This window comes from Rousettus aegyptiacus, unplaced genomic scaffold, assembly GCF_014176215.1.
Source record: "Rousettus aegyptiacus isolate mRouAeg1 unplaced genomic scaffold, mRouAeg1.p scaffold_m13_p_2, whole genome shotgun sequence".
In the NCBI taxonomy this organism is placed as follows: domain Eukaryota; kingdom Metazoa; phylum Chordata; class Mammalia; order Chiroptera; family Pteropodidae; genus Rousettus; species Rousettus aegyptiacus.
In genome coordinates, this window is record NW_023416295.1 from 120,352,974 (window position 1) to 120,474,869 (window position 121,896).

At 38.9% G+C, this 121,896-nt stretch overlaps 1 protein-coding gene and 1 pseudogene across 6 annotated transcripts; one reads left to right on the forward strand and one right to left on the reverse strand.

The window, feature by feature from the left end:
* Nucleotides 1-49,266: 49,266 nt before the first annotated feature.
* Nucleotides 49,267-117,564, reverse strand: TBC1D30 (TBC1 domain family member 30). Of its 6 annotated transcripts, none has more exons than XM_036236871.1 (13): nucleotides 116,842-117,564; nucleotides 112,751-112,915; nucleotides 83,869-83,930; nucleotides 83,287-83,352; nucleotides 81,385-81,510; nucleotides 79,325-79,510; nucleotides 72,639-72,807; nucleotides 70,547-70,715; nucleotides 67,908-68,013; nucleotides 60,447-60,559; nucleotides 58,726-58,865; nucleotides 56,091-56,297; nucleotides 49,267-52,868 (listed from the first exon to the last, which is right to left on the reverse strand). In XM_036236871.1, exons 1-13 carry the CDS (start codon nucleotides 117,272-117,274, stop codon nucleotides 52,087-52,089), a joined length of 2,724 nt encoding a protein of 907 aa, XP_036092764.1. In that variant the 5' UTR covers nucleotides 117,275-117,564; the 3' UTR covers nucleotides 49,267-52,086. The 6 variants fall into 6 exon arrangements, with proteins under 6 accessions (XP_036092764.1, XP_036092765.1, XP_036092766.1 ...); XM_036236872.1 differs by having other exon boundaries at nucleotides 49,267-52,796; nucleotides 116,842-117,309; XM_036236873.1 differs by lacking the exon at nucleotides 116,842-117,564 and adding an exon at nucleotides 116,703-116,803.
* LOC118614117 lies at nucleotides 80,550-80,668 on the forward strand (annotated as a pseudogene).
* Nucleotides 117,565-121,896: the final 4,332 nt, after the last annotated feature.

Sequence of the window (121,896 nt, forward strand, 5' to 3'; positions counted from 1 at the left end):
TGATGTGATCTGGGCGAAAAAGGGTTATTTACGGGAAAATGATTCCAAATCACTTTGCTACTAATAAAAACTTTATTCCAGAGCAGGAAAGCCTTCACCAAAGGTAAGTACTGATATGATCCCTACAGCCTGACCAACATGACATTCAGCAGAAGCCCAGTCAAACTCACACCTGGAAAGTTGAAACGAGCTCTGAAACGTGGTGTCATATACATATCCAATAGCAACTAAAGAGAGAAATGTTGAGAGTGAGAAAAAGATCTCCAAACTTGGACCATTATTTATATGTCTCTTGGATATTGTTTGTTAAACTAACAAGTGCTGACCCAAAGAAAAGAACCTATTCTTGCTAACTAATAATAACTTGCTACAATGTGGAGGCAGTTATGGCCCCAAGTCCAGGCAGGGAAATGAGCAGTTTCAGGAGAGTCCCTGCCACTAGCCATGTGCCTGCCCAGGAGGATACCTGGATAGAGAGGGAGACGTTTGCATCTTCCTCTAATCTAAAAGTTCAGTCTTTGGATAAAGGCCATATTCTATTCTAGAACTGGGCATGTTGATGTCCTAATTCATCCTGCAGAATGAACAAGTCTCGTCCCTTCTATTTAAGAATTAGTAGCTCCTCTAGGGCTCCTAGGTCTCCACTGATTCCATTTGCAACGATAAAGGTAGAGGGACCACTTCCTGGCATTCCTGGGAAATCTGCTCAGCCTATCTTCACAACTCTATTCAAACCCACCTGAGTCCTAGAAGAGGGGCAGCAAAACCATTATCCAGAGATTGTGCACTAGAGACAAAGGCCAGCTGAGACAAGCATATGTGTTCACTGTTTCTATTGCTTCAGGAGCAGGCTGTATTGAATGGCCTCGAGCGATGCTTTTCTTGACTGTAGTGCCAAAGAAGATTGGACTAAAGTAGCACTTGGCTTCTCAGTTAGACACTTGGCCAATGAGTCACTGTCTTGGTGCCTCAGCCTATACCCAAGACCTAACTGCAGCCAGTGTTGATCAGTAGGTGCCCTGAGTCACCAGGATGGAAACGGAAGCTTGTGAAATAAACCATGCAACACACACCCACTATTATTCTCACTGGGGAAAAATGTGCTCCCCATAAAATCAGTAGAGAACAGCATTTTGATAGATTTTTTTTTGAGAAATCATTTATTCAACAAATGTTTTCTCAGACACTATGCTGGGACATAGGGATAGACTACTGACCTTGACAGATGGTCCTTGCTATTACCTCGCTTACTATTTAAACACAGACTTGAGAATCTAACTGATCTGACTTCACGTCTAGTTGCTTATCTTTGCAGAGCCTCCTCAGGTGTACAATGAGGTTGACAAAATTACTGCAAAGGCTTATCATGAGAGTTAAATAAGATGAGCAATGTGAAATATTTGGTGGTGCACTGCCTTGCTCTGAGTAAACAGTAGCTATCGTTAAGATTATAATTTCATAGAGGCCTCAACCAGCCAGCCTCCAGGTCATGGGAGGCATGCTGGAAACTGAGCATTAAACACCAGAATGCCCCTGTCCATGTATACAGGACCTTGATCAGATAACCAGACTCAGCATCTCAAAGGACTATACTTCCACTCCAGACAGCACAGCCCCAGAGCTCTCAGCTGAAGCTCCACATTCAAGCGCAGACACAGCTGCTGGGAAGAACCCAGCCACCACCACTGCGGGCACACTACAGCCCCAGGCAGCAATAAAGGCTCCCAGAGGCCTTTTGTCAATTGTCCCCTGAACAGAACATAAACATCTCCATGGCCTCCATTCAGTGGACATCCTGTTTACATGGTGAGGGGGGGTCTTGGTTGCTTTCCCTCTCCTCTCTTTAAAGACTGTAATTATGTTTACCCAAATCCAGCAGTAGGTGCCAGCAGGGCTGTGAGTTGATTTCCCTGGCTAACACTGCAGACAGCTGGCGGCAGCCCCATTGACCCCTGTATCCCAGGCGGAGAGCCAGCCCTGCACACACACCAACACTCTCCCTACAAAGACAGCCGTTCTCTCTGAGCTGTTTTCTTTCCATTCACACTGGGATGTTCCGATAATGGTTCAGCAAATGCCAAAATATGTTGGCACTATACACTTACCGGACAACTGGATGATAAAGTGAATGGAAGGAAAGGGCACAAAGCTCTGTGGAAGGCTACCTGTGCACCATGCACTGAACTGTATGCATTTCACATATATTGTTTTGGTTAACTCTCTACAATCCAGAGAATTACGTATCATTACCTGATTTTTACAGACGAAGAAACTAAAGCACAGACTAATTCATTTGCATAAGGTCACTCTGCTAGTAAATAGTAGAACTGAAATTAAAACCAGGTTCATTAAGCTCTATAGTCTATGTTCTTTCTACTTCAGACGGGAAAATTAATTTTAGAATCCTTAGTCTTCTAGAGGTAACACTCTGTTTCTCTAACTAACTCTTGAGATGTTTTAGGCAGCCTCTAAGATGGTGATTCCTGCCTCCTGTTATCCATTCCTTGTGAAATCCCTTCCCTCTTGAGTGTGGGCTGGATTTAATGACTCGCTTTTAGGGAATAAAATAGGGAGAAGTGACAGGATATCACTTCAAGATTAGATTATAAAAGATCATGGCTTCCCTCTTGGCCTCTCTCTCTCTCTCTCTCTCCCCAACCCCCTCCCCCACCCCCCACTCTAGAGGAAACAAGCTACCATGTCTCCAACCAAGGAGGACCTGAGGACTTCCAACAGCCATTTGAGTGAAATTGAAAGTGGATCCTACCCCAGCTGAACCTAGAGATGACTCCAGCCCTGGCCAACACCTTGATTGTAGCCTTACAAGAAACAATAAGTCAGAGGCACCCAGCAAAGCTGCACCATGCAGATTCCTAACCCACAGAGCTGTGAGATAATAAATGTTCGTTGTTTTAAGCTGCTGAGTTTGGGGGTGATTTATTATCCAGCAATGGGTAACTAATACACAGGGTAAAGACAGATTCTAAAAGGAAAAGGAGGACATTGTAGGAAGAAGAGCACAGTGCACAGTTCACAAGGCAGGCTCCAGCCACTGTAGATCCCTGGTGGACTGACTGTAACCTCATGTTACAGCTTTAAAAATCTATAAAATAAAAGTTAAAAAGCTCAGCCTGCTTCAGAGATATTTTCCAAAGGAGCATTCACAATGTGGTTGCAAACTGATATAAGTCATATGAACCTGGCCTCAGGAAAAGATAGAAGTTTAAGAAAATAACCCAATGAGAGGAGAGGTGAAGAGAGGCTAGAACAGAGCAGGACTATGTCTTCTCTGGTGGCTCCAGTCTTCAGGAAGTAACAAAAACCTAAACATCGTGAGTGTAATGTGACCAAGGACAGGTGGAAAAAGCTCGGTCTGGATAGCAGCTGGGGCCCACATGCAAGCCTATGTAATGAAGTGACTGGAGCGGCATCATTGTGACCCTGAGAGTTCAGTGGGAGATGTTCTCTCCCCTTTGGCTGATAATGTGAGGATACCATGCAGCCTTCCAGAGGCACCTGTACCTGATTAACAGGTGGAAAGAAGGCCAAAGCCATTCTCTTTCTGACAGCACCTCAACTGCAGCAGCAGTGGTGGGTCCTGCTCAGTGGCAGCCCATTGGTTCCAGTAGCACTGGTGACTGTGGCAGCGAGGGTGGGCTCATGGGCTCCAGCTCAGGTGCAGCAGCAGCTCCCTGAGCTCTGAGTGAAACACCCTTTCCCTTTTGCTCCTCTAGGCCTTCCACCTTCTGCGTAATCAACTCCCTGGACTAACTCCCTCTCAGTTTAAATCACCTAAAATGATTTGTTTTCCTGACTAGGCATTGACTAATACACTTTCCATATTTTTACCATCCTGCTAGAATGATTGTTTTTCCTCCAATAGCATTTAGATGTATATCTTTGTGAGGTAAACATTGTCAGACCTTGTATTTCTGAAAATATCTTTATTTCACTCCTTGCATTCCAGAGATAATTTGTCTGGGTATAAAATCCAGGAGCAGCATTCTAATGCGTTGAGAGTATTACTCCACTGTCTCCTTGCATTAAGTGTTGCGGTTGAGAAGTGTGATGACAGTTCATTCCTTTTCTTTTTGAAGTCATCTGCTCCTCTCAAGTATCTTCTAGAATTTTTCCGTTGTCTCTACATTCTTAAATTTCTTTATAATGTGGCAGGTATTGATTTTTTTCTTATATCTTCTATATGACACTCTGAAGGCGTTTTAATCTAGACCCTTTATCTATATAGTTACTAATTCTTGAAATATTTCTTTGCTACTTTCTCTTTCTTATTCTGGGACCCCTGTTAGGTTGGCATTTCTCTTTTTTATCTTCTATATATCTTAACTTTTCTTTTGTCCATCCCTTCTCTTAATTATCCCTTTCTGATGCTTAAAGGCTTGGTCTTCCACCTCATTGATTAGTTTATCCAAGGTTTCCATTCTGTTAGTCAATCGCTCTATTGAGTTCTCATTTTATCTATTGCCTCTTCTTACCAAATATCTTGGGTTGGATCCACTCTAGGGCTGCTTATTACTTTTTTTTATTTCTGATATTTTTTCTTTTTTTCCCCCTTTAGAGGATATTATGTTTATTTTATATTCCTATGCTCTCTGATCCATCTTTCTTTTATAGCCATTAAACTCCTCTATTCTCTCCTATTTTCCCTCAATGAATTCACCATATCAGCTATCTTGGCTAGCAATGGAGAGGCTAATTAAAGTTACCCAGGTCTTATATTGATCTTTCCTGAGAGCTTAGAAAGGGGAATGGAGGAATGAAACCACTTCTTCTTGGCCATTTCAAACTCCACTACTATCACCATCCCCAACTACATATATATATCCCTGACCAGGTGGCCCTGCCCTTCAAGAACCTTCTTCTCCTACTACTTAGGGTACTGCAATACTTGGAGAACTACATCATTCACTTGAAATCATATAGTCCATTGGCTGGGGAAAATGGGAGAAAGGAAGAGGTAATTCTCAGAAACCAAATTTCCCATCACCCTTGGTATTAGGAGCTGGGCTCCAGCTTTCCCACAGCCTCAAGCTAAGGAAAAGTGATTGTCACTTTTTACCTGTCTCACAGTGCCTTCAATGCAAGCAGTGACCAGCTTCCAATTTATTCTCCTTTTCATTTATCCCCAAATACCACTTCATTATGTCACTTCCATGCTCAAACATCTTCATTATCCACTGGATTAAAGAAAAGAAAAATACAGTATACAAGGCCTTCTCCAATCTGCCTCTTTTTTTTTTTATCAATATTTTCCTCTATTTGGCATTCTCAAAGTTATTTTGCTGCCCTACCTTTAATCCTAGATTGCCATCATAGCATAATTTCTTACTCATAGCAGAGGCACGAAAATATGCCTCTTAACTGATTGTGCTAGCCATAGCTAATGATAGTAGAAAAGTGGCAAAATAATTGTTCTTGGTTTAGAAAAATAAAAAAGTCTTTTGTCATGTGCAAAGAGATCACAATATACCATCATTACAACATGTGTTAATCATTTTCACAGTGTTGGATAACAGTTTGCAATAGACCAAGCCAAATTCATTTATTTAATCTCTTTTGATCAAGGTGTCATGTTTTCAAGATGTCTTAGTAGTATGCAGCTATGGAACAGGCTTGTGGAAAGTGACCTTATGATGCTGTTCTTATTAGCAGTATTTTGACAAACAGGAACTAATCTGTGACGATGTAACCTGTCTATGTGCTCTGATTGAATAGCTTAAGTTACTGGCCCCAGGACCAATGCAGCAGTTGGTAATTATGATATCCTATCCTCAATCATGAAAATTTGTCAGTTCAGTGAGAAGTAATGGGTCTATAAACAAAACTGCAATAAGTTCGGGTATCACAAACAAAATACATGCCTCCTTCCAAAAGGAAAAGTAATCAAAAACATCCAGATAGTTGGACTAGATTTCTTTTGATGTTTCCACCATTTGTCTTTGGAACCCAAGTCACTTCTATGTCAGCTTGCCCAAGTGGCTCAGAGAACACAAGAACTGCCAACCAGAACTCTGACTCTAAAGGCCTGTTTGTGTCTGCATGACTAATAGTGCTTATGTGTACTGAGGAGGAAATACCAAGCTAACAAGGCAGGCCACGAATCCACAGAATTTTAATTTCTAGTCTTGGTAGAAGTTAATCTCTACATTCATGCTTTTGTATTATGAAATTTTGTGATGACTTTAAAGCTTGCCATGGTATTTATGGTAATTTCATTACAAACCACATCTTCATCTTTTAATTTCTTTCCTATTTATAATTATATAACTATAATTAAAAGGTATTACTATACTACTACATGCTATCCTAGCTAAAAGCTTGGCCTGCCAGACTTAGAATATTTAAGACATTAATTTCTCTGGCCTCATTTCCTTCTACATTTTGGAAAAAGGGTTGGGAGTGAAGGGAGGCAGTAAAGACTTTGGTCATTATAACCTCAAATCCTTTCATCAACTTCTCTTTGTTCCTTAAAAAAATTAGGATTTTTCCAAACAGTCCCCCCCCCCGCCCCCGACCAAATGAAATGTTTTCATGTAATAGTTTCCATTTCGGCTTCTCGCCACATCTGAAGTGACACTCATTCAGACTCCCTAAAGAGCATGCAGAAGACTTCAAGAATTGTTGAGACTTGAATTGAATTCTGTCTTCCAGTGGTGATGCCAGCAGCCTCTGCCCCCATCGCTCTGTCCCGAAGGCTCAACACCATGCGAGGTCCTCTTAACTTTTCTCATTCAGCACATAGAAGGTACTCATGTATAAAGACTTTTCTTCATTTCAATGAGATATCACTCACAAATCTAAGAAATTTATTTAGAGGCGAGGAAACTGATCATCTGAGGCTAGACCTCAGCTGAAAAAAAAATGGAGCAAACTAATAATTAACCACATTCTTAATATCTTCAAAGAAGGATGAAGCTGTGGAGCCAAGCAGAGTCATTGCCCTCAAGGAGTTTGCAAACCACCTGGAAGAAAGATGCAAATTTGCTGGGTTTTTGCCAACCTACTATATATCTTTTTCAGTAGAGAATTGACATTCCCCCAGCCCATGGCATCCTGATGGGACTGCCAATCGCTATATGCCACCTACTTTAGAGCAAACGCATTGAGCTAGGCCAACGAAATCACTCTGGGTAAAAGAGTTCTAGAACAATCTGTCACTGTTTTTATCATTACTGCTATAACTTTTGCCTCATATTGGGTCCAGAGTATGAGATTCCTCCTTCTCTCATGAAAGATTCTCTGTGGGTGAGACCCAGGTATCAGTGTTTGTTCATGCTCCCAAAATAATCCCTGTATGGTATACAGCTATATTGTACACAAAAAATCCACTAGCAGCTTTGAAATGGCCCAATTCTCTCTCTCTTTTCATTTTAACTGACGTTTGCCACTATACAATAAGGATATTAACATATTTTCATATGTACTGTATATATTTGTCCCAATTTGTTGTCTTCATGATTTTTCCAGATACACACACACACACTTACATATGTGTGTATATATAATGTGTATATATGTGCATATAATATGTATACATGTGTGTGCATGTGTATATATCATATATTTTTAATAGTGTCAGGGTATGAGCAGAATTGCAAGTTGACAGAGCTAAAAGCAGCAGGTGTGCTTACTGAGCCAGTGATGTTATGATTCTTAAATATAGTGTGAGTTCATGCACAGAAATTCTGGCTTATTTGTTTTATGTTAACTTTGTGCCAGGTACTATACTAGGTGCTGGGAACTCAGTGAGTAAAAGCACACCCAATGTCTGCATTGATGGAGGATACAAGAGGATGGTAGACAATAATCAAACGATCACATGGATGACTGCAACTTCCGCACCAAGATCTGTGCTCTGGAGGAAAGGAAAATGGACTCTAAGAGGATGCAATGAAGCACCTAATAGCCCTGGGGGTCAGGTCCAGGATCTCTGAGGGTGGTTCCAAGGACATCCTTACACAGATGGATTCTCTTTTATAAATTCTCACATCTTCACTGCAAAGCAGTTTAGAGTCTATTATACAAAGAGAAGCTTTTTTTCTGAAGACACTCTAGGCTCCAAGAGAGACTTCTGGAATACTATGGTCTATGTGCAGTGATTAATACTGTGAATTACTTTGGAACAGGCCTAATCACCAGCAAGGCTTAGATATGCATTCCACGTTGGTCTCTAAGGAACTCATCTGTGGTTTGGTCAACCACAGAGCCATCTACTTTGTGAACTGTCTACAGAGAGCCACCGAGCAGCCTGTAAGTCTTGTCTTTGTTCCCTAGAATTTCAGGAATTCTAAGAATTTTAGGATTAAAACAACAACAACAACTTACATACACTAGAGATTATCAGTGATGTTTAAAGAAAGTTATGAAATTTAGGTGCACCCTGAAAGTCAGATGCTCATTCAGTTTAACATTAATTCATCACCTACTGAGGATCAAGCCCTACTCCATGTGTTGAAATTTAGGTGCACCCTGAAAGTCAGATGCTCATTCAGTTTAACATTAATTCATCACCTACTGAGGATCAAGCCCTACTCCATGTGTAGAATTACATTTGTAATTCTAAAGACTTTCACGATTTGTATTTTTCCTTCCTATAAAACAGCACGGAGTAAATTTTTACTTTTTAATCTCTAACCCCACCCACCCATTGAGCCCATGCAGAGACTACCGTCCAGTAGCCATTCAGTAATACATGTTGAAAAAATGAGAACCATTGGGATACTTGGGTTTCCAAATGTCCTCTAATGGGATTTAGATTAGGGTGAGTTTGCCATGGGGCCCCATAGGAGTTTTCAAGTCTCCAAGCCAATAAACTGTTCGCCTGGAAGCACTGAAGTCTCCTGGTCTAGTCGTCAGAAATACTAAGACCAGAACTCAGAGCTCTTAATTATTCTTAGTAATTTTCAACCGGCTCAGTATTCTGCCCTCAAATATTTTCTTTGAGGAGTTATGATTTCATATTTGACCACCAAAGGTTGTAAACGAAACTGTCTCATGATGCCCCATATCCAATCAGGCATGATGAGATGAGGGTTATCGGTAAATGTGCATGGGATTAACACTCAAATGCTCGTAGAGAAATCTTATAGAATTTGTATTCAGTTGTGGTGGCAGCAAAGTGAGCTCTTATAACTCTCTCGTTCTCAATCTCTCTCTCTCTCTCTCTCTCTCTCTCTCTCTCTCTCTCTCTCTCTCTGTCTCTCTCTCTCTCGCTCTCTCTCAGGACTTGTTGGTCTCTCAAACCTGTAGAAACAAGGAAACCAGGTGATACCTGAATTTTAAGGCCTAGGATTCTTGTGCTGTCCCCAGGCGGCCAACAGGGACTTAGGTGTAAAGCAATTGTCAGACTAAAAGGACGTCTTCTATTGACTCAGTTCACCCCCAAATTACTCATATTTTTTAAATATAATTACAGTGCTGAACTGACACAAAATGACTATACATATCATAGGCCTCATCTTGCCAGTCACAGCTATTCCTTACCAAATCTGGCGACTGACCCAATTTTCCTCTCTATTTACTCTTTAGTTTGTACTTGTCAGATAAGTATGGTTTCCAATGTTTCCTTCTTTTCTTTCCCTTTTGAAATTCTTTCTTTTCCAGAATGTAATAAATTTCATTCTCTTTTCCTTTAAATTTGTGTTGGGGTTTATTTTGGTTGGTAGGTAAGAGAAAGGAAGAGTTAGAGAGAACGTAATCTGCGAAGACACTACCCAGTCTCACCTGAGGCTGAGTGGACTCTGCTGGGACTGGCTGAGTTGGGTGTGGGATTCTGGATTGACTCCAAGTCCAAAAAGCACCTGTGTAAGGCCAGAGGGAGGCATGTAGTCCCAAGGAGACTGCTGTGTCATGGGGCACACGAGGAGGGACAGCATAAGAGGGAATGGTTTGGGAAGCCCTTTGTGACTTTCACTTAACTTTTAAGAAAATTCCACCAGTGTTATTCAGAATTTTTTTTTCCCAATCTTTCTGAAATCAGAGAACACCAGTGGTATTTCGTTTTTAAAACAAAAGAAAAACAACAAAAAAAAGCATTTTTCTTCACCCCTGTGCCCATCCACACATAACAAAACTAATGCAAGAACTAAGATATACACATATACACACACCTTAATAAGATATCTTGGCAGTGCAAAGGGTTCTGATATGTGGTATGTAGTTTTTATTATTCATCTTTATCAGTTAACACGGTTCCAAGTACATAGCAAGAGTCCAATAAATGACCGTTGGACTGCTAAAAAATATCCCACTGTGTAAGCTATCCAAAAAAAGTTACAAAGCCAAGAGAACTTTAAATCTGTTCACTTTTCTTAATAAAAAAATTTGCATATTATAATTTTGTGTTTTGCTTCCACATATCTCTTAAGAATTGAAGCCATGGTGCAATTCAACAGAACCTTCAAGTAACTAATTCACGAGCAATTAATTACTTTGTATATGTGAGTAAAAACCTTAAATATGAGCATATACATTCAGAAAAGCCATTTTCTTGTCTTGTACTCTTAGAGAAATGAATGTATTTCCTTTTTATTTGCATGTCAATGGTTCTGATTTCCACTTTTTGTTAATTTCTATTAAAAAGAGAAAATGTATCTTACTCTGCTTGCTTTAGTTAGTGTCAATATCTTGTCCAATAAATTATCTGTTGTAATTGTTGCTAGCCTGGCATAATGCACTAGGCATGGAACTAGCTTCGTTGCAATAGTCAAGAAAAGCCATTAATGGAAACGAGAGACAAATCCTTGGATGGGCCTCGACTGGGTTTCTCTTCTCCCAGGATTTGCTAATCTGATACTGCGCCATACGAAGTGTTCATCCTATGCCAGTCTGTGCAGAAATGAGTATAACATTGAATGAAGACTCTGTCAGTTATTTTCAGATATTCTCAGCCTCTTTATATGCAATGTAATTGATTGAAGTTCAATTTAAGAATCATCTTTTCCAATTGATTTCTACAGAAACTGACTTTTCTCTAATATTCTCCCTAAAATGCTGACTGTCTGCCTTGTGCATTAGCCAGGGAATGGATTCTCTCTCTAATGTGAGTATTCTGGGTCTGCCTTCTGTGACCTGGAAGCAGGAGAGAATAGGGGAAGAATGCTCAGCGGGAGAGTAGTTTTCTGACTGGGAGTCTGAGCTAAAACCAGCTTTTCCCTTTATACATCTCATGGCCTGTGTCACACCATTAGACATTTTACAAGTCTAGTAGCTCAATTGGAATCGCCACCTAATCCATTCTCACCTGCCCAATATCAAACAGACAATACAGTATTGGTATAATTTCAGGAAATCATGCCATGTCAACAACCCACTGATCCTGCAAAATGTAGAAATAAAATTGCTTTAGTGGTTTCTATTACTATTAACTGGGATGATATTCAAAATTTTTAACAACAAGTAAGTCACAGGTGGTTACCATTTAGTACAGATACCTGCAGTAATCAACTGGTACATACTAAATGTTGCTTTTTGGAAATCGATATTTTTTAGAAAATTTTTTCATTGTTTTCCCAAATATCTGTAGCACAAGTATTTATCCTTGGAACATTCATGTTGACAAAAACTGAGTCTGCTCCAAGGCAGGAAGCAATAACCTAGAGTGCCTGTGACAAAAGTAACATAAAGGCCACCTCCTTTTCAGTCACTATCCACTTGGCCCCTCTACATCCCTGAACGCTATTTGCAGCCATCCCCATGGGGAAGTCACCACTGCCCTCAGGAATGCAAACTAGCAGGAGTGGGAAACTTGCCATGCATCTTTGGATGATTACCAATCCACAGCCCTGCCCTAAGCCTTGTCTGCAGCCCTGCCACCCTGCTAGTCCATCCCTGTGGCCTTCCTTGTGCAGAGTTATTTTGTATTCTGATTTACTGGAGGTTTTATATGAACGAAGCAAGGGATCATGAGTAGTGACTGATTTTTAAAAGTTTGAGAACTACCTCTCTAGGGGCACCAGATTCGAGTGTAGAAGTGCTTAAGGTTATCTCAGCAGAGGGGAACTGAAACTTAACCTTTGAGTACTCAGAATGGGGCTTGTCATGACAGAGGTCCCCGATTTGCTTTTTCAAATTATTCTGGTAAATCAAACCATGAGTGCAAATTATCTAGGCAAGGGAAGTTCATAACAAATGCTTCTTGTTTCATCAGAGGTTCTAGATCCAAGACTTGAGAGAATATCTAATTGTTCAAGAACCAGTACAAACTGGTGTGTATAAATGATAATGAGGTAAGTCATATTGATCATTTAAAAAGGAAACTCGGTAATCACCTTAGCGATTTGATCTAAATTTTTAATTCATGTGTTAATTCCACAAGCATTTGCTGAGCTCCTCTATGCACAAGGCAGCATGATGAGATGAATAAGACAGTGCCTGGCTGAAAAGATACACAAGAAATCCTATCCCTTTCACTTACATTTGCAGGATAATTGCTTACTTTTCTCAGATGTGTTATCTATGTAGATAGATATAGTGTATTAGCGAGTAGCTAGAGAAAGGTACCTAATAATCTTGACATGTTCTACACAGAGAGTCATGGGAGCCACTATAACAAAGAAATTAAGAGGCTGGTGTGGAGGAGGCCTCAGTTTGAACACTCAGCGCTACCTCTTACGAACTGTGGGTTTGTGCGCAAGTTACTTATCCTCATCTGTTAAAGAGAAAAAATACCCAGTGTTATATATGGTATAATGTAAAAATTATCTCATACCGCGCCATTCACATAGTAGATGTTCAGTAAAAGTAAAAAGCTCAGGATATACGAATAAGTGATAATAAAGTGGAAGCTCAGTACACAAAGCAATAGATCCTCAAAGGCCCTGCATCACATGCAGATCCCACAAAAGAAGTTAAAGAAGGTCTTATATCATTGGCGTGACTACCATGGACCAGCCATCTTATTCATTTTATTTCATTTAGTCTTCACAACAGTCCTGTGAGGTGGCTATTATCGCCAGTGTGCAAATAATCTGAGGCTAAGCAACATTGACCTGTTGAAGCAAGCGTGAGTGTTTTTTCCTTTAAGCCATTGGTTCTCATAATTTGGTGTCAAAGGATCAGTATTAGCATCTCCTGGAAACTTTTTAGAAAATCACATTCTCAGCCTCTCCCCAAACCCACTAAGTCAGAAACTATGGAAGTGGGGTCTAGTCATCTGTGTTCCAGGTAATTCTGATGCACACTTAAGTTCGAGAACCACTGCACTGTGCACTATGCATTCCCTCTTCAATTAGAATCCATCTCCTTATTCTGTATTTGACAAAGAGCATGGGAGATAGCCCTGGGCTCTGAATTTAAGATTACACCAACTCCTCAGCAATGATGAGTAAAATAACCTAAACAAGCTACATTTTGCCCCATTCTAGCCCACATAGTACACAAAGAAGAAAAGTGGAAATTAATGACAGGAGTCATTTTTTGTATTCTTAAGCTTCTTGAGCATCTGTCCTTAGATAACACTAAAGCTTTCCTTCTTCCTGTTATCACCAACTATGGTGTCACTCCTCACCATGCCACTTGGTCTTTGGCATCATAATATATTTATCAAGCTCTTACTATATACCAGACACTGAGAGAACAGTGGAGGACAGAACCAGCAAAGCCTCCCTCTCGGAGCTTACGATTGGATTTCTTCCAGCATTGGACGCTGTCGACCTGTCCTTGAATCCCTAAATGACCAAAGCACGTGGACAAATTAGGGGTTTCCTCTTCCTCCATCCACCCATCACCACCCATCTACATTTAGTATGAGAATAGCTATAACTCTTAAGCAAAGATGTTATTAGGAGAAACAAGACAATTTACTCAAAACCCACCTGGGTCATACACAGCCTACCCATCCAAGGGAGTGTAGCCGACCAAATTAGCAAGGGAGAAGCCAGTCGAGTATGAAGAAACAGTTTTCCAAGCAAACACTGAACCAGCAGCCCCAAGCTTCAGAATCATTCTGGCCATTAGGCCGTGTGTCTCCAGACCTTGGAGTAGATATGAAGAATCAGGTCTGCTGAGCCAAGACCCACATCTTTCAGTATCTTACTCCAAAGTTTTCTGAATTCTCTGGGTGATGATGTGATGCTGGGGTCATCACAAATCATCAGCCACACTGGCTAAAGGGCAAACGCCCTGGATTTGCTTTTTATTGACAATATAAGAACCATATTGCTTCCCACTGAAAATAAATACTAAAGAATAAAATGACCCTTGATGTATATTCCACCTGCTGCTAGCCAGGTCTTTGAAAGCCATTGCCTTCACTGAACAATTCCAGCTGGCGCTCTCCTTTGTGCTGGCTTTTATGGGCTGCAAGAACGGATACATAAGGTGTAGGTCAGTTGTTTAGGGAATGTAGAAGTCTTGCCCTCTCGACTCAACACATGCTTCTCTTTTCTTCCCCACTCCTGCTTGGAATTATGGGGATAGCAGTTGCTAAAGCATCTAATTAAATGCTTTCGGATAATTCTAGAAAACTGAAATGATTTCATCTGAAAGAGGAGAATCAATATATGGAGAAAGGAGGAGTGATGTGTTTATAATATTTATGTTTTCCTGCCCCTTGTCTAACTCACGGACAATTTCCAGGATAAAATCCTTACATGTTTTTTCCATCAATGGGAGTACTTGAATTAATATTATAGGCAGAGTTTTCCCTTGTTTAAATTTCCCTCCCACCTCACAATGTGCCTGTTACACGTTTGTGTCATAAATCCTAGCATAAAATTCCCTGTTGCTTAACTTGCCCATAAATGTGGAGCATGTAGTCATGTTATACGATTCCTGACCTGAACATAAATTTCCTGTAGTCTAGTGGTGCCTTAAGGAGGAGCTAATATGTTCACCTGCTTGTTTTCCAGGCAATAAACCCAGAACAGGTGAAATGAGGAGGAAATTTAAATAAGATCAAAAGGCAGGTTCAAAAGAATAGACAAAGCCATCTGGAATGCCTCAGTGCTGCCAATCTCAAATAGGAGGTTCAGTGGAATTTTAAGCAGAATTTCTGGTTTTCTCTTCCTTCCAACCTCAACTTTTCTTTAAGAGGAAGCTCATTGTCTCAGAGGCTGGGTCAGACACTGGCAAGTGAAAAAAATATTAATTTCTTCTAAACCCATTGTTGACAACCTCTTTGTCCTCTTCATTCCCCGGGCCTCCACTCTCGTTGCTTAAATATGTGTGCAGCTTTCTCTAGCATTTTACTTTGCAGAGTGAGTTTGGGCAGTTCAGAAGTTATTTGCTGAGTTAGTAAGGGAGAGTTTTATTTTGGATTTCAAATTACTCTGCAGATGACAACACTCTATTGCTGAAAAGAATTTGCTGAATGAAAAATAACTGTGCCACCAGGAGTATAAATTGGTACAGGCTTCATTCAATACAACTTGGCAATATGTATGAAAATCCTTAAAATTATGGACACTCTTTGACCTAGTAATTCCACTTCTATTAATTCATTCTAAAGAAATAATTGTACAAAGACAAGAAGTTATATGAACAAGAATGTTCACTGCAACATAGGAAAAGTCGCAAACAACCTAAATGTCCAACAATGAGAGTGGTTAAATAAATTCTGATGTATTGGTAATTAGGAATATTATTCAGTCATTCAAATGATGATGAAGATCAAAGTTTTTGACAAGGAAGAATGTCTACTTATATTAAGTGAAAAAAATGAGTTACAAAACAACGCGTGTAGTTATTATCACTCTAAAATTATATATATACCTATATATGATTTATGAAGTTTCTCTTATAAAATTCTTTTTAGCAGACCACACACACTGAAGTTCAATCAGTACACATTAAAAAACTGTCATGCTAAAATCCATTATGTTTTCTCCTCCAATTATAGCGAAATAAAATCAACAAGTATTTTCCATGAAGATTTGAGACTTTAAAGCCTCTTCCATATTGGACTCATTATGTGCAAGCTATTTTGGGTCAGCATGACATATATCCATCTTCCATTTTGATGTTTTTCATTGAAAAAACAGATTTTATTTGTGGGAGTTGTTAGGAACCCTGACATGAATAAAGACACACATCAAGGACAGCTATTTCCACATAGTGTCAGAAAATATTTCATTGCAATAGCCTCTCTTGATTGGATACCAAAGTCTGAATTAGAATTGAGCAAAAAGACAAAAAAAAAAAGTCTCACAAGTAAGTTTTTCTAAAACAGATTCAGTCTGTATTTCTATGAAAGAGCTTTACACACATTTCCATTCTAATTAAAACCATAATTGGTAACATATGTCTTTATGCTATGACTATTTTGGTGAAGAAAGTCAAAGACTAGCAATTACATATATTTCTAAGAAGTCTTATTATTCGCTTTAAGGATAAAAACAAAAAAATTAAAAAAAAACAGCAAAAGCAATTTACGATAACTTTTGACATCTAATTCTCCTACTTAAGTGATTTAATATAAATGATATTATAAGCTGGAAATCAAAGACGAGACTCTTACTGTAGCCATTAATGTAACTCTCAATCCTGGCTGCCCCATAGAATTACTACCTGCCAGTGATTCTGATTAATATGTCTCGATGGGACCTGGACATCAGAATTTTTTAAAAGGGACTCTAATACGTAACCATATTTAAAAGACCTGAACCTTATAATTGATGTTCTTCACTTAGCAATTATTCTGGAAACTAAAATGAATGAACAGCTACAGCTTGAAAGGGAATTAAAACATCATCTATTCCAACCCTAACAGACAGTGGAACCAGCCTTTGTTAGGGGGATTTCCTTCGTCCCCTATCACATTTACTCAGTTCTCAACAATCTTTTCTACAGAGGCACAAAGTTGTGCAACTACCATCTCCCCATCCAGAGAGTGGGATTTTAAGTTTTCATGAGGATTAAGACAAAAGCAACCATTTGGGGAATGCTTTTTCTACACCGGGCATTACTTCACATCACCACAACTCTTTAATGGAGATACTATTCTATTCCCATTTTACAAATAAAAAAACTGAGACACAGAGGGGTTCAATAATTGCCTGAAGTCAGGTAGATGGAAATGGTGGAACTGGGATATAAACCTACATATTCTCAACTCCAAATTATCAGGACAGAGAGTGATAGAGGAGCTCTTCTTTGAATACATCCACAATCCAGAATCCTGCTTTTTATTAACTTAGAGATAAGCTCTCAGAAGAGTCTATTTAAACATCTCTATTTCCTTACGTGCTGCCAAGACAGCAGGAGGGAAAAACTGCAATTCAATGGGAAAATGAAAAAAAAAATAAAGTTCTTGATGCCAGAGGTAAAGGCTTTGCTGGACAAGTAAACTTCATAAACCTTTGCTCATAGGACAAAACTGATCAGGGGCACTGAGAATTCACAAGAAGAGCCCATACCATGATCCCTAGTAGGCCATTCAACATGTCTAAAATGAATTTTCTGTGAAACGTGATTTTCTGGGTCACCAAAATACCAGTTCCTTGAGGTAAGGCCTGTGTGTCCCAGTGCTCAAACCATTCCCTAGAACAGGGCAGGCACTCAATAACGGGTGTGGAAGGAATATGCAAAAAAGTGATAAATGTGTACTCCTTCCACAGCAGTGGGTGGAACAAAGCATACAAATGTATTAGAACAGAGGAAATATGTTATAATTTTTCACAGCTGGGATGGGAATCTACCTTAGAAGGGGGAATGTTTTGGTCTGAAAAATAATTTTTATAAAGACAGAGAGACACTTTCCTCTCTCCCCACTTCACCCCTCTCCGCTGGTGCAATGGACTGAATGTTTATACCCCCAAAATTCATATGCTGAAACCTAATCCCCAGTGTGATAGTGTTTGGAGACGGGACCTTTGGGCGGTGATTAGGTCATGAGGGTGGAGCCCTCATGACCGAGATTAGTGCCTTTATAAAAGAAACCCTAGAGAGCTCTTTCATTCCTTCCTTCATATGAGGAACAGCAGCTGTCTATGAACAAGGAAGTTATCTGGTTCTCACCGGAGAGCGAGTCTGCCAGCACCTGATCTTGGACTTGCCAGCCCTCAGAACTGTAAGAAAAAAAATTTCTGTCGTTTATAAGCCACCCAGTCTATGGTATTTTGTTATAGCAGCCTGAATGAATGAAGATACCTAATTAGGTTGTATATGTTGGCTAGAATCAAAGTTTCAGAAATGAGAATTAAATTATTCTGTATCAAAGAGGAATGCATTTGTGAAGTCTCACAGGCAACCCAGGAGAAAGGAATGAGGAGGAGATGAGAGAAATAAGCCAAGGAGATGATAAAAGTCTACATACTATGAAATCCAGTAAATCTTATTGACACTCTAAAGTTTTTTTAAAAACTGAACTTATGAGTTCTTCATGTAAGCAGTTTTAATGTTTTGTAGATTTAAAGACAAGGCCACGTTTCACATTCGAGTAGATGTGGAGTGAGCTGGAATAGCCCTTCAGGACAAAAGAGTAAAAAATAGTAATTTCATCAGCTTCTCACAACTCTTCTAAAGCCCCAACCCCCAGGCCTTGGGCCAGTCCCCGTCTGTGACCTGTTAGGAACCAGGCCACATGGCCAGAGGTGAGCAGCGGGTTAGCGAGTGAAGCTTCATCTGTATTTGCAGCCACTCCCCAGAGCCAGCATCACCGCCTCAGCTCCACCTCAGATCATATGGCATTAGATTCTCATAGGAGCACCGGTCCCTAGTGCCCCCTATATTGTATTGACTTTATATTTTTTAAAAGATGTCCCATAAAGGCAAATTTGAATGTAATCTGTGTGGCATTAGAGGGCAGAGTTAAGACTAATGAGCAAAAAAGTTTCAGAAAGCAAAATTCATACAAGTAGAAGCCACAAGCATTGCTGCTTTCAACAGTGACAATCCTGCCCTGCAGGGAACATTTTGAAAATTTATAGGGGCTTTTTAGACTTCCAAAACAGTCAAGCTTGAGTGTTTCAGGTTAAAATACCCGTATTTATTTTAAGTTTTCAGTGACTTGTCCTATATATTACAGTTAAGACAACATATTCATTTTTTAAAAAAATCATGTGTCTTAGTTATATTACCTGTGGGTTTCATGGTAGAATAGAAAAGAAGTTGTCACCAAATATATGTTATAAAAACGGAGAATTGAGTTTGCTCTCCATGTGAACCACCGTTCTGACAGAAAAGTGACAAACTGAAGGATGTGGCCAAATTTGCCCTGTAGGCATTTTTGTGGGGTTTCTTCAGTATTCTTCAAAATTTTAAATTAGCTGCTGACATTTGAACACTGGGAGACACTAAACATCCAGCAGCACCAGGCTACACAGTTGCTTGACAAAAACTCACCCTAGCAAGGGTGAAACAACCCCCTCCTGAAAGGGGGTGTGCCTCCCTAGTCCCCATGCCCCTAGTCCCTCTTCATTCACTCTCATTAGGCACCAGTGCCTTTAGAGGTCTGAATGAGCCCCCTGCTCTGCCAATTCCAGCTCCCAATAAATCAACATTGTGCTCATCGGGAGTTGGCATCCTCCCTGGCTGGGACCATATGCTGGAGACCTCAGGAGCCCATCCACAGTGCAGTGAAGACTGTGTGAGCCATCTGCTTAGGAAAGAGTTCTCAGCTTTTCAGGGTGTGGTTCTTTGGGGGCATCCCATAAAGCCTATTTGCTCTCTCCCCTGAAAAATGCAGTCACACAAAGTGTTAGTTATCATTTCAATAGGTATAGGACACCTAATCTAACAATTCAACTCGAACTGAATTCAAAACTAAGATTCTAACTCTAAAAATGTGGAGTCCAGCTGGTTAGTCAAACAACACTTCCCATCCCAATTCTAACTTAGATTTTTACCATGAGTACCCCGATAATTTCTGATGAACTCCCCATAAAGACAATGACTTTCAGTGTGCTACACCTGGGGATGGTCAGGCAGCAACTGAACTTAGGTTAAAAACTGGTTCTTTGAATAGAGAAACAAAGTAACATCTAAAATCTGCTCTTCTCAAAAACCACCTGCTTCCCAGAGGTCTCCAACCTGACCACAATCAATAAATAAATCAATTGCAAGACCAGATGCCCTCCCTCTCCAGCGACTCCTTAGGCCTATAATTAAATAACAGAGACGGCGATATCAACTATGTTAGACAGCAGGCTTAAAGAAATGAAATGTAGCAACATTTATTTTTTAGGTGAGGAATGCCTTGAGTCTAGTGCCTGATCATATTAATGTATCATTTTTATGTCTCTCTTGCAAATGATCCCTCAGCCGTTTCCTGCATTATATTATGCTCAAACTTCTTTAGAAGTCATGCATCAAAAAATATATCTAAATATTTTAAAAATACTGTTAAATATACATTCTTATAAAAACCTATTTCTCCTTGGCAAGAAGAGAGGATTAAAAATACCCAGCATTAAAAAAAAAAAAAAATTACCAATAAGACTTTAATTTGGCACATGTCCTTCCTGTGATTTAAACTCATCAAACCACAGCCGTCTCTGGATAAATTTAGAATCAGACATAACGAAAACAAGATATATAGAAAACTAGTGGGGACAATCTTCAGAGACAATAAAAAAATAATATAATTATAAATGTATAGAGAAACTGTGCTTAAAAACCAGGCAACTCTAGATATACACAGGGCATATCTCATTAACGCAAATACTGAGAAGTTATCGCATGAGACCAGGCAGTGTTTTCACAAAGCACCTTTCATCAAGCAATCTTGAAATTTCTGAAAGCACTGAATAGAGAATGGGAAATATTCCCTGAACCCAAGAAAGCTCAGTTGTGCCACTGAAAATAACTGCCAAGAAATGGGACATTCTGGGACAGACTTTTGGATCGAACTACTTTGTTATTATATCGCCATTTAGAAATGGAAAACTCAGTTATGCCACTGAATGGCCTACTAAAAGGCTTTGAAAGAATAGATGAAAACTTTCCTCTCAGACCCACTCTCACTCAGATATGGGTGCTTTCTCTTCTTGGCAGAGAGATACATGTCTTTCAGACGCAAATTGTTCTGTCCAGAAATGCCTGTGCATTTGAGCATGGCACAGAATTACAGCTTTTCCTTTAAACTTAGCACAATAGTGATTTTTGAACAGTGATAAGAATTCCCAGAAACAGGTCTCAGGGAGAATTCATATTTTTGTTGTTGACTTAAATTGCACAAATTCTGTGTTATTCAAAAGCCAAACCTTCATTCACCTGTAAGTATGCTAGCAAATAGAGCAATGTGTCAATTAAATCATATGCCACCTCTTGGCTGATACAAACTAGTGTACACTTTAAAATAATACAATAAAAAGACCCTCAGACTTTGAACAAATTAAGTGATAAGAGATGCAGAGCAGGGAAGGATCAAGACTAGTTTTTTAAAAACGCTGATAAAGATAAGCTTTTGTCTCCCTTCTGGAATTTAGAACTGAACATTCCTTCTGGTCTTATAGGTTTCTTTTGAACAGAATTATGAATTTAGCTAAGATCCAAGTCCCATCTGGGTATATTGCCTCTGGGAACAAGCTCTTTTGTATCAGCAACACCACTTAAACATCTGCAGCAAAACTTCCCAGGCCAGGGGAAAGCAGCAGGTACCCAACACCTGAACCCTGCATCCTCCTGTGTAGGCCTAGCTTGTGGGTAGGACAAAGTGGGCAGTGATTCTGGACCCAGCATTTAAAGGGTAGGTAGGCAGGAAGCCTTAGGGTACTGCACCAGATCCGTATCCTTTTTTTCAGAATACCATTAACATCCATTTAAAATTTTCAGTCCTTAGTGGGCTTTGAAAAATGCTGACTGAGTACATTCCTTTCAAGTGAGATTATCTGGGGTAGGTCCAGAGCAGGTTTTGTTACCCCAGGCCCAGGACTCTCCTCCAAGGTATGACCTTGCTTCTGTCTACATTTCAGTGGTGGTGCCTCCAGAGTCCCGGGAACCCATAAACAAGCTGTGAAGGGGCTTGTAGTACCAGGTAGAATTTTTCCACCTCCAGGAATGAGTCTTATGGGTCCCCAAGAGGGAGGGAAACTCCAGAAAGACACAAGGTATTCTGTCTTTTATGTGAAGCAGTTTTAGTGTGTCCTCCGAGACTATCTCTGAACATATTTCTCAGTCTAACATCAAACAAATTGATGCCTCCAGCCACCCTTTGGGTTCATTACCACTCAGCTTTATTTTATTGAGTTATTCTGTCCTTCGTTAGAAGTCTTTGGTGTCAATTCTCAGTGAGCAACTGGATATAAATCCAGGGATGAGACCATCAGACAAAATTTTACTCTGTGCCTTCCTCTTCTTCCTTAGCTCTAGGATGACTGAAGTTGTGTTTCTATAATTAAGGATTATGCCTTGGATTTTTCTTTTGGAAACTATGCAGAATAAAAAATTGGAAGGTCCATTTAACTTCTTTAAAAGGACAAGAAAAAGAGACAGAACCCTAGCAGTGCCAGAAAGGCTCAGGGGCACATGAACCTCCAGGTCAGTACTGCCCAGGAGCTAAAAGAAACCTTAGTAGGACTTTGTCTCATTTCATCTCCAAAGTCATAAGCTCTAAATCATTCATCCTCATCACACTACTATAATCATGCAATTTGGCAGAAGCGATAGACCTTTCATGTCTGGATCTCAAAGCACTTTATAAATGCCAATTAATCCTTACAGCTTCCCCGAGAGGTGATGGAATGTCAATTAACCTACTCAGTTGAGTGACTTGGTCTAACCCATACAGCAAATTGGCAGCAGAAGTAAGTTGAGAACTTGGTCTGGAAGTTCTGTTCCTGGGCTTAGATGTCTGAGGCTGAAAGCTAAACCTGTATTTAAAGCCCCTAAGTAGTAGCAGGCACACACAGTAGGTGCCTTAGGTAATAATTTCTGAATAAATAAAGAAGTTGATTATTCATATTTCCAAGTGCCTGCCAAATAGGTCTTGAGTTCTACTAATATTTCCAACACAGGTTCAAATTTCTTCTCCAAACTGGCTTCTGCTCTTAGGTTTCTATTCATTCGCTCTCCAACAAGAGCGCCCACTACAGCAGAAGCCCTTTTCTAAGCCATGGAGATAGAGTGGTAGATAAGATAGGCAGCATCCTTCTCTTAAGGAATTTACATCCAGAGAAAATGAGACAGATAATAACCAAGAAGACAAACAATGTTAGATGGTAAGAAGGTGATGCGACAGTAAATAAAAGCGAACCACTGGAGACCAAAGGGTCATCCAGCTGCCACTGCAGGTACAAGGCGAGAACCCATGTGCAAGTGCCCAGGGCACTATGAATTTTATAATATCCTAACACTTAAGAGAACAATTCTCATTTGCTTCTATTCCCCCACAGTTGACAGCAAAACCCTTAAGTCAAAAAAAAAAAAAAAAAACCCAATCGTTTGCCTTTGGGGGCAATGAGAAAGTGTAAGCTGATAGTACTGCATTTTAATAAGTCCAGGAATAGAGTGGGTGGGGGTAGCTTCTGTGCCTATGGCAAGGCACAAGGCTGGTCCCCAGAAACAGCCTGTATCTGAATGTTACCCCAGGGCATAGCATTAAAAAGACCCAGGTATCCTAACAAAAGCTATTAGCCTCATTTATTCACTTATCTATTCATCAGTTTTATACTTACTGAATGTTTATTATGGGTCGTGTTCCAGGCTCATCTCTGCCCTTGATGAGCCCAGCAGAAGCCAGGACAGCAATGCCCATCCCTGTACTCTTTGTTTTGACATACATCTTTATTATTATTATTATTATTATTATTATTATTACAAAATAATTTTTGATTCAGTAACAATGAAAAAGGGGACAAATACAGATAAATGGTAGTTTTTAAAGTGGTCTACAGTCATCCCCTATTATCCGATTGGGATACATTAAAAAAACCCAAGTGGGTGCCTGAATACCCACTGAACCCTATTTATACTATGTGTTTTTCTATACATACATACCTATAATAAAGTTTCATTTATAAATTAAGCACAGGAAGAGATTAAAAACAACAATAATAAAACAGAACAATTATAACACTATACTGTAATAAAAATTACATAAATGTGGTCTCTCTCAAAATATCTTATTGTATCGTACTCACCCTTCTTGTGATGCTGTGAGATGATAAAATGCCTTATGAAGTTGAGAATATGTATCTTTTCACTTAAAGTACTTTACAGCTTCTCTTTAGCATATCCAAATTGCCAGCATCACTACTCTTGTGCTATGAAGCCCTTTTTAAGTAAAATAAGGGTTACTCAAACTTGAGAAAATTGAAAACGCTTTCGCAGTGGAGTCCACCAGCACTGCAGACCTCTAGGTGTCAATGAGATATGGTAGTATCAGTGAATCTGACAACGGGAGCTGTCTACTGAGAGACTACTGGGCAGGAAGCACCTACAGCGTGGAGATGCCGGACAAAGGGATGATTCACATCCGGGGCGGGACAGAGAAGGACCTCGCGAGATTTCATCACACCAGTCGGAACAGCACGCAATTTAAAACGTATGAATTGTTTATTTCTGGAATTTTCCATTTACTGTTTTCAGATTGAGTTGACCACAGGTAACTGAAACCATGGAAAGTGAAATGTGGATAAGGGGGCCGGTGGGGGGGTGGGCGGGGAGAGACTACCATACTCAGTACCAACCGTAGTTTATTCATTTTCTTTAACTAGTAGACTATTTTTTTAGAGTTTAGGCTTACAGGAAAATTGATCGGAAAGCACAAAAGTCCCACATACTGGCTCCCCTCCCCCAATACTTCGCTCTTGGTTACCCCTGGAAATGTGCCTGTCTGCTTTCATAAAGAAGCTAGCTAGTAAGACCACTGAGTGCATTAACCTCCTGCTTTTATGACCCCTCAAACTGCACAGAAACACTTAGACGAACTCAGGTTACAGAAAATGTAGCTCTTTTTTTCTGCCTTAGACGTTAGAGCCAGCTGTGTCCAAATAAAATCCCATTCATGCTTCGTGGACCTAAAGTGGCATTATTATAGAAGCACACTTCCACATCCCTCTTAAGGCTATCGATTTCATCATAAACCATTTCTCCCATATGCTGAGTTTGACTTAGTGGGATCGAACAAAAGGAGAGGACAGTACTTAAGGGTTGGCCCTCCAACGATAGTCCCAGCAATATCTAAGAGGTGTGCAGTCCTGGTGGACCCCACTGCGAACGTGATTTAATTTTTCTCAAGGCACGTAGGATCTCCCCTAAGGTCCTTGAGCCTTGGTTTCGGGAGACAGCTTTGTAAAGAGGAAGCTTTAGTCATGTGATTTCTATCTTCTGATTTCTTCTCCAGGTCATGGCAATCCCTTCTCTGAACGTAACTCATGGAGATTAAAGTGTCATCATGTGCTATAACTATGATTTAACCAAAAGCAGGAAAGATCTTCCTCATGGCTGTACACAAAGAGTGTTCACCTCCTCTTATTTCCATTGGATCATGGAAATACCAACGTAGAGTAAGCCCAAAAGTAGGCAGCAGAAGAGAAAAGGTGAATTTAAAGGCTGCGCTGATTCTCAAATTTAATATTTGTTCCCTGTAAGTGAGAAGGGTTCACAATACAGTCTCCTGAATTTGCTTCTCTCGGTATATGAGAGTCAGCTCCAAGACTTTTAAGAAAATCAGAAACCACCAGGGCACCATAGTAATGTATTCATAGATCAAGTGAAAATGCTGAAGGGTCCTTCCTTAGACAGCATTTAATCCAGTTTCCTGAGGAATTTGTTGATGAAGGAATTGAGGCCCAAAACAGTGAATGGGCCAGGCCAGCATCATACAGTCAGGAACAGCTAGACCCTGAATATTCAGATTCCTCTCAAGGTGATGAGCTATATTTATTATACATAGTTACTGGTCCCCACACATATATTTAAAATATACCATTTACAGAGGTTAAGTTCACCTTAATCAGTGACAGACTGAAAATGAAAAAGGGGTTCGACAGCTAGGTAGTTTCATGTCCAAGACCCCAGAAGTAAGCTAGAGAGGAAAAGTGGGCACAGCCGGTCCTGGTAAACCGAGTACAGCCCTGAAAGCAAAATCCTCAGCTGCATACATGTGCCTATGTAAGAGACAGTTGTATTTTTCTAGAGCTCCTCAGGGCAACCTTTTGAAACAAAGAAAGAAAGAAAGAAAGAAAGAAAGAAGAAAGAAAGAAAGAAAGAAAGAAGAAGAAAGAAAGAAAGAAAGAAGAAGGAAAGGAAGGAAGCAGGGAAGAAAGAAGAAGAAAAACTAAGGAAAAAAACACCCCAATACCATCCCGAAAGACTCCCTCCCCATCCTTCCTCCTCCCTCCCTCCCTCACTCCCTCCATCCCTCCCCCCTCCTCCCTCCCTCCCTCCTCCCTCCCTCCTTCTTCCTTCCTTCCTCCTTCCTTCCTCTCTTCCTTCCTCCTTCCCTCCCTTCCTTCCCGTCCTCTCCCTCTCCTCCCTCCCTGCCTCCCTCCTTCCTCCCTCCTTCCTCCCTCCTTCCTCCCTTCCTCCTCCTTCCTTCCTTCCTTCCTTCCTCCCTCCCTCCTTCCTTCTTCCGTTCCTTCCCTTCCTTCCTTCCCTTCCTTCCCTTCTTCCCTCTTTCCCTTCTTCCCTTCTTTCTCTTTCTTCTCGTCCTCTCTAATAATGAAAGAGAAAGAAATCCAGCATCGATGGCAGAGCAACTGAAGTTTTCTTCGGAGTACGTTCTCTGGAGAGAAAGCCAAACTTCCTCGCCTTGTTCCATCCACTGCTAAGTTTATATTACAATGATTAATAGTTACAATTTACTAGGTGCCAGGGTGTAGACTAGGTGCTTTTCTTACATTCACAGATTTATTTCCATTTTTCTGGTGAGACAACTGGGACTCAGCTAGGTTAACTCATTGGTCCCCTCCAAAACCTGCTGCTTTTCTCCAAGCCACATTTTAGTCAACCAGGGGTGTGCACTTCTGTGTGTTCTCTCCAGGGTGGAGGGGGAGCCATCAGGAGCCCGTGGGGCAGCAGGCCCAGAAGCTGAGACAAGTGCATCTGGTGTGTTTTCTGCCCCAGGGATTGGAGGAGAGGTGACAAAGCTTGTGGGACCAAGACTTACATTTCAGTACACCAGGATGGCCAGTCACGGCAGTAACACGAGCTCCAGTTCCAAGTCCCAATACTAGATATTTTATACAATTGATTTCACCCCTCCCTCTGAAAGTCTCACACGGGCATTGTCCTATCTTCTTCGCTAGAAAACCTCTTCTGCCACTGCCATTCCAGGTGAGTAACTGGCCCCTGCTGATTTTGTGTTCACTGTACAGGAGTTGTTCTCATCACAGTTTCTTTGCTGGGTGGCCAGACTGGGTGATGGCTTCATGGCCATGGACGTTTCACCCAGGGAGCACTTCTGCTGCTCTGATTAGTGCCAGCATCTTCCACAGAGGACTCCAAATCCACTCCTTTCGTGTGTACGTTGTGCTATGTAAGCGAAGGGATATTGGTATTTGTAAGGAGTCAGTGTCTACAGGTGGACAGGACAAGGGATTTTCCATAAGTGACTCTCAAATTCTTACAAATCTGTGATGGCCTCTAGGCTCCAGGTCACAGCCACCTGACCTTTGAACCCAAAGCAGCCTGGCTCATACCTTATATTTAACTCCTTCCTGATGCTGCCTCCTATTTCTAGAACTTCAAGTATTGTTGGCTGTTCCACACATGCCCTCCCATCTCCCCCACCCCTACCTGCCATGATGTTCATGATAGCTGTCTTTCTCAAACTTGAGAAAAATGAGAAGTGAACTTATATTCCACTTTAAGAGAAAATTTAAAGCTGTCACTTTCTGTGATCACTAGCCATGAATATAAAAGCAAACGTGGGCACTGAAATTAAACGGCAGTTCTTGGTTACGAAGTGATCACAGATATGATTTATAATCAGATTATACTGATTTTTTAAAAATATTGAAACATTAAATATATTCAAGTTAAAATATCGACATAAAAAAATAAAAATGTAAAACTTCTCACTGAACTCACGAATTTCCTGAGAATTCGTGACTGGCAGCTTAAGAAATAACTTTAGCGGTGAAGATCACTTTCCCTTTCTCACAGATGGATACAGGTAGACCCCATGGACTTCGAGATAGGAGTTGCTATATGTGCACTCAGTAAGAGTGAGGGTATATTATAGCTAACATTTTTTAATTGCTCACTTTATACAAGACTGGTTAAACGTGTTGTATGTTTTATTTACTTAAGCCTCCCAAAATCCTATGAGCAGGTACTGCTCTTATCTCTGCTTTTACATAGAGTCACTTAGTAAGCAGAGAAACCCTTGTCTACAGCCAAAACTACAAAGACTGGTGTGCTCCGCCGCCCCCTCCCCCCCCACACACAGTCTCTCTCTCTCTCTCTCTCTCCCTCTCACACACACACACACACACCCCTAATGAGAGATGGCAGCATCGGCTGCCTTTGTCCTTCCCACTTTCTGTTGCCACTTCTAGTTGCCTCAGCACTGATTCTGGATATCACACAAAAAGCCTGCTTCGGCATTACTCACAGCACCAAAGCCAGCACTGAGCACATGATAACTGCTTATTAGATACTTTTTGGCTTGTCACGGAGGGGCAAAATGCTTTAAACAATGTGTGTGTGTGCGTGCGCGTGGCCGTGCGCGCCTATGTGTGTGTGTATGATAGTTCGTTTCAATGATCCTTATTGTTCTGTTCCCCATTTTATGATAATTGAGTACTGGCTGGAATAAATCCAAGCAAATTAACTTTCTATTATTGACAGCAGAACAAGGAGACCAAAATCAGGACCATATGCCCCAAATAGGCCCTCACATGCTTTCTCCACCTCCCCTGGGAGCTGCTAGTCTGTGCGAATTCTTGAAGAGACAAAGCCTCGGCATTTCTGTGATTAAGGTAAACTTTGGGACAAAAGTTATGAAGCCTAACTGGTGAGAGATGTCCTCCCTGGTTTGGAGCAGGTAGGCTCTGAGCTTGGTCAGCTCTTTCTCTTGTCCTTCTTCACAATTTCAAATAGGCACTGAAGGAATACTCGGGATATCTCAATTGTCTTCCTGAACAATAGCTTCAGCACCCCACCTCTATCACTAAGACACCATGTGGAGAGCCTTGACTGAAGAAGCATATGTTCAGACATGATTAAACTTGCTAACTTAAAGAGGCATTAAAGGCAGGAAATGAAAAAGAGATGAGCCGTACTACTTTACCTTTGGGACTCCAGATAGTGTATTTATACGATCACCATGAGGTAACAACATGGAAGAGATCCAAAGTTTGACATGATCTAACCTGTGAGTCTATTTTCTTGTTTTCCGGTCTAGAATCCTCTGCTTGGGGGGCTGAGTGTTGTCTGTTGCTAAATGTTTCCAGTCAGATAACTTCTAACTTCTCTCTAGAGACAGTCCTGAATAAATTATTGAGTTCGACTCCTCTTTCATTTCATCTCATTGCCATTGCTTGTGTTTTTGGTACAAAGCTAAATAAGTCCTCACTTTGGTGGTTATACCTTTCAAATATTTGCTGTCTATTATCATGTTCCCTGAAGTCATTTCTGGGTCCCAGCTCTGTGTTTTTGGTTTCTTTAATCTCTCCTCATAAATCAGTCCCTTTACTCCCTTCATCATTTTTATTGCTTTTCTCTGAACTCTCTCCAATTTGTCTACATATTTCTACTGCCGGGTGTCTAAATATAATTTGCTGGACTAAAAGCCATATTTGGAGGGACCTCACCAATTAATCTCCTGTCCTGAATCATTTCAAAGGGTCTCGGGTATAGTACTAAATACACTGACCCATTTACCCCATTATTGCATAATAAATATCCCCTAGGGCAACATGATAATGTTGTCATGAGGCTGCATATTGTAAGACTTTCATAAAAAAAGAAGTTATTTTTCTTTAGGGTCCTTTGGCACATAGCAATTAAGCCAACTTGGAGGTACCCACCTCACACCTTGGTGTATTTTCTAAAGAATGGTGTTAAAGACAGATCCCAGGGTATTTTCATAGGTAACCCCCCACTTGTGGAAGAAGGCTATTTCTAAGTTGGCCATTTAGGTAGGGTACACTTCCCTAAGAAACTGTGCTGTTTGTGGTTAAGGCCTGATTCCAGGTCACAAAGTATACCTAAATAAGTTATCAAATATTTATAAACTCCAATGTGGGCAAGATAGCAATGAAAGGGGAACCCTCACTCACTGGTAATGTTTGTGCAAATTGACACACCATTCCTGTAGGGTAATTTGGTAATATGTATTCAAAATCTATATAAAGTGCATGCCCCTTGACCAATGGACAACCAATGAAGTTACTTCTAGGAAGTTATCCTAAGAAAATAATCGAAAAGGGGACAAAGATGTGTGTACAAGGATATTTATCCCAGTATTATTTATAGTAGTGCGAAAATATTGCAAATAACCTAAAATCCCAGCATGTGGTGATTGTTTAAACAAATAATGGTCCAGCTCCATATTTTTTCACACAGAAAGATGCCTATGGCACATTGAGCCAAAAGACTTCTATGTTCATATACACCTAGCAAAAGGTCTAGAGGTAAATATCCTAAAATATTCATAGTGGTTGTCTCTAAGTGATGGGCCGAGGGGTGATTTGACTCCTGATTTTATTGTCCGATTCCATCCTAAAGCACTGTGAGCCTGGTTACTAGCAAAATTAGCAAAACAATAAAACAAGCTTTTCCTTTACTTTTTAAAATGGAGATTATAACCAAATCAGGGTTTAGTGAATTTCCACTTCATGCCAGGGCACAAAAATAAATGAAGGTGGCTTTCCCTGCCTCAGGTAAATGTGCAGCTGTGTGCGGTATCATTAGGGTGTGTGAAAGTCTGGCCATAGTGAGTGAGGAAGGAACCACTATGGGGCCTGAGAGGACTGGAAGAGGCTATAGAGAGGAGCTAATATTTTAATTAGACCCTGAAAGATGTTCAAAGTAGGTAAAAGAATTCCAAGTCCAGGGAACAGCATGAGCCAAAGCACCCACAAGCAGTGATGGTCTCATTTGGCTAGACTGGCTGGTATAGGAAAGTGGGCCAGGAGAAAATAAGACTGGAAATGTAGGCAGGGGCCATATCAGCAGGGCCTTGACCGCCACACTCAGGACTGTCCACTTGATCTTGTAAGCAAATAAAAGCCATTGATTTTTAATTGGGATGAATTATGAATACATATGTATTTTAGAAAGCCATCTCTGGGGCAGAGAGGAGACTTGACTAGAGAAAAAAAAAGGCTTACTCTAAGGCCAGTCTGAAGGCTATGATAATAACCTAAGTTAGAGCACTGAATGGAGAAGGATGGACTGAAACAACAGACATTTTTTCAGAAGGATGGACTAAAACAACAGACATCAAAGGACTTTGATGGCTGAACACAGACTTTGAAGCCTGATTGTTCAAGGTTCAAAGCCTAGTTCTACCACTTACCTGGCTGTGTGATCTTGGGCCAGTTACTAAACCTTACTCTGCCTTAGCTTTCTCATCTGAAAAAGATACATGGGTAATAATAGCATTTACCTTAAAAGATTGTCGTGAAAATTAAATTAGCAAATATATGTCCAATGCTTGTAAATGGTGCCTAGCACTGAGGAAGAGCTACTGTGTAGCTATTATTAAGCCTTAGTTTTTTTATTATTAATTAATTAATTAATTAATTTTTTATGGTGACATTGGTGAATGAAATCCAGTAAGTTTCAGCTGTACATTTTAACAGCAAGGCATATATATACACTGTGTGTTCACCTCTCATAGATTTCTTTCTGTCACCACATATTTGACCCCCCCTTACCCCGTCTACCTTCCTCCTCTCCCTCCCCCTCCCCTCTGGTGACCACTAGTCTATTGTCCATGTCCATGAGTCTATGTTTGTTCATTCTGTTCATTTGTTGCCTTTAAGTTTATATACCAAATATAAGTGATTTCATGTGATTTTCAACATTTTATGTCTGGCTTATTTTGCTTAGCATCATTATCTCAAAGTCCATCCATGTTGTCGCAAATGGCAATATTTCATCTCTTCTTCAGTAATATTCCACTATATATATGTACCACAACTTCTTTAGCCAATCATCTTTCATAGGACACTTTGGTTGCTTCCATGTCCTGGCCACTATGAATAATGCTGCTATGAAGATCAGTGTGCAAATATTTCTTCAGATATGAGTTTTCAAGTCTTTGGAGTAAATACCCAGTAGAGGGATTGTTGGATCACACCGTAGATCAATTCTTAGTTTTCTTGAGGAACCGCCATACTATTTTCCATAGTATAAGCCTTAGCTCTTATTTGATAATACCTAACATGTATTGAGGACTTATTCTGCTGAGCTCTACGTACATTATCTCTTCTCTCGATGACAAGTGGTTTTAACTCTGTTTTACATAACAGAGGAGGAAATAGACTTAGAGACATTGGTCTGCAGGAAGGCCAGATCTCCCCTAACCTGTCTGGGGTCCACACCAGGTTCTTTCCTCTATATCTGCTTACACTCATGGCGGGTGAGGGAATGGAGACAATTCAAAGATGGCTCCACAATTTCTACTTAGGGAACTAGAAGGATGGAGCTGCCATTGGCCTAAACAAGAAAAAGAAATGGAGGTTTTCAAGAATTTTAGAGAAAGAAGGGCTCTTCCAACTTTCTAATTCAACCCACATTTATAGTTTTAAAATATCCAAATCTGGGGCTCAAGCCCTCTCCTCACAGCACACTGCCTCCTGAGAATCAAATTTATTTTTTAACTTAAACAATTTTCCTTCTCAACATTTTGCTGGTTTTGAACTATCCCTTTAGTCTAAATGTTTTTTACAATAATTGATTATCTCTGGAGCACACAAGTATTTAATGTTTGTATTTTATTATTAATGAAGTGGCTAGTAAATGCATATGACTCACATTCTATTTAGTTTGCTAAAAACCTATTAAAACTAAGAAAATTAGAACTCCCCCCCCCAAAAAAAAAACAGTTAATTTTAAATCGACTTCAATCGGACCCTCCCTCAATAAGGAAATGTCTAGCTTAGAGTTAGCTATAACATGTGCCCAGCACTGAGCTAAGAACTGAAATAGCCTCCTAAAATCTCCAAGCCCAGCCCTCTTCCTCACTCACACCCTCACATATGTTCAGCCTTCATCATTGTCCCCATTAAGCTGCTGCCTGTTAACTGAGTGTTGATAAGTTCTCTTCAGTGCCGCTGTTGAAGAGTGAATCACATCTGTTGTTCCCACCCACTTTCCAGATTCTTGGCTCTAATACAGAGAACAGTCAATTGAATTCCAGATGCCAAGATGCACGCATCATCAAACAGAGGAGCAATTCACTGTTTGAGGCAAGTTTCTCTCTCTTTGCAGGTAACCTGGGAAAACAAGGACATTCTTGCTCATGGGCATTCACCTATGTGCGGGGCTCTGATCCTTCCTCCGGGCTACCACAAGCCCTTTGCATTCTAAGTCCTTGGTTTACCTGCACAGGATTTTGCTGGCCTATCCACAGATAAAGGTCTTTATCCTTATCAAAGCAAATGCCTAAATACTGACGCAGCCAAGAGGGTAAGAATAGAGAAACCACTCAAACCTTTGTTGTACTCTCCTCCAAATGTAGATTCAAACACACAGTCCCACAGACACACGACACAGACACACACTCGCGTGCACACACACACACACACACACACCCCAAATGGAACCAAAGAAATGATCAAGATATGCTAGAAAATAATCTTTATGAATTAAAGAAGGACCAAGACCTACAGGTAGAACATGCTCAAGAAGTATCAGGAATCATAACATGTAAAATGTAATTAAGGTCACAGAACCATGTGGTGTATATTTTACCATAACAATAGAAAAGAAGTACCAGCAAAAACTTTACATAAATTTGGATCCCAATTATATAAAATAAATAGATAACACATAATTCATCTGAATATACATAGAAAATATACTGGAAAATATTCTATGATATAGACAGGTCTTATCACTAGATGTTAAAATTTCTGATAATTTTTTTATTTCTTATAATTTCCTTTATTTTCCAAATTTTATACAATGAGTATATATTTCTTATACAATCCAAAAAATACAGTTAAAAAAAGACTTCTCAAATCTATCCCTTCTTCACTATAGCTCTTAGCTATAGTGAATTGCTTCCATAACTCCCTGACTAGTGAATAAGACCCTCTCCACTTTCTCCTCTACACCACCACCAGACAGAGTTCTGTCAAAGTATAAAGCAGAGGAGACGTGCCACATAATACTGTATAATATGTACAACAGTCATCTCCTCCCTATTCTTCCTCCTTACTCATCCCGAAGTTTCATCCCACCCCTGAGCCTTGCCTAGTCCTTCAGCTCCACATAGCTTTCTTCTTTCTCTTCAGCTGAGCCCAAGGATGATGTGGATTTGTAGGTATCATTGATAAAGATGACTTTGAAGGGTAGAGTGAGGTGAGGGATATATGGCAGTGACATCTCCAGAAGTCTCTACAGGAGGGGATTCAGGTAGGAATCTAGTTAAAATTAGGGAATTTGTGCTATGTATTTATTTAGGATAATTTGAGGTGAGATGATATAGATTAGGGGAGTAGTATTAAAATAGTGTTTGCCCACCAAGCACATTTATTATTATTATTATTATTATTTGCTTCTATTGCATATTCACTTGGGGTGCTGAGAGTTAGGGTTGATGGAAATTATGATGAGTTCTATTCCCATCAGACTTCCCCTGATTTACCATCACTTTAGCTTCCTGCTTACTCCTCATCACTTAGTCTCTCATCATTCAGTTTAAGCAGCATTTTCTCAAGATTCTTCCCTGACACCCTAATCTCAACCGCACACCCCTCTTCCGGACTCAAATAACACTTCAGGCATACTTTGATCTACACATTTATCATACTCCATTCTGTTGCCTTCTTTGCCTACCCTTACACTAGACTGCAGCTCCTTTAGGACAAGGAATATCTTTCATTTGGCATTCAGAGCACCAAACATTGCACTGTGTCTGACAAGTGACAAGTGCTTGATAATTTTTTTCTTTATTATTATTATTATTATTCATTATTATCATCTTATGAATAATTGTAAGGATGAGCAGAGAAGAATTAAGGCTATGGGTAATTCATTTCGAGAATGTGGTAGGTTACAGAGGGATGGTAGCCTGCTATTCTATACCTCTGCAATCCCAGTGATTACACCAGAAGAAACAGGCTTTTTTATTTAGTAAGTTACAGGGAACTAGCATGTGAATCAAATGGTCACTGAATAAATTAATGAACTAATTAATTCATCCAAAACCAGGCTCAAAAAAAATTTTGAAATAAAACAACAAAAAAAGTATGATTATTTGATCCTATAGAGCTGAAACATATTTGATCCTATAGCGCTATAACAGCATTATCGTCTCAGAATCTAAGAAAGACCAGGTTGAGATTTGCTGGTCCCAGTTAGGTGATAGTTGTTCCAAGAAAAGATTGTGGAAGCTTCTGATATTCCTCTCCATGGGCTTCTAAATAGCTCTGTCTTCTTCACGTTCCCACTCCAGAACAGCAGCAAAACCACTGTTGCTTTTAATAACTTAAAACCAAATGTAATTCTAGTTTATGTAGTTTCCTAAAGAGAATGAGTCTTAAACAATGGGCAGGGGTTGGCCGAGCACAGAAAAGTAGATTGAGTGTTTTGAAAAGATAAAGAGCATGAGAACAGGTATGGAGGTGTGAAACTGCATGGTGTGTATGTAGAAAGGTGAATATCAAAAAATCCAGCACACATTGCAAGGCAGAGAAAAGCAAAGTATAAGGCTGGAAAATATAGGTAGGAACGAAGTCCAGGGTAACATCGTATGCCTCACAAGGTAGCCTAAATTCTTACCTCAACTGCAGTGAGAAGGTATAAGTCATTTTTAAGGGAATGATATAGTCAAATTAGCATTTAGATCATTTTGGAAGTAGAGAAGATGTACAGGAGAGCAAGTCAGATAAATGGTTTTTGCAATAGTCTAGATACCAGTTGCGCTGAAATTTACCTGCACTTTCAAAGCAACACAAAATAAGTCTGCTGCTAGAAGTTAGAGATAACAGGGGATCTCGTGTTGAGTAATTATGAAGAATTCATGTAGCTAACTCCAGTCCTTTATTTGCAAGACAGCATGTAAAGAATGCAATGTCAGAAAACTGTCTAGTCCCGCTTGGCCCAGCCAAAAGGACTGCTTCTGACCCATGAAGCCAGTACCCCAAAATAATTCATCCCTAGAACTTTGCCTTATTCTTGACCTGTGTCCTGAATTTTTCAACTTAGATCTGTCTTTTCCTTGATTTGGGGGCCCCTGCCTTATTTCCTGGTCGTGGTCCTATAGTCAGCACTCAAAGCTCATGCCCAGTTCTCTGACACTTACTTAACCTCTGCTCCGCCACTGCCCCATTTCTTTGCTCCCTTTGCAGCAAAACTCGACGAAGACTTTCCAGTACTAATTGTTTCCAATACCTTTCCTTTGATTCTATTTCAAAGCCACCCTCCACATACACAAATTATTTTTGTCAAAATCGCCAAAGTCATGTATGTTGCTAAACAAAATAATTAATGTTTGGTTCTCACCTTATTTAAATAATCAGAAATATGTGACACGCCTCCTTGCAAACTTTCTTCCCTTGGCTTCCGGGATCCACAACTTTTAATATTGTCCTACTTGCCTGATTGCTCCTCAGTCTGCTTTGCAGCTTCCCCTCCTCTATTTCACTTTTTAAATATTGTGTAGTATCCCAGGTTCAATCCTTGGTCTTTCCATCTACACAATGGTTTCTCAGCTTTGGCACTATTGATATTTGGGCCCAGATGATTCTTTGTTGTATGCATTGTAGGATATATAGCATCATCTTTGACTTCTATCCACTAAATATCAGTAGCAACATTTTCCCCAGTTTTGAAAATCAAAAGTGTTTCCAAACACTGTCAAATACCTCTGGGTGGAGTGGAGAATTACCTCTGGCTGAGAACCACTGCTCTAGCTCTCTAGGAAATTCTCCTTTAAATATTTTAGACTTTAGTGATCTTTTCCAGGCTTTAGGATTTAAATATTATCTATATGCCAATGATATCTAAATTTATATATCCAGTTCAGAACTTCCTCCTGAACTTTGGGCTAGAATATTCAATTTCCCATTCATATATTTCACTTCTATATTTGACAGATATTCCAAATTCAACACGTTGTCTTCCCCATCTCAGATGAAGGTAACTCCATCCTTCCAGTTGCTCAGACTATAAGCCTTGGAGTCGTCCTTGACTCCTCTCTTTCTTTCACACACCGCACACATCTCACCAAGCAATCCTATTAACTCTACCTTCAAAATACATCCAGCATCTAACCACTTCTCACCATCTCCATTACTACACTGATCCAAGTTACTATGATCTCACACCTGGGTTATTGCAATAGCCTCCTAACTGATCTCCCCAGTTATGTCCTTGTACCCTACTATCTGTTCTCAGCAAAACAGCCAGAATGAGCTTTTTAAAATATAAGTCTGATCATTTCATTCCTTGTTCAAAACCCTCCAATGACTTCTCATCTTACTCAGAGGAAACTCAAAATCCTTACAAGTCTTTCTGTGATCTGGCAGCTTGTTACCTCTCTGATCTTATAAACTGCTACTCTCAGTTATTATCAACTGAGATGAGAAAGCTGAGGGAAGCAGGTTTGGAGAGGACAGCCAACAGTTCATGTTTGGAGGTTTCTTAAAGGAAGATGTTATATAGCAGTTGGATCTGTAAGTCTGGAACTCGGAGGAATTCTGGACTAGAGGTATAAATTTGGGAGTTGTTGGCGCACAGATGGTATTTAAAAACATGAGTCTGGAACAGGTCACCAAGGGAGTAAATATAAATAAAGAGGATCAAGAGCCCCAAAAATTAAATGGGTGGAAAGAAAAGAGTGAACCAGCAAAGGTGATTGAAAAGCAGCAATCAGTGAGGCAGGAGGGAAACCAAGAGAGCGTGTGTCCTACAGTCTTATGAAAACAATCTATCAGTAAACTAAAATCTGTGAGTCAAAAGTGTCTCTTTTAATCTAGATCCATTAGAGGTTTCTCTAGGAAATGTATATTGTATTTACTATGCTTAATAGCTCATTAATTTATCACATACAGTATCTGGGGTTCAGAGTCTCAACTTCATTTAATTTTCATGTTTTCCTACTTAAGATGGTTTCACAATTTAATTAAATAAACTGAAAGCTTAGGTGTTATATGAATAGAGCATATGTATGTAGAAATACCAAATCAACACATGTGACTAATATCTGAAATGTAATAATTGCAACATTATTTAATTATTAATCCCATCATTTACCAAAATGAGTAGCTAGGAACCAAAGCTGGAGGGAAAGAGCTGTTCCTAACTCTAAACTTTACCATGACAAAACCCTTGAAATATAAGATAGCTAGTTTTAATAACTGATCTAGTATTTATTCAGACAATATAACAATTAGTTCATTTTAAGAGTGTAGCCCATGCGGGAACCACATGACTTGGTTATTTCTTCCGCTGATACAGATGAGTATTGGTCAGGCCGGCATGGCATTTATCGATTACTCTAATAAGACACAAAAGAAACCGGAATTGGAACTTAGGTCAATATCTGTGTAAGAAAAGGGATGCCTACCATACTTCCAGTTCAGAAAAGATGGCTTCTTAGAAACATTTACTCCCTGATAAAGCTGAGGCTGCCTGGTCTTTGCTTCTGATCACCCTTCTAAATCAGAAGCTCCTTAATGATTATTTCTTCCAAACAATAACTGAGTTCCGTTTCAGCAGTGTTTCACACATGTAGGACAGCATATGCTTCCAAAGTGTCTATTTCTGATTTTCTTCATATACACTATTGTTCTGCAAAGTCCTTGAACATAATCAAATATCTACATGTACCAAATTTTATTCAAAATGTGGAATTAAGTAACCATTTGAAAATTTTTTAAAAGCACCATTTTTACAGCACAATGATAAATAGAATTTCAAACCCAAGCTAAGTTTCATTCATGTTCCTGTGGAATCAGATTCCATAAAAATTAGTCAGATCCTTCTAAAGTTCCTGTAGAACAAACATGCACAAGCTGTCATGTTTATCAATTAGAACAAAATCAGAGTAGGCATACATTCTGAATTTGTGAATGACACATCCCTGGGAGGTTCCGTTACACTAAATGAAAGAAAAGGTAGAATTGTCATACCCCCTAGCTAAGTGACATGTAGGACTGTGAGGTGCTCGGTAACCACTAATAGAATCAATGGATAAATAAAGATAAAGACCTGGATTTGTAGTGAGTGAAAATTTTCATTACAAAAGGGCACTGTGGAAAGTGCCTGAGAAAAGAGCCCTGGGAATTAAAATCCAGCTCAAACTCAAATGAACCAGCATTGTTATAATATATAAAAAGTTAAGACAATCGTATTAGATGGAAGCTTCCAGATCAAGTTCAGTAACTGACCTTACACTTGGCATAAATTAGACTTCATCTGAAATGTTATGCTTCATTCCAGGAAAGACAGAGTAGGAGGGACATTGGCAATTCCAAATATCTCCAGAGGATGTCCCAGATTGCTTATCACAGGGTCTTGGATCTAAAGTTGTTGATAAATAAGTATTAAATTACCCAGAGCTAATATTGAAGAGTCTGGAAATCATATAAGAAAGGGTTCAGGGAAGTCAAAGGAGGTAGGATATACTTTCTAGCAGAGCTGCCCCCAAGACAAAATTGATGCTCAATAAAGGAATCTTAGCATGGACCGTATTGCAGCAAGCGAATGCTCATCTAGTGGGGATATTTCCAAAGAATCATTTGCACTAAGTGAGAGATTGAAATGGGAGACCTCCAAGGGCTCTTTTAGCTCTCCTGCTACAGACAGAGGGCATCTCCATGGCTAGCTTAGGACTCAGTCCGGCTAGTCCTACTCCTCTCCCCAGCATGAGCCCCGCTGTGCATTCTGTTCTTCAAAGGGGGATTCTGTTGGGCTTCAGGCTGCAACTTTACCCTATGCACAGCCAAGAACAGCCACCTTGTGGGGGCATTTTGTTGTGACAGAGTGACCCTGGGTAGCTTTGCTTTCCATTACCATGTTTAATATTCCACTTGTTGTAAAAGGAAACAGTTTTATAACATGGGAGTATTGGGGCCAGAGTGAGGGGCAACAGTGGGAGCCTTCTTGCTCCCTTCTTCGCACAAACACCCCGAACACGTTAGAGTGAAAGTCCCATCTCATCGCTAGAACCAAGGAGTCTGGTGATGTTCGCATGAACCAACAGTGTCATCTAGTGGTCATATCAGTGAAGTGCGTGCACACGCACACACACACACACACACACACACACACACACACACACACGTCCTCAGTTCGAGGGAGAAAAGCTGTTAAGAACCCAATCCTTGTCTCTCTTTGCACCACACCTAATGGGAAGTTGTTGAGAAATAAAAAAAAAAAAAAGACAGTAAAACAGGATATCATTAAAATAAAGCATACAAAGCTTACTAAATACGTATGTACACACACGCGCGCGCGCGCACACACACACACACACACTATGCATTCATTCAACCATTGATGTTCAGCCAGAGTTTCTTTCCTGAATGCAAATCCACTGAGTTGCTCAGTGCGCGCTGCATGAATCAAACCATTGTACATCATCTACAATGTCCATTTTTTTGTTTATTTAAGTGGATGAGAACCTTAAGACATTTGTGAAACAATCCACCCTCCACTGATTTTTATGGGTTTTTTTTTTCTCTGATCCTTGTCTTGCTTTTTAATAATTATGGCCCTTCAGCTCCAAGACTAACTTAAAAGGGGAGAGACACCAGTGTGGGTTTCAGCATCCGGGTATCTAGTTGCCCATGTGGTGTCCACTACACCATGGAGGCCAGCAGTTGATTCCAGGCTAATCCTGACTGAGCGATGAGAGATCTTGTAAGTGCCCATAGCACACTTTTCCAGTCACATCCCAGTTTTGCCTCTTTCATCGTATCCGATTTTTACCTCGGGAGAGGGGGCCACATGAGGGCAGGTAAAGGTGCAGGCTTCTAGAAGCACTACCACTAGGTGATTTAGAGTGTGAGAGCTGGAGCCACACTCCCTGGCTTCACTTCCGCCCTCTGCCACTTTCAAAGTCTGTGACCTTGAGAAAGTTATTTATCCCCTCTAAGCCCAGTTTCCTTATCTGTAACACAAGAAGAAACACTGGTACCATAACTAACTAGGGTTATGAGAATTAAATAAGGTCCACGTAAGGCCCTTAGCACAGTGCCCATCAAGCAGGAAGCACTCAGTAAATAACTATTATTTTGTGTTTATCTTCTTTTATTATCCCATAGACCAGCAGTTCTCACACTTTTTGGTCTCAGTACCCCTTTACACAAATTCTTAAAAATTATAAGGACCCTAAAGAACTTAAGGTTATTTATGTTTTATTTTTTGATATTTACTGTTTTATAAGTCAAATCAAAATATATGAATTCTTTTTAAGTGACAGTAATAAATTCATTAATATAAGTAATATTTTAGAAAAAATAACTAAACTTTTAAAACAAAGATATTTGGTAAAAGAGTTGCATTGTTTTACACTTTGCAAATCTCTTTAACGTCAGGTTATTAAGAAGACAGCTGGTTTAATATCTGCTTCTGCATTCAATCTGCTCAAATATCACATATCAGGGAGCCTCTGAAAAACCTGTACACTCATGAGAAAATGAAAATGGAAAAGGCAAATAATGTCTTAGTGTTATTATGAAAATAGTTTTGACTTCATAGATTCCATGAAAGAATCTCAGGGACCCACCCACAGGGGTCCCGCAGATTATACTCCAAGGTTGCAACTATATAGCCCATAGCACCAGTCCAGATTTTCTGCTGTCAAAATCAGTACGGCAGAATCAGCTCATTTTCAGAATCTGGGAGGATTTTCATAGACTACAAGGCCAGTGGAAGTGGACATGAAAACACAATTGCTGGTGAAACGAGTCAGGAAAAGCCTTCATCCCAAGCTTACCACGCATCCTCTGGTTCGGAAACTCAGGCCACATAGAAGGCCAGATCTCCAGTTCTCTACTGCATGGATAAAGCTTGGTTGTGACTAATAAGACTATCGCTGGAATCCATTCACTTCTTTGGGTTGATGGTATACAAGTGTTTCTTGTCACTGTTTTTCTTGTCTGTTTTAATTTTTAAATTTTTTTTTGGAAGAGAGCCAATTCAAGAAAGACAAAATGTTCACTTGATGTAATTTCTTCTTTAGAAATTATCTTTTTAAACTGTGAAAATCCAATGGTTGTATGTGAGTTAATCATTATTTGTTAGTTTTATATCACTATAGGTTGGATGATAGTTGGTTTTTTGGCAAGCTTTTATACAAATGTTTGTTGCTGACTAAGATCTCGCAAGTGTTTCACCTATTCCTTACTTTAGTGACTTTTCAAGCTACTGAAGTGTCATCTATGAAGTGACATCATAGTCATTGTGTGCCTCCATGATACTCAAAACCACGTGAGGCAAACTCAAGCGATGGTTCTCTCTCTGCACCCAGTGGAGTCGCTTCCCCTTTGAGAAAGTTCCAGAGATGATCGCCAAGAGAATTTCTGAAACAAGGCCGGAACCCAGGCCGGAACCCAGGCTCTCTGCCGCTGACTGCTTTGCATGCAGAGCTTATGTTTTCCTCTCCACAAGGCTCTACACAACACAAGTTATCTCCCCTCTCCCACTCCACTAGTTCTAGAAACCCAAAAAGTCACTCTATCTGTCAAAACCCTGAATTGCTGGCACTGTGACCCAAATAGATGAAACTGTAGTAGAGAAGAATTTGGGGAAGAAATACTCATTTATTAAAAATACCTCGCAATGATTCCACTCAGTACAGCAGTGCTTTGAAAATAAAAACAATATAATATGTAGATTGTTGGCTGTGAAATCATAACATAGGAACTTATTTTTACTAATATAAAACAGGACGTTAAGTGAAAACGCTCCTTCTCTTAGGTGAAGCACATTCTAATCTCTAATCCATCTCCACCTCTTTCTCTTTTTATTATCTATATTGTGCTTGGTCCTATTTCTATATCTATACCTATGTCTCTATCTGTACATATGTGCCCCGGTAACTTTGTACTTGCTGTTGCCTTTGCCCAGAATATCTTTCCCCCAAATACCTGTGTGAGGACCAATGACACTGTTATGGTCCCTGACAAGGGCTCTGTCTTTTCTGGCCGGCTTCCTCGACTCCCTGGCAGCACCTATGTGGACGTACGGTCCACGCACACAGGGAGGGAGGGGACACACAGTGTTCTTACCAGAACGTCATTAGATGTCACTTAGTTAATCTAAGCTACAATTGTTAGTGAAAAAGAGAGAGAGGACCAGAGCAATGTTTTTCAAACTCTGCTCCCCAGAATCCCAAGGCCTCCACAAAGCAGCTTGGGGTGACCTCAGGCAATGAGAGGAAACCGAGCGGGAAGGGCTTTGGCCTCTCTCCCCGCCCTCAGCCAGAGTATCTCTGATATTGCTCAGGAGGCTTGGTTTGAATACAGGGTTCTGTTGTGGATCTGCAAGTCCAGAAATACTCCCTAAAACATACAGGAAATTAACATGGGATAAAGGTGGCATCTCAAATCAATAAAGTAAAGATGCATTATTTATTAAATGGTGTTTGGACCACTGGGTAATGTTACATTGGGAAAAAAATGTTAAAATGGAACCTTAGTGTACATCTTACACAAAAGTAAATTCCAGATGGATCAAAGCTTTAAATATGAAAAATGAAATCCATAAAAGTAGTAGAATAAAAAAGTGAGAGAATTTTCAAAGAATTCTAAAGATGCAGAAAAGGCCTTTCTAAATATCACACAAAATCCAGAAGCTACAAAGAGCTAATAAATCTGACTAAATAAGAATGTTTTCAAATCTATATACATGTCAACAAATTAGAATTAAAAAGCAAAAAGATAATTAGCAAAATGAGAATAATACTGCAACTCATATTACGTACAAGAACATTTTTCTTAATGCCAAAAGAACTTGTATCAATAAAGGGGAAAAGGCCAAAAATGAGTAAAGACTATAAACAAAGGACATGTAAATGATTTTCAAATAAATGTTAACCTCATGCTTAATTTTTTAAATGTACATTAAATATTTGATCAAAATTTTGATAAGAAACTGAGTAATATGAAGGTAAAAAGAATTGAGCACTTTTATATATTGCAAATGGAAGTAAAAAATTTGTAGAACGTCTGTGGAAAGTAATTTGGCAACATTTATCAAAATCTAAAATGCACAGTGTTGACAAAATTCCATATCTAGGAATTTATCCCAAAGCTAAATTTACTCATTTGCAATAGAACAACAGATGTACAAGGATATTCATATTCAGTAGGTATGGAATTGGAAGCAAGCAAATTATCTAACAATGGACAAGAAGATAAAATGGAAATTTACGGAGCAGTAATGAAGAATGAGGGTGCTCTACCTGCAGTGTTATGGAATGACCTCCATGATATAGTAAGTGTAAAGAGATTCAGAAGACTGTTATGCTACTTATGAAAATATATGTGTGTGAATGTGCTTGAATAACCATTAACTATCTTTGGAAGGACGTTCAAAAAATGGTAGCAGTGGTTTCCTGCCAGTAGGAAAACTGTATGGCTAAGAAGGAGACCTAATTTTCCCTGTGTAAAAATTACCTTTTTAATGTACAAGTTTAAATAATAATTTTACAAATGTTCTGTTGTTTAAAAAATATTGAGAGCCACTGAGCCGCATGATCTCTAGGTCTAACATTTAGTGATTCCATTATTCCACTACAAACACCTTTATTAACTAATCCCATGACTCTGACTTTTTACCCACTTGAAAAATGCACTAGAAATTCTGATCATAACTCTGTTTGCAACAGAAATCGTTAAGCTTTTCACCATCTGCTAGGTTCTGTTGCATATACGTTTGTGAGGTTTATCACATAATGGTTATATGTAACCTGACTTTTCCCAGACCTCAGCAACTGTTTGGTCCAGATAGGGTCCCTGTAACAGCAAGGTCTCAAACCACTGTTCTCACAGATTATGTTTTGAAACAGTGTTTATAAAGTCTCCCCACTTCCTTAATGCTGGGCAAGGTTTTCTTGAAATCCTCAGGGGGTGCCTCTCTTGTGTTCCCAAATCGATGTGCTCCCAGAAGGTGCCCACATGGCTCTGCTGAACGCTGCAGGTCCCCATGGCTCCCTCTCCACATCCGGCCCTGCTGTTTCTCAGGAGACACCACCAGAAACTTGCTAGAGCCCTCTTTCTCTGTGAGAAAGCTTCACGGCCACCTGAGGAAGGCAGAAGGCTGCCCCCTGTTCCATTATACTCTGTGAGGGGAGTTCCACAAATGTGTTGCTTGGCCTCCCAAAACTTGTGGAATTTGATTAAAACAACTCTTTCATGTTTTGTTTACAGTCACTCTGCTGTCCAGGGGACTCAGCCATGAATGCAGATGGGGCTAGAATGGCAGGCAGAACCGGCAAAAAACCATTTCATACTCAGAATCGCCTCTCTTTCTGCGATGAGGAGATACAAGGCCATAGAAGATTCAAAGGCTTAAGGAAAGAACCCTCTTCATAAAATAAGAGCTATGCTTCCTGTCGCCTCTCTACACTATTTATTATTTCGAAGGTAGAACAGAATCAAAAAGAGTAGCAAATGCTCGGGAAAGATCTGTATCATTGTGAGGTAAAAAGATTAGCTTCTTTTCATTGATTATACATCCACTATTTCGCCTTTACAGCCTGGGATCTTCATAACATCCTTGTTCTATTTAATAGGTTTTTAGTACAAATAATAGAACCCCTGACCAAACCGGCTAAAACCAAAAATTGGAATGTTGGCCGGTGTAATAAACGGTGAGGAGAGGTGAATTTAGTTTTACGTATGGCCTGACCTGGAGGTCACCTCATATGAAAAGGGCCTGGTTTCTGTGTCTCAGTACCTCTTGTTCAGTGTTGACTCACTTCTTCAACTCACTTCAACTCACTTGACTCACTTCTTTCTCATGGTTACAAGACAGTCGCCAGCAGCCAACTCCTGGGTTTTTTCCTTCCAGGTTCAAATTCAGTAGAAATGAGCAAGCCAGCTTCCCCAAGGGTTCACAACAAGAACCAAGGAACTGAGTTTCTTTGCCTGTAAGTTTGACCATGGGTCAGACACCATGGCCAGGAAGAGGGAGAACACTGAGTAACTTAGACAGGCCCTGTTCTCCAGGGGCATCAACCTCACCAGAGGACCAGACGTATATGGACAGAGGTGGAGGAAGGCTGGATACTCAAGCAAAATCATGGCATTACTGCCAAAGGAAGGTAGTTAATTCTAGGCAGCAAAAATAGCAGATGTCTGTAACAAACCTTAGGAGGTTAAAATGATAATTCTCATAGAACAGATGTGGAGATTGAAAGTCTCGATGTTAAGTAACTGGCACAAAATCATATTACTGGAGATGTCACAGAATGAATTTGACCCATTAATGTGTGTGGTGAAACAAAAAGCATGGGTAGGTGTTTCTCAGGAAGAATGGAAGAAGGAAGGTGCTCTCAACATTGGTTTTTGAATAGTTAAAAAGACAATGAAAGAGCAAGGAGCTTTCAGGAAATTTCAAGTTGTATGCAAAGTTGTCAGACACTGTAGCAAAGGAAAGAGCTCAGATTCTGGTGTCAAAAGGTTCAAAACTCTGCTATTTAACAGCTGGGTGACCGTGATCAAGGACATAACAGCTCACTTCGTTTTTATCATCTCTAATACAGGGATAACATGCTTCACAGGTTCTTGGGGAAAAAATAAGCAAAATAACATATAGAACAGCTAGTGCAGTCCCGAGGATATAGGATCTCAACAAATGATGGGTGTTATTGCGCCAATGATGATAAATCACAGAAGGCGAGAAATGGAAAAGATGGTGGGAAAGTAAGCTAGAAAAATAACCCTGAGCCAGATCAAGCTAAGATAAAGATTTTAGCCTTTCTCTGCCAGAAAATGGGAAATAGTTGAAGGATTGTGACCAGAGGAATAGTTTGATCCTTTTTCATTTTAGAAGAGTCACTCTGGCAGCAGTGTGTAGCCACACAACGGAGACAGGTGGGGTGGAGTAGGGGGACTAGTTAAGAGTCCATTAAAATAGGTTGACCAGGAGTTACCAAATCTAGTTCAACGTCAAAATTTCTAAGGGAGATTGTTTTGGTTGCTTTAAGCTGTTTTGTTTTAATACAGATTCCTTGACTCTCCAGGGCTGGGGAGACACCTAGCTTGAGGTACCAGCTAGTTCCCACCCAGAGAGCAGTCACCGTTTAAGGAAACTGATCCGCCACCTTCCCAAGGATCGATTGGCATTGGTCAAGAAAAGCTAGAATCATTATAGCAAAAATGCAAATATTAAGAATCAGTCAAATTTCTGTTTTTTTTTTTTTAGCTTTAAAAAGACTCTTGAAGCCCCTGGGGTGCAGGGTAGAGCAACCAGATGAGGCTTTTGGGTGCTGGAAGAAATAAAGAGAATGAGATGAGCAGGACTTTGCAGGAGACCGGTGGGTTTGACCAGAGCTGGGCAGTAGGAAAGTAGATATGGCTTTCAGTGGCTGGCAGGGACCCTTATGAGAGCTGACCCAACCCCAAAAGCCTACAGGTCTTCTTTCAGTCCCCCCTTGATAGAACACGGGCTGCCATTGTGGAACAACCCTATTGCATGGTTCTGCTTTTAGCCACCATCCAGAGGGGTCTTCCATCCACAGCCACATGCAGTGACTGTGACTCCAGACTTGTTCGACTTTAATCTGAACTGCCTCAGGTGGACAATAGATAACTGCCATTTCAATGGACCGAACACTCATGGGCCATTGCAGTTCCATCTCGCGAATGAAGCATAATTTACCTAACCATTTCGCCTATTCTCAGATGTTTCCATTGTTTCCAAGTTTTAACTAGTAAATTTAATAATGCAATGAAAATTTGCACATAAAACTTACTGCTATCACTTCCAATGCTAAAATGTACAATATTCTTTGAGGAAACCTGGTAAAGGTTAATTTTCTCAGTTCAGAGTACCAAGTCTCAGGCAGTACTACTTCCTTCTCAAAGGATGCACCTAGAGATCATTATTTGATAAAGTTCAACACTCATCGATGATTTAAAAAAAAAAAAAAAAACCATTATCGAGCCAAAAATGGAAGGTAATTTCCTTAACCTGATAAAAGACACCTGCCAGAAATCTTAGCAAATATCTTACTTCGTGGTTCCCTTAAAAGTCAGGAGTGAAATATGAATGCCCATTATCACTGCTTCTATCAACACTGGCGGTCTTAGGGGAAAAATAGGAAAGAAACTTGCTGCCTCTTTCAGAGGTACTGAGAATCGAGCATTCTCATTCACTGCTTATATAACAAGTTCGACCTTTAAAGATGACAATTTGGCAATATATGTAAGTCTTAAATACTCATATACTGTCTGACCCTGCAACTCCACCTCTATGAATATACTCAAAGACAATACTTAAGACCGTGCACAAAGATGTAAGTGTTAGGACGCCTGCTTGCGCCAGTACAATCTAAACAACCAATGTGACAAGTACTGGTGATGTGAATTCTGGCATGAACACATGATGGAATACTAGTCACTGGAAATGATGCTGTATAAAAGCATTCTCTGGAAAGGCAGCTTAAACTAGTATGCTCAATATACCTTTTCTTAGATAATAGTGTATATACACACCCGCACACGCATAACAACATATTGGAAAGACCTATACCAGAATATGGATGATTCCTTGTCTTCTTCCTGTTTTCCAAATTCTCTTGAAACATGTGTTACCTTTCTAATTAGGAAACATATATATATTTAAAATGCTTCCTCAGCTGATGGCTGTAGGCCACAAAGAAAGTGGCTCAGAATGAGTAAAAGGAGACTTTAGGAAGGCAGATGGTAGCAGCTGGCCCCTTGATCACGTGGCTCTATTCATCTAGTATCCATAGACCAGATTTCTAAGTTGCATCCTTAGTGTTCTATTTTATGAAAACAAAGGAAAGTCTAAAGGTCAATTTTGAAAACATACCTACACACATTCATAAGTAATCTCATATCCAGGAACCCACTAATCTAACAAGATCTCAGCTAGTCCTCGCCACCACCCAACCCAGTGATTAGATAAGGGGGGATGGGGCTCGCTGGGCTGTTTCCCTGGTTCATATGACTTAGGTAGAGGAAAACTGAAGAGTAAAGAGAAGGACAAGAGAAATCTCACAACAGTGTTCTGTGTTCGCGCTTGGAGAGAAAACGGCACAACAGCTACAACAATGAGAGTCTTTATGTGTATCTTTGTAATCAGTACAGTTCTTCAGAACAAGAGAGACCAAAAAAACCCAAAGGAATACAATATTTCAGACAGGTACAGCCCACAGGTCAACATTACAGACTAGGTTTAGATCATTTAGATCATCTGGAGGCTTCTGCAAGAGGACTGAGGTACAGAGGCATTGGAAGGGGTCCACTCCTGATATAAAAACTGACAGTGTATAGACAGCTAAAGACAAACCACTACTTGGTAAGTACTTCTGGTGCTTGCAGGCAGTGTCCAATACATAGGGAAGATAATGAGTTCACATTGGTCTTTGTACATGCTGTGTTGTAGAGGCTACCGCATATTTATTTCCTAAAGTAGGCAAGGCTTATAAATGGACTAATTCATAATTGAAAGTGATTACATGGTACAATGCATGCACATTATTGGTACAGAGAGTGCTTTAACAGGAATCTGTTGGTTTTTAAAACCCTGACAAGGTCATTTTTACCTCAAGAGATTATTATCCTTTCCATTATTCAATCATTCATTCAACAAATACTCATCTCAAACCTTGTGCCATTTCATCCATCCCTTTCTTAGGAAGATCAGCAGTGGGAAATGAGTATGGTGAGGGCTGCCAGCACTGAGATAGTTGACCGACAGCAAGGGTACAATCCTATGGTCTGCAGTCAGTGGCTTCTACCCTTTAGCTACCTCAGGGAAGGACTCATACCTTCAGGGAGCTGTGAGCTAACTCAAGAAAGGAAAGAACAATTCTCTATTCAAGTCAAACATCCCTCGAAGGGAATGAGACTATTCTGACTCATTTGAGTCGAGGGAGGAGAAAGGAATATGAGGTGGAATGCATTCTCATCTGTAAAGATTAGCGAATGGAAGAAAATCGTGTCATTTGCTTAACTTCAGGAAACATAGTGGGTCTCAGTCCCCAGGGTGATATGCAAAGTAAGCCCAACTCTCCACCTACACCCTTCCCAAAGCAAGGACTGTGAGTGTGGCTGCTTTGTAAGAAGCTACATGCTCACTTCAATTCAAGACCAAAACTGCAATATCTCATTAGTCATGTTTTCCATCTTCAGTTCTTCGGGGGTAGAAATACCACGAGAGGATAAAATGGCTTTTCTCATTGTATATGTCTTTCTCATGTTTTCTATTCCAAAAATCCCACGCAACCACATTATCTTATTATAAAAATTAATACCTCTTATAGTAAAAGTCTTGTCTAAATCTATAGCAATCCAAAATTAGCAATCCAATTAGGTCAAATATTGACTGCATCAACAATATGCCTGCAAGCGTAGCCAAGGTCTTCCAGAGATGAGGATAAAGATGCTGAGTCTATTCTTCTCATGATGGTGGGAGAAGGGAATAGAAGAGTAAGCATCTTGTTTAGCCAAATGACAGCTGCATACAGCATTTTTAAAAAGAACTACCTTTCGGGTAAAAAGGCTAGAGCTGGTTTTATGAAACATCGGCACAGAACTCTAAGACCTGGACAAAGGTCCTTTGAGCCAGGAGGGAGTGCAGTGAATGGCTTCCCAGTCTTGTTTTCTAGAACCTGTATGTAGCCAAAGGATCTATATACAAAGAGAATTAAACCTGCCTATTGCACTGGAGGAACCGTGGCTAAGAACTGACAGCATTTACCTTGAATATCTGAAGGGCTACTTCACCTCTCTGTGGCTGGGTTCCCATCTGCATAGTGGAGATAAGAGGTCTGTCTCTGACCTACTGGGACAGGGTGAGGAGTGGGTGAGAGAGCTAGAAAGCCCTGGTGCCTTCTCCAGAGAAGGCAGTTTTCAAGTAACAAAGTACTCCGATCAAAAAAAGCACAAAATTCAAGTAACAGAGTTGCAGGTGCCATATTCTGGCTTTGAGCAGAGGCCTCGCTGCATCTGCCCTGGGGAGCTGGTAGGCAGATGGGCTGCATAGCGGAGGACACAGGACAAGCTGCACGTAGAGCCCATCAAGCCATCCCACCACTGAGGACCAAAACACTCCTTAAGAGGAGAAGATGAACCTTGAGGAAAGCTTAGTGGAATGAGCAAGTTGTTCAGAGCAGTTGCTGAATGCATGTCTCATTTATGTCCTCTGCCCTATTTGTGTTCTCTGCATAAGATCTTCCAGCTGGTGATCAGCCTAAATTTCAACAGATAAAGGTTTTCTTCATTTTGCAGGTAGAAATAGAAAGTGAAGAAAAGGCTATCTAGAGTTTTCTCTTGCACTTTAGCATAAGAATAAAAAAACAATTTTGAGACTGGCTGATAGAAATCACGGAAGGAAAATTCATACACAGAAACAGTTTCCCAAAAGGAAACGAATAGGGAAATTGGGAAGTTTTTTGCAACAAAGGAACTTTCTTTTTACAGTTTCTGTTCGAGCAAGCTAGTGTTGTGCATGCTTGAGTAGTAATAACACCCAGAGGACTGGAAGGTTTGCGGGGTGGGTTGGGGTCATCACAGGGCCCCTGAAGGCCCTCAAAACAGGAGGAAGGAAGCAAGGTTAACAGTCTAGATACAGAGTCTTTTCTAAAGAGCACAATGAAAAACTGGAAAAACTTCACACTTCAAAACCTCAATGTTTATTTTGCCACAAGAATCCACTCTATCAGTTATCAGTGGCTGGGAAAACATTTCTCATACAGCTCCCACTGTACAAATTCCAGTTCCAGTTTTTATGGAGTGTGGCTCATCTCTGAACATAGCTATCCATGCTCACTGGACAACTGAAACTCTTTTAGAGCCATTCAGCTGGAACTCTTACGCCACCACGAAAAAGCGAGTCTAGATACACAGGCGCTGGGAGAGATCACCGTTTCTTAGTGCTGCTGTTTCCACCGCCAGATTTGCTGAAGCTCCTGCTCATGTGAGGAAAGTGTACGGTTGGGGTTCTTTCTGTAGGACCATATAACCCCAAATTCCTGGCAGTGGCTGACTTCCGCAGTGGCTTGACACTGGGAAAGGGGCTAAAGATGGGAGTTTTCGGGTGGCTGCTTTGAGGAGGTTTGCTGGTGGCTTTGTTTTCTCCAGGTGCATCAGGCAGCTCTGGGAAGTACCGCTGACAGGGCAGATGCACCTTGGGCTCAGTTTCAGCAGCAGCATCCCTTTGGTTCAGTTCCAAGGTTTCTAACTTCACCTGGACCGCTGACACATCGGCATCCCCAAACTCTGGCTCTGGAGACTGCCCTTCGATCGTCCTCCCCACACTGCCTGCAGAGCTGCCGCCCTCTCCTCGAGCTGTCGCCGCACAGCTGGAAGAAAACGCCTCTGCCGCCCCCAGGCTGCGAGTCTTGCAGCCCTCACTCTGCTCTTCTATCAGTCCAATGGTGTCCCCACAGCCCAGCTGACTCTTGGTCCTGGTCATGTTCTTTTTGTGGACTCGGATGTGAGTTCGCCATGGAGAATTGAGCTTCGTCTTAAGGTCTTCATAAGGGACAGGAGATATTTTGCCTCCTGTGTGACCAGGGATGTGGATGACAGCATTCTTGGCAGCTCTGTTGGACATTTTCATCTTCTTTCCTAAAAGAAGGTGGTTTATAACTGGAGAGTTGTTTACCTGAGATGGGAGAACGCTGGTCACGGGCCCTTTGTCTGAAAGAAACATTGAAAGTTTGTGTGAAACGTACTACAGAGAAACACATGATTATGGAAGAGGAATCACCTAGATATTGTCCCCACATCCCTTCCCACATATTTCCCAGGAACTGGCAGAGTCATGTGACTGAAGGCAACAGAAACTGAACTTAACCAGAGAGCTTGGGGTACCTATTCCCTCTTCAAAGAGGAGGAGACAAGGGGCTAAGGATGCAAAAAGGAACAGAAACCCTGACCCTTCATGACTAATTAGAGCCCTAATGTTTTTTACGGGGAGCAACCTCAGAGGTCTTCTATGCAGAAAATCTTTGAAGATTTTTTAAAACAATAAGTCAAACATTATGACCATATGGATTTTCAGCTGCCAGCTTCTGAGAGGTAGAAAAATAACACATTGCATATTATGTAGTGAGAGACAGCAGAATGAGAGAGGTGATAAAAAGGTGGTAAAAATGCAGCGAAATCACAGTTATCCAATGCCTGGTCTTAGGTATGAAAAACCATTGTGTCCTCAATGGACTTTGAAAGCAAATTGAAAAGCGAAAATCATCAAATCTTTGTTCTCCTGGAAGGCACTGTTGATGGTATTATTGTCCTCCTCCTGTGGCTGTGGCTGGGCCCCCATTTCTGATGAAGTTTAAACACACATGGCTTCAGGGATAACAGCAGCAGGCAAGAGCAGGGAGAAGGTCCTGCAATCGTCCTCTTGACATCCACATTATCTGGCTGACCATCCCTCCATGCTTCTTTACTACTGTCATCTATCTCTGGTCACATCCCAATCTTCAATGGAAATTTCAACAACTGTCTCTTCACCCCTCTTTCAGAGGTCTTATGACCTCTTTCAGTGAATGTACTGTCTGACTGACCCATCTTGATAGTTCCTCATCTTCCCTGGTTCTATCCTAAACTTATCGCCCTGATCTACCTGACAAGGAAAATATATAATTCTAATATAATTCTCTTTAACCCTTCTGCTTCTCAATCTAACTCTACCTGGTGCTGAGACAAACTAACTTCGGTTCCTTGATCACTCAACCCTCTCACAACGTCTTGTCTACCTTTGGCCCACTTACATCCCTACTCTGCTAGATGAATGGCTAATCACTTGGACCACTGCCTCACCAATAACCACACATTCCAGGCATCCCTCTCCCTTTATCACACATGCCTGGCAAAACCTTAGCCCCTGATCCACAATCCACATTCTCTTTTCCAAAGGGAGCTAAAGGCTGCGGGGGGTGGATGGGGGGAGTGGTGAGGAATCACACAACCGTGTGGATTGATAGGTCTTCAAATTCATAATTTCCTCTTGTGTTGGGTCCTCGATGCTGCTGAACAATCTTTTTCTTTCACTCTCCTATTCCTTTTGACGGCCTCTTCAAATCTTCATTACTCTAGTTAAGCTCTCGCTCAACCCCTAACATACTCCCAAGCAAAGAACCTTTCCTCTAATTTCTCCATGAAAACAGAAGCCATTCTGCCCTTCCTAACCTAGGAAGCTGGTACCTCAACCACCATCCTTACCACCTTCAAGTCCTTTGCCTCTGACTCAAGTTCAATTTCTCTATCTGTGCTAATCTTGTCCTACACTATCTTCTCCAAAACCTTTCTACTCAATGTGTGATCCCCATCCACATCACAGGCATCACCTAACAGCTTCTTAGAAATGCAGAGTCTCAGCCTCATCCCAAACTTCCTGAAACAGAGTCTTTATTTAACAGATCCTCAAGTGATTCCTATGCACACAAAAGTTTGAGAGGCGATGCTCTAGAATTTTGCCTTTGAACAAGAATCTCCCCCTAAAATGAACCAATAAACCATGATCTAGAGTAGGAGTTGGCAAACTTTTCCGTAAAAAACCAGATTACAAATATTTTAGCCATTGTAGTGTCAAATTAGTCATAGACAATTGTAAACAATGGTCACACCTATATGCCAATAAAACTTTACAAAAACAGGCAGCAAGAAGGATTTGGCATAAAGGTCACGGTTTGCTGACCCCAACTAGAGTATAAGGTATTGGAATGATTTAGTACCCAATGGCAATTGTTCACCATCCCAACCCAACGGTTTGTATAGTGCTGTGGAAAAAGAAATACACAAAGAATTAGAACACAGGGATTTTAGCCCTGGCCTGACCACTCACTATAGCTATATAATCCAGGACCATTGTTGAGCCATCCTGAATCATCACTGCCTTATCATTTAAAAGGATATAAAAATATTCACCCTTACCTTCCTCATAGATTTGTTTTAAGGACAAAATTAGGACATGTATGTGCCAATGCTTTGAAAATTAAAGTGTGATAGTTTGTTAGTTTGTTTTGTGATTGCTTTCTTAATGATTCAGGATAAAGCAAGAATCTTTAAGAAGTTGCCTACTCCTCGCTGATAAGTGGAAGGTAAATTCAGGTTTTGTGCAAGATCAGTCACATGTTCACAAGCTTCTTAAAAGCATGTAAGATTTATATTTCAGTTAATTCTGGACAGTCATTATTTTCATTAGGATTCTACTTCGAACAAAACAAACCAATTCCCAAATCAATGTATATTGAATAATAAAGGAGACTTCACTGAGATTCTTGCAATTACAAAGAAAAAGAGAAAAGAAGCTTGACAATCCTTGGAAAAGAGCATTACAATTGTGTTTTTTCCAGCAGACTCCCAAGACACTGCTAACCTGTCAGTGAGGCATACTAATGGCCTTTTCCTTTTTCTCGGATCACATCTGTTATATTACTACCTAAATGACTAGTGGATAGCTTAATTTTTCTAGTGCACAGATCACTAAATTCTATTCTCAAATGCTTGAAATTTAGGAGGCAATAGCTCCAAAATGTCTCAAGTCTAAGGGATGCTTGGCTTTGCACCATTCTAGTCATGTGTAAACCCCACTCCACAAGCACACATTGTAAAGTTGTGTTTAATACCATCGATTGCCTGGTCTTTGGGACCTAAAAAGAGCTCATGGTCTTTTTTTTCTTTATAACCTGATAACAAATAAAATAAAATAAATAAAATAAAATAAAAAATAAAATAATAAAATAAAATAAAATAAAATAAAAAATAATAATAAAATAAAATAAAAAGTAAAATAAAGATGCTAAATATGCTATTAACTCATGCCAGCTGTGTTTGAGGATGCTGACTGAGTAGTAATTCTGAGGTTATCCTAGAAATTTTTGGTCTTCCTTTCGCAATTGATTCAAACATTACCTGCTCTGATATACACCTGATGAACCTGCTGCTGCTGCTTCTTTTTAATCCGAGAATACTGCTGCTTCAGTGCATTGATATCTGTGGTCATGCGTTCCATCATCATACTGTTAAAAGCTGCGTGATATTCACTTCGACAGGAATTGATTGCTCCAGGACTCAGCTCTGCAATGTTATTAGATCTCAGACTCTGCTCTTCATTTAGTTCTGTATTCGAGGGAAGAGACAAGGAGATGGTATCAGCGGAGGAGAATGGGATTAAAGAGGAACAGATTATACTAGAACCTGGTATAGTATCTTAACCTCCAAAAAATTCTAAACCACAAAAAAAAATGTACTCTAGAATTTGTCTAGTGCTCGTTTTAATTTTGTGCTGAAAACATTTCTACATTTTCTTATTAGCCTAACTACATAGGTCTGAAATGAGCTGTGTGGGCTCATTGTTTGATTTTATTACCACTCTGTTCATTGTATAGATGTAAGATCAATTGTTTTCAGATAAAAATCACTGTTACTTTCTAAAATTCCCTTAGAAAAATATAACTCCAGATGTCTAAAGTCACTGTACAGATTTCCATATAACTGCATGAGGAATTATACAAAAATGCTAGTTTGTACAGTTTAATCAATCATTAAAAGTAAGTTTTTAAGTTAAAAATAGCAACACATTCTATAAAATTATCAAAACTTCAGATCACTGTACCACTAGAAATGAATGTTTTTATTCATTAGCAGCCATTTTCTGACCATCTACTATGTATGCTATGTCTGATGTGGTTTCTGTTCCTGTGATACCTACAACTAGCAGATTTGTCCCTTCAATAAAATTGAGATTACATGTAAGGGAGAGAACCCAGTACTGTGTGAGAGGGTGCTCATGGACTGCACAGGCCAAGGGAGACAGAAAGAGGCTTCTCTGGCACAATATGTAAAACTGACCTGGGGACCAGCTGAAAGAAAATGATTAATGGTTGAAAGTGTCTATCTGCTGAACACTATCTACTGAAAGTGTTATCCAAATGAAGCCTAAACATCTGATAAATTTACTTCCTTTTTTACCAAAAACACTTCTGTAAGGAGAAAAAAAATTAAAAGAGTACCTGCTAACCTAAACTTGATTAAAACCAAGAAGACGACTAATGATGAAACTTAGGAGAAAGTGATTATGTCTTTTGGAACACATCATTGCACAGAAAAAAAAATGGGAAAAAAATAAATCATAGACCCAGACTACAGAAATGTAAGTTCAAAATTTTAGAGTTAAAATATATATTGATCCTGTGGCTAGAAACCAAAAGCTGAAATCCAGGCAACATGAGAGAGGATGGAAGGCATTAAAAACTGAATAGGGCTCTTGTTGGGTTCCCATTGTTAAAAGTCTTTTTAAAAGATGAGAGGAGAGTACATACCTAGGACATACACATAAAACAGCATGAACCCAAATCATTAACCAGGTTAAACTTAAAACATGCTAAGATTTGGGGAAAATACTCAAAGCTATCACTACCAAAAAAAAAAAAGACAAAAATAAAAATTAAAAAAGGTTTCTAAGCAAGAACAAAAATGATGACAAGATACCCCCAAGACTTTGAGAAGTTGGTATAAAGTTAGCAGATGACGAAGAGAATGCAAAAGTACCTGACACCTACTCTGTTTTTGTCCCCCTTCAGGCAAGGAGAATGGTCTTCAAACTAGAAGTAGAATAAATATCCTAAAGGAAGAGCTACCACTCAAAATAGGAAAGAACAGTGAGAGAACCATGAACTACTTCAAAAGAATTCCTTATCAATGTCTAGACCACAGGAAGTCCATTCGCACAAGAAAAAAATATAGCATGGCAGTCAACTCAGAGCATCCCATTTTAGGAGGAACACTACCAAACTTCAGGGCATTTAGAAGTGAATTTATAAAATATTAAAATTTCTGAAAGTCATATCTTATGAGGAATGCTTAAAGAAATTCTGAACTTGGACCCTGGAGAAAGTTTTGGGGGACATGATGGCTGCCCTTAAAGATCTGAAGAAAAGTCTAGTAGAAGAGGAAGTAAACTCATTCTGTTTTGTTTAAAAATAAATAAAAAAAATAAAAAATAAATAAAACCTCTTAACAGAACTGGTAGATGAGGTTATCTTTTTTGCAACTACAAACAATAGACTAAGTGGAAGAATCTGAAAGAATGTCTCATGATTTAATGAGCTTCTTTTTACTCAAGTTCAAGTAGAGGTTACTGTAATGTTTTAGACTCAGAGAGTATTTCTATAGCAGAAAAGAAGTCATCTAGAATGAATTCAATTAAACTCATATAGAATGTAGTAAGTATCTATTATATTCCAGGCTCTATGCTAAGGAACCGAGCATACAAAGCCAAATCAGATGAGGGTCAGGGGAGAGGGGGACAAACATCACCTTAAAAAAAAAAACGACACATGTATTATGTATGTAAATGCATGTAACATATGTATTATGTACATAACAGAGAGATTCTACTAAGTGATAAAGTAACATAGATATTTTTAATAAAGATCTTTAATAGTGATAATCAGTTCAGGGAATAATAGGCATTTATAAGACACCATAACAATACCTCTGTATAGTGAACCAACACACTGTGATGCATAGAGAGCCACATTTTTACCTTTCATTTGCTTTTGGTACTTCTGCAGTTCAGATGCCAGGAGCCCACTGAAAGGTCCAAGACATCCTACTGCATTAGCAATTGCATCTTCATCATCTGGGTCATTCTCTTCATCACTATCTCTGACCTTACCATGTCGCCTTGGAAAAAATAAAAGAAAAAAAATATTCAAAGAAAATAATGGTATTTTTTAAAAAAGAAGTAATACAGTCACATGGTTTACATGAAAGTCTCTCTCCCATCCCGGTCCAACTTCTGCCCAGTTCTTGTCCCACCTAAGTCCCAGAAGTGACCAGTTAGTTACTAGCTTTTTACATATTCTCCAGTTTCTTTATGCAAAGATAAGAAAATATGACTATGCAGTCTTAATTTTCTCCTCTTTTGCATAAGTATTAATAAACTATATATACTCTTCTGCACCTTGCTTTCATTCACCTAAGAAATCTCTCCATATTCCTATATACTGTATTGTATATATGTAGCTCATGTTATGGAACCAGGTATTAATGATGCGCACTTGAGTGGTTTACAATATTACACTATATTACAAGCAATGTTGCAATCAATTACCTTGTACATACTGTGTTTTGCATGTACAAATATGTTTGTGGGATAATTCATAAATGTAGAATTGCTGGGTCAAAGATTATATGCATTAGTAATTTTGATAAATACTGCCAAATTCCTTGCCACAAATCCTGTAGCAATTAACCTTTCACCAGTAATGTGTGTCTGTTACCATATAGCTCTGTTAAGAGAGTGCACACCAAACTTCTGAATTTTTGTTAATCTGATAGGTTAAAAACAACAACAACAACAACAACAAAAAAAACAGGCTCTTGATCTAGATATAAGCTAAATTTCTCTTACTACAAGGGATGCCGACTTTTATGTAAGCTACCTATTCCTATCCTTTTCTAACTTTTAAGTTGGGTGATCATTTTTGTTAATTTCTAGGAACTTTATATTGAGAGATATCAGTTACAAATACTTTTCCACAAATATTTTTGTATTTGCTCATGGAGGTTCTATTCTGTCCGGCTTTGTTTCTAGTCACATAGAAAATTATTTTTAAAGTGCTTATTTTTTTCCTTTATTATTATTTTTTTCATTTCGAGTCTGTTGCTAAGGCCTTCCCAATTCCAAACAACTAAAGCCATTCTTTCACATTTTATCCTGCTAATTGTATTTCACTTTTCCATTTAACACTTTCGTCTATATGGAATTTTTCCTGATGTATGATGTGAAGCATGACTCTAACTTTATTCTTTTCCAGATTAGATCTCATTGGCCCAGCACCATTTACTAAGTGGTATAACTTTTTACAATTGATTTGATGTGCTAAGTTTTCACATACTAAACTCCTGTATATATATTTATCAATTTCTGATCTTTACTGTAGTTTAAATTAGCTCATCTGTCTCTTCATGCACCATTTCTACACTATTTTAATTATTAAGATTTTTAATATTTGATATTTTTAACTAAGTTGTGGGGCTTCTAAATAGCCCTTCAGTTTATGTTCCAATCTTCTTTGGAAAGTACTTTTAAAAATCTCTCTTTTGAATTTAAATCAAACCTTCAAGAAAGAAACATTCAGATTTTAAGTACCAAACTACTTTGGATACACCCCTAGGGTTTAATAGCTAGTAAATTACAATAACAAATTAAAGTATTAAGTCTTCTATCTTGAAAACAAGATTTAAAACAAAAGGCCTTACCCAGAAATTGAGGTGGGTTTAACTGCTGCTGGGAATGGTGTGATGTTATACGTGTATTTTTCCCTCAACTCTGCCAATTGTGGGAAAGGGAATGGAGCCATAGAATAAACAGTCTGAAAAACAAAAGCAAAAATGCCAAGCCTGAAATAGGGGCCTTAAATAACTCTTTATCAGTCCTGCAAAGACATTATAATTTGAGCATGAAAAGGTAAATACTGCTTCTTAAACTGCGGGTGGAAAGATTTTATTTCAATATCCGCTTCAGAGAAAGACAAAAGAATGCTGATAAACACAACAGAGAGCTCTCAAATCAACCCAGCTGCAACTGGGTATTCCAACTGGTGATTTCCTTCTGCTTGTTTCAGGGACAGGTTAATTCAGAAATCCACCGCTCCCTTATTTCCTTAATAAAGAACCCATCAGTGTTCTTCACACGTAGTGCTTGTTTTTCAAAGCTTTGTTTGATGATTTTTATAGACATTTAATGTCAGCCTGCTGGATAAAATTAAGTCTAGTGGATGATCATGTGATCGACTGCACACTTCCCCAAAGATACCACCTTTTCAAATATCTGTGAATGAGTTCTAGGTGAAAATTGTTAGCTATTATTGTTAAAGAAAAAAAAGGTAATGGTGTAAAGCATAGGCTGTTAAAAATCTATAAATAAAAATGAGAAAAGCACCTGTGCTTCTTCCAGAACTTCAAAATTATATATCATTCTATCATCAGGAGGAAAGTAATCTTATTTGTTCTCTTAATGTTATTAAAATTTAATTGCTCCAAAAATTTAATTATATTATTTCTTCAATCCTTAAGGTTCTTATTCACCAAAAAAAAAAAAAAATGTATGTTCATAACACTAACTTTCCTTTCTCTCAGGAAGCTGTTCAAATACCCTGATATTTTCTAGGAAAATATTTTAAAGTGTTATTTTCATTTCAGCAGGGTTATTTCTGTAGGCTTAGAGGAGATATCTAGTAACTGCATAGGTAGAGAAAGGAGAGCTCTGAAAGGGACTTAACTGTGCTACTGTTTCACTTTACAGCTCAGAGCTACCACCGAGATAGCCAACTGCAATTTTTATCCTAAACAGTCTGTACACCCGCCTGGATACCCAAACTTCATGGTATCCACTTATTTATCACTGTACAAACCCAAGGTTCCAAACGAGGAAGTGTTGGTTAACATCCCTTCCCTTCAATTCTCCATTGATTATTATGCAAAGCTACACAGCTCATAGGGACCATAACAGTCATCTCTAAACTGTCCTATCTCATACACTACATAGTTGATTTACTGAAAAGCCTAAGAAGCAGTACAAATGTACTGACAATGAACTGTCCCCCCATGGAAAGAAGCAGAAGGCATTTTGTGGTTCCTACTAGTCTGGAGTACGAGATTGGCTGGTTCCCAATCTCTCTGGGCCTCCTTCTCCTCACCTGAAAAATGAAGGGCATGAAACTCAGGATGGTAATTACCCGAGGAGAGGAGAGGACGTGATGAGATCAGAGAGAAGAGTATGGGAGTGTTCAACTTTGTCAATGTTTTATTCTCAAGCTGTGTGATGGGTATGAAAGTTTCATTATATTATTTTAATACATTCTGTATGCCTGAAATACTTCATGTAAGTTCATTAATAGCATGGTCAGAATGAACTGTCACATTCTTTGATCTCGCAAAGGTTGCCAACAGCTCATCACTCAAGAAGCTGCCTTATTGCCAGCACAGAATTCTTCCCTCCTTGCTGTTATATCTCCACATACCCTTTCGAGGGAAGTGGAGAGATGTGAAATCCTCTCCTCAGCACCCTAGTTTTAGGTCCAGAGCATGGCACCTCAGCTTGTGCTTCCGTGGAGTAGTATCGGCCTCTGACCATCACACACCAAATGTGGTCCCACTGCTGGGCCAAGAGTCAGCCTGCTCCTCACTCACAGCACCTTTTTTCCTTAATGATTTAGAAACTTGATTCAGATATTTAAGAAACCCATGCTATTTAGATTCAAGCTCAAAAGATTAAATTATTAATGCTAGGAATTTCAAAATCCCTTCCAAATGAAGAACGATGTCTCACTGAAAATGATTAATGAGTAACTAGCTGTTTTATTTTTGCCAGTTTTATAGAAAGTTATCAGTAAATTCCCTTGTCCAACCTCATGAAAGAAGTTTATAAGAAAGGAATGGGAAGTACATTCAACTAAAGTCCACTCAACTAAAGGCATCTGGCTGAAAAGAAAATTGTCTCCATTGAGCTTTCATTTTCTATTTCTGGTCTTCCTTTCTCTATTATTTACTTTTAGTTAGTCCTTCAAAGTGTGCCCAAAACAAACGTCTATAGTACTTTTTCGCATATAGTCACTCACTAATCTGAAGGTCTCACATATCTGAATGCATGTTTATCCCATGACTATGTCTCCCTGGCACACCACCACAGTGTTCAGGGCACCTAAGAAGCTCCAGTTTCCAAATTTGTAAGTCAGCGACTTGCAAACGATTCCAGGAAAATAATTTTACTCATCATTTTAGAGCCAAAACATAGTGTACTAATAGAATCTTAGGGTAAGGAAAGAATTTAAACATAATTTAGTTCAACCTCCCTCCCAGGCAGGAGTTCCCTCTAACGCACCTCCAACAGATGGTCATAAAGGCGCTGCCTAAACACTTCCAGCACGCACTATTTTGCAGGGCAGACAGTTTCAATTTTTGACAGCACTAATTAATCAAACATTATCCTTCCATTGAACAAGCATCCACATCCTTATAATTTCCACCCCATCACAGATGGAAAATAGTGAACAGTCCAAGCGTAGATCCTGCCTTGTGGCACCTGAGAGCTCCTCCAGGAAACAGTAAATTATTGACAAGCACTTTGGGTTCAGTTTTTCCAAGCACCTATGAACCCTTCTAATAAATGCATCTAACTTTTCTTATATTGCCCTCAAAGAATTCATGAGAGACTTTGTCAAAAGTCATGCTGAAATCCGTGTACGCTATATTATTGGCATTCCCCAAATCTCTTTTTCTAACACTATCAATGTTTTTAAATAGCCATTGCTAATTTAAAAAAAAAAATCTGATTTACAGGGGTGAAAAGTAGATTATTTTGTGTGTGGCACTTAGAACTGGAAAGAAATGGGGAAGACCAAACAGGGAGAATCTTTTCATCTCTTCAGCTCGAAAATAAAAAAAATTGTACATGCAGTCCACATTTTTCATCTGGAGCCATTTCAGATTTGCTGACAGATTTAAGGTCCACCATAACTGGATCACAGCCATTACAATAATTTTTTTGAGTGAATACAGAAAGGAGAGTGGCTTGAAATGACATTCAGCATTTCTCTCCTTAATACTCTATGATGCCAAGGAAAACCAACAAGTCTATTTACTATCCAAACTACCAACACGCTCACATAGACATTTGTATTTAGGTACTGCTGAAAAGGAATTATATATATTTTTTCATTTTCGACATGCTTTTACAAGAAACATGAAAACATAAGTTGTATAAAATTAGGCTCAGTTTATCTTCACCCAGATGTTTTCTTTGGCAGGAGACAGGCTACTAAAATGGAATCTAATCAGTCAAGCCACAGCCTATGTTTTCTCCCTCAGGATTCTCTTAAAGTAAGGTAATGAGGTGGTTCTCTTTTCTCCTAATCCCTGAGGTTGGAAATTCCTAGCAGACAAAGAAAGTGGTTGTATCTCAACACAGCTCTCATTTGTTCTGGCAATGTTTGAACTTGAAGTGAAATAAAATGTTGCTTTATTCTTCTAAAGAGGATTTCAGCTTTTAGACAGACATGTTTTGAATGAGGTGGAAGCAGTGTGTTGGGTGGTGGGGAAGAATCACTAGGTGAGGAGACGGGGACTTGAGTTCCAGCCCCGTGTCTGCCACTAGGCAATGTAAGAAATTGGCAAGATGCTCACTCTCAGAGTCTTGGTTTCCTCTCTGTAAAGCAAAAGCATTAGGTTAGTTGATCTTTAAGCTTCTTTTAAGCCAGAGTTTCTCTTAAGTGTTGTTTAAAAGCCATCTGCATCGGAACCACCCATGAACCAAACACTTGCATTTTAATGCACTCCTGAGATGTTTCTTATACAAAGTCGAGTTTGAACACCATTGCCTCAAGTTCTAATGTATTATAATTCTGTGCATTCGATGAGCAACCAGGTGTATTCTTAGCACTACACTGATGTTATGGGGATACAGAGTAATATGAGGCCCCTATTAAGGAAATTGATACTTCAGTAGAAAAATAAGACTAACATATTTGAAAAATACCAAGCAATATAAAATAATCTGTAAGTAGCCTTAAATCAATTGTTGAAAACTCTAAATACTGAGGAGTACCAGAGGAGGTCTCATCAATGAGAGGTGAGGTAACAGAGGCTCTGTGGGGAGTGGGGGTGAAAAGAGATTGAGTAGGATCCAATGGGTGGGTAGGGTTTTCAAAGACAGAGTGAGTGTCAGAAGGAACCACAAGCCTTCTCACAGGAATGTGCAAAGCCTAAGAGTGGGAACAGAGCTATGACAGTGCAGTAGGTTCTGGTTGTGAAGTAGTGAGAAATACTTCTGGATAGGAAAGGGACAGGGCAGTGGAAGCACACATGCAACACAACCTGTCTGAAAATGAGCTTACCTTCCCCGTCGACTTACCCTCTTCTACCTAAGCCAGAAACATAAAAATTGCCCTTGTTTCCTCCATTTCTTTCTCCCTCACATCATACCCATTTTTTATGGCAGAGTCCTATCAAGTTCACCTTCTAAGTATTGCCTCTGTTCCAATCTTGTTTCTACCCTTCACTCCCTCCTCACAGGTTTGCTGCTATCAGACTGGACCCCCTCAAGTTCACCCTTCACAGAACTGCCCATGTAGTTGACATAAAAAAAAACAACTCAGACCATTTACCTCCTCTCCTTAGAAGCTTTCAGGTCCACAGCTCTTTTTCCCCTTCCAAAGGCTCCACAGAAGCCCTACAACTCCCACAAGCATATTACATACCCACTGACCTAAGAGATTGGTTCCAAGGTCCTTGCCATGGGTTGTGGTCCTCCACAACCCAACTCTGCACACCAAAATCCTTATAGCTTTCTTCATACACCATAAAGGTTGCCACTGCCATGCCTTTGCTCACGCTGCCCCCTCAACCAGGAACTGCCTCTCCGCTCTATACCAACACATATGTGCACGCGCCCCGGCACGTGCATTCACATATGTCTATGTACACATGCATACACGCATACACACACAGAGCCTGACCAACTGCTCTTTGTATTCAAAGGTAGAATCAGACATTAATTCCCTCAAGGAAGCCTTTTGACACATAGAGTAGTTCAATAAATATTTGCAGAAGTTAATATAGGGCCTAGGAAACTAGACTGAAGCATTTTACTTACTATAGTTAATAACAAGGAAGCACTGAAGGTTTTTTGAAGAATAATGACATGGCTAAACGTGTCACAAGTGAAGACTATTACTTAGCGTAGAATATTATTGGCAGCAAAATGTTGATTGTTTTTTATACACAGTCAGAAGGAATCAGAAGGAATCTGGAAGGAAGGCCATCACCTACAAATGTTGGTTAATTCAGTACACATTTATTGAAAAAGAGAAGACAGAAAATTAATCACAGACTCTCAAAAGATGTTTGCTCAATGAATAAATATATTGAGCACCTCTAGTAAAAGGCAAAGCGCTACATGTTGCGAGCAAATCATAGTCCCTGTCCTCAAGGAACTTAAAATACCACTAAGGAAATAAAATACAGTCTCAAAGAAGAAAAAGAGAGATATAGTCTCAAATCAAAGTAGAGATAAATGTTTACAAGAGAGGTACAAAGAAAATGTTGCGGTGATTCAAAGAAATAGGAGATTAATTTATTCGAGACTATCAGAGAATGTTTCATAAAGTAGATGGCATCTGAATCGAACTTTCTCAAGGAAGAAGGCCTTAAACATATGAAGGTAAAAAAGAAAGACCAAACAGATAGAGCAAAGGTAAAGAGGAAGCATATCCCCAGCATTTCTGGGAACAAGGAAGATAGATTGGCTTGACTAGAATAGGTCAAGGGTACAAAACAGAGGAATGGAAACTTCTGGCTGAAAAGATAAGTTAACAAGTTAACACAGATAGTTAAGAGCATTCGATGGTAAGCTGAGAAATCCATGCTTTGTTTTGTAGGCAGCGAGTAGCCACCGAAGTTTCATGAGTGAGGGTGAAGGGATGATATCTGAGTCCTGCTTTGGGCATATGAATCAGGCAGTTCTGTAGGATGTCAAGGATCTCATATATGGAAAATGCCAAGCATAGACCTGGCACTCAGAGCAATGCTCAATAAAAGGCACTTCCCTCCAAGAGAGAGAATGAGTAATGAAGCAACGGCAAAGTAAGAAGAGTCGAAATCAAGCACAGATGTCAGGGTTGGATAGAATACTTCCTTCTCTGAGACAGGAAGGAATAAAGAAGAGATGAAATGCGAAGAAACGTTGAAATAAAAAATTAATGTTCAGGGAAATTATATCAAGAGATGAATATTCTCAATAAATTGGGTAACTGCTAAATGTAAGGGATTCCAAGAAGGAGCTGTGGGTGTGGGGAAATGAGCAAAGGAATGGAAGTTTCACACTCCTTAAGTCCAAAATCAGGGCCTGGATGTTTGTTTCCTAACCTGCTGCATGAGCCCCAGCACCCAAAAATGACCTCAGGCATGAACTCCAACATAAAAGTAAATTTTGAAACCAAGAAAAGACAGAAATGACAGAGAAGGAAGGAACTAAGGCCCAAGGACAGCTTTGGAAAGAGCCACGGTTGGTCAGTGGGCAAGAGGAGGAAGGATCAGGAAGAGAAGAAGAGGTCAGAAGCATTGGAGGAGAATGAGGATAATTATAGTATAGGACCTAATAGAAGAGAGATTGCTAACAAATCTGCTCTTTCTATACTCTGTTGATTTCAATGACTTGGTGAATATCGAGATAGAGTAATATACCAGAAAATAGCAAAATCCTTCAAGCCTTTCATATTGAAATTTATTATTCATATATAACATGAATTGAAAATGTGGGCAAAACAAACCAAAATGCTGATTTGAATAATCTTTTTATCCTTAATAATTTCACCCCATAATTCTTCCCTTAAGAAGGCTGAGAATCAGATTCAGAATAAGCATCTGGTGATATGGTTTGTTTTTTTTTTTTTTGTCAGTTTTTAAAACTTATTTTTGTATTGCACCTCCAGATTTTTAAGCAATGCAATTTGAATGAAAGCCACATCAAACATCCATTATTCATTTCTTCCTTCCTCTTGTGACATAGTAAAATTCTTATCAAATTATATATAGGCTCTTGGTCAACTGAAAAACTCAATGTGAGGGTTGGCTAAATACATTTCCCAAGACCACTGCCCTGGCACTGCTTTTTCCCACGGTACTCAAAATTCCAAGCCAAGGCGGGACGAGCTGTCCACTCACCTGCATGAGTTCATGGCTTTCCAGAAGATCATTCTCCAGCATCTCCTGGGTAAGGCGCCCCATGGTGCTATAGAATTCATCTGCTGTTTCACAACATTCTATCTGCCTAGATGAAGAAAGGACAGAACAAAGAATTGTTTTTGGACACCCATGCTATCTATTGGGTATGTGCTGCAGTACAATAGGATATGTTGCCTCTTGCATTATATCAATAAAGTTAGCAATCAACAAAAATCAAAATCCTGAGACACACTCACAGTACAGCCTGCTGTATGTAGAAAAAAGATAAAAACTACCAAAGGCAACTTAGAGCTACTTATTACACAATGAGTTCCCATTTTTCCTCCACTGCTCCCCAGCCTCACAGCCCCACCAGTGGCATCTTTATTGCTTCCATGTGACAAATTTACACATCAGCATGCCAGCTACTGATCAGAAATCATAACCATGAAATTGGTTATGAAGAACAAATATCCCCAGTAGGAAATCTATTGCTCCTCATCTACAAACTGGTATCGTTGATGACTGAAACCAAACCGCAATAGAAGGAAAAGATGAGAAATATAAGAACTTTATCTACATATTTTATCAGTCCACAGCATGTTTTTAGAGGCAGAATTTTTTTCAGTTCTTCTCAGGGCACTGCTGCTAGTTGGAGATTACACCCTGCTCCTTGCATTTGGTTCTACATGTAAATAAAGAATCTGTTACCTAGCAACCTGTGGGGCAGGGTAGACTTTAATCTTTTGGGGGGAGGAGTGGGGGGGCAGTAGTCCAAAGCAAAGAGCACCATGTATTTATTTTATCTACTATGACGTCCTTTGTGTATTTGTCCACCAACCACACTTTGACATATGCTAATGTTGGGGGATTTCCATAGAGTCATCCAAAAAAATATGCTAGAAAAGCTTCAGGCTCTGGAGTGCTGTTCAAATCTCATTGCCACAATCATGTAAATAAATTAATTAAATTAATTGTTGAAGTGTTATTAGAAAAATACAGAGTAGCATGTGGGCATAAATGGAAAAGTGGTTAAGTTTACCCCAGGGGATGAGGAAGAGAAATAATGCCGAAGATGAGTTTTGAAAAATATTCTCCAGGTTGACAAGGGTTACTTTGGGCAATTTACTTAACATCTCTGTACCTCAGTTCCCACACCTGTAAAATGGGGATGATAATAGAACCTAACTCCTGGGATGATGGTGAGTAGTAAATGAGTTAATTTTATATCTAAAGGTCTTAGAGCCTGTCCACTGAAAGCATTCAAAGACAATTGGGTTTTAAGTGTAGCTATTATTATTTCAACAGCATGACATCCCCAGGATGACTATACCAATAAATTCTAATCCTACGAATAATGGATAGATGGAAATAAAACCAGAATCACCTCTTTTCCTCTTGCCACATAATTAAAAACTAACCCAAAGGTTGCTATAACTGAGTCAGCATATAGTAAAGTGCTTTACTATTTTAATCCTATAAGCAGGTTACTCAGTAACGGGACTATCACACCCAGAGAAACTACCAAAGCTCAAAGAGCTTACAAGATGTAGAGTAGGTTGGAAATACATGACTGTAGAAAGAGGTATACATTGGGAAAAAATGAAAAAGATATGTTAATAGCCCACAAAATCCCCCACTAACTACAAAGCAATGTACAATAAAACAAAGGCATAGGAGCTATGTGATCTTTAAAAATACTTACACACAATAGTGATTTTTTTTAAACCCCTGAACTGATAGTTGGTGGATCTTTCTTGCAAAAAGTAAACATGCCGCATGTCTCCCAGGAAACAACTCATCATAAAGATTAGTTAAAAGGCTTTTGAAACAAAACTCTGGCAGTGATTTATTAGTTTTCTAACATGTCTATTATGGGTATGCACTCAAGTCATTTATAGCTCTAGAAAAGGAACACTAAAAACTTCTCTATATCTTAACTATGACAATTTTATCCTAATATTTCTTCCATTACCCAAAAGGTAGAATTTTAATGTAACAGTCATAACATGTTTGTGGTGGGTGAAAATACCCTAGTTTATTCAGCCCTGCTACCAATAAAGAATTTAAGTAAAATCTATTTGGTAATGTGTTTGATAGTAATAGATTTCCACACAGAATTAATTCTTGATGAAAGGAAATATGTTCCATATGTTCTACTGACTATGTACCAAACACCATGCTTGACACCTTATATATATTATCTCATTTTATTTTTAGCCCTGAAAGGCAGAACAAACATAATCCAAACTGTGATATTAACTAACAAAATCCACCTACTCATTTCCAAATCTTCTAGTTCCTCATCCATCTAAGCTCCTCTACCTCTCCCTCTCCCCAGCTAGTGTCCAGAAGGATGCTGAGAAAGAATAAATCAGCCAGGACATTAGCACTGAGGAGGAGGAAGAGAATTACAGGCCTGAAAAAGCCTGCCCCTCCTCTAAAATAGGATCCATCTGCCTCCAACAATCAAGAATGAGCCAGCTGAGATTTCAGAAAGCTAAAGCAACTAACTGCACACAGGTCACAATTTTCTCTTTTCCTCACACTTAAATATTGATTTTGTACATGTTAAGAGTTCAAAAATTGCCTAAGGCCCCCAACATCACAGAACAGAACAGAATGGGAAAATCACTTACTCTCCTAATTTTGCCCAGATAGCCAGTGACACCCTTAGGATGATTTCCGAACCTTCAAAGAAGACTGAATCCCAAATCTTTAAAACGGTATGGTTAGGGAGGCACGTAGCGAAGAGAGTCAGAAACCATTGCATCGTGAAGACATTTGTAAGTGGGGGCTCATATCCACCTGAAATTAAAAAAAAAAACAAAACACTACACTTTTTCAGAATTGATAATTTGCAAGACATAGATATTCTCTCTTTTCAGTCTTCCATGTCCACCCAAACATGTTACATTTCCTGATTGATATGTTTATATTCCTAAATTCTGGCTTTCTTTTTTTCCCTTCTTTTTTCTAGAACATAGGTATGTTTAATAAAAATCTCAATAATAAGAACTTCACAAATTCTTTATGATATTTCAAAAATCTTAACCTAAAACTTAATTTAGTTCTACTTATTGTGGGGTGCTGAAAATTAAAAAGGATATTTCCCTCACCAAAACAGGACAAAAAGAAAGGATTTTAGTCTCTCAAGAGCAAAAGCTAACTTTCAAAATCTTATTAAGCCCACTTTTATTCAAATGCTGCTAACAAAAATAAAATTGTTCATTAGGAATTACTTCTCTACTTCTTAAATTATACATAGCTCTCAGATCACAATGGAATTAAACCAGAAGTCAATTACAAAAAGATAGCAGGAAAAGCCCAAAATATTTAGAGATTAAACAACATGAAATTTTAAAATATTTTGAGCTAAACTAAACTAAAATATTTTGAACTAAACAGTTTTGAAAATCTGGGATCCTGCTCACTTTGAAGTCTCTAAATTCACTAAAAACCATAGTTCCCTCTTATTCCTGTGATAGCATAAGTATGTATTTTAACAAAATATAAAATTTAGCTATTTGGACTGATCCTCCCTCCAAATTACAGTCAGAATGTGTATTTACCCAAGGAAAAGCAAAAAGAGATCCACTCTCCTGCACTTATTTTCTTCCTTCTTACCTATGAACAAAGGGAGGATCTTTGTTCAGAGGCTAGAATCTGAGGTTGCCCCTTATAAGCAAATTCAGGGCATTTGGGGGAAAATATGGAGCCAGTAAAGCAGTCTGACTGTGGGACAGGAAAGTTGGTCTATCTGGAAGCTTTATGAAATCCACACAAGTGCCTATTATCCTGCACAGGAAAATTAAATGAGATGATTCAAATGACCCAAGTGTCACTCAAATTTCCAGTGTGTTTTAGTTATAGATGAGGTCCTCAAAATCCTTTAATATTTTCCCAGATTTACATGCATGGGTCAGTAACTGAAAAGCATTTACAGGAAAGACAACAAACTTATGAGTCTTCTTTCTGGTATCCTGAACAGCCAAGGAAGCGAGAGCACTGGGTATAATTACAACACTGGCTCAGCTAGCAGGGAAAACTGGATGGTGCCAGCTAGGTAGTGGAACTCTTAGGGCTGTTGGCAGAGCTATCTCCATCGCCACCCTGCTCAACCCAGTGCCTTCCTTCCGCGTTCAGATTCTACCTAGATGTCCAGAAGAGCCTTCTCCAGCAAGAACTGGCTGATTCATCTAAAGTAAATCTATAGATATATTCTTAGCATGAATAAATAAAAGGGACATTAAACATTTCAATCCAAAAAATTGTTTTTGTTTCCTACAGCTTTATGAAAACAAATATTCCACTCTCCCATAACCTCAATAGTCCAGGAAAAACCACAGCTTATGCTAAATTATACCTGTAGCTCAGTTTTCAAGAATGCCTATAGGTTTGGTGCCAGCTTAGAGAGTTTAACTAGATGGCAAGACATGTATTCCATTCTTAATCTAGAAAACAATATATCATTTTAGTTACTGATCTGGTACTAGTGAAGAATTATGTTCTTGACTGGCTTCCTAACCATGACCACCAGTTAGAGGTTCAACATGTGGCCATTTTTTACTTTTGTTTTTGTCCTCTAGAAATCTATGCCATTGTATCAAACCCTCAGCAACAGAAATACCTGAAAACATGTATTTCCATTCAACATTTAGGCTCATTTGTGCAGTGGAATCAGAGAAGTAAAATATTTTCAAAGGAATAACAGCATTAAATCATCACTACCTCCACTCTCCTTGTTTGCAGTTCTCTGAAGAGTATCCAGGTGCTGTGATAATTCAGGGAGCTTCAGTCTCAAAAGGTCTCTAAAGACAGCCATATCCACAGACAATGCCCGGAGGTTATTAACAAAATAGCTTTCAGGAAGTACCTTATCAATGAGGTAAATCATAATCTAAAGAAAAAGATAAAAGACAAGACTGCTTCATAAAAACCAGTATCCTAACATGTCCTAAATAGAAAGAAAATATTCAAATGGATACAAAGTAGTTAGCTAAAGTATATTATCCTTTAAATATGTAGGTTACAAATGCTACGGATTTTAAAGCTTCATCTCTGTCATGGGTAAAGAGTAGGTGGTATAATTATCTAAGTTAATTCATAATTATCTAAATAACTTATCAAAGTACCCCAGGCCCAAAGTCTCCTTGCTGTCTAAGATTTCTAGATGGGCCGCTAGACCTGAGTCTATTCCATAAGTACCTGTGATTATACAACCCTAGACCTCACTCCGAGAAGTGACAGAGCACATGCTTCATCAGCAGTAAGAATCTCAATATTGGCTCCTTGATGTCAGCCGTCTTATCACCTGGCATAAAACACCTCCACCGTAGCCAGTCTTGAAATTCACTTACCATCAACCTGGGTTATTAGAATAACTGATGTTGACTTTCTGTCCACTTTCCTCTCCTGGGAGAATGCAACAAGGTTTTATTTGAACAAATGGCAATTTTAAAATCTGGATTTCTTTCACAAGATTATCTCACAAGTTCTTCAAATTACTATCTTCATTCTGACTTTCCTATTTGTGTTACCTTTTCTAAGATGTCAAGAATCAGTAGAATGACCCAGCAACATACATGAGTTCTATATGTCAATCTCTGTTCCATTCCCTGTCATCATGCATGCTCTTTTTGTGCCTTCCCCCCTAAGAGATCTGCTCATTCCCCAGAGCACAAAACAAAAAACAAAAATAAAAACAAAATTAAGAACAAAATCATAGCTGGCTGTATATGTTGGTGGAAAAGTAGCTGTCTCACACTTTGATTTCCAGCATATTGCCAAACCCTATTTTTCAAAAACTTTATCTCCCAGACCTGCCAAAGCCCCATTTTTTCCCCTCATCCCTGGCTTGTAATTTCTACTTTCAGGGTCATAGTTTCAACTAAGTCAATGTGGGCAGGGAATAACTCTCAAGAAGGTGCCCTTGAAGTCTTTATTACAGGAGTGGGAAGGCCCAAGGATCTGCTTTAGCCTTCTTATGTAGGATAGAATTTACCAGGTGAATATACTGTCACCCTGGAAATAGGAGCTTAGAAGTAAAAGAAGTATATTCAATCTGTGTGGAGGGAAGAGGTCCTGAAGTGCCTAGGGCCACTTAAGGGGGAGAGCAGATTTCAAGCAGAGCAGAGTTCCCTGGTTCAATGGGTAAGGAGAAGAGGGATTTATGGGACCATGAAGGCAAAACGAAAAGGTAACAGTCTGTTATTACACTTGTCATCTAAGATAAGTTACAGAATATTGAGAAAGATACTTAAGGTTTTATGAAGAAATTACAATCCCTCAAAATTACATAAAAATAAGAATTAAAAAATACCAATTATCATAATAATTCTTGTGACACAATGAAATTCTCTGTCCGAAGGCATCTCAAAGCCTGATAAAAGACATCAAAGCCAGCTATGTCTCATGCCGGCTATGTCACTCTACCCACTACTATATTTCAAAGACAAAACATTAAATCTTTTTTTTAATTAGAATAAATAATGGCAATAGAGCAGAGATAACCTCTTCAACAAATGGTTCTAGAACAACAGGATATCCAAAAAAAAAAAAAAAAAAGAAGACAAATCTAGACATAAGTCTTACATCTTTCACAAAAACTGACTCAAAAGAGATCATAGACATAAATGTAAAATGCAACACTATAAAATTCCTACAAGATAACATAGCATACTTGACCTTGGGAATGGGAATGACCTTTTAAACACAATGCCAAAGGCACGATCCATGAAAGAAATACTTGATAAGCTAGACTTCATTAAAACTAAAAACTTCTGCTCTGTGAAAAACAATGTCAAGTGAATTAAAAGACAAGCCACAGATTGGGAGGAAATATTTTCAAAAAACACATCTAATAAAAGACTGTCATCCAAAATATACAAAGAACTCTTAAAACTCAACAAGAAAACAAACAACCTAATTAAAAATTGGACCAAAGATTTTAACAGACACCTAACCAAAGAAGATACACAGATGGCAAATAAGCACATGAAAAGATGTCCCACACGAGTTATCAAGGAAATTCAAATTAAAACGAGAAAACACTACACACCTATAGGAATGGCCGAAATCTGGTATGCTGACAATACCTAATGCTGGCAAGGATGGGGGAAGAACAGGAACTCTCAGATATTGCTGGTGGGAATGCAAAATGATACAGTCACTTTGAAAGATAGTTTGGTGGTTTCCTACAAAACTAAACATCCTCTTACCATGCAACCCAACAATTACACTCCTAGGTTTTACCCAAAAAAGTTGAAAACATATCCACACAAAAACCTACATGAGGATTTTTACAGCAGCTTTATTCAAAACTGCCAAAACTTGGAAGCAGCCAAGATGTCCTCCAGTAGGTCCAGACAATGGAATGTTATGTAGCATTAAAAAGAATTCAGCTATCAAGCCACAAAAAGACATGGAGGGGCCTTAGATGCATGTTACTAAATGAAAGAAGCCAATCTGAAAAGGCTACATATTATGATTCCAATTATAATTTTCTAGAAAAGGCAAAACTATGGCGGTAGTAAAAGGATCAGTGGTTGTGGGGGTGGGGTGGATGAACAGGTAGGGCGCAGAGGATGTTTAGCACAGTGAAAATACTCCATATGATATTATAATGATAAATACGCTATTATACATTTGTCCAAATCCATAGAATGTACAAGTCCAAGAGTAAATCCTAATGTAAACTATGGACATAAGGTTATTATTGATGTATTGATGTAGGTTCATCAAATTTAACAAATGTGCCACTCTGACGAGTGATGCTGATCATGAGGGAGGTTGTGCGTGTGGAAGAGGGACTGGGGATATATGGAAAATCGCTGTACCTTCCTCTCATTTCGCTGTGAACCTAGAACTGCTTTGAAAAATGAAGTGTTTTCATGGTCCAGTGGAACAGAATCTAGAGTCCAGAAGTAAATCCATATTTATATGGGCAAATAATTTTTGAGAAAAAAAAACAAAAACGTATAGTGAAGAAAGGAAAGCCTCTTCAATAAGTGGTGCTGGGAAAATTGGAAGGCCACCTGTAAAAGAAGAAACCTAGACTGTTGTTTATCAACACACACCAAAATTAACTCAGAATGGATTAAGGACCTGAATATAAGACCTGAAACAATAAAATGCATAGAAGAAAACATGGGAACCAAACTCAAGGATTTAAAGAGGATTTTATGAATTTGACCTCGAAGGCAAGGGAAATAAAAGCTAAAATAAATTAATGGGACAACATCAAACTAAAAAGCTTCTGCTCAGCAAAAGAAACTGTCAACAACGTAAAGAGACAACCATCTGAATGGGAAAACATATTTGCAAGCAACGCCTCCAATAAGGGCCTAATATCCAAAATATATAAAGAACTCATATGACTCAATAACAACAACAATGACAACAAAAACAAATAATCCAATCAAAAATGGGCAGAGGACCTGAAAAAACACTTCTCCCTAGAGGACATATAAATGGCCAACAAATATATGAAAAGATACTCAACATCACTAGCTATTAGGGAAATGTAAATCAAACCCACTATGAGATACCATCTCACACATGTTAGAAAAGTAATAACAAATGTTGGAGAGGATGCAAAGAAAAAAGAATCCTCACATACTGCTGGTGGGACTGCAAATTGGTACAGCCACTATGGAAAACAGTATGGAGATTTCTCAAAAAAACTAAGAACTGATCTACCATATGATCCAGCAATCCCTCTACTGTGTATTTACCCCAAAGACTTGAAAACTCATATCCATAAAGATATTTTCACACTGATATTCATAGCAGCATTATTCACAGTGGCCAGGACATGGAAGCAACCAAAGTGTCCTATGATAGATGACTGGCTAAAGAAGCTGTGCTTCATATAAACAATGGAATATTACTCAGCCGTAAGAAGAGATGAAATACTGCCATTTGAGACAACATGGATAGACCTCAAGATAATCATGCTAAGCAAAATAAGCCAGACAGAAAAAGCTGAAAATCACATGATATCACTCATATGTGGGATATAAACCTAAAAGCAACAAATGAACAGGACAAACAAACCGAGACTCATGGACATGCACTATAGACTATTGGTTACCAGAAGTTATGGGGTAGGAGAGGAGAGGGGAGGTAGAAAGGGTAAAGGGGATCAAATATATGGTAGCTGAAGGAAACTGAACTTTGGGTGGTAAACACACAATAGCCATAATGTACACCTGAAAATCATATAATTGTATTAACCAAAAGAATATTCAAATAAAATTTAATATTGTGGTGGGAAAATAAATAAATACAAAGAAATAAATAAAAAGAAGTGTTTAAAAGACATGTGAATAATGGGAGAGCTTCGGTTTTTTAACAAATAATTTAAAAAAAAAACAGTTACTAAGAAAAAACATTAAGTGCAAAAAAGCAAGGAAAACAGTTTACCTGTATCTAATAAACTATATATTTCCCTAATATTTACAACTCGCAGAGGCCAAAATGACGGCTGGAAAAACACTGACACCCAGTATTTTCCTTTGCATCAGCAGTGTCTCTTCATGATCCCAACCGTCTTGTGCATATGAAATGCCTAACCAGATTTTAGATGATCATGATGTCATTTCATTCCACAAAGTTTATTTTCTTAGAGGCAGAAATATAAATATTCAGTCTCTCAGTTTTATCTAATCCATCTTTTATGTGAATTTTTACTTTCCCATGTATCACTGAGCCCTTTTATGTCTTGATTGGCATTATATCCCCTTCCCCTAACCTTTCCACTCTACCCCCTAACCTGAATTGTTTATTCCAGCTTTTCAACAGAACAGTTTCCATTTCATAGCCATAAAAATTACACTGAAAAAAATTGACTAAAGCTGATAGGCTGAGTAAACAAAATTGCTTCTTAATAAAAAATGTTTTAAACTAATGTATTTGATTTGTCACTGCCTCCCCCTCCAGCTTGCCTATTTGATGAACAAGTAGCTTCAAATCTGTTTCCTTAAATACACGAATGGAAAAAGCGAGAGGGTGACTACAGATTTAGATCATGTCAGGCTGGATTTATAATTAATTCTACCATGATGTGTATAAAACGAGGAAGAACATTTGCTTATTTTTCCATGTCACTTTGGTTAGTGATTGAGAATATCACTAAGGTATTCACCACAGTCAAACAGAGAATTGTGGTGAGGGGAAGTGCTCTTGAATATGAAGACTAAATATCCATCCTATCCATCACCAAACATTGCAATCAACAATAGTTTGAGGGTTCAAATATGAATAAGCAACCCATATTGCCCTAAGCAAATAAGGCAGTGGCCATCCTCCACATTTGACATGCTTCATTTCTCTTAAACTCTGTTTCTGGTGACTTACTCACGTAGTCACATTCAGATCTATAAGCTTAAATTGCTAGTGTCCCATCTCAAAGTGTTTCTAGGAATTTTTCACTAATAAAGGCCCTAGGCATCAAAGATTAAATAATAAATATAATTTACTTCCATTGCCTTTCTCCATGCAAACCTTTCTTCCATCATAGACATTTACTCTCAGCCTGCTTCCTCTGCACCTCACCCCAAATATGAAAGAAGAAAGCAACCTAATAAGATCCAACTAGAATTATGCATAACTTGCGGATCAGGCAGTTTCTAAGATGACCCCAGTGATCCCCACCTCTGTATAGGCCCTTCCCATTGAGTATGAGCTGGTCCTAATGACTGGCTTCTAATTGAATATGGCAAAAATGATGAAATGTCCTTTCTGACATTAGGCTACAAACCTGTAACTTAATCTCTTCTGCCTTGCCCACTCTCTTTCACTCTCTCGCTCACTCTGAGGGATACCAGCCACTGTGTTGTGAGATGGAGAGCCCCACGTGTCAAGGAACTAAAAAAGACCTCTGACTAATGGCCAGCAAGAAACTGAGGTCCTCAGTCCAATTACCTATGAGGAATTAAATCTTGCCAACAACCACATGTATAAACTTGGAAGTGAATGCTCCAACCCAGCTGAGCCTTCAGATGAGACCACAGCCCCAGTCAATAGTTTGAATGCCATAATGATGTGACTTTAAGCCAGTGAAGCCATGTCCAGATTCCTGACTCAGAGAAACTGTAATGTAATACATGTTTGCTCTTTTAAGCAGCAAATTTATTATGCAGCAATGGATGATTAATTACTATTTAATTTTCTTTAAAATATGATGTCTTATAAGTGAGACTGAAAACATAATCATTCTCTTCACATTTGACAGCTGCATGAGTCTGCCACTTGACCTGGATTTAACCTAGGGGAAATAGCGTCATAGGTAATTGCCAAGGTGTGGCAAACACCTTGGAAGAAAGTGGGTATCAGGGAAGAGAAAGAGAAATTATAGTCCTAATATTTCACTCTCTGAAAAATTTCAGTTGCCTTCTTCAGAGCTTGATACTCACTTTCAGAGCATCCCCTTCATTGCCTTCCACCACTTCCAGAATTAGTGCAGCTAAAATGTTAAAGCCTTGGCAATATCCAACAGTCTTGTTCCATCGGGCATAGGCTAAAAGGACGCGCTTCAACACAACCCTGTCCTGCTCTGCCTCCTGGCCGCAGTAAGAACTGCAGCCTGTGCGGTGAAGATCCTAAAATGAGAGAAAAACACTATTTTTTTAAATGACTCCTTACACACTGTCTCAAAAAAAAAAAAAAAAAAAAGAGAGAGAGTAGGCTGTAGTTATTTCTTTGCCTCAGCATTAAATAGAGTCTGATTACCAACATGTATTTTAGTTTTTAAAAATGTACATGAAACTTATACATGTGGGACAAAACAAACTTTTTTTATTTTTTATTTTTCCCTCATGTTTTCTAATATGACATTTTCAAGAGAAATTTCAGTAAGGTAAATTTTCTACTTATAATGTTTCTAGAATTAACACAATTGAGTATCGGAATTAACAAAAATTACATTATAATTCCATATAAATTAAAAGTTTATTTTAATAATGTCTCCAGTAAAACAAGTCATTTCAGCATATATATGATAGATGCCAACGTTATTTCTTTCTAAGAAAAATGATAATATTGAGCTATCAAAACTTCAAATAGCACTCAGGAACAAAATCAAAATAGCAAAAACTGCAACCTGTACTATAGAGACATAAAAATCATTGTCCAAAATAGAAAAACCATTCCAACCAAATTGTTTTATAAACTTGTATAAAATAGACAGAAATATGAATATTTAATCAGGGCAATACCTATAATTTTATTAGCACAGATTATGATTTTCAGGGGCTGATGTCATTTTACTGACAGTATTCACTTCAATAAAAAAATTAAAGATCTTTTAATAACATGGTTGTTATAAAATGTGTATTGTCTTAATTCACAATTTACACAGAAAAAATATTTCAAATATGGAATACTTCATCTCTGAGAAATACATTCTGAAATTCCAAACAGCTGAAATATGGATAATGCAAAGGCCTTTTCAAACATACAATATATATTTCCATAATATTTTTTTAGCATTTGTCTGAAATAGACCATATCAAAAAGTAGCTCCTTTTGGTTAGTACTTCCTCCTGAAAAAAAAAATATCTTTAAATCTTCCAAAATAGCAGCCATCTTTTGGTGGCCAAAATTTATATGAAACAACTTTCCTGTTAAAACCTCAGCTTAGTCTACAGCCATGCCACTCTAAACAAGCATGAACCCATCTGATCTCAGAAGCTAAGCAGGGTCAGGCCTGGTTAGTATTTGGATGGGAGACCACCTAAGAAAACCAGTTGCTGTAGGTGTAAAAAATTAAAAATAAAGGATTGTAAACTGATAAGGTCCTTACAATCTGTAAGGTCAACCAAGGATTGCCTCGCCTAAAAAATTAAGTAAGTAAGTAAATAAATAAATAAATATTATTAAAACCTCAGGTTAGCATCATACTGTAATACTCATGTAAAATCAAAAATCATGTGCTCGAGGCTTACGTAAGAGCATAATAGTAGGATCAAATTGAATCAGCATCCCTGGCTTTTGGCACCAGGCTCTCTTCGATTGCAATAATCCAGGTAGGCAAACCACAGTGCCTCCACGGATGGCTTGAATTCTTGACTATCTGGTTTAAAACGGACTTGCCAGTCAATCTATTGTCACAAACTGACAGTTAAAAAATTACCAAAGACCCTAATAAGTGCCCAATCGTTTTCATGTAAAATACATTTAACTTTAAATTTCTTAGTGACTTATGTAAAAATCCAGTTAACGGCACTGGCCCATGCTAAAGAAAAAAAAAGGGGAATTTCAAACTCCTATTATTTTCTCCTTACTGGTAACAAATAAATTTATGAAGACAAGGCATAGTCAAAGTTTCCCATTATAAAGCTATTAACAAATAAAATGAGAAGCAGAAAGCATACAGACATTCAGACCATAAGGCTTGATCCTCTATCCAGAAATCATCTGGCTCTTAGAACCTTCCTACTAAGCGAGGACAATAGGCCAAGTTCAAGGGCATTACCTTGACTATCTGAATTCCCATCGAGTCATCATCAGGATTACTCCTTTCATTGAAAGTGAAGCGCATGGTTTTGTCCCAATCAATGGCTATACTATGCAAATAATGATCTGCCAAGGTCAACCAAACCTAAAATATTAATAAAGAAAAATGCTAAAGTAAAATACACAATGTCACCTTTCTTTATTAGAAATAGTTATTGTATCCAACAAGAAAATGGGAACTGTTCCCAGACCAGATATAGCCCACATGTAGAAATCCAAAGAACCTTGTTGAAATGTTTGCTGTACTGAATTGCACCAATCAGGGCCTTTCATTTATTCTTTCAGTTAATATTTGTTGAGTTCCTACTAAGTACCAAGCAAAGATCTAGCTATTAGGGAAACTGTTAAGAAAACAAAAAATTTTTTCAAATTGTATTTCAGGTCATTGGATTAGCTATATTATATTATGAGCTTGTTATACTTGGCTCTGAATTGCTCTCTCTGATTGGGCAAGAGCCACCTGGTTATTCAGGGAGAATGGGCCTTCTTTCACCAGGAAATGGTCTCTACATTTAAATCATCCTTCTCTCTTCTCTCTTCTCTCTTCTCTCTTCTCTCTTCTCTCTTCTCTCTCTCCTCTCTCTCTCTCTCTCACACACACACACAAACTGACAGATGACCTCCCATAATAAATAATTTTTTAACAGAGTCACTGGATATTTTCACTCCTTTGATTACCTTACCCAGAAAAGCTGTTTCTGAAAGATATGTTTCATAATACCATTTTAATGTATATTTTGAGATATCCCGAATGTTAAAATTTTAAGAGTATTAGATTAGGTTTATAAATTAATATAATAGAGGATTTCATGTTTTGGTATTTGAATTTAGCAAAAATAATACTGATTAATATCTCCAGCCAGACTTATCTCCTAAGCATCAGAATCATATGTCCAAACACCCATTTGACATCTTCAACTTAGACATCTAATAGGTATCTCAACCTTAACAGATCCAAAGCCAATCATCTAATCCATCATCACCTCACCTATATATACAAACCTACAAACACATACATCTGCTTCTCCCATCTGAGTAAATAGTAACTCTACCCTTTCCAGTAGCTCAGATGGTCAAAATTGTGAAGTCATCATTGACATCTCTCTTATGTCTCATTTCAATCCAACAGGAATTCACATCAACTCAGCCTTCAAAATATATCTAGAATCTGACCCTTTCTCTCCATCTCCACTATCTGATTCATCACTTGCATAAATTATTGCAAGTCTCCTACTGGTCTCACTGCTTCTGTCCTTGTCCCTCATATTCTCGAGTTAGTAGCCAGAGTGGTCCATTTAAAATATAAGGTGCGTCATGTTACTCCCTGTTCAAAACTACCCAATGCTTCTCACCTCACACTGGACAAAGTCCTACTATGGCCTATAGCTCATATATGATCTGCCATGCCCCGAACCCATCACATTACCTCTACAATCCTCTCAACTCTTGCTTCCCGCTTTGTTCACTGTGTTTCAGCCATCCCATCCTCTTGCTTTTGCTTGTATACTCCTAAGATGCTCCCCCAGAGTATTCTCTGTTTGGAGTACTTATCCCCAAAGCAGCTTCATGGTCCACTGCCCACCACCTGCATGGCTTTATTCAAATGTTACTTTGCTGTTTAAAATTCCATCTCCTTATCCCTATTCCTCCACGTTCTCTTAATTTATTTCTCTGCTTTATTTTATCCATGGTACTTATCACCATCTGACATATTTGATATTTTATTCATTATAAACTTCATAAGGACAAAAACTTTGAATTGGTTTTTATTTTCTACTGGTTTTTATTTCACATTCCAGAGACTTTAAAGGTGGATAGAGTGATGGTCCATTTGTATTTTAGCCCTACAAATCCTCCTTACCTTTCTCCTCCATTCCTTTGGTATTCCCGTCGACAGCCTGGCAACTGCCTTGAGAGCATCATACCACTAGAAATAAAGAAGCAATATTAAGAGTGATAATATGGACCTGGATAATCACTTTTCAACCTTTTTTCCATCTTGACATCTGTAGAGTATAATAAAATTTGCACAGCACACTGGGGTAAACAATTAAAGCTTCTTTAAGACAGATGTGACTGGTCTGAGGACTAGGACTGCTCCAGTGCCCCCTTAGATACCCTTAACACATCTGTAATCCATTTGCAATACACACGCAATGACTGAGAAGCACGGGTTCAGAAATCAAAACATGTGCTATGAATTCAGAATGATAAACATTTGGTTTTTTAATTTTTTCACACTTTTACCATTAATAGAAAGTACAAAATTTTTCATCACAAGTATAAACCCAGGCCACTTGTAGCTTAATAAGTTATTTTATCTATAATTTTAAAAACTGACTTGTCTTCTTATGCATACAAAAGCATATGCTAATTTTCCTGCTGTGAGAATATATCAAAGTATACCCAGTAGACTATTTCTAAAAACCAAAAATAAAGTTACCTGTTGAAAACCATTTTGACCTAAAGATGGCTCGAGAGTGAACTTCAACTTTGTGTCAACTCCTAAAAGAAAAACACATAAGTAACTGTTATTTGGGGATAAAATAAATTATATCAAAGTAAAAAGTAATCTGATTCTACTGAATGATCATGAAATTTTTAAAATACTTATTTTTACAAAATTTTAGTCAACTTTGTTAAAACAATATGAAAATAGAAAAATATCCTATGGCCGTAGAATGGAGCTTTTCACATAGGTTGGTGGTTTCCAAAGCTGTCCATAGTAGTGCAAAAACAAAAACAAACAACCAAAATGACACCATGGGCTTGGGGTCCTATAGATCTCCATTCAACTTTAGCCTAGAGTTGAACAAATGATTTAACTTATCTCAGTCTCAACTCTTTATCTTTAAAAGTAGGATAATAATGCCTGAGTAGATTGTTGTGATGATTAACTATAAATCACTTAGCACTATATAATATTTATGAAAACTAGCAAGAGAAATCTCTACTTACAGAATTTGTTTTCTAGGATACTTGCATAGATTAAGTCTATTAAGGAAACCTAAGTGGAAATAACAAAAGTTATAAAAATGTCATTGCCTTCCCACTAATGGAATCCTTAACAATCCTATTTGGAGATTTTCATATATTTTTAAAATCTGTCTTGATAGGCTTAGTTATTGAAGATAAAAGTTTTATGTTTAATGATAGACTACAAGCTAAAAATATAATTGATCTCTAATTCTAAGTTATCTACAACTTAAGAAAAACTTCTTTCCTTCAGATCTCAATCTAGGAACCAGAAGTAAATAAATAGGAGAATATGTAAAGCTATATGCTTAATATTTATACTGGGCTTTTATTCAGAATTCCATATTAGAAGTATGTGCTGAAATTAGAAGTATGAGGTGAAATTAAATGACAATTTTATTTCCACGTAAATTCTATTTTAAAATAATTTAATCAAATCTAAAATGCTATTTATCCTTTTCTTACGATTTCGCAATCAATGACATAACATTTTAAGTCACTTTTCAAGAATAACTTAAAAGTTCAAGGACCAAGATATACAAACATTGTCAATAGCATTCAGTTTTACAATTTATGGTTACCCTTTATGACTTTTTTGCTTCTAAGATGTTGACTGCAAAATAGGTATACTGAAAATCTCTCTACAACTTTCACTACTTAGGGGTTGATACATGGATAGGCATAACCTTCAGAATTTGAAAATAATAATAATAAAGTAGACTTGTCTTTTTAAAAACACATATATGGAGATGAGAAGCTAGAAAGAGATGTGTCTGATTTGTCCAAGCCCATGAGAGTATGCAGATGCTCTTCTCGGAGTCCTAGAAGAGTACCATGAGTTGGGTCCTAGATTTCTGAAGTCGAGCTGTAGTTGATGATTCCAAGATATTTTCTTTCAAAGCTTCATGGCCTCAGCCATATTCTGCCTAATTTAATTTATTGGGGTGGCACTGATTTTCTTTTCAAAGATGTATTAAGTGCCCCCACAATTCTCATTATTCTGAGTTAGTTTAAATGAAGTCCAGCCTCAACTTTTTCTGTCTGGCTTATTTTGCTTAACATGATAATTTCTCTCAGCATGGCAGTATTTTATCTTTTCCCATGGCTGAATAATATTCCATTGTATATATGCACTACATCTTCTTTATCCAATCATTTATTGAAGAACACAGGTGCCATGTGATTTTACTCATATGTGGGATACGTAACTAAAAGCAACAAATGAACAAAACAAAAAATTAATAGACATAGACTATAGTTTAGTGGCTACCAGAGAGAAAGGAGAGGGGGTAGATAAGAGTAAAGGGGGTCAAATATATGGTGATGGAAGATTTGACATTAGGTGGTGGACATGCAATGCAATATACAGATGACTTGAAACCTAACATAATTTTCTTAATCAATGCCACCCCAATAAATTAAATTAGTAATCAACCAAGTATAAAAATAAAATAAAATAATTGAGGTCCAGCGTCAGTGCAGAGCAATAATACAATGGTCACAAGAGTGCCTCCAGCTGGAACGCGGGATTTAAGGCATGATGAAACAAACCTCATTGTGAGGGTGCTGTCCAGACACAGGGTGCTGAATGGAGAAGCGTATAGTCATGACGTTTGCTTTATTATAACAAAGACCAGGAAATTTGGTCCCGCACTGAATTATTTCTACCGACATAAAAGCCCCGGGTTCCCTGCATGCATGACCAAATATGCTCCTTTGACTTCTTCAGAGCACCTGCTGGGAGTCCTGCCAATTGCCTTGCCGCGCTGAAACCTGGCTGGGTTAGTCAAAAACACAACTATTTTCTCCTGATCAAAAATGAGTCGCAGGAGTTAACTGGAATTGATTACTTGCCGCCTGCATGCAAAAAACTGGAATCAGGTCATTTTCACCTCTTTTCTTCTAATTGAATGGGGGGGGGGGGTTATGTTCCATCTGGTAATCACAGCTGTTCCAGATTCAAAAATAAGGGTAAAGGAAGGAGGTGAATAAATACTACAATCTCTGTAACTAGACACTTCCTCGGGGAGAAAAACAAAGGAACCACGAGGCTTGGTAAGGCAGCCACGCGTTTCACCCTTTGGGGCTCAGTGCCTTGGCTGATTCTCCCCTACAGCCTCAGGATAGCAGGTCCCCGAAGGCGCTGGGAAGCAGGGGTTGGGGGAAAACAAACCCGCCTGGAACCCAGCTTGTGCCACTCCAGGGACAGGTGAGCGGTAATTATAGGTATGAGTACAGCCGGCTCCCTCTGCAGCCACCCTTGTCAGAAAGCTCTGAGCCCATAAAACCCCGGGGAGGGATGCTGGGTAGTGGAGCAGACGCGGAGTTATGCAGCCTGGAGAAGCAGGGAAGTGTAAACACAGGCTGACAGCAAAAAAAAAAAAGGGCCTAGCCTAGCACAGCCGGGCACACTCCTGGATTTTACCTATAATAAAGAATCTCTAGGCTACAGGAGTATTTCTTACCCTCTTCCCACCTGGACACACAAATTAGAGTCCAGGAGAGTTGACCCCGGCATTTGCATAGCAAGGACCCTCAGGAAAATGCACCTGATTTCTCCTTCGCAGCCGCTGCCCCTCTCAGACTCCAAGTATCAAACCTGTGCCTTTCTCTGCTTCACATGCCTCTTTCAAGGTCTGGCTTCTTGTGAAGCTGGAGCACAATTGGTTGCGCGGCCTCTGACAACCTGGGCAAACGCCAGCACTTCCCTAGGTCGAGGCAAAAGTCTGGCTGGACCGTGCACAGGCCACAGGGAAGGGGCAGCTGGCAACGGACAGAAGCAGCGGGTCCCCTATACCTTGGAGGCCCCTGCCCCCACCCAGGCCCTGGTCTGCTCTCTGCTACCCCAGGCTGACCCGGCCCCGCCTGCGACAAACCACGGTGCCCCGCACTGGGCGGCTCACGGGCACAACCGGGCCTAGGCGGAGTCCAGCTGAGGCTCAGGCGCATCACCACCAGCTCCCAGGGCGCCACACTATTTTCCAGTGCCCCATCTGCAGCCCCAGGTCCTCACCCGGTTCCAGAGTACAGAGCAGCCGGGGCGCGGTTCGGGAAATGCAGCTACGCTTCTTGAGCACATTGCTTAGGATGGTGCCCACACCACCACCGCTGCCGCCGCCGCCACTGCCGCCGCTCTGCCGCTTCAGACATCTCCCTCCACGCCTCAGGGAGCCGGTCAGCTTGTCCTGCCGCATCCGGGAGTGCCCCGGGCTCCCGTGCAGGCGCTGTCTGCCTGAGTCACCCCCTGCCCCGCCGACGTGGCAGCTTCGCTCGGGTGGCTCTGCGAGTCGGCTCAGGGAAGGGTCCCTCGAGAGCAGCAAGACTGCGGCCGGAGCTCGAGCTCGTGGGTCGAGGAGATCTGCGGACACCGCGGGAGCCGCGAACGCAAGGCAGCCGGTGGGTATCTGCAGTGCGGAGCCTGCACAGCTGAGGCTGAAGAGGGCTTGGGGCGGGGAGGAGGGCGGGAGCGAGCTAATGCGCGGGAGAGGAAGGCGGTGCTCTCGCCTCCAATCCCGGCATTACCGTGAGCAGGCGGGGCAGCTCCAGCTCGCGGGCACCCAGGCGCTCCCGGCACCTGCACCCGCGAGCAGCAGAGCTGCAGAGCCCGGAAACCCCGGAGTGGGTGGGTGATCAACTAGGGACCAGAAGCAGCGACAGAGATTTGCATGCTTCTCGCAAAATCTGGAGGCGCTGAGGGGGCACCGAAGGGAGTAAGTCTCAGTGCAGCACACCAGAGAGATGCAAATGCCCACTTCATCTGAGCAGTCAGAAGGGTTATTCAGCCGACCACAGGACGAATCTGGCAACACAGCAGAGAAGCTGGCAGATGGCGAAGCACTAGCTTCATCCTAAATTATGTTAAACTCTTTCCTGGCAGCTTAGAGAAACATGGCGAGCACATACAAAAAATAATAATAATGATGTTTCTCTTGAAAGAATGGCTTCAAGAAAAAGAAAGAATATTCCCATTTAAAAGAAATTGTTTGTTTTGTTTTGTTTTGTTTTTAATTTGAAAACGTGCTTCCTCGCCTCTCCAACCAAATCCCTGATTCAGTAGTTCAGAGCTACTAGCTGGCATTACTGAACGGAGGGGGAGGGGCGGAAAGGGTCATTCTTAAACTACCACATTCACCAATGGAATATTAATCATAAAAATGAATGAGGGAAGAGGAAAGGATATGGGGGAAGGGCAGATACAAAGATAACTATGTTTGCTTACATTTAGAAAAGGAATACTAGGCGGATAAACCAAAAGCTAAAGAATATTTATGTGGGAGAGAACAGTGTGGAAGAGACAGGAATGGAAAACTGAGACTTCTCTGGATGAACCTTACATAGTTTTGATTCTAGAATAACATGTTACATTGATAATATTTAAAAATTAGATGAAAAGAGCACCCTAAAAATGGAAGTGAATAGAAATAAATGAACCTAACAGAATATCTCTGATGGCAAAAGAACACAGAAAATAAATAAGTTGCTTTAGAATACAATATTATGACTGTGCACGAATGGTAGAATATATTCCAAAGGCAAACAGAGCTGCAACAAAATCTCACATTTCATTCAGTACATGTGTATAATCAAAGAAATTGTTTTTCTTAAATCCTTAAATAGTATATTTAAGTTGTAAATACTAGTATGAACTCATCTTTTTTTCCTTTTAAAGATACATATAGACCCATGGAGTAGGTTTAGAAATAAGGACAACCCAGCAGCAATGAACAGCCCCAGCACCTAGGTTGTAGTCTCTAAAAACCATTCCCTACCAAAAAGAGCCAAGACTCCTTTGATGTGTGACTGATTACGGATGTGGGCCAGAAAAAGTACAAGATGAACCTGAAACATCTACATGAGCTCAGAAAAGAAAAGAGTGCTCCAAAGCCAATGGGGTCATCTTAAAAGGACACAAGAGCCACGTGAATAGCCCCTATGGCCAAAGATGGAACAATCTGGACATCAAAAACACTGGCTGTTTTTGATTGAAAAGTATTGAATATTTTTTTAAATGCATTCCTAATGACATTCTAAAAGAGCTAAAAAAAAGAAGTTGTTCTTATGACTCTGGCACACTTATTTTGTAATCAGGACATTCTGGGCTTCATGAAGTACCCCCTAGAATTTGAGGACAATGTCAGAAACTATACAACTCTTAGCATGAAATATACATTTCATATATAAGAATCTGTTAAAATAAGATTAGACGTCTGCAAAAGTAAACCAGGCTGATAAGTGATATATAAACTACTCAGTTATGCCTGCCTGACTGAGGCAAAGATGCTTTGAAAAAGGCAGTATTTCCTTCATCACTTTAGAAGATGAAGTCGTTGTTTAACCTGGTCATGACGAACTGTTTGGTTTAAGTTATACACCAAGCTCACATACAAAAATCTATCCTTCATCAGCCTGATGCTTTTATAGTTTCGGTACATGTTTGTTTTCCCTCAGTGTTCTCTTAATTTTAATAAGATGTCCGTCCATTCACTGTTCCAGCCCATCTCAGCTGTGCTGAGAACAATAATAGAAGTCTGATGTCTGACTTTGGCCATTTTTTTAGAGGGCATGACAGGCCCTTGGGGGTGAAAAGGATGATGAACACCCAGAATCAAAGGGAAAGAACCGGAAGGGGAGGGGAAATCCAAAATAACAAGCTGGTAACTGCATGTAGAATCATGTTCAGAGACTCTGAGGGTTTTGTGTTCTATTTTAACAAGAGAAGCTATTCATGCTCAGTTGCCAGCACTAGGCCAGCAGGAAAGACAGACTCACCAGCCAAGAGGAGGAGAAATGCTCTCTGTTCTACAACACTGCCTCTCAAGTGCAGGGAAGGACATTCAGCTCCCAAGGCTGGCTGACATATGACACCCAGACCATCTGGCTCCCTTTGGCTCTGACTCTATGATCACTATGCAAACTTTTGATTGTCATTTTACTTCCAATAAAGACTCTGCCGCAAATGAGAAAATGTACTGAACAGTTAAGTGCAGTCCATACCCTGAGTTTGCTCAACTCTGTGAGCTGAAGAAATCAAATTCTTGGACTGCCAAAGCTGAAGTCTTAGACCTTAGACTGCCAACCCTGTTAGATGTGTTACAGCTGACAACAAGCTCTCTCTCTGAAATTTGTCTTCAGTTATAATACGTTTTTTACTAGTAGTGACAGGACTTGTTTACTTTCAAGATGAAAATTCTATTTCACCTCTTGAACTTATTACAGGCGAAAATTGTTTTAAAAACAAACTTCTTTGAAAACTTCTCATTCTAAACTACATGGTAGTTGAAATGAGAACAAGAAAAAAATTTTTAAGAGTTCCTACTCTTATAGCAAGTAGCAAGGGAAATAAATATTATTTTGTTTATTTTGGAGAGGAAAACTAAGACTACCAACTTTTATAGCAGATAATTAAACAAGCACTAAAATACAATGCTCTAAAAGCAGCCGTGGCACAAGCCTACTATTATATTTATTGTATGACTCATAGTTTCTTATATACGTCTGGAATATTGTTTTCAAAAAGCAAAAGATGTCATCTGAAGCCAGCTCACAGAAGACACAATGACAGCATGGACTTTGCTAGAGGATCTCAGCTGGTGAGATTTCTGGCCCGGCCAACTTACCATCACTCTTCACTAGCTGAGTGATCTTTTACTAATCAAAAATCATCAGTGAGTTCACATGTGGGTAAATCATGCCTTGGCATGGTCCAGGACAATTATGTTTTAAGCTAAATTTTGAAAAAGGAAGGCTCAAAGAATACTTCACATTAGATAAGAATCTGTTGCTTGGATTGATTGCTAAAGAAAATGAATGCTTTGAGAAAATGCCCAGAATGTCTCAGAGTCCAATGCCCATGGAACATCCCCAAGACACAGGCTCCCAGGTGGGAACAAGGAAGTAGGGATCTTCAGGCCTAGGTGCAGGTGGGAGGCATCCTTGAGAACAAACTATTCTTTTAATGGGAGAAGGGGAAAGAAGCCAGAAAAAAAAAAGAAAGCCCCACACAAGATATAAAAGCTATGTCCCAAGGGCTTCCCGAAGGGAATCAGGTCTGGAACTTCTTTGATTTCTTAATGCTGCTATTTTGTTTAACAGTAAAATCTTAAATTAAAAAGAGCCTACGTGCTTATCTTCAGGGGCTGAACAGAACTAGTGGTGACAATTACCAAGAGAAAAAGGCCCGGAAACCTGCTGTGAGAAGAGAAAAAGAACAGGGAAGTAGCCTGCTCCTAGGAAATGGGCCTGGAATGCATCCTTACAGCTGCAGCTCTCCAGATTTGTTCACCAGCAATGTCTAAGGGTCAGAAGAGATCATACTGATATCAGGTCTAGTGCTGTCTCCCATTGGGCAGGAGAAGGGTGCATCTTTGCACTCGTGCTAATAGAAAGGTTTGGGGTCTAGTGGCATTAAAGCCACTATTGTCCTCTCTGCTCTCCCCACTATTTTTGAAGATCTGTGAGCAACTCCTGAATAGCAAAAGTAGTGTCTCCTAAAGAGACAGTAACTGTGGCCAGCACTCCCCTCAGACCTTAAAGTAGGGCCTTAATAAGTAGTCCCTTCAACTCATTTATCGAGGATGGAGCCCACATACTATGAGCTCATGGTGACAAGCATCATAACCATTTTCCCCTCATGAAAGAGACAAAGAGTCTGGGCAGCAGAAAGGAATTGAGGGGGAAGAAAAAAACCTTACAGTTATCTGACACATCACATTATGAACATGGGACATTTTTTGTATGATTTTTCTTCTTAGTCATAAAAATCTATTTCTCTATTCAAATACGGGCATCCTTGAAGGTAATCAGGTGTGGCTTTTGCATTTCGTTTATTTCAGAGAAAGGATTCTGTCAAGTATGGAACAAATAGGCTTTGAAATTCCAGCACCAAATCCTACTCAGCACCACCTTCTACCTCCTAATGGTCCCCGTTTATGCTTTCTCAGAGCCATCCCCTTTAATCAGATATTTTCAAAAACAAACCCCCCCTTAATATCCTCCCAACACATTCAAATATTTCAGATGAAGTATTTTAAGAATAATCAGTCTTATTTACAGACCAGAAATTTTTAAGTTAAAAAAATTTATCTAATATAAACATTTATTTCACAGCTGTAATAGAAGTCCCATTTCAGAGTACCATACTTAAAATGTATTTATAACCCTGTAGCCAGGTCCATGCAACATGAAATTCATAGCTAACCCAAGATTTTAAAAATCATATAAGTCTTCCTGGCCTATTATCTTCTGTGAAGTATGTTCTTACCTCGAAATAATTGAAATCGATTCAATACCACTTGAGGTAGGTTTATGCTGACCATATAAAGACATTTTATATTTCTTTTATTCATTCATTCATTCATTCATTCATTCATTCATGAAATAAACATTTATTCATCAACTGCTATGGGAAAAGGATTGTGTCATGTATGGCCTAAGGGCAATAAAAGTGTGAATTCAATACATTTCCTACCCTCAAGAAGCTTACAGTTTAATGAGGGAGAGACAAGTGGGTAGTGATAGAACAGTGTGAAAGATCCAAGTACTATGTGAGTACTTGGAGGAATACCATTATCTCTACCTCCTCGTAAATATTGTAGTATATTCCAATGTTTTCCCAGAGCTTTGTTTCATTGAACTATTAAATTTCACCTGAAAACAGGTGAAATCTTATAATCGTGGTATTCACAATTATACTTTACTTTCACATCAGGAGTATAACTGGAAGACTCGTCACTTTGGAACATGAAATCATTGTTTGACCTGGTCATGATTAACTATTTAGCTTAGATTTCCCAACCTCTTACACCAAGCCATTCTAAGATTCTTTTGACCCAGTCAAGGAATATGAAAGGAGAAGTTTCTCATACCTATTGATGCAAATTATTTTGGCTTAGAAATGTACGTTCCTAGAGAGAAGGGTGATATCTTTGAAAAGAATATGCTTAATTTTGATGGCGAGAAGAGAGAAGTATTGGGAAGGGGAGAGAGATGACAATCAACATTAATGTTGACTCGGGGTGGCCTGGGAGCCTTAGATCTTCTAGCTGGGTTCATTCAGAAGAGAAGACATAGAATATGCAGACTGATGGGAAAGTGTGTGAAAGCTCACAGTCACTGCACCCAATAAGGCCCTCCAGGAGGCAATGTAGTATGTCAAAAAGACCAGGGTTAGAATTCTAATGCCCATATTTACTAGCTGTATGTCCTTGGGCAAGTTACTTAATTTCTGGATTCACATTCATCATCTTTAGAATTAACAATACTTTTTTGAGTTATGAGAAACAAATGGCATAATGAGAGCCAAGACTCCAGCACAGTAGTGAGTGGTACAAAGCAGGCACTCGATATATTTACATTTGGTTGTCCTCCTTTTCTTGGTATTCTTTGCTATACAAAATAAAGGCTAAGGTGGCCCTGTTAGCAATCCACCCAGAAGTCTGCCTAGCAGAGGGCCCAGACCTGGACCCACAGAGAAAGTCTGACTGGCCAGAACACCTGCCTGAGGTCCTCACCAGACAGACACTCCTCTTTTACTTTCCTAATATGGTACCCTCAGTCACTGGGGAGAATATTGAGATTAGCTTCATGTTTACTCCAGGGGGCTAAATCAGCTGCTAAATAGGAGTCATGGAAGACAGCAGCAAAATTCAAGAATGCACTAACTGTAATAAAACATATAACCTTAGGTGATCTTAAATGTCCTGTCCTTGCAGCCTTCTCAGGCGAAGGCTGCAAGCCTAACAATCAGGAGTGCCATGAAAGAACATTTAAAATGAGGTGACGTTCAACTATCAATACCACTAAAATAGCTTCCAACACTATGATTCTGAGATCAATTTAACTGATAGTCAGAGCCTATCACTCTATAAGAATTCCTCAATCCAATATAAATGTTGACCAAATATAATGCTTGGAGAATACAGTTTGGGTTGTTATTGTCAGGTAAAATGAAGTTGAAGCAAAGAAGATCCTTTTGGTTTCACTCTTCACTAAGAATTTTTTAATGTATTATTATTTTTCTTGATTCTAAAAGAGTATTCTAGACCAATCAAACTTTTATGTATTAATTAAGAGTTTACATTATCTTTAGATCATTATTCTCATTGTATAAGACTCCAAGACAGATATTAGAAAGGAATTTTGAATCATGTTAGGAACTTTATTAAAAGGAAAATGCATGTCTCCTGAATTATATGGGTGACACACTTGGAGGTAAAAGGAATTTTATGATGTCAATCAATACAGGCCTCAGCGTTTTTAAGGGTAGCGTATCTGGTCATTTACATTCATTTTTATTTTTACCTACGTAAAGATACAGGACTCCACCAGTGTACCCTTGGAAATGGTCACATATGTGTTCTAGTTTTTGAAAGTCAATCAAAAGTTTTGGTAATAGAGAAAAACTCCTAAGGAAGCAGACAGCTCCTAATAAATACACTTTCTACGTGTTCCTTCTAGAAGCAATGTAAGTGTGTCCTGTTACATACTTAATATAGAAGTGTTGACACCTTTAATTATCACTATCTTTAGTTCCAGCTTACCACAAAGTGTCACTGGCAGTACGTCAGTCTGGCCTAATGCCAGTGTCGATCAGATATACCAGCTTCTGAAGAAGGAATAGATTATGTCTAAAAAAAGTAACCTCTGGTTTCTCTAAATTTTAAACCTTCCTAATACTTGAAAATTAAGTCCTACAGTGTACCTTAGGAAAATTCAAAATAATTTTCTAGCATAGGGCCTGATAGAGTAGGTACTCAGTAAATTTTTTTTTAATTGCATCTATGACACACAAAGAGTATCATATTGGGATCCTGATGACTGGATATTTTTAAACAGTACCTGCCTTAACACCTGCATTCCATATGCCACACTTCTACTCCCACACCTGATTCATCCATGTCCTTGAATTATTTATAGGCAGACCTATTCTTCTCAATAGATCATAAACTCCTCTGAGCACAAGGACTAAGGCTTATTCATTGCTGTATCTCTCCCCTCCCCTGCCTGCAACTAACATAGGGCTCCATACACATTGGACGCTCAACACATAAATGTTAAAAATAAATAACATCATTAACTCATTCTGTCAAGAAGAGAGCCATACCTTCCCACTCATCAAAAAAGGGCTTTTTATTCAATTGCAAGAGAAATGAACAGATGTGTTTATGAACAGTTATGCTGCCTGACATTTGTGCGATGTACAAAAAAACCCACAAACACTATTCTTAGTTTCCCCGGCAGGTTTCCAAAATATACAATGCTCAAATATCACATATTTGCTCTACTTATTTGGTAAAAGATGCTTTTAAAATTCTAGACGTAATGGCAGTCAGCATAGTAGAGTAGCCAAAAAGCAGAAACTCTAGAAACAACTGCCTGGGTTTGAAACCTGGCTCCACCACTCAGTAGCTATGTAAACTTGGGTAAGTTAATTATCTCAGTTTCCTCATCCATAAATGGGACAAAAGACCTACTTCGGAGGGGTTATTCTAAGGATCAAATGATACTACACTGCCTGGCCCAGTGCACTTTACACAGGCATACCCCATTCTATTGCATTTCACTTTATTGTGCTTCACAGATATTGCATTTTCTACAAATCGAGGGCAAGAACCTCCACCAGCAAAAAGATTATGACTGACTTTATTGTGCTACTCATTTTGCTGCAGTAGTCTGGAACCCAATCTGCAATATCTCGAGGTATGCCTGTATAAGTATTACCCATTATATCAATATATAGTGTTAAAGGCACTTGGATTCTTTTTTAAAGGAAAGACATTTGAAACACTGTTATAGATTACAAATGATGCCGCACGGTCACTCCATCTTTTTTGCTCTTTAATTATGCTACCGCCCATTTTAGCATAGAGATTTTAGTGCAAAACCTGTCTAGGAAGCCCATAAAGAGGAACATCCATTTAAATTGACAAATTGCTCACATTTTTCATCATCTTGATTTTTTTTAACATGCTATTTGGAGAGAATTTGCTTCAATGCAGATAAGCTAGTCCTTCCCTGCTCTTCATAAATTAATAAAGCATTAATTACCTGACAGCCACTCGCTTTGCGAGATCACCACAAGCATAAAATCAATCTTTCACAGCAGAGTTTAAGTAAGCAATTTTCTTCTCAGTCTTTCTATTTCTCCATTACAGCTTTTTCAATAATGCATGTAATTTTCTAAAATTTGGTTCAATCATTTTATTTTAGTTTCCCACTTATTATCCTGCAATATATTTTCATTATCTGCAATATAAATAAGTCTTACGGTGTATTCCACATCCCTACATGTACTATCACTAATTCCTCAAGTTGGAGGTTGCAAATACTTCCTAGAAGTAGAAATAGCTTGTCAAAAAGAAACAATTTTTAAGTTTATCAATTTTCCAGGGCTATATTTTCTAATGGAGATGCACAACAAAAGAAAAATAGGAGGAGAACAATAACTAGTTACAACAATGACCATGTACCAATTGTCTATTGTGGATCGGGCATTACGTTGGGTGCTTTAATCACCTTATCTCTTTTTAACACGACAAGTAAATCTTTTTTCTCAAGCAATAGTAAAAGGAGAGTGTAAAAGGAGAGTAAAAGGAGAGTGTACACATATATTGCCAGGGTGATTTTTAGGCATAGGTAAAAAATTACTAAAAGAAAATATAGTCAAATACAAATAGTTAATTTTGGGTGGTGGGAATATGGGAACTTATTGTATTTTTCCTTGTACTTTTCTCATCTGTTTCTATTCCTAAGGGACAAAGGAAGGAAAGAAAGAACAAACAAATGAACAAATGAACAATCAAACCAAGAGATTGAGTAACTTTCCCAATTTCATATGACTAATAAGCAGTGGAATTGAGATTTGAACCCAGGTCTGTCTCACTCTAAAGCCACACTCTATCCGGTAAGTTGATAAGGTATTTTTTATCTAAGCAGGATTAAAATTATTTTGGAAGTTCTAAAAAAAGACTTGTTCACAGCCCCAGTTACCTTACCAAGTGAATGAAATGCTCATCACTTCCTCAAACTCCCCTTATATTATTTATCCACAAAAACAAACAAGATATCGGTAGAGATAACAAAGAAATAGCTTCAACAAAGTCAGCTTAGCATGGCCAGTTAACAAAAATATTCCGTGCCAGAGCAAATGAATGAAGTTCTTAGGTAAGGACTACTGAAGACCAGCTGTATCACACTTGATGGGACCCACAGGTGTTCATTTGGCAATGATGGGGCTTGGTGGCAACCTCATGTAACACTGCTTTCTATATCAACCCACTCTATCCAGGAAAAATCGGGGCCACCTTGAAGTTCCTCAAGAAATTGAAGATGTGCTCTGTCTCTAAACATAATTCCCAAATGTAAAACAGGACACAGAAAGCTAGTTAATCAGCTCAGAAAGCAACAAACTAAGGACCTCCTCCCTAGAGAGAAAATGTTAAATGATAGACTTGGGGGATAATCGGTCTTGAATAATTTTTGTGCCATTGTTGTAGTCCCCCTTGTACAGGAAGCAGCTGTTGTAATAACTATCTCAGAGTTAAGATAACATTTTAGATAACTCAAAGCAAATCGCCCAGACTTTTAAAAATGCATTTGAAAACTCCTGCACAATATCACACACAGTAGAAAAATCTCATTAACCGCTAATGAACACTGAAGTTTTGATACAGTGAGTCAATGCTTCATATGCTCCCTTGCCATATGTCCAACACTTGCATTACAAATTTGTGTAAGCAATGTGCTAGACATCGGGAAAACTGAGACTGGCAAGGCATAGTCAACTGTGAGGTTCAGACCAGAAAGTAAAGTATGATATGTGGCCAGGGTGACCCTGAAAAGAAAAAGCACCTAATTCAGACTGTGTGATCAAAAGTACTTTCCAGAAGAGATGATGCCTCAGCTGGATCCTAAAAATTGAAGTTACCATCTAGAGAGAGCAGAAAAAAGAAGACCAGGCAGCAGATACAGTATGTGGCAAGAGAGGATGTGCTGAGTGCCACAGGTAACTCTTCTTGCCTGGGTCACGGACTGGGAAGAAACGATGTGAAGAAGAGAGGAAGGTGGGAGTCACACAGCATTTAAGCATCAACAATGAAAATTATTTTTCTGAATGGTGATAAGCCAATTAGGAAATGATGCTTTAGCTTTTGATTCATTTTTAATTTTGTTGAAAAAATATCATGAATGGTACATTAGGACAAGCACAGAAGGAGTTGACAGGAAATGCAGCACCAACTATCCATGTGACCATAAGCGTGTGTGTGTGTGTGTGTGTGTGGTAAAATACACATAACATAAAAATTACCACATAAACCACTTTTATGTGCACAGTTTAGTAGTATTGAGTACATTCAAACTGCCGTGCAACCATCTCTAGACTTTCCATCTTCCCAAACTAAAACTCTGTACCCTTTAAACAATAACTCTGTACTCATTAAACATTCCTCCCTCTAGTCCCTGTCGACCACCATTCTGCATTCTGTCTCTATGAATTTGACTATTCTGGGCACCTCATTTCAGTGGAATTATACAGTATTTATGTTTTTATGACAGGATTATTTCACTTAGCATGATGTCCTCAAGGTTCATCTATGTTGTAGCATGTGTCAGAATTCCCTTCCTTTTTAAGGCTAAACAATATTCCACTGTACGAATACACACCATTCCTCCATAGATGGATACTTGGGTTGCTTCTACCCTTCAGCTATTGTGAATAATGCTGCTATGAACATGTGTGTACAGACACCTCTTCAAAACCCTGCTTTCAATTCTTTTGGGTATATACCCAAAAATAGAATTGCTAGATCATATGATAATTCTTTTCTTAATTTTCTGAGGAACTATAATACCACTTTCCCACCAACAGTGTGCAAGGGCTTCAGTTTTTTTCCACATTCAGGTCAATACTTGTTATTTTTGTTTTTTTGATAGTAGCCATCCTAATGGGTGTGAAGTAATTGTAAACATCTTATTTAACTCTTTTGAGCCTTAAATCTCCTCATCTGTAAAACCAATGTGTTGGACCAGATGAGATCCCCAAGGATCTCAAACTGCATTAGTCTATGAATCAAGAGAAGTAGGTCAATTTACTGGGAAAACTCAGATCATTTAATCACTCTTAGGCTTACATTCTCTAACTATATTCACAGCACCGACACATAATCTGGATACGGTTTCAAATAAAACACATACTGAAATTCAAGTGCAAGGAGCATTAACCTAATGGGAAAGTTTAAGAGAACCTGGCCCCAGCCATCCATGGAGAGGACATGATACCACTGGATACTGAAGTTGACTGGTCCACAGAGGTAGAACAATTTTTACACTCCAAAACACCCCCTAGAGGTGGGGTTGACCATTAGCAATGGCTACAATAGAGACATCTAATCATTGTTCAATTTTCACTCATATAAAGGGATAAAACTGCAACTAAATTAAAAAGTGGTAAGGCTGAGATGACAGAGAGAAGTGATCATTTGAGATGAATCCTCCTCACTCACACAGTGACTAAAAGTTTGGAAAAGGAAACATATTTTCTCAATGAGACACCCTGAAGAAGTGTCACCAGGAAGTCCCCTGTAAGAATACTGTGTTTACAAACAGGTAAACAAAGGCAAGCAGGATGATTTGCAGAAAAACCAGTAATAACAAAAAAAAACAGAATCCAAGACTCCTAAACTCACAGTTTGCAAATTTAGCTCCTCCTCTAAAAGGAAGGATTGTTATTATTACATCTTTCCAAGAACAACAACAGAAAAAAACTATTAATATGGATGTGTAAACACTGTTTAGCTCCATAAAAGTCCATGTCTCTTGTAGAAGTGCTGGAGCATTGTGGACCTTGATGTGGGAATCAAACACGAGAAGCCTCTTTAATGTTCTACCAAGAATTATCTGTAACTATGTGTGGTGATGGATGTTAACTAGATTTACTGTGGTGATTATTTTGCAGTACATACAAATGTCACCTGAAACTAATATGTCATGTGTTAATTATATCTCAAAAAAAATCATCATCTAACCCCTGAAAACAACAAACGTCCTCAGTTACAAGGGTTGAGTCACTTATACCTTTTGCGGGTGATCACAAGAGAACTAGGGCAAAAAAAGCTCAAAAAGGGCTGCCAATGTGAGCTAAAAAAAAAAAAAAAAAAACCTGCTCTGAAAGAGTCAAGATGATGAAGAAAATAAGAAAATAAGCCTGTGGTCCTTTTCCACTAGTTTTTAAACATATTACAAAACCAATTCTAGAAACTGCGATCTGACAAATCAGAAAACTGTAGGATATCAGAAAGACAGGCAGGAAGATGGAAGTGCAGGTCCCAAATCAAAGAAAGGAGCAAGCCTGACCTCTGCTGGCCATCCTGAGTAGTGGCAGCAAAATGTGCGAAGGAGACTTTCTGGCTGAACCTGAGGACCCAGACTCACAGAAAACCAAACGCCAGCCAGCCACGGTAACTTTCACACGTGTCGGAACCTTTATGAGAGAGAGCGCGCAGGCCCAATGACAAACTTTGATCTTGCCTTAGGGACAGTGTCCTGGAACATTCCTTTTTGCAAATGGTGTTGAAAAGGCAATACTAAACAGACCCCAAAAAGAGCTGTCTAAAAGGCCAAGAATGGGCTATGATGTGCATTGATTAGAAACAGCTCGTTTCCAACATAAGATATCAAAATCTATTTTTATACAGAGTTCATTACAAACACTTACTTGTTCATGTCCTCACTAGAACAAAAATGATGTCACATCATTGTTCAAAGGCATGTAATCCATCGAAAGTAAAAACCATGATAAAAATGCCAAAAAAGCAGGTAAGAAAAAGTCTCTTTCAGTTTGGGGAGGAAGATAGGGTCAGATGCATATTTAGAACTGGGTAGGTAAAATTTTACAATGTTGTTAAGGAGATAGTCTATACAGACAATTCAGCTGAATTATCTGTCTTTGCTATTCTCCTATAGTCTAATACATAAATTTTCAAAGTTTTTCAGACTTTCTTTCTAAGTAGAATGATATAACCTATTTTCCTGTACGTGCTCCTCATGCAGAAGTAAATTTGCATTAAATTTATCAGTTAACAAATGTGCACTTGCCAAATAGCCAAATTCTCACATGACTTTCAACTTAGCTAAGAAGGCAGTTCACACATGCTCATGTCCTGCATTCAACGATTTACACTACATTAATTCTGAGGTTCCCTCTAGCTCCCAAATTCTAAGGTACTATAACTTCACAAAACGTCTGCACATTTACTAACGAAAAAGTTCCAATCTTAGCAGTCCCGATGCTGCTCCTCCCTAATCAGTCCCTTGCTCCATTTATCAAAGTGATAATTCCAAATATGTAGTTATTTACAAGCTCAGAGCCTACTCCGGCCTGTTTCTCTTACTTTCATCACCAAGTAACCTACCTCACACGTGCACACTTATGTGCACACACACAGTAACTTTGATCCAACCTCAATTTATCCATCATCACCCCCCCCCCAGTTATCTGTCCATCCATCTAACACTCAATGAGCACCACTGTAATGCCAAAGCATTGTAATAAATACTGAGAATAAAGAGATGGGTGATTTAGCCCTTCCCCCAGAATATCTATACTTAATGGTATAAAGAGATGAATTACCACAACAAAAGAGAATCAAATATAATATTATTGGTGTTCTTATAGAAGTCAGGATAGGAAATGGTGGGGTTCAGAGAAATAAAATGTTCATCAATTCTAACTATGGTGGGGACGACGGCGGTGGGGGGGGGCGCAGCAGAAAAGGCTCAATACGAGGAAGGCAGAATAAGCCTACTGCATCTCACCTCATCTCCAAAACACTTTGGAAAGATTATCACTCCCTTGCTGTATAAACCAAGTGTGATGTGACTATCTCTCCACCACTCTACAGAACAGAAATTCCTCTCACGCCATTTTTAAAAAGGAAGATGCCAATGCCCTTTTCAATCCTTTACCTATTTGACTTCTAAATAGTAATTACATAGGCACGCACATGTGCTTTATATAGTTCTTGAGAACTGTTTTCTAGGAGCAAAAACTGCATCTCTTTAAAACTCTGCCTCTGTCCTCCATCCAGCAACTTCTCCAACACTGCTCTCCTGTGTCCCAGGATTCTGTCCTCTTCCAACAATCCCACATTTTCCCCTAGCAGGCTTGTGTGGGACCCCTGAGGGAAGAGCTCAGCTGTAAGCACCTCACCCAAGCCCTCAACTCTCCTCAGATTCCCTTCCTTCCCATACGCGGCTCCCAGTCCTCCAATCTTCCTCCTAAGTATCTCATCGCCACCTCTCCATTCCCAGAGCTCCTGCCTCAGGCCCATCGACTCTACCGGTTTATTGTATCAGCCTCCTCCTGATACTCCTCATGACCACTTACCCTCTTCAGCCTGTCCTCCTCGCTGCTGCCAAAATAACCTTTGAAATATGCAGGTCCAATCATGCCACTCTTGTGCTCAGATGATGCTACAGGATACAATGTAAACCCCAGGTACTTCCCTCTAGCCCCCCGTTTTATATCAAGTAATACTAGATCACTACAAGTATCCCAAAAACAATGCTCCCACAGCCTCTGCACCATTATCTCTGCTTGGAATGTCTCCCCACCCCTCCTACTCTTGTCCACATGGCATGTTTCAACCATTATTCTACTCCTGCTTCTTTGAAATGCTTCCCGGTGCTTCAGGGATTTTGGTGATTCTCACCTTTGCTCTTAATGCTCTTTGGACACACAGGCAGTTACCTACTTTCATATACAATGTTGTCCGAAAAACATGTTTATATATCATCTTCTCAGCGGAAACACACAAAGGAGGAACAATATCCTTGCATATCACTGAAGAAGTCAGCCATCTTTTCCCAAAGAGCTAATAAATGAAAAAATCCCTAATTACGATTATTCAATGTCTCCTCCTCAAATAATCCCAGCAATCTTCACGATTGTCTTAAAAAGGCAAGTATGCCAGTGCTGGTGGAAAGGGCAGCTTCTACACCTCCCCACAGCAGGAATAGTGGCAATAACAATAAATAATAGAGCCAGACACTATTCTAAACATTTTATACTTTAACTCATTTAATTCCCAAATGACCCCATCATCCTCCTTTTACTGATAAGGAAACTGAAGCATAGGGGTGTTAAGGAACTTGCACAAGATCACACATCTAGAAAGTGGCAGAACCAGGATTCCAGCCCTGACAATACAGAGAACATAAATTTAACACTGTTCTTAGGAAAGCTTTAAAAAAAAAGAAAGAGAACTCCCCCTACTGGCTGTAGGTAGTTTTCTTTTTTTCATAACTGATTGCAAAGGCACCAATCCTGGAAATCTTGACTGAGTCACCAAGCTGCTGAGTGAGTTTCCATCACACTCTTAACTCTTCCACGCCTCACTTTACACAGCAATAAGGTTGGGAGTAAAAAGAAATCAGTTTTAAGTTCTCTTTTATCTCTAAATTATGACTGAGATTCAGATTTTTTTTTCCCCCTAAAAACCAGTTCTCTTTGTAAGGAAGTAACAAGAAATATTTCTTTTCAAAGCCACAAGACCGTATCAGAAGTTGGAGGTTTAAAAGCTGTTACCGTACTTTCAAATATACAAATATGTAGTATGTACAAAAATAATTATGACAAAATGAAAAAATAACTCTTAGCTGGAAGACACCAAGGAGTTTAAAGAAAATGAGAGGAAACTCACTAAGCTATATCATAAGTAATTGTAATCCAGTTTCTTTCATCTACTCATATTCTCACTAAGTTATTTCAGGGCACACTAACCTGCTAATTATATACCAAAAACATACCTAATCTGTTATTAATATTAACAATTTGTGCCAAAGTTCATAATTCTGCAACCAAAAGTCGGAATTTAAGGCAATCTACCTAAATTTAAATGCTAACTTCTTTATATGTCAAGTATATCTCAACAGCTGGGGGAAAAAATGCTAACTTTTTTTCACCCATCATTAAAAAAAATACACATATCTAGGTTAAGAATACTGAAAAAGAATTGCACCTAATTTTAGTCCCCACCAAAACCAAACTAAAAATATACTAAAGAAAATTTTGTTTATCATAACCCACAAAGACCAGGGACGGGGAAGAAGCAGAGACAAGAGCAATAGAGTTTTGAAGCTGAAAAAGCTTACGGACAAGTAAAAATTGATTTAGCAGATCCTAGAAACCCAAATCCCAAATTGGCATTGGAAAGCTAAAACTCAAGCTCAATTACACCATATAGTCCACAAAAGACTCAGACAGGCAGCCAGGTCATGAGGCCAAGAAGGAGAACTGGGAGAAAGCTGCTAAGAAGCAGTTGGATCCCTAGATCTTTCCCTCTACTTCCTGAAGCTGGACAATTAATTACTCCTTTCCCATCCCTGTGAAGGTTTGAAGGTTTCATTTCTGAAGAGGGTTAAAAGAGTTGCTGGACAACCAGCTGAGGGTGAGTCCCTTACCTAAAACAGAGAGATTCGGTGACCATGTGTATACCGAATTCAGAGACCCCTGGGTCTTATCCCTCCAGAACTTTACCCCTCCAGACTGTCATAGTCCAAGCAATAGGTCAGAAAACCCTTCCCTGAGGAATCTTACCCACCCCAGAAGAAAGACCTGAAGATACAGACTTGTGGTCTCTGTAACAAGAGGCCCATCCAAATAACCCTTCAGCAAAGCTTCAAGTCAATAAGCCCTACCAGGAAGCTCAGAATTGAAGTCATTATTTTAGACTCCCACACTTAATTATGAGCAGACATTCAAGGATTACCAGCTATCTGAGGAAAGACTCTAAATATAATAGCAGGTTTTAAAGTTTCTTTCCTCCCTGTATAATCTATTTATTCTAAACTGTTGTTTCCTCTTTGTTTTAGTCTAAATCATTAATATCCTTAGAGCAATAAGAAAATATATTACGTCCATGAAACAAGAACAGGATACTATTATATAAAAGAAACATCCAAATAACATCCAAAAAAAAGGGGTCTCACTAACAGAATTTGAAAATAAAGTTGAGATAATTTGAGAAAGCAAAAAAAAAAAAAAAAAAAAAAGGAAAATAAGAAAGAGAAGACTATCACAGAGCTAGTCCAGAAGTTCTGACAGCCAAACAACAGAATTCCAAAAAGAAGAAAAAGAAAAAAGGGGGGAGGGGAGAAAAGCATCAAAGAAGTAATTCATATAAATTTTGCAGAATTGAAGGATGTAAGTTTCCTGATGAAACGAGCCTGTCGAGGCCCAGTTCAATGGGTAAAAATAGATCCACACCAAGCAAAATGATTGTTCTTGGTGTACAAAAATTCGCAGAGATTCCATAATCATTCAAAAAGAAAAAACTAGTCCAGCACAAAGGACGAAGAATCAGAAAAGCTTCTGACTTCTCAAGAGTAAGAATGGATGCAAGAAGTCAATAAAACAATTATAGACTTGTCAATTAAAGTGAGGATATAAGATATTTTCACTTCAGCACAAGTTCCAAAAATTTACTTCACAGGTACCCTTTTCTCAATGGGATACAGGCAACAATATAAAAAGAATAATTAAGAAAAAAAGAAAACATGAGATAACAGGAAACAAAAGATTCAACACAGGAGAGAGACAAAGAGAGCCTCTAGGATGAGAAAGGAGATCCCAAGATGACAGCTGTGTACCAGAGAGAGCACAAGCAGTTCAAACTGGAGCAGTGTGGCTCAAGTGACATTTGTATCAATGCAAGAGGCTTCTTGCTATTGGACTCTCATTCTAACGTGAATGAGTGCCCATGAGAGCTGGTCCAGATTCTCATTTGTACTACCTTATCTCACAATGTGCTAATGAGGGACATGCTCTCCACTCTCCTGCAGGCCCACGAAAGTGTTCTGCTTTGACCTACTTCTGAGAGCAAGAGCAAGGCCGTGGTGAGCTATGAATCAAAATTAAAGGCAGGCCACTCCCCCAACCTAGCTAATCGTTTGGCAACTAGCCCAAATCACAGCCCTGCCAGATGTCACAGGATTCATTTATAACCTTGCCCTTAGCTCCCCCAGGGGTATTCTCGGGGGAACCCAACCTCAGACTATGACCCAGAGACTGTTTATCTTTTCAGAGCTTTTATCCAATAGAGGCAGCATTACTCTTTCTCTACACAACTAGGCTTCAGCTTGCTACTCAAAACTATACATTGTTTAGGAATATATGCATGAGATGAAAAACTATAAAGAAAAGCAAAGGAATGTAGGTGACAGAGAGAATTTCAACCAGGGAGGCTCACAGAGGGGCTCTTAATGTGCCAGTAATATTACTGTCTTGATAGGCCAATATCCACATACATAGAATTTTAATTATTTTTTAAAACACACATGCATGTATTAGAATACTCTTCTTTATGATGACACATTCTATAATACAAGATATTTTAACTAGTAAGTGAATTCCTATTTAAAATCAGTGAAGTTGTTTTAATATCTTGAAACACTAAAGAAACCCAAACATATTCTTTAAAATTTTATGCCTATAAACATGAAAAGTTATGTGAAACAGGAAACTTGTATATAATTTACTAAAGCTGTTACAAAAAGAGGAAAACACAAATAATCCTGTAATTACTTTTTAAAGTTGAATCTATAATTTAAAACTTTCCAAAAAGAAAACATCAGATCTAAATATTTTATCAGTAAATTCCTCCAAAAATGAAAGAAATAATATTCCAGTCTTACACACTCTCTTTCAACAAATGGAAAAAGAGGGTACACTCTGTAACTTCTTTTATGAGGCTCCAAAAACTTGACAAGAGCATTATAAGAAAGGAAATTTGTAGGATAACTGCACTCATGAACACCGCCATAAAAATCATAAACAAAACATTAGCAAACTAAATCTGGATTATATAAATATATATTTAGGATTTTTCCAGAAAGGCAAAGTTGTTTTAAAATTGGACAAAATATATAAAAATTCAACATATTATCTCAATACATGCATAAAGTATATGATAAAATTCATCACCTTAGCAGAGAGGACAAGAGAATTTCTTTAATTTGATAAAGAATTTCTACAGAAAACTTTCAGCGAGTATTATATTTAATGGTAAGACAATGAAAAGAAAACTTTCCCTCTTAGGTTGCACATGAAACAAAATTTCCATCCCGTTATCACTACTTCTTTTCAACATAATACTGGAGTTGCTGGCCAACGCACAAGATGAGAAAACGAAATAAGAGAATGGTAAAGAAATTCATAAAACTGACAGTATTCACGGTAGATAAAGATTATATACTTAGAAAGCTACAAAGTTTACAAATAAATTATTAGAATCAAAAAAAGATAAAGTAAGATTATTAGATATAAGGTCAACATGCAGAAAGCAACTCTATTTCTATGTACTAGAAACAAATAGAAAATTAAATTTTTAAAGATAAAAATTTAAAATAGCATCGAGAAATCTCAACTACCTAAGAATAATCCTAGTAAAAGATATGCAAGACCTCTACATAGAAAATGGTAAAATATTATTCAAATAAATTTTAAAATACCATATTTATGAATTGGGAGATCCAACATTATAAAGATGTCAATTCTCCTCCAACAAGCCAATAATAACCAAAATAATTTTGAAGAACAAGGTGTAAGAATCTATACTATCAGATAATAAGAGTAATTATAAAGTTCAATAATTAAGACAGTGTTGTATTGGCTCAAGGATAGACAAAACAGCAAAATAAAATAAGAGCCCAAAAAGAAACCCACACACATATGGACACCTGATTTTCTACAAAAATGGCACCACAGAGTGGCAGTAAAGAATGGTCTCTTTAATAAACAGAGCTGGGTCAATTAGATATCCACATGGACAAAAATGAAATTTGACTCCTACCTCGTATCACACAAACAAAACAAATCTATTTCTAGCGATCTAGATCTAGACATGAAAACAAAATATTAAAGCTTCTAGAAAATAATATGGGAGAATATCTTCATGAGTTTGATATTAAAAAATTCCTGGGTTAGCTCTTTCTTTCACCACACCTTGTTGAAACTGGGGGTTTTCTTGATATTTCTGAGCTATATGGTTCTTTCCAGGCTACTTGGCAGCAATTTCAGAATTTTGAGCATCACATCCCGCTAGAACTCTTTGAGCTATCTTGGAGGATCTTCAAGCTGTGACTAGACTTCCAATGGAGTCACCAAAGAAACTTAACACAACCTCAGCACTGAAGTTGTCTGGGATGCCCAGTGAAAAAGATTCAGCTGGCTCTCAAGCTGTCTCATAAGTACTAGCAAAGAACCTTAGTAACTTGATTCTCAACCCTACTACCAAATTCCCTTCCCTTCTTCCAGAATGTTCACCCCAACAGCAGAACAGAGAAAGGAATTTACAGGGGCTGGGACTGAGGTTGGGACAAGACATACGCTACAGGAGGAGACATGGAGTAAGGACATTGGCAACTACTCGGAAAGAAAGGATGCAAAGGTTGTTACAAAGTATTAGGTACTGCACACTGTCTCTGCTTCTAAAAGACCCACAGAAGAGGAAAAATTGAGATTGAATCAAGATTCAGAAGATATAGATGTAGCTGTCATTACTGCCTATATCATGGAGATCCTTCTGATAATATTAGTGTGGAGAATAATTATGACAGAGTCAATTTTGCCATAAACCTTATTTTTCTACTGTTTCTTTTTGCTAATAGTTTTAGGATCATTACACAGCAGTTTGGGAAAGCTACTCTATGCTAGGACAGACTGTTTACCAGTATTTGATAACCTATGATATAATTCTGTAATTTTTTTCTTGCGTCTCTTGTCTAACTTGATACCAGTAGCATAAGGATCTATGTAATTTGCATTCGAATGACTTCAGAATACTTCAGCTCTATCTTTTTGACTCAAAGTAACACTAATAGATCTTGAATATTGCCAGTGTGTTTTAGAAGCCTGAGGTCAGTAAGATGAAATCCAAAATCAAGAATCGGAAGCAAGTAACTTTTGTGGAAGAAATGTAAACAAGAAAACATTGAGCGTTTGGCTAGAGCATAGTTAGGGCAAGGTGCTCTGACTAGGTTCTCCGGTTCTCAAAAATTTGAACTGTAACAATTTTTTTTTTGATGTGCTATTTCAATTTTTAGTAGCAAATAAATGTGTATAGGGTCTTATTAAAATTCGAAGCATATTCGAGTACCTTTTTAAAAAAAAAAAAAAAAACCTCCTTAAATAAGACAGAAAAAGTACCAGCCATAAAGGCAGAACTGGTTGCATAATTTGTAGGACTCCCTCATTCAAAAATTATTAAGAACTTCAAGAAAGCAACACCATAACATTAAACTAAGTGTGGAGCCCTAATAAGTATAGGGCCCTATGTGACTATATAGGTCATACATCCATGAAGCCAGCCCCACAAAAAACTAAAAGACTAAAAATTGGACTACTTAAAAACTAAGAACACTTCTTCATTAAATGTCACTCTTAAGAGAGTAAAAATACAAGCCAAAAAAGTGGAGACAGTATCTGCAACACATATATCTTACAAAGACTCATATACAGAGTATATAAACTTGAAATTATATTATGTCCTTTGCATGTTACAAATGTCTTATTGTTCCACTGTATTCCAATAATATTATAGAAGTATCAATTTAATTTCTAAGAAAAAGTAGAACCCTCTTATGTTACAGTTTATGGTGGAAAGAGTGGGCTTTTGAGATATCTTCAAATTCTATCTTAATCACTTATTTGTGTGAACTGAGCAAATTAAACTTCCCGAATCTCAGTTTCCTAATAAATGTGCCTAAAGATATAAAATTTTTTGGAATGGCTATTCTATTCTGGCAGAGAGCATGTACATAATGAATTGTTATAGCTGCCATCATTCTTATTACTGATTTTATTATTAATTATTATTTTATTATTAATATTAAGTTGGTTGTACTGTTATCCTTAGATGAATGGTTAAATATGCTCTTCTATAAGGCAAATATTGATCCTGCTCTTCCTATTCCCATCCAAGTCTTCCATAAGGCTTGGTGTAGGACAACATAAAGTCTAAGCAGTTATATCATGTGTTAGAAATTAAAATGACCTAGTCATTTTAGTTCATAATCCATACTTACTTACGATTCTTAGTTCAAAATTATTATATCCCCTTTGGTGTATCAACAGGAAATAACCCATTTTAATAAAAAATTTAAATCGTTTTATTCCATAGCATGTTATGGAATGGGTAAAGTCACTTATGGAAAGAATCAGAAACACTGAATCTATATGGAGGGAAAAACAGAGGTTATCTGAAGTTTTGCATATTAAATACAAACAAATCAACATGTATGCTGTATTTGAATGCATCAAGGCCCATCACTACGGAAATAAAGTTGCAGTTATTTAGTGTGATAGTAAAAATCTCGATTCTTTAGAACTCTAATTAAATGTATTTGTTATTAATTGACCTTGAGGAAAGAGGCAAAATGTTCAACTACTGGAATTAGGCATTTAGTCACAAAACATCTAACCTCTGGAGATCAAAAAGGAATAAATAACCATTTAGTCAAATTTCTAACACTGTCTACATCATAAAACAGTATCATATGATGAAAATGATAACTCTGAGGCATCATTATCTCTTAATCCAACAATAAACATTCTGTTGTATTTGATAGAGTCTTATTATCAAGGTGAGAACTGAACTCACAAGGAAAAGAGCCATTAACCCCATATTGTATGAAATGCAAAACTCTAGATGGAATTAAAGAGACAAACTCTAAAATACAAGGAAAGGGTGCATTCACCAATTTACAAATTAAATTTAGGCTTGCGGATACATTTTTCTAAAAAGACATAAACGCTGGTCCTCTCATCAGTCAAGTTCAAATTCTAAAATATTATCAGTCCCCGATAATTATCAGCCTGTGATGCTATGCTAGCCTGATATTCTTCTCTTTCTCCTGACACTGGCTCCATCCCCGCTAATACTTTGCCACACATCCAAACACTACGCATTCTCCACTTTGCTTTTAACTCCTGGGTATAAACAACAAAAATGGGCAGGTGAAAACACAGTTGAAAGGAGAAAAATCAAAATCAAGTTATCTTAAAAGAGGAAAATAATAACATTTTTACTAGGTACTTGTAAATCAATCAAAATCCAAGGAAAAATGTCAAATACTCGTATGACAATTTTTTGTAGATAAGTACACATACATATACATTTATACATATATTCATATATATGTATATATATATATATCTATACCCTCCTTCTCTAGCTGCTTCAGACAAGTGGCTGGCTCTGGAGAAAATCCTATTCAAAACCACTCTACTCAATTACATTCCTGCTTCTTGTATGGACCATTAAATCATCATGATAATCAAGCAGCATTCTATTTAATATACATTAGGTTGAAACCTTTAGTAAACAGCAAGACGAATAATTTGGAGATAACAGTGATATAATAAAAGGAAGAAAACATAGTATTTTATTTGAAAAAGAAACATAAGAATAAAATTTAAGCCATTAATGTTATTATCTGAAACAAATCAAGGCCTGAAAATTGTTTATGAAAACAAACACATCTTAATTTGGATTTTAAAAACAATCTAGGCGGTATCACTATACATGTAAAATGTAACAAGGGAAAGAAACAAGAAAAGTCAACTTTCACATGCACCTAAAAAAGTACCACAGGCATTTTAGCAAAACATATCATTGGTGCCTATGTTTACCATACCTGAACAAACTGTTCTGCCATGCTGCATGTTAACAAAGAATACAAAACAAAAATAGGGAAATATTAGCAGAATAAAACATAACACTATCGTATGGAGAATTATAAAATTAATTCACAAGTTGTTATAAGTGGTATTTGACATTAGCAATTTAACTATTTCAACTCAGTTAACAAACCATGCATTTCTTAGTTATAGATTACCCACCAGATGGGTTTATTAAAATATTTTATCTTTTTCAAGTTTCAGAGCAAGTTGTAAGTTCCTGTTGTACGAGACTTTTTTAAAATCAATTTTTAATTTACTTATTAAGCACACAGAGAATAAGAAAGCAAAGACATGCCTTTTATTGTCTATTCGATGCTATTTTTAAAATATTTTAGTCATCATTTAGTATCAAATAAATATAACCACTGCCAAAGTGAAGTGCTACCACAAATCCAGAATAAAACTAAATTTGTAATATCAGACATGTAATATACATTTTAACTGAAAAAATAGGAAGCTGTCTGAGTTGTTCATAGTTCTCAGTTCCGAGAATATATGCTTCCATTTAAAACTTCTCAACATATTCAGAAAACACAATGACTATTGATTGACTTGGCTTCACTAATATTCCAGTCACAGTTGGCGAAAGAACTAACCCTACCCCAGCACTTACTTCTCTTCTGTGACACGGCCTGCAAGCATGCAGTCACAATATCGCAGTTCCTCTGTACTTTATTCAGAAGCCTATCTTTCTGCTTCAGTTGCCGAAGTAACTTTGCCGATTGAATACCAATTCTGTACTTAAGTTCTCGAAGGATCATCTTCAGTTCATTAATGTCTATGAGCAAAGAAAATTTTAAAGAGAACAATAAATACCCTGAGACAAATACAAATGCCAATATGACACTAATCATTAGATAATTATCTAGAACATCCATTCAAACCAAGTAATTTTGGGTTCTTACCCAGGACTACATGTACGCATTCAACTAAGATTCTGATCAAATAAGTCACTCATCCATTTCCTACCCTCTTCATGAGATATATACTGTTAAAGTAAAATTTTTCTGAGCTTACCTGTAACATATAAGCAAGACTCTTACATTACCATATCTAGCTCTGGTTGCAAATTTGTTTTTCATTGCTTGAAAATTGGAATGTACATTTTGTATCATTAATATATTCCAATGGAAAGCTTCCAAGAAAAGAATCTTTTAAGTTGTTAGTTCAATGATAAACCTAACAACTGATAACAAATGTTTTTAAAAGCACTCACCTTTGTAAACAATCAGTTAAAAGTAAATAATATTACCACATTTTCCAATGTAGATAAATGTGGCTATACTAGTTTTGTTTTAAATATACAGTCTTCCAATGTCTTAATTATTAGGTACAACATCTCATATTAGAGACTCAGTAATTTTCCTAATATATTAGAACTACACTTCCTTCAAATAGATGAATAAGAATAATTCTACATTCAAAAAGCTAATAGTCTCAATAGCAGTTTTTCTACAAGTGAAAAAAAGACTTGGGAATCAGAAATTTAAACAATCTTTATGTGAATAATCATTAAAATTTTGGAGTTTTGTTTATCACGCTGGATATTATCATTAGTCACCATAGTGTGACCTGCCAGATAGGTGAAACCTTCCACTTAGCGTGGCACTGGCTAGGCCCTCATTAGAGGTCTTTGTGTGGCGTTTAAATCTACTCATTTTGAAAGGGATTTGGAAAAACCAGAGAAGATTAGAAGAGAAAAATAGAAATGTTTGAAAGTAAGAAAATACTTTAGAGGCCAAAGCAAGTAAACCATGGGTGTCTGTATGGAGTAGTGCCGGGAGGTGCTTTAACAGCGGTCGTACCTCACCACATTGTGGAAAATGCTATTTGACCTTGAGTTTAAAGAACTGCCTTTGAACAACCAACTATCTGTACATTCTTAGGCAAGTTAGTGCTCCAAGTCTCAAATTATGCTTAGTATGCAAGATTATCCTGAGAAACGAATGTGAACAGTCTTTATAAATACTAAGATAAATAGCACTACGATAATAAGGAATTTCTATGAAGAAGAGAACACACGCACAGTTCTCTCTCACCGTGATGGAACGTAATGGGAAGTAAGAGCTCACTTAGGTTAAATTAAATTATTTGGGTTCTAAAGATAATTAAATATAAGAATAAGCCATCAGGAGGGATCAGAGTCTCTTTATGTCTAGATTCCTTCAGAGAGTATAAACATCCTTTCTTTAAATATTTAAAATTTTTCCTTCTAGAAAAATTTTAGCAGTAATATCATCACTGTGCATTCAAATTATACTTTCTTCAACAAGAGTCATTTTCAGTGATTCTTAAGATACCTATACTCTGAGTTTCTGAATTATGTGTTGTCCAATATGGGAAAAATCTTAGGAGTTGAATTTGAAAATCTGCAGCAGTATCTGCTGCTATGCAAGCATCCCGATGACAGGAATAAGGTCTTCTGTATCTTTGTATGCTCCATAACATCAGCCATAGCTCTTCACACAGTGTTAAATAGAAAAAAAAAAATGAGATTGCCAACTGACAATGGACAATTTCCTCTCTAAGAAATCCTACTGTATATAATAAAAATAGTATCTAACATTGACTGAGCACTTTACATACATTAACTTACATATAATTCTCACTACAGTCTTCTGAGGTATTGTTATTATTATCCCTATTTATAAGCAAGAAAAACGAAAGACAGATTAAATAGCTTTGCCTGAGATCACACAGCTAATGATGAACAGCGGCAAGATGTCAACGCAAGCCTTCTGATTCCAAAGTTCACCACTTAATAAAAACACTGAGAAGAGAGACTAGATTTCCTAAGAAACTATTTTGGTGCCTCACATAACTAAAGGACACATACATGCTAAATATGCAAATATGTGATACATTGATGCTACAGCAAAATCCCTAACAGAATGAGGAGAGAATTAATACACAGGTTATCAGCATTATATGTGACTCTTCTTACTAAGTATTATGTTAGGAGGGGTATTTTTGACCCTGAAAAAAATCAAGTAACTGAAAAAACTAAAATTATTTAAACAGCTGTTTCCATTGTCTGATTCTTTATTCTCAACACTCTAATAACATTTATTGATAAAATGGTGTGTGTGGTTTATAATATGGCGCCTGTTCATCCTAATCAGATTGACTACAAGAAAAGATGAGCAGGCAACTAACCATGCAATAAGATTGAGACTTCGACAAAACAGACGCTTATACATCTTATGAATGATTTCTAGAGTGGTCACTCGTTTGAAATTCATTTGCAAAGCTGTACTGTTATTTCTTTAAACTTTAGCTTGTTGAATTGCCTCTTCCAAAAGGAAATTACCAATCTCCAAAATTACTAGTAATGAACAGCCTTGTAAAAACAGAAAGCCAAATCATAAGGCTTCAAAATTGATTTTGTTGGATTCTGAAAGAACGATTGCCCTGCGGAATACGGAACTCTTGGCACAAACAGACGTTCTGAGAACAGCCAAATAATTGTATATAATGAAATGGCACAACTCCAGCTAAAGTCCCAGGCAGAACGAGGAAGGTGGAAGCCATTTATAACAATCAGCTGGGGAAAAAAATCTTCACTAGGAAGCCAAAAGAGGAAGCTGAAAGCTGTTTACATAGATTTGAGAAAGCAGACAGATTTATTCCTTTTCCGGTTAGTTTTTTTTTTTCCTCTGGCACCAATTAATCTTATTTTTCAATTAGGAGACAGAAAATCATTCTATAGTACTAATTCTCTTTCCCCTCTCCCCTGGTAATTTAGCAAAAGGACTAATTCAAGAAATGTTATGGTGGCTTAGCATCTGTTTTCCACATCTCACTTCATCTTGTAAATTGAGGTCTTGATATAGCTATAAAACACACACACACACACACACACAACTGTAATAATTGTGGTAGTGCCTGAACAACAAGCCATTATGAACAGCCGAAGGAGGGGAAAAATCTCAGGACACGAGCATTAGTCTAGTAACAAAAGGAACAGCAAATAGCCTCTCCCCCTGAAAACCAAGGCCATTTTCGCTGACCTTTCCAACTGACCGTAGGAAGCAGTTAAATTCTGTGATAATGCCAATGCTTTAGGGCCGTCCACCAATTCGACACTGAGGGGTTGGGGGAAATATGCCCAGCGAGCTTCTTGAAACCAGACGTTCTGGCAGAAATGGAATTCACACGTTCTGCTTAGAAACCGCATTATCGAATTATTCTGCCTCACTAGTTAAACACTATCCAAGTGGTGTGGTCGAGAGGCGGATTTAAAAAAAAAAAAAAAAAAAAAAAACTGGCCCCAAAAGTCGCCTGTCTTCTCCCGGCGCCCTCTAAGTAACTTCAGATGTCAGAAACTCCAAACCTGTCCTAACAGCTGTTCCGGCGAAATTAGAACCTGGACTCTTTCTCCCTTTGAACTTCCGCAAATTCGTGGGGTGGAGGGCGTAGACCCGCTGCTACCACTCCAACTACTGATGCGCCACTCGATAACTTGAGAGGGGAATGAAGAGGGGGAAATAATAGCAGTCTAGTCATGAATCCGTGACACCGTGGGCACCAGCGATAGATCAAAGGAGACTGCCCAAACCTAATACCTGAGCGCTTTGGCTACTCAGCCCGAGTGCGCGCAGGTGAGCGCTGCAGGGCGCACAGGGACCCGGCAGGGACCCGGCTCCGGGAGGCTCTCCGGTTCCTGCTCCCCCGGGATCCCCCTCCGCCGAGATCGCCCCTCACCCTTCTGCCGCAGGTACTGCCTCTGGTGGCGCTGGCTCTGCCGCTCCTGCAGCTCCTGCAGCACGCGGGAGTCGCCGGCGCCGCCGCGGCCGCCCAGGACCACGTCGGAGCCGGAGGCCTCCGTGGAGCTGTCGAGGCTGTCGCGGCGCCGCTGGCAGCCCCCGCCGGCCGCCTCGTCCTCCTCGGTGCAGCTGTACAGCTCGGTGAGCAGCCCGCTCACCAGGGACGCGGTGCGGCTGGTCCGGCCGCCGCGCGGCTCGCCGGGCTCTGAGTCGTCCTCGCCCTCCCAGGAGTTCCGGGAGCCCCGCGGCCGCCCCGCCGGGGGCGCCCCGCTCAGGGATGCGGCCCCAGGCGCTTCAGGAACCGCTTCTTCAGGCCTTGCCTCGGGCTCCGGGAGCCCACCCCGGTCCCCGCCCGCGGGAAGGACTTCCATGGCCCCGGCTCCCGGCTGCCGCCGCCCCCCGCGCTCCGCCGCGCCGGCCAGTTCCGGGAGGAGGCGCGGCCTCTCCCCCGCGGGGTGCCCTTGGCCGAGCGCCGCGCCAGCGGGCTCCCAATCCCCAAGGCTCTTAACTCCCCCGGGCGGATGTCCGAGTCGCTGCCCCTCGGCTTCGGGCGGAGAGGAGAGGGGGCCCGCAAGGCCGCTGGACTGCCTGGGGACACCTGCAGCAGGTGAGGCCCCACTTCGTCCCTGAGCGCTCTGAAGAGCGTCCAGGAGCAGGATGTGACCAGAACGCATCAGGATGAAGTCTTCAGCCCGAAGGGGGAAGGCGCTCTGGCCGCAGCCACCTTCACTCCTTCACTTTTAAGCACATGATTTAACTCGAGAGGACAACTCCAACGTCCTATAGAGCCACTAGCTAGAAATTATACCCGGGAGAGTTCTAAACACCAATCAATAGGCGGAGGCCATGAGCTCTCTTCACATCCTGGGGCCACAAAGCCCAGCCCTGCTCACCTTCCCACCTGATGTGGGTGCCTTTCAAGGCGTTTTTAGTTTGCTTTCTGACAATGACCTCTCTGAAGCCCTGGCATATCCTTGAGATTTGATAACGCTGTGAACTTTTTTTTTTTCAATGAAAAATAAAGTACTGGATTAAGATCAAGTTACAAGACCTAACAGAGAATGAGAGCTCAGTATATGCCCATGGATGACCAAATGAATAAATTGATGTAGCTGATTCTGACAGTGAACTCAAAAGTTTACATGATACCCTGAGAGATGTACATTTACAATAGACCTCAGTGGAAGAAATTGAGGTACCCCTCCACTGTAGAATTTTTTGTGAATTTAATAATTGTCAGCGTTTCTGAGCGCTGTGTGTGTGTGTGTGTGTGTGTGCGCGCGCGCACGCGCGCGTGCCAGGCACTATTCTTTGCGTGAATTATCCCATTTAATTCTTACTTTAACCCTATAAAGCAGATAAGTACTATTTTTTTAATTGAGGTGCAGTTGACATATAACATTATATTAGTTTCACGTGTACAACATAATGGTTCAATATTTGTATATATTGGAAAATGAACACCACAATGAGTTAAACTCGTTATTATGCATAGTTACAAAGGTAAGCACTATTTTATCCTCACTTTCCAGTTGAGGGAACTGAGGCACAAAGAGGTTAAATAACTTCCTGTTCATAAAGAATAAAGTGAACTTTTCTTAAAGCTTAAAATTCAGCTTTCATTATGGATGAATACATATTTTGTTACAGATGAATATATATTTGTCTATCTCCTAGGGCTAGTAAATACTTGCCATATTTCTAAAAGAAACAATGCGCCTAGTGAACGATGGTAGTATGATGTTTGTTCAGCACACTTTTTACTTTTCAAGGCACTTTCATAATAGAGCCTGACCCTACAAGTAGAAGAAGTTTGATGTTCCTTGGCACCACCACCACAATGCATGTAAACATAGAATGAGAACAATGAGACATTTTTTGAAATTAGAGTAAATATAAGAAAAGCGGAAGTTTTGTAACTTTTGGCTGTGGTATCCATAACTTAAAATTATACTAGAAATATTATTTTTATGTGTGCGTATTAACTAAATGTATTAACTAACACTGTATTCATTTAATTTTAAAATGTATGAAATAGAAGGAATGGATTATTTTGTTGTTTTGTTTTTTGAGGGTTATTTTTCCTTTTGTCTTTGGCATTGAATAGATTCTTCAAAGCCTTCCTTCATGTGCCAAACTTTGCAACAAGCAGGACTTTCATAAAGGGAAACACTGAAAGTGGATCTCTTTCTTTACATGGCTTCCCAGCCCTTTCTATCTCCGCTCAATAAGAGATGTGATAACTGTTAGTCTTCAGCACTGTTCTCATCTACAGCATCTCTATCAGGACTTACAGATAAAGAAACTCAAAGTGAGCTAAAGGGGATGGTGAAAGAGGCCAGGAAAAACAAAAGTCGCTGACAGTCAACATTTCTAAATTAATCGGAACTCTAAAATTATTTCCCATTCCCCATCATTACCAAACCACCTGAAGAGAGGAAATTGGCAAAATAAAAACTGATAAGGAAAGCAGATTCAAGGTCCTTGCACCTGTTGGATTGATCTTGCCCCTCAAAAAGCATATGACTGTTCACCAGGGTCAGGTCTCTGCTTAAATGCCTTCTCAGTGGATTTTCCTAACCACTCTATTTGAAATTGCCATTCTCTATCCTCCCTCTCAATGTTCCCTATTCCCCTTCCTTTTCTCTTTTGTTCCATAATACTCACCACTTCCCAACATACCGTATCATCCACTAATCTATTTTATCTGTCTTCTTCCAGTATCAATCAATGTTGACCACAAACTGCAAGGCAAACAAAAGATTTATTTGAGGATCTTAGAAATTGCAATCCAGAACTTACAGATCTGGGTAGAAACCCAATGTGTTCTGAGGGGAATAGAAAGAGACAGAGTTTATAAAGACAGAAAAGGGTGGGGGGCATTCAAAAGGATTGCATAAATTGCTTTGAAAGAGCTATAATTACACTATGCTATACATAATTAATTATGTCCATTGCTAGGTGACAATTTTACTTTTTAATAGAGAGTTCAATGACGGAAAGTCAGTTCCAAAAACAGTATGAGGATGTAGCTGTTTGGTTTAGCCCAGTCCAAAAGTTCAGTCTCACATGGAAGAGGGTGAGTTAGCTCAGCTTCCCAGATACCTCCTGGCTCCATTTTAGAGTGCTCTCTTGACAATATCAACTCCATTTTGCCATTTTTCCTTCCCATTTCCCCCTTTTGATGGAGATCTTTTCCCAGAAAGCATCGATGATCAACCGTTAGAAAATAGTATTGATCTGTCATTGGAAAAGCAACATCGATATCTCATGACCAGAAACATTCATTCCTGATATGTCATGTCCCATGTAGGAGGGAAAGCAGTCTCCTGAGTGTACAGTAAGAGCTGAGTGTACAGTAAGTGTGCTGAACAAACATTTGAGCAACAAGGAAGCTTATTGGAAGCAGAGCTAAGTCACATATTCCTCAGATTAAAAGTTCCTTTGTAGAGTTGGTCTCAGTCAGATATCTTCATTGTTAATGCCTCTAGGCATTGGGCTACCATTATTCTGGTAGTGGCTGTTAGTTGTTTGATGCACCTGGTAAGACACTTAATTAAGGCAGTATAATCACAAAAACCAATATGATTAAGACTTGTAATGCAGAATGAAGCCCTATTTCTTTAGGCAGCCAGCTAAATAAGTCTGTCCAAGCCCAACTTACAAGGTAATGTTCTGTCTGTTCAAGGATTTTAATATTTTGTTTCGGAATCTCAAGGTGTTGTACCACTTTACCTAATTTATTAACATAGAAAACATTCTCCTCTCAATAGAGCATAAGTACTGCCTTGCTGGGCAACTAACACATCTAGAGCCATACAGTTTTGTGGTACCATTTCAACCAGACTGTCAATCATTCCTGTTGTTCTTCAAAAGCAGTTGTAGTAGAGTTTAATATTTGTGCTACAAAAATAGAAAGATTTCTTATAGACTTTTCTAATTCAGCTACTCCATACCAAGGAATGAAAGCCCTAGAAAGGCATATCCGAGGCCTTGCTTACCTATTGTGCAGTGTCAGGTGGAGTGAGGATCAAATCCAAGTTCTATTTTGTCTGTTTGGGTCAAATTTTATAGACAATAGAGCATAGATTGAAGATGATGGTAGAAGAAGGGAGAGTCTTTTTGGTGGCAGTATCAGGTAGTAACATAATACCATATCTGTCTTACCATAAAGTTGGCAAGGTGACATATATTTGGCCCCATACAAGAAGAAACACTCACTGTCCTCAAGCAAGTGTGAGTAATTATGCCCTTCAATCTAGACTTTGAGAGAAGTATTAAGTTCTATTTCCAAAGCAGGGACTTCGCATTCTTCATGATCATAATAATTGTCAATGCACAAAACATTAAAAGTCATCATATGATTTATTGTGAAAATGATTAAAAGTGCACCTGAGGTTTTTATACATTTGGGTCAGGATTGAAACATTAGCACGGGCTTTTATTGTTCCAAGTTCTTGGACTGGGATTCCCTAAGAGATAGATTTTACCTGTTTTCCGCCAAATGCCAGATTTTTTATCTAGTCCCCAAGTAGTATTCAAAAGCAGAAGAACATCTGCTTTCCAGGATTGTGTGGCTTTATTCCATGAATTTCCCCACATTAGAGATATATAAGAAGTAATATTGTAGTTGATTAAGGCTCATGGAGGTATGAACATGTGGTAATTTGAATTACACAAAAGAGTGTAGTTACTCATTTTTAAAGGGACAACACCCAAGATTCTGCCTCAACTATTTTTTTTTTTCAAAACAGATAAGTTATAAGTGTCCAAAACGTATTTATGTATATTTCCTTGTGGGTTGGGGAGACCTTCTGAATAGATCTGGTTACAGGAAGGTCATGTGGTCCATCAACATATTTTGAGTTTTGAGAATAAAAAAGGACTTAAAATGCGGCCTATGTCCAATTAGATTCTGTAAACTTTCAAGGTTTAAGGGCCAAGTCACTAATTCTCATTCATCATGAATATGGTTAGCTCGGGTGTATATCCA

Excerpts from the sequence above, each read along its gene's own strand:
- TBC1D30 (XM_036236871.1), bottom strand. The coding sequence starts at position 117,274 with ATGGAAGTCCTTCCCGCGGGCGGGGACCGGGGTGGGCTCCCGGAGCCC. Across the intron at positions 79,511-81,384 it reads TGGGAATTCAGATAGTCAAG|GATCTTCACCGCACAGGCTG; the intron begins GTAATGCCCTTG and ends CTCTCATTTTAG. Across the intron at positions 58,866-60,446 it reads AAACCCACCTCAATTTCTGG|GCGACATGGTAAGGTCAGAG; the intron begins GTAAGGCCTTTT and ends ATTTTTTCCAAG.